Here is a 144,179-nt window from a genome sequence, read left to right as displayed (position 1 = left end):
AATACATATTTATTGAAATATTTGATTAAACATTCACTCGTTTGGCCTTGGCATTTAGCTTTGCACTAGAAATTCATACAATATATTTACATCTTTTATACACAGTGTCATTTCTTCCCATCATTACAATACTTATCTGCACTTGGAATATAATTCAATCTAATACAATGTAGTCGTCGAAATTGGGGATATTACAAATCTCACGAAGTTTTCTTTTGATATGTGTGTGTATCTAAATGAAAACCTTATGAGGAAACTTAAGGGATGCTTCACCATATTCATGGATTCTATCCTTGATAAACCTATTGTAACAACCCTAGTAAAAAATCCATGTAATAAAGTTAATAAAGGCAAAATAATAACCATGGTCATGGGACATGTATTCCAAGTTGAATGTTGTGAAAAAACGTGGAAAAAACATAGCGATGGGGATAACTTATGATTAATTAATAGCTATGGAAATTGGCAAAGGCAATGGTAAAGGATTTGGAAAGGCAAAGTGGCATTAATTGCCATTTTATTTATGAAAATAATGGAAAATAGGAGAAAAGAAAGGTGAAAGGTCACAGGTTGCATGTGAGGAGGAAAATGAAGGAAAAATAATGGAAAATTGAAGAAAATAGAGGCCTCATTAATAAAAAGATTTTGAGGATTAGTTGGAACCTTTTTTGTTAGTTTCAGCTTGGAGTTCTTAGTTCTACTCTCTCTCTCTCATACTCTTGGACACTTAGAGTTTCTTGGAGCACTCTTAGGGGAGTGTGGCATAGTTGGATTTTGGAGAAAGAAGGAAAAGGAAGAGTAGGAAAGCACAAGAGGACATCGAGATCAACAACTACAACGGGTTTTTCTTGTAGGTACCAAGTTGCATGTATGATTTCATTGCTAGTTTTGGCTTGCATGGAATATGCACGTGGTTTCTAGGTTATGATCTGTCATTGACATGGAGGATTGCTTGGATTGACAATGGATTTTCCTAGACTTGCCATTTCCTATATAGCCATGGTGATGTGGGTGTCTTTCCTTTCGTTTTATAGTTGGTTCTCATGTTCCTTATGGTTGTGGGTTGAGTTACTAGTTGCTGGAAGCCTTGGTTTGATAAACGCTCTAGAAACCCTGTAACGACTTGGGTTGAGTTACTAGTCCTGGAAGCCTTGGTTGGACAAACACTCTAGAAGCCCTTGGTGGGTTGAGTTACTAGTCTCGGAAGCCCTGGTTGGAAAAACGCTATGGAAGCCCGATAACAATTGTGGGTTGAGTTACTAGTCCTGGAAGCCTTGGTTGGATCAAACACTCTAGAGCCATGGACATCTTAGGTAGAGACCAATCTGGTGATGGTTAGTGATGTCTTACCATGAGGTGGAATCATTGTTTAAGGGTTGAGGTGGTTTGGCCTTTAGAAGCCATGGTTTGGTTTTGCTTGAGTTGTTTTATGAGATCCCACATTCATGCTTGGAATACAACATGGGGGTGATTGGTTGAAAGAAATATTTGGTTCAGCCAATATATGGTCAAGTGGTATGTGGAAGTCCCAAACCTGGTTTCATTTTGCATATGTTAATAAGAGCTCCTTTCCTCTTGTATTTAATGGGTAAGTATACTTGTTTATATGTGATTTTTATGGATGTTATATCCTTGTTATTTCTATTGGATATATGTTGGTTATGAGCATGTTTTATCACAGACCTGATGTATGGCTCCCATCATGTTTTGATATGAAAATGAATGAACAATGAATATATGACCTAATATATGATAATGCAACTATTGTGATGATGCATCAGTGCTTCCTTACGATTCTCAAATAAGTATGAAACCCCTATGCTCAGATATGTTGTTATGACCTGTAGAATGCATATTTGTGACATGGTTGACAAAATGCCTGTCATGGAAAGTAGGGGACCAGTAAAGTAATTGATCAAGTGTTTGCATTAGTACCTTTTTTTGATGTTGATTATCGTTTCTGAAAGTTTCATGAAGTTTTGAGCAATGGCCTGAGTCCTGGCCTTGAAAAAGTGGCACTAAATCTAGGATCGCTAACTCAAAACTAGCTGAAAAAATCCACAGCCATTGGCATGCCCTTGTTGTGGGAGCGACTCGAGGGTCCCAGTCGCATGCATGCCCATGTCATGGGAGCCACTGAGGCTCTAGGGCAGTGAAATGTCAAGTTGTCTCAGGGGTTGGTCACTCGAAAGGGTTGGTTGGCTCCTGAAGGTTTTGTAGCATGTGTGGAAGGTCAGAATGGGTTTTTCTTATGGGTTCCACTTCCTTAACTGTACATGGGAATTTTAATCACATCATAGTAGCCTCTCATCACATGTTTACCCTGACGGACTGGTTAAATTGGGTAAATGTGGGAGGAGGGTGTTACAAATTGGTATCAAAGCATGGTTCACCCCTAGGACTGGATGGGCAGTGTGTTGGTCATGCATTCATGGTGGTTGCATATATGTGTTCTCTATTCTTATTATCTATGTGTAACACCCTCCTCCCACATTTACCCAAGTTAATCCGTCCACCAGGGTAAACCTGCGACAAGAGGCTACTACAATCTAATTCAACTCCCCATGTACAGTTAAGGAAGTGGAACCAACACAACAAAACCAATTTGACCTTGTGCACATGTCACAGAACCTACAGGAGCCAACCCACCCTTCCAGGTGATCAACCCTTGAGACAACTTGACACTTCACTTCTTTAGAGCCTCAGTCACTCCCATGACATGGGCATGCAAGCGACTGGGGTCTTTTTCAACTAGTTCTGAGCTTGCGACCCTGGATTATATGCCACCTTTTTAGGTCCAGGGCTCAAGCCACTGCCCAAAACTCCATGAAACCTTTAGGAATGAAAAGTAACATTGAGATAATGATACAAGTGTAAATACTTGAAAAAATACTTAACTGGACCCCTACTAGCCATGACAGGAATTTCGTTAAACATGTCACAAATATGCAATGTACAGGTCATAACAACAAATCTTAGCATAGGGGTCTCATACTTATCTGAGAATTGCTATGAAGCATTGATGCCTTATCACATTAGTTGCATTATCATCTATTAGGTCATATATTCATGGTTCATTCATTTACAAATCAAAACATGATGAGAGCCATACATCATCATTGTCTTAAAACATACTCATAACCAACATATAAACAACAGAAATAATAAGGATACATCGACCATGAATGCCACAAATGAACCAATACATTTTCTCATAAAATACCAAGGAAATGAACTCTTATTAATGAATGTAAAATTCAACCAAGTATCGGACTTCCACAAACCACCCGACCATAGATTGATTGAACCAAATCTTCTTTCAGCCAATCACCCCCATGCCATATTCGAAGCATGAATGTGGGGCTCATAACCAAAACTCAACCAGGGCTTCCTGAGGCTACACCACCTCACCCTCATCAATAGAACCAGGCTTTACCACAATCCTCACTGGATCGCTAGGCAAAAACAATAAACATACAATACCAGGCTTTACCGTAATCCTCACCAGATCACTAGGTCATAAATAAGCATGGATTCCATTGGATTTCTCCACCTACACCGTGAGGAATTTGCTTGTCTCCTAATCTCTAGGCTTTACCGCAATCCACAGTCTGATTTAGGGATCACTAGGCCATAACCACCAGCCTTTGGGCTGTACCACAATCCACACCTGATCACTTGGCCCTAACCGAGACTCCACTCTCCAAGATTTATCACATATCCCATCTTGGGATTCCTAGGCCTGATGAAGAGTGCCCATCTCTAGGCTTTAATGTATATCCCTCCATTCACTGGTCGAGGATTCCTAGGCCCACAGAGAAAACACAAAATCTGGCTTTACCACAACCCGTAGTCTGGTTTAGGGGTTATTAGGCCATGTGATCTTTCTTTTAGAGATCCACCTCACTCAGTTTTGAATCCATCTAGCAATCCAGCTCAACCAAAACATGAGAACCCATCACACCGTGGCTATATGAAAATGGCAAGGCAAGGCTGAAGAACATTGTCACACTTGGCAAAACCCATGCTCATGACAACAAGATAATCAAAGACACACATGCATAACCATGCATGCCAAAACTAGCAAGGAATTCATACATGCAAATCGATGCCTGCAAATAATCCCAATGTAGCTACTTGATCCTACTTTCCTTGCTTGATCCTTGCTTCCCTTTGCCTTCTTTTCTCTTATTGATCCAATGCTAAAGTGCTCCAAGAAAAATCTAAGTGTCCAAGAGTGAGAGAGAGAGATAATAGAGAGAGAGCTTCAAAACTTGAATTGACAAAAGGTACCAACTGATCCTCAAAATCCTTTTTATTAATGAGGCCTCTATGTTCTTCAATTTTCCTTCATTTTCCTCCTCACATGCAACTTGTAACCTTTCACCATCATTTTCTCCTAATTTCCATTATTTTCATAAATAAATTTCCAAAAATGTCATTTTGCCTTTCCAAAGCCTTTGTCATTTCCTTAGCCATAATAAACCAAAATGAACACCCAAACTAGGATGTTTTGCCCAACATTCAACTTGGAATAAGTGTCCCATAATCATGATTATTCTTTTGCCTATATTAACTTTATTACATGGAATTTTCACCAGGGTTGTTACAAAACCCTCCCCCTTGGGGGAACAATGCCCTCGATGTTCAATGACACCTACAACCAATAATACTATTGTAAGAAAAACATAATGCACGTGGAGCTTTATAACTTAGCTCGATGCAGTATTTACAATGACCAACCTGCTAAAAAGCAAACCAACATGACAACATAACAACATGACAATCATGATGACATGACATCCATACCGCTTATTGGAGCTTTATAGCACAATTCATGGCGATATTTACATCCATATACATATACCAAAACATCACACCAAAACATATACCAAAAACATTCGCTCAACCAGGGAATAGAGAATGATATATAGCCGGAATCTGATCTGACATCTCCCATGTAGCTTCATCGGGCCCAAAGTGCTTCCACTACACTTTAACCTGCTTTATTGCTCGATTCTAGAGCATGAGCATTTTCTCTGGAATATACATTGTGGTTTTGGTTGGAATTCTCCATTTGGATCCCCCTACAATATAGACTAGTCAATCACATGATCAACATATTTAACATATTTCTTAAGCAATGACACATGGAAAACATCATGGAATTTCATTGTTGGAGGTAGTGCAAGTCGATAGGTTATTGGTCCAATCCTTTCAAGAATCTTGAAAGGTCCACAAAACTAAGGTGCCAGCTTGGCACATGATCCAATCCGCAAGGAGCTCTTCTTGGGCTTGACGCGCAAGTACACTTGTTTCCAAACCTGAAACTCCTTAAACAACTTGTTTTGATCTACATAGATTTTCTGTATGTCCTGTGTTGTCTTCAGATTCTTCTTTATTACCTACATTTTTCATTCCATTTCTGTCAACATGTCCGGTGCAATCAACACCCTGTTAATTGGATCACTCCAACTGACGGGAGTGTTACAACTCCGCCCATACAATGCCTCAAACAGACTCATCCTCAAAGAATCCAGATACCCATTGTTGTAAGCGAACTCTACCAGTGGAAGATACTCTTCCCACTTTCGTTGTCGATGCATCACATACATCCTCAACATATCCTCCAATATCTTGTTGACCCTCTTTGTTTGTCCATATGTCTGCGGGTGATAAGTTGTGCTGAAGGTAAACTTGTCCCTAAACTTGCAAACAACTCCTTCCAAAACTTGTAAGTGAACTTAACATCCATGTCTAACACAATCTTCCTTGGAACACCATGCAATTTGACCACATCTTTGATGAAGACTAGTGTTGCATCACTAGTTGAATAAGTAGACTTTAATGGAATGAAGTGTGCTACCTTTGACAACCTATCCATCACAACCATGATGGAATTAGGTTGTCTAGATGTCCTCAGCAAACCTATGATGAAATCCATGGAAATGACCTCCCATTTCTACTCTGTAATTGCAATCGATTGTAGTATTCCACCTGGATACTTACATTCTGCCTTTACCTGCTGACAGTCCAAGCATCTAGCGACAAGCTCTGCCACGTCCTTCTTTAGATTCAGCCAATAATAGAACTTATTCACTGTTGTAAATGTATTTTGATATCCTGTGTGACCTGAATACAACTTAGCATGAAATTCCCTCAAGATGAGCTTCTTGAGCTCACTACTGTCTGGCACATATATCCTGTCCCTAAATTTTATCAAGCCATATGTTGTAAGACGATAGTCCACATCTTGACCACCTGTACCCTGTTGCAACTTGTGCATAAGCTTTGTCCCTGTAACTCCATCCCATAAGAACTCATAATTTCTATATGATTTACCTTTATCCGCCTATTAAGAGCATCTTCAACCCTGTTCTCTTTACCCTTGATGTACCTGATCTCAAAATCGAACTCATTGATCGTGGCCAACCATCTAGCTTTCCTAGCATTCAGATTTGGTTGGTCAAATAGATACCTCAATCCACTATGATCACTCATCAAGATAAACCACCTACCAAGAAGATAGTGCCTCCACATCTTCAAAGCATGGATGATCGCTGTCAGCGCAATATCATGTGTCAGATAATTTTTCTCGTGCTCATTCAATTTTCATGATTCATATCATACCACCTATTCTTCTTGCATAAGAACTCCACCAAGTCCTCCCTTGCAGGCATTTGTACATACCACAAACTCCTTGTCTGGATCTGCAATATTTAACATTGAAGTATTTGTCAACAACTGCTTTAACTACTCAAAATTTGTTGCACATTCATCTGTCCATTCAAATTTCTTAACTTGCCTCTGCAATGACGTAATAGGATATGCAATCCGAGAGAAGTTCCTTATGAACCTCCTATAGTAACCTGCTAGCCCCATAAATGATCTTATCTCTTCCAAATTTATAGGAGTTTCCCACTCCATGATATCCCTTATCTTCTCTGGATCCAATGTAATACCTTCCTTGGAGACCACATGCCCTAAGTAATATACATCTTTCTGAAAAACTGCATTTCCTAAGCTTAGCATACAACTAATGTTCTCTCAACAATCTCAACATTGTCGCTAAATGTTCGACATGTTATTCCTCATTTTTAGAATATATCAAGATGTCATCAATGGACATAATAACAAAATTATCTAGATTAGGACGCAACACACTATTGATCAAGCACATAAAGGTAGTTGGAGCGTTAGTCAAACCAAATGGAACTACAACAAACTCATAATGCCCATACCTGGTCTGGAAAGTTGTGTTGTATATGTCCTCTTCCTTAATGCGTACCTGATGATATCCAAATCTCAAATCAATCTTTGAGAACACTGATGCTCCCTTCAACTGATTAAACAAGTCATCAATCCTCGACAACGAATACCTATTCTCGATGGTCACCTTGTTCAACTGATTGTAATCAATGCATAATCTGAGAGTACTGTCCTTCTTCTTCACAAACAATATCGGTGCACCCCAAGGTGATACACTTGGCCTAATGTATCACTTGTCAAGCATTTCCTTCAACTACAACTTTAACTCTACTAACTTTGGAGTGCTCATCATGTATAGTGCCTTTGATGTTGGTGTTGCCCTTTATACCAACTTAATAGTAAAGATCGGGTACTTGATCAATACCTCTACATCCTCAACATCCTTACCTTTGTCACTAGAAATATGCACTGCAAATAACACACACCCTTTTCTGCGACTGTGCTCTGTCTGCAGAGCTGTAACCATTCTAACTGATGTTGCATTTTACTTATCCTATAGGATCCTCTGTTCTCCATTATCATCCAAGCATTCAATGGCTTTGTCATAACAATTCATTTTGGTCCTATGAAGATATAGTCAGTCCATACCCAATAGCATACTACATGATCCCAATGGCAATACATTCAAATGTGTTGATGTAGGCATACAATTCAACTCGAATGCACAAGCTCTTACCCAATGATATACTCTCTTCTTTGTACCTGCAACCAATTGCACTAACCAGGATTATGCATGCACTTATTTATTCAAACCACACTTATCCATTAGGTCAGGACTAACATAACTATAATTAGATTCAGGGTCAATCAAAATGGAAACAACTTGATCACAAAGCTTACTGTCCATCTCGATAATAGTTGCATGGTGCTCTGCCTGCTCGTTATCCAGTGTTGCATAGATACGAGAAACGATCTACCCAACATCCCCAATAGTCTATAACTCTTATGCACTATAGATCCGAGGCCTACCACCCTAATTCTATGGACAATCTCTCTTAAGATGTTCCTTACCACATGTCCAACACTCCAACCATCCTGTACCATCACCTCTATTATGTTGTTGTGACCCATGTCCCTGTCTAGCTACGCTGAACTTCTTGTATGGTGCAACATTTTCTTTCTCTTCTACATTCTGAGGCCTTGTTCTTTCCGGCTGCCACTTAGATTTATCTTTATATTTCCCTTTCCATCCTTGCTGAGATTCATTCTTATGCTTTGACTGCTCATAGCAATCTTCAATTTCCCAATAACTTCCTCAAGTGACTGAGGCTCATCATACTCAATTTGATATCTAAAAGCTAATGGAAATCCACTAACAAATCTCTGAAATTTAGCCTTTTCATCCTTAAGATATGGTACATACCTCAATAGCTTATAGGAACTTTGTTGTATACTCCTCATCTATTATCGATCCCATCTTTAGCTCATAAAATTCTTTAGCCTTACTTTCGTGATATCTTTTTGACGAGTACTTCTTCCTGAAAAGTCTTTTGAATTCATGCCAACTCAACTCATTTGTCCTAATGTCTCTAACCCTTACATCTTCCCACCAGATGTTTGCTTTCCCTTTGAGGTTAAAGACAATTATTTTGGCTTTCATATTCTTTGTGTACTCATGTAGCTTAAAGAACTTCTTCATCCTAAGTAACCAAGTCTCTGCATCCTCCGACTTCTTCAAATCTCCATCAAAAGTAGGTGGCTTAGCTTTCTTAAACTCATCCAGCAAATATCCCCTGTCACTCCTCCTGTAAGGATGATAACGATGACGATCATAGTGCCTGTCAGAACCAGAACTAGAATAGTACCTATGTCCATCACTTCTCTTATTCAGAGTATCTAAGAACCTGCCATCTCTAACCGTGTCATCCCTATTCGACCTATGCCCACCATGAGATCTACTGCCATATGCCCCATTATTTTTGTCCTCCTGTCCATTGTTGATCCAAAGTGGTCCCTGTATCTACAATTTTGACAAACTTTGAAGGATTACTGCATTGACTTCTGCTTGTTTCTCTTGTGCCTGCATGATTCTGTCATTATCTTCTTTGCAACTTCTTAATTCTTCCTTCAAGCTTCTCAATGTGTTTGCTAAGTCAGAAGAGTGCCCAACACCATGCTTCTCATCTGATCCATAGGGAGAGTCTCATGAACTATAGTCTACCATCTTGCTAGTCATCTTTGATCTCTTTCCTGCCAAACATACCATGTTAGCTAAACCAAAATATAAACATAACCAACATACCTTAGTGTAGTTCGGGGAGGATATCTCATCTGCAAGATCAACCAGATTAGCACAATACATGTATAAACATAACAACATATAGATATCATCCTAACCATAGTTCAGTCATCAATGCATGACCCTATCAACCACACATCACGACCTCATGCATGACAACTACAACCATGTCAATGTATGTATGAAAGTATATAAGCACTGAGATACATAACCAATGCATAACTGACATACACTCATGATAAACACATCCAACAACACACCATCAACTCCCACATGGTGAACAAATGCAACCATGCCCATCACCATGCATAAAAGTACATAGACCACAAGCATAAGGAACACGTATGCAACCAATATGAATGCATGACCAACACAACGCTCATCCAGCCCAAGTGGTGAACCATGCTCTCATACCACTCAATAACACTCTCCTCCAAAATTTACCGAAGTTAATTGATCCGGTGGGGTAAACATGCGACAAGAGGCTACTACAATATGATTCAACTCCCCATTACAATTAAGGAAGTGGAACCAACACAATACAACCAATTTGACCTTCTACACATGTCACATAACCTACAAGAACCAACCCACCCTTCCAGGTGATCAACCCCTGAGACAACTTGACACTTCACTGCTCTAGATCCTTATTCTCTCCCACGACATGGGTATGCGTGCGACTAAGACCCTCCAGTCACTCTCACATCATGGGCATCCATGCAACTGTGGTCTTTTTTAGTTAGTTCTGAGCCTATGACCCCAGATTCACTTTTTCAGGGCTAGGGCTTAGGCCACTGCCCAAAACTCCATGAAACCTTCAGGAATGAAAAGTAACATTGAGACAATGATACAAGTGCAAATACTTGAACCAAGACTTGACGGCACCCCTACTAACCATGACAAAAATTCCGTCAAACATGTCACGAATATGCAATCTACAGGTCATAACAACACATCTGAGCATAGGGTCTCATACTTATCTAAGAATCGCTAAGAAGCACGGATGCCTTATCATAATAGCTGCATTATCATCTATTAGGTCATATATTCATGGTTCATTCATTTACAAATCAAAACATGATGAGAGCCATACATCATCACTGTCTTAAAACATACTCATAACTAACATATAAACAACAGAAATAATAAGAATACATTAGCCATGAATGCCACATATGAACCAATACATTTGCTCATAAAATACCAAGGAAATAAACTCTTATTAATGAATACAAAAGTCAACCGGGTATGGGACTTCCACGAACCACCTGACCAAAGATTGGCTGAACCAAATCTTTATTTTAGCCAATCACCCCTGTGCCATATTCCAAGCATGAATGTGGGACTCATAATCAAAAATCAACTAGGGCTTCTTGAGGCTACACCACCTCACCCTCAGCAATAGAACAAGACTTTACCGTAACCCTCACTGGATCGTTAGGCAAAAACAATAAACATAAAATACCAGGATTTACCGTAATCCTCACCGAATCATTAGGCCATAAACAAGCATGGATGCCACTAGCTTTCTCCACCTACACCGTGAGGAATTTGCCTGTCTCCTAGTCTCTATGCTTTACCACAAACCACAATTTGATTCAAGGATCACTAGGCCATAACTGAGATGCTAATCTATGGGATTTAGCGCAATCCACACCAGATCACTAGGCCCTAATCGAGACTTCACTCTCCCGGCTTTACCATATATCCCATCCAAGTATTCATAGGCTAGATGGAGAGCACCCACCTCTAGGATTTATCGCATATCCTGCCATTCACCAGTCGAGGATTCCTAGGCCCTCCGAGGCAACACAAAATCCGGCTTTCCACAACCCACAGTCCGGTTCAGGGGTTATTAGGCCATGTGTTATTTCTTTTAGAGATCCACCTCACTCAGTTTCAAATCCATCCAACAATTCAGCTCAACCAAAACATGAGAACCCATCACACCATGGCTATCCGGAAATGGAAAGGCAAGGCTGAAGAACACTGTCATACCTGGAAAAACCTGTGCCCATGACAAGAAGAGAACTAAGAACACACATGCATAACCATGCCTGCCAAAACTAGCAAGGAATTCATACATGCAAATCGATACCTGCAAATAATCCCATTGTAGCTGCTTGATCCTGCTTTTCCTTGCTTGATACTTGCTTCCCTTTGCCTTCTTTTATCTTCTTGATCCAAAGCTAAAGTGCTCCAAAAAACTCTAAGTGTTCAAGAGTGTGAGAGAGAAAGAATAGAGAGAGAGCTCCAAAACTGAACTAACAAAAGGTACCAATTGATCCTTAGAAACCTTACTATTGATGAGGCCTCTATTTTCTTCAATTTTCCATTATTTTCCTTCATTTTCCTCCTCACATGCAACTTGTGACCTTTCACCTTCATTTTCTCCTAATATCCATTATTTTCATAAATAAATTGCCAAAAAAGTCATTTTGTCTTTCCAAAGACTTTGCCATTTCCTTAGCCATAATAAACCGAAATGAACACCCACACTAGGATGTTTTTCCCAACATTCAGCTTGGAATAAGTGTCCCATAACTGTTGTTATTATTTTTCCCTTATTAACTTTATTACATGGAATTTTCACCAAGGTTGTTACATATGTACTTGTTGCGTATGCATGGTGGTGGCCATGGTTGCAGTGGTGTCACCATGTGAAAGTTGATTGTGTTGTTGTTGGATGTGGTAGTCATGAGAGTATGTCGGTTATGCATTGGTTATGCATGTCAGTGATTATATAATGTTGTGCATGCATTGACATGGTGATAATTGTCATGCATGAGGTCATGGTATGTGGTTGGTATGGTCGTGCATTGAGGACTGGATAATGGTTGAGATGATGATTAAATGTTGATATGATTATGTTTATATATGTATTGCACTAATCTGGTTGGTCTTGCAGACAATATATCCTCCCCTGAACTAAATTGAGGTACATTGGTTTGTTTATGATTTGTTTAGCTGATATGATATACCTTGCAAGAAGAGAATATCAAAGATGACTAGCAAGATGGTAGACTACAACTCACGAGATTCTACCTATAGATCAGATGAGAAGCATGGGGAGGGATACTCTCTTAACATAGCAGACACTTTGAGAAGTTTGAAGGCAGAAATAAGGAGTTGCAAAACAGATAATGATAGGATCATGCAGGCACGAGAAAAACAAGCAGAAGTTAATACAATTATCCTTCAGAGTTTGTCAGACTTGCAAAGACAAGGACCACTTCGGATCATCCATGGACAGGACAATAAGACTAATGGGGCATATGGTAGCAGGTCACATGGTGGGAATAGATCGGATAGAGATGACATGATCAGGGATGACAAATTTTTGGATACACCCGATAGACGAGGCAGTGGACATGGGCTTTACTCTAGTTCTGGTTCAGACAGGTATCATGGTCATCATTGTTATCATCCTTACAGGAGGAGTGACAGGGGATATTTTCCAGATGAGTTCAAGAAAGAAAATCCACCTACATTTGATGGAGAAATGAAGAAGTCACAAGATGCATAAGCATGGTTGCTTGGTATGAACAAGTTCTTCAGATTGCATGATTACTCAGCGAACATGAAGGCCATAATAGCTACATTTAGTTTTAAAGGTAAAGAAGATATCTGGTGGGAAGATGTAAAGAATATTAGAGGTATTTATGAAGAGGAGTTGACTTGGAATGAGTTCGAGAGACTATTCAGGAAGAAGTATCTATCAGAGAGATACTATGATGACAAGGCAAAAGAATTCTATGAGTTGAAGATGGGATCTATGACTAATGAGGAGTACATTAGCAGATTCTTGGAGTTATTGAGGTATGTGCCTTACCTCAAGGAGGAGAAGGCCAAGATCTAATGATTCATCAGTGGGTTGTCGATAACATTCGATGATAAGATTGAGTTTGATGAGCCTAGATCATTGGAGGAGGCCATCCAGAAGCTAAAGCATTGTTTTGAGCAATCAAAGTGCAGATATGAGGCTAAGCTAGATTAGAAAGGTATTGCAAAGAATAAAGAAAAATGGGAAAAGAAGCGAACATGACCTCAAGATACAAGTAACAAAGAGAATGCAATCCCGCATGATAATTTCAATGCATCTATTAGAGGACAGGGATTCTAGTCTGAGGAGCATAACAAGGGTGATGGTTAGAAGCCCTTGCAGTGTTGGACTTCTATAGGAGAGCATCACATGAGAGATTTTCCACAACATCAGGGTGGTAAACCGCAAATCTACAATGCTCAGGAGGCACAAACAGTGGGAGATGTTGGACAAAGTATTCCATAGATTTATGTAGCATTGGAGAACAAGCAGGAAGATCACCAGGCATCTATTATCGAGATGGATGGTAAGATTTGTGATCAAGTTATTTCTATTTTGATTGACCCTGGATCTAATTATAGTTATGTTAATCCTGATCTAGTGGATAAGTGTGGTTTGAATAAAGAAGTGCATGCAGAATCTTGGTTAGTGTAGTTGGCTACAGGTACAAAGAAGAGAGTTCATCACTGGGTAAGAGCTTGTGTATTTGAGTTGAATGGTATGCCTACATTAGCACATTTGAATGTATTGCCATCGGGATCATATAGTATGTTGTTGGGCATGGATTGGTTGTATATTCATATGACCAAGGTGGATTGTCATGAAAAGGTTATTGAGTGTTTGGATGACAATGGGGAACAAAGAGTCTTGCAGGGTAAGAAGAAGGCAACATCAGTTAGAATGGTGACAGTTATGCAGGCGAAGCACAATCATAGGAAAGGGTGTGTGTTATTTGTAGTGCATATTTTTAATGACAAAGGTAAGGAATTTGAGGATGCGGATGTCTTTAGCAGGTACCCAGTTCTACAACAGTTTCAGGATGTGCTTCCGGTAGATAGTTCAGAGTTGTCGCCTCACAAGGAAGTGGAATTTTCTATTGAGTTGGTACCAGGGGCAACACCAACATCGAAGGCACCTTATAGAATGAGCACACCAGAGTTGGTGGAGTTGAAGTTGTAATTGAAGGAGAGGTTTGACAAGGGATACATTAGGCCAAGTGTATCGCCTTGGGGTGCACCTGTATTATTTGTGAAGAAGAAAGATGGTACTCTCAAGTTACGCATTGATTATAGGAAGTTGAACATAGTGACCATCAAGAACAGGTATCCGTTGTCGAGGATTGATGACTTGTTTGATCAGTTGAAGGGAGCAACAATGTTCTCGAAGATTGATTTGAGATCAAGATATCATCAGGTACACATTAAAGAAGAGGGTATCTACAAGACTATTTTCCAGGTTAGGTATGGGCATTATGAGTTTGTTATAGTTTCATTTGGTTTGAATAATGCTCCAGCTACTTCTATGTGCTTGATGAATAGTGTGTTGTGTCCTTATCTAGACAATTTTGTTATTGTATTCATTGATGATATACTGGTATATTATAAAAATGAGGAAGAGCATTTCAAACACTTAACAATAGTATTGAGATTGCTAAGAGAGCATCAGTTGTATGCCAAGCTTAGAAAACGAAGTTTCTTTCAGACATAGGTACATTACTTGGGGCATGTGTTTTCCAAGGAAGGCATAGCAGTGTATCCAGAGAAGATAAGGGCTATCATGGAGTGGGCATCTCCTAGAAATGTGGATGAGGTAAGATCATTCATGAGGTTAGCAAGTTATTACTGGAGGTTCATCAGGAACTTCTCATAGTTTTCTTATCCTATTATGTTGTTGCAAAGGAAAGGTAAGAAATTTGAATGGAAAAATAAATGTGCAATGAGTTTTGAACAATTGACACAGATGTTGACAAATGCTCCAGTTTCAAAGATTGCAAATCCAGACAAAGAATTTGTGGTATGTACATATGCTTGCAAGAGAGGGCTTGGTGGAGTCCTTATGCAGGAAGGACATGTAGTATGCTACGAATCAAGGAAACTTAATGAGCAGGAGTAGAATTATCGAACACATGATTTGGAGTTAGCAGCGATCATCCATGCTTTGAAGATGTGGAGGCACTATCTTCTTAGCAGGCATTTCATCTTGATGAGTGATCAAAGTGGATTGAAGTATCTATTTGACCAATTGAATCTGAATTCCAGAAAAGCTAACTAGTTGGCCACAATCAGTGAGTTCAACTTTGAGATCAGGTACATCAAGGGTAAAGAGAACAAGGTTGTAGATTCTTTTAGTAGGAGGATACATGTGAATCATATAGCAACTATGAGCTCCTACGAGGTAAATTTATAGGATCAGATCTTGTAGGCAAGTCAATAGGATGACAGGTACATGGAGCTTATGCAGAGGTTACAATAGGGTAAAGGTGATCAGGATGTGGACTACCGTCTCACAGCAGATGGCTTGGTCATATTTAGGGACAGGATATATGTGCCAAACAATAGTGATCTCAAGAAGCTTATCTTGAGGGAATTTCATGCTAAGTCGTATTCAGGTCATATGGGATATCAAAAGACATTGAAAACAGTGAATAAGTTCTACTATTGGCCAAATTTGAAGAAAGAAGTTGAAGAGTTTGTGGCCAGGTGCTTAGATTGTCAACAGGTAAAAGCAGAAGCATACAGGTGGATTACTATAGCCGATTCCGATTCCGGAGTGGAAAATGGAGGTCATTTCCATGGACTTCATTATAGGTTTGTCGAGGACATCTAAACAACATGATTGTATTATGCTTGTGGTTGAAAGGTTGACAAGGGTAGCACACTTCATTCCAGTGAAGTCTACATATTCAGCGAATGATTTAGCACGGGTATTCATCAAAGATGTAGTGAGGTTGCATGGTGTACCAAAGAAAATTGTATCAGACAGGGATGCCAAGTTCACTTCTAGATTATGGAAAGAGTTATTTGTCGGTTTTGGTATAGAGTTTCCCTTCAGTACAACTTACCATTCGTAGACAAATGGACAAACATAGAGGGTCAACAAGATATTGGAGGATATGTTGAGGATGCATGTGATGCATCACCAACGAAAGTGGGAAGAGTATCTTCCACTAGTTGAGTTCGCTTACAACAATGGGTATCAGGAATCTTTGAGGATGAGTTCATTTGAGGCATTGTATGGGCAGAGTTGTAATACTCCCATTAATTGTAGTGATCTAGTGAATAGGGTGTTGATTGAATTGGACATGTTGGCATATATGGAATAAGAAATTGCAGGTAATCAAGAAGTATCTAAAGGCAACACAAGATAGATAGAAGAGTTATGCATATAAGAAAAGGTTGTTTAAGGAGTTTCAGGTTGAGGAACACGTGTACTTATGCATCAAGCCCAAGAAGAGCTCCTTGAGGATTGGATCACGTGCTAATCTAGCACCTTGGTTTTGTGGACCTTTCAAGATTCTTGAGAGGATTGAGCTAATAACTTATCAACTTGCATTGCCTCCGATTGTGAAAGTCCATGATGTTTTCCATGTGTCATTGCTGAAGAAGTATGTTAAATATGTTGATCATGTGATTGACTAGTCTGTATTGATCGTGGAACAAAAGGAGAATTCAAGCTGAACCTCAATGCATTTTGCAGAGAAAGATGTTCATGCTTCGGAACTGAGCAATCGAGCAGGTTAAAGTGCAGTGGAAGCACTTTGGGCCCGATGAAGCTACATGGGAGATGAATGATTAGATGTGGGCTATGTATCCTTCTCCATTCACTGGTTAAGCGAATGTTTTTTGCATATGTTTGGTGTGATGTTTTGGTATATGTATATATGTATATCGATGTGAATACTGCCATGAGTTGTGTTATAAAGCTCCAATAAGTGGTATGGGTGTCATGTCGTTATGGTTGTCATGTTGTTATGTTTCTCATGTTGGTTTGCTTCTCAACGGGTTGATCATTGTAAATACCGCAATGAGCTAAGTTATAAAGCTCCATGGGCAGTATGTTTTAATTTAAGTAGTCTTATTGGTTGTAGGTGTCATTGAACATCGATGACAGTGTTCCCCAAAGGGGGAGGGTTCTATAACAACTCTGGTAAAAAATCCATGTAATAAAGTTAATAAATGCAAAATAATAACCATGGTCATGGGACACATATTCCAAGCTGGATGTTGGGCAAAAACATAGTGATGGGGATCTCTTGTGATTAATTAATGGCTATGGAAATTGGAAAAGGCAATGGAAAAGGCTTTGGAAAGACAAAGTGGAATTAATTGACATTTTATTTATGAAAATAATGGAAAATAGGAGAAAAGGAAGGTGAAAGGTCACAAGTTGCATGTGAGGAGGAAAATGAAGGAAAAGTAATGGAAAATTGAAGAAAATAGAGGCCTCATTAAAAAAAGGCTTTTGAGGATCAATTGGTACCTTTTTTGTTAGTTTCAACTTGGAGCTCTCTATTCTACTCTCTCTCTCTCATACTCTTAGACACTTAGAGTTTCTTGGAGCACTTCTGGAGGAGTGTGGCATACTTGGGTTTTGGAGAAAGAAGGCAAAGGAAGAGCAAGAAAACGCAAGAGGACATCAGAATCAACAACTAAAACGCGTTTCTCTTACAGGTAGAGAGTTGCATGTATGATTTCCTTGCTAGTTTTGGCATGCATAGCATATGCATGTGGTTTCTTGGTTATGATTTGTCGTTGGCATGGAGGATTGCCTAGATTAATGATGGATTTTCATAGCCTTTCCATTTCCTGGATAACCATGGTGTTGTTGGTGTCTTTCCTTTCATTTTATGGTTGGTTCTCATGTTCCTTATGGGTGTGGGTTGAGTTACTAGTTCCTGGAAAACTTGGTTGGAAAAATGCTCTGGAAACCCTATAACAAATTGGGTTGAGTTACTAGTCCTAGAAACCTTGGTTGGATAAATGCTCTGGAAACCCTTGGTAGGTCGAGTTACTAGTCCTGGAAGCCCTGGTTGGACAAATGCTTTGGATGCCCGACAATAGCTGTGGGTTGAGTTACTAGTCCTGGAAGCGTTGGTTGGAATAAACGCTCTGGAGCCCTGGACAACTTGGGTAGAGACCATTTTGGTGATGGTTAGTGATGTCCAACCATGAGGTCGAATCATTGGTTGAGGGTTGAGGTGGTTTGGCCTCTAGAAGCCCTGGTTCAGTTTTGATTGAGTTTTTTTATGAGATCCCATGTTCATGCTTGGAATATTGCACGAGGGTGATTGACTGAAAAAATATATGGTTTAGCCAATCTATGGTCGGGTGATACGTGGAAATCTCATACTTGGTTGCATTTTGCATATGTTAACAAGAGGTTCTTTCCTCTTGCATTTGATGGGTAAATATACTTATTTATATGTGGTTTTTATGGTTGTTATATCCTTGTTATTTCTGTTGGTTATATGTTGGTTTATGAGCATGTTTTATGTCATACTTGATGTATGGATCCCATCATGTTTTGATTTGCAAATGAATGAATAATGAATATATGACCTAATAGATGATAATGTAGCTACTGTGATAATGCATCAATGCTTCCTGATGATTCTCATATTAGTATGAGACCCCTATGCTCAGGCATGTTGTTATGACCTATAGAATGCATATTTGTGACATGTTTGACGAAATGCCTGTCATGACTAGTAGGGGTCCAATTAAGTCATTGATCAAGTGTTTGCATTAATACCTTTGTTTTGATGTTAATTATCATTTCTGAAAGTTTCATGAAGTTTTAAGTAGTGGCCTGAGTCCTGGCCCTAAAAAGGTGGCACACAATTTAGGGTCGCTGGCTCAGAAATAGCTGAAAAAATCCACAGTCACTGGCATGCCCTTATTGTGGGAGCGACTGGAGGGTCCCAGTCGCATGCATGCCCATGTCATGGGAGCAATTGAAGCTCTAGGGCAGTGAAATGTCCAGTTGTCTAAGGGGTTGGTCACCTGGAAATGTTTGTTAGCTCCTGAAGGTTCTGTAGCATGTGTGGAAGGTCATAATGGTTTTCTTTTGTGGGTTCCACTTCCTTAACTTTATATGGGGAGTTGAATCACATCATAATAGCCTCTTGTCACATGTTTACCCCAACGGACCGGTTTACTTCGGTAAATGTGGGAGGAGGGTGTTACACCTATTGGTGTAAATGTAGTGCACCTCAATTAAGGGGATTAATACTATACATCTATTGGCATGGAATTAGGAAAATGCCCAATAACATTTATGACAACCAATTAAACTAACCCCTTAAACATAGACATATATACATAATGTATACATACATAAATACATGTATGTATATGCGCATGACAATCTATTACAATCTAGTCATCCAAATTGGGGATATTACAAATCTCACGAAGTTTTCTTTTGATATGTGTGTGTATCTAAATGAAAACCTCACGGGGAAACTTAAGGGATGCTTCATCATATTCATGGATTCCATCCTTGATAAACCTATTGGTGTAAATGTAGTGCACCTCAATTAGGGGGATTAATACTATGCATCTATTGGGATGGAATTAGACAAATGCCCAATAACATTTATGACAACCAATTAAACTAACCCCTTAAACGTATACATATATACATACAGATATACATAATGCATACATACATAAATACATGTATGTATATGTGCATGACTATACAATATAGGTCATTGCAATGTTGCTTAAATAATTAATAAAGTTGTTGCAATCCCATATATATATTAGAATATCTAGAGACAACATGCATTGATTATTTAAGTGACATTGCAACAACCTTATTAATTATTTAAATAACAATGCAACTACCCATATTGTATAATCACATATAGTATAATTCAATCTTTATAAGGGAAAAACTATGAAGTATAACAAATTTATATGAAAAAACAAGCAATTTATTATTTAAAAGTAAGACCTTTAGTTCATAATGATTTATTTAAGTTAATTATTTTTTGTTTAAACTACAAATAAAAAAGTTCAAATTAGGTTTATTTTTTTTTTAATATAAAAATCTTTTCATCTGTTTCCCCAGGAAAAAAACAATAATTTTATTAAGCATATAAAATTACATCAATATATTCTGGTTTCATTCCAGGAACACTGCTTGTGCAGAAATGCCTCGAACGAGGCAAATTTTTTTGATAGAGTAGCCCACATATCGACATAGTATGTATATAAGCCGCATATTACATCTTAAAAATACCATAAATACGCTCATTTAATTGTCCAAAAAAAGTCTAAAAATATAAAAAAAAGTTCAAAATGCTCATTACAATATGTAGAAATTATGTCAATGCTGCTTCAAACCAATGTTCATGAAAATGTTCAATTTGTCGTCCATCTTTCGCTTCTGTTGTCTTCCATTTCCCTGGACCAACTCTAGCCCCAACTTTGAGAGTGCATTTGCTGATTGGTTCATGTTCCTATAGACATGTTCAAAAGAGATGTAAGACAACTTTTGAGTTTGATTTCGAATGTTTCTGAAAAATAGCAAGAGCCTGAAATTCTTTCGTTTGAATTCCCCTTTCGTCTAATTTATAACTAGCATGGAATCCCAATAGATGCACAACCTAGGAATGTTGTGTTCTTCCACTATTATGAGAAGTGATTTGAGGCCCATTAATTTCTCATAATTGTTTGTGACTGGTTCCCACCCAACCCAAAAGGAGATATAACGGGAGTCCAAAAAATATATGAGTCCCTTGACACCCCGAAGGAGAGGGAGAGGCAACCCCATCAAAGAAGGCCCATGACATATCCTTTAGTATTTATTATTCTACGCGACACCTAGGGGGCGCAAAATGCCAGATGGAGGCCCTTGAATTATATATGGCAACACTCTAGGTGGTCACACAGAGAGCAACGAGTGGCTTATCTTCAAATATAGCATGATTTCATTCCAACCACATCCCCCAGGCTATAGAGAGAGGCAACCCAACATATGACTTGGGAATGTGGGAGGAGAACTAGGTTTTAAGACAATCCTCCACAAAGTCACCTTGCCATTTAAAGTGTTGTCCTTTTAGTTGAGCAGTTTCATTCCAAACTTCTTTAGTGAAAGGGTAGGAGATAAATAGATGTTGAATGGTTTGTCATTGTCTTTGTAGAGGGGGCATCTGCCCGACCCCTAAAAAGATCGTTTTTGTAGGATATCCCAAGTAGAAGCCTTGTTTCTGAGCATTAACCACATTAGTAGCTTTGACTTGGTAGGTCATTTTGTCTTCCACAACTTTTTCCCACACCAGGGTGGCAGAAGAAGGTGCTCTCTATATAGAATGGATAAATAGCCAAATTTATGCTCATGTAATCGCATGTATCAGAGCCCAACCAAATTAATTTGTTCGGTGCATTGGAGAGGGAAATATGCGAGAGCGTAAGGGATCTAATATCTTCAAACCATTTTGCAGCTAGCGAGCCGATGAAACCCAACTAATCGCTGGATATCTAATGCTGAAAGCCATCCATTTGGGGAGAAGCTTGGCCCAAATAGAAAATGGTTGCTTGATTTAGTACTTGGATGAATTCCTCTAGAAAAATATGGTTTTGCATGCAACCCACCGAGGGGTATGTACCAATTAGACAACTAGCCCCGTTGCTAATTAACTAAAACAATTTCCAGGGGTTGGTCACCTGGAAATGTTTGTTGGCTCCTGAAGGTTCTATAGCATGTGTGGAAGGTCATAATGGTTTTGTTTTGTGGGTTCCACTTCCTTAACTTTATATGGGGAGTTGAATCACATCATAATAGCCTCTTGTCACATGTTTACCCCGACGGACCGGTTTACTTTGGTAAATGTGGGAGGAGGGTGTTACACCTACTGGTGTAAATGTAGTGCACATCAATTAAGGGGATTAATACTATACATCCATTGGCATGGAATTAGGAAAATGCCCAATAACATTTATGACAACCAATTAAACTAACCCCTTAAACATATACATATATACATAATGTATACATACATAAATACATGTATGTATATGCGCATGACAATCTATTACAATCTAGTCATCCAAATTGGGGATATTACAAATCTCACGAAGTTTTCTTTTGATATGTGTGTATCTAAATGAAAACCTCACAGGGAAACTTAAGGGATGCTTCATCATATTCATGGATTCCATCCTTGATAAACCTATTGGTGTACATGTAGTGCACCTCAATTAGGGGGATTAATACTATGCATCTATTGGCATGGAATTAGACAAATGCCCAATAACATTTATGACAACCAATTAAACTAACCCCTTAAACGTATACATATATACATAATGCATACATACATAAATACATGTATGTATATGCGCATGACTATACAATATAGGTCATTGCAATGTTGCTTAAATAATTAATAAAGTTGTTGCAATCCCATATATATATTAGAATATCTGGAGACAACATGCATTGATTATTTAAGTGACATTGCAACAACCTTATTAATTATTTAAATAACAATGCAACTACCCATATTGTATAATCACATATAGTATAATTCAATCTTTATAAGGGAAAAACTATGAAGTATAACAAATTTATATGAAAAAACAAGCAATTTATTATTTAAAAGTAAGACCTTTAGTTCATAATGATTTATTTAAGTTAATTATTTTTTGTTTAAACTACAAATAAAAAAGTTCAAATTAGGTGTATTTTTTTTAATATAAAAATCTTTTCATCTGTTTCCCCAGGAAAAAAGCAATAATTTTATTAAGCATATAAAATTACATCAATATATTCTGGTTTCATTCCAGGAACACTGCTTGTGCAGAAATGCCTCGCACGAGGCAAAAAAAGTTCGATAGAGTAGCCCACATATCGACATAGTATGTATATAAGCCACATATTACATCTTAAAAATACCATAAATACGCTCATTTAATTGTCCAAAAAAAGTCTAAAAATATAAAAAAAGTTCAAAATTCTCATTACAATATGTAGAAATTATGTCAATGCCGCTTCAAACCAATGTTCATGAAAATGTTCAGTTTGTCGTCCATCTTTCGCTTCTGTTGTCTTCCATTTCCCTGGACCAACTCTAGCCCCAACTTTGAGAGTGCATCTGCTGTCTGGTTCATGTTCCTATAGACATGTTCAAAAGAGATGTAAGAAAACTTTTGAGTTTGATTTCGAATGTTTCTGCAAAATAGCAAGAGCCTGAAATTCTTTCGTTTGAATTCCCCTTTCATCCAATTTATAACTAGTAGGGAATCCCAACAAAAGCACAACCTAGGAATGTTGTGTTCTTCCGCTATTATGAGAAGTGATTTGAGGCCCATTAATTTCTCATAATTGTTTGTGACTGGTTCCCGCCCAACCTAAAAGGAGATATAACGGGAGTCCAAAAAATATATGAGTCCCTTGACACCCTGAAGGAGAGGGAGAGGCAACCCCATCAAAGAAGGCCCATGACATATCCTTTAGTATTTATTATTATACGCGACACCTAGGGGGCGCAAAATGCCAGATGGAGGCCCTTGAATTATATATGGCAACACTCTAGGTGGTCACACAGAGAGCAACGAGTGGCTTATCTTCAAATATAGCATGTTTTCATTCCAACCACATCCCCCAGGCTATAGAGAGAGGCAACCCAACATATGACTTGGGAATGTGGGAGGAGAACTCGGTTTTAAGACAATCCTCCACAAAGTCACCCTGCGATTTAAAGTGTTGTCCTTTTAGCTAAGCGGTTTCATTCCAAACTTCTTTAGTGAAAGGGTAGGAGATAAATAGATGTTGAATGGTTTGTCATTGTCTTTGTAGAGGGGGCATCTGCTCGACCCCTGAAAAGATCGTTTTGTTAGGATATCCCAAGTAGAAGCCTTGTTTCTGAGCATTAACCACATTAGTAGCTTTGACTTGGCAGGTCATTTTGTCTTCCACAACTTTTTCCCACACCAGGGTGGCAGAAGAAGGTGCTCTCTATATAGAATGGATAAATAGCCAAATTTATGCTCATGTAATCGCATGTATCAGAGCCCAACCAAATTAATTTGTTCGGTGCATTGGAGAGGGAAATATGCGAGAGCGTAAGGGATCTAATATCTTCAAACCATTTTGCAGCTAGCGAGCCGACAAAACCCAACTAATCGCTGGATATCTAATGCTGAAAGCCATCCATCTGGGGAGAAGCTTGGCCCAAATAGAAAATGGCTACTTGATTTAGTACTTGGATGAATTTTTCTAGAAAAAGATGGTTTTGCATGCAACCCACGGAGGGGTATGTACCAATTAGACCACTAGCCCCGTTGCTAATTAGCTAAAACAATTTATCACTGAAAATAAAAAATACATTTACTATGACTTTTTAAAAATCTTTTCACTTACTTTAAAATAAATTTAATTAATTTCATTTATCATATATTAAAATAAATTAAATATCTATTTAAATAATTTGATTAACTACCTATTTATTAAATAAATTATGAAATTAAATTAAATTTGATTTGAGTTTCAGAAAAATTTCGATTCTAATTTGATTTCTTAAAATGATGAAATCAAATCCACTTCTCCTTTAAAATAAAATTTACAAAAACATTGAATCGTTAATTCTTTTCCTCTTCTCCAACCCAAAATAACAATAATAATAATAACAAATCATCCCAATAACAATAATAATAATAACAACAACCATAATAATAATAACAAATCATTTGATTCTTAAAGTTCACAAGATGTTAGGTGGTTAATTCTTTACTTCTTCTCCACCCCAAAATAATAATAATAAAATAACGCTGATAATTATTTACAGCATCCTCTTCTTCATGAAAGCTGTGTCATGCAATAAATAAATAGCAACAGCATAAAAATAGTGAAAAAAGTAGTGTTTGAAGATGACTGTATTTTAACTTAAATGGATTTATGTAATATTCGTACCTTTATGACCCAAATTTAGGGTTTTAGGGGTTCAGAATCCACCAAAGTTTGATGTCGAAACCTGCTCAGAATAGGGCACCGATAGATGAATTTCGATCGACCTAACTTATGGGGTATATTGGATGCAATGCTTTGGAGAATGCACCTAATCCAAATTTAGGTTGCCCTAACCGACTGAAAATTTACTGGTTCCCCATTTGTTTTACCTATTGTCAGATCGCTGAGACCCATGAAAAGTCAGTAGGTGAGGTACCTAATGTGACGCGCCACGCACCGGTATCCCATGGTGCTAAAAACGTCAGCAACAAGCATGACGTGGGATAAACGATATTAATGTTTGGTTGATCAGATTCTGAGCTGCATCGCCCACAGATTTCTCATTGGCCATTTCCCGGGAATCTACAAGTGGAAATATCTCGATATTTAGAAACCCGTCGGGGGTTTTACGGACTGCATAATTTGGAACTTCCATTGCGTGAATATTTACCATTAATTGATGTCCAAGAATATTCCAAGCACGTGATCTGTGGACCAATGACATCGGAAAACACCACGGCAAACTGTCACGTAACCCGGATGCAACTTGAGGCTTCCGGACGTCCCGTCCGCCGTCCGATTGGATGGAAATGGTAATGGCGGTGGCTGGGTTAGTGCCTGTTGCGGCTACAAAGAGGCTGAAAACAGCCGTCTTGAAAACCGCTCTACAACCGACTTGTCGATTTTACAATTTTACTTGACCGTGCATATATGATTCCGCTTCTTTTACTTCGTGGGATCCAGTTGTCGTTTTGTGCATTTTTCCGACGGAATAATTGATGATTGCTAGAAGTTCACGATTTCTGCGACACCAATCGGAAGCTTCTTGAAAGATAGGAAAGTACGGTACCGTAGGTCGAGTAGCGCCTTAAAATCTCGCGATCCAGCGTCAGACGACGATTTTACTTCCTCACTGTCGATCCTGGACGAAGAGATTGCGCAACTGGTGAATGATCGCGTCCTTCGACAGAAATTTTGAGCGTTACTGCTTTGGCTTGCCCTATAATGGTTTGAACCATTTGCTTGTGAGCTTTCTTGGCCCTTTCAGAGTTTTAAATGCTTGTGATTGCAATTCAGAATAGAAACCTCTGATCTTTGTAGGAATTTAGGGGCTACTTCGCATAAAGTTCTAAATTAAACTTTTAAGGCTTTTCTTTTCTGTTTAATTTGCCACAAAATTTTCTGATACCTACGCTGTTTCCGATAAAGGGCCACATAGCACAAGCACATAGATTAAGCTGAACCTCCTGATGGGATTTTATTCATTTTCCAGCAGCATTCAACAAAAAGTGTATAAGCGACGCCTCGTACTGGTGATACGCCTGTGTACATGATTGAAGCGATTCGGCAGAATTTATTCCAGTGAGGCCTATTTCCCATTGCTTGTTAAGTTGACGACAATTTACCCCAAGATTCTCTTAACATATAAGTCCTTTTATCTTCTTTTTTATTTTCTTGGCTTATGGATATCTGAATATCAGCCTTATGATTTCACAGATATTCAGTTAATTTATATTATAAAATTGCCGATTACTTCATGTTTATTCAAAAATGTTTGAAATCTGTGAAAAACGATAACTTTATTTCAAAACCATTTTACTCGAACCTGAACAGAAACCCTTCACATAATCCTATGTTAAATAAAAAACGAAAGTATTGTAAATTTGTTCTAATGTATTTTTCTAATAGTGATCTTTCAATGCATCGAAGCTATTTACTTGGATTACTCTGATATAATTTTCAAGTAAAATGGAATGAACATCTTTGGTGTGGGACTGAACTAAAATCTTTGCAATGTCCATAAATTTAATCCGAAGCTGCTTTCTTCCATGTTCACTTACGGAAATTGACTATTTTTTAGAAGAGTTTAGTTAGCTTAGTTTAACACCAATATGAAAGGAAATTAATCCACTTTGTAAGGATAGCATGAAGATAGTAACAGTATACAGAACCCAGATACAATGAACCTGTAGTCAGTCTATGTTGAAGATAGTTATCATTAGAAGGATCGAACAAGGACAGGATGCAGATAGTTGATATTAATGTACAAAGAAAGCTGGTCGTGGCTTGGCAGTGACATTCCTGATGTACGCACAAGGGAAAGAACAGATAACCAGATAGAGAGGATGAAAGATAATAGAAGAAATTGCCGGCTTGTACACGCTTTAAAAGTCGACAAAGCAGCAAAATACTTTACACTGTAATTACATGCCTTTAAATAGGTTTAGGAGGATGTAGAAACCAAGTTATAAAATTCTGTTCAGCTCTACACTATAGGTTCGAAAACATTGGCCAAGTCAAACCTTGCTAATGGGAATACAATATACTATTTACCAATGTGGGCTACTGTAGCTAGTAGGTGAAAAGAACTTATGTATCGTTGGCTTTATTTAGACTAGGATCCACATTGGTGTCCAACAAAGGGGGTCTGCCATAGTCTAGGTGTCAATATTTTAAATTCCCATGAGGAGAAAGGTCTCACCTGAAGTGCTATGTCGAGACTTAAGTTTGTATAGGGCTCATACGGAGTGATTGTTTAGACTAACACCCAACCGGTTTTTTGTAATTTCACCTTAACTATTATACTTCAAATTGCACCCATTATCTATCTCGTCAATGATTTAACATTGCCATGTCAAGCTTATAGCAATTGTGTCTTTTGTAAGTGTTTCGTTACCTTAGTTGAACACCAATATAAAAGGAAGTTAATCCACTCTGTAAAGATAGGATGAATAGTAAACAGTATATAGAACCCAGATACAATGAAGGTGGAATTAGCCTATGATAAAGATAGTTAACATTATAAAGATTGAACAAGGACAGAATGCTGATAGTTAATACTAATGTATAAAGAAAATTGGTGTTGGCTTGGCAGTGACATTTGTGATGTTCACACAAGCGAAAAAGCAGAGAGCCAGAGGGAGAATGGAAGAGAACACAAGAAATTGCCAGTTTATACATGCTTTAAAAGCTGATAAAGCAGCAGAGTACTTTTGAAGAGTGATGTCTCACCTCCTCAGTGATGGCTCGGAGGGAGTGAAACCAAGTTATAAAATCATGGTTAGCCCTATACTATAGGTTTGAAACCACTGACCAAGTCGAACCTTGCTAATGGTAAATACAATATATCATTTACTAGTGTGGGCTATTGTGGCCAGTGGGTGAAAAGAGCTTATTTATTGCAGGCTCTATTTTAGACCAGGGTCCACAATGATGTTCAATAAAGGTGGTCTGCTGTAGTCCAGGCACCAACATTTTAAAGCCCCATGAGGAGAAAGGTCAAGGCACTGTGTTAAGACTTAATTTTGTATAGGGCTCATATAGTGTGATTGTTGAGAGTAGCACCTAACCAGTTATTCATGCTTTCACTTTAACTATTGTGCATTTATGCAACCATCAAATTGCACCCATTATATATCTAGTCAATGGTTAAACATTGCCATATCAAGAGCTATCATTATATGAATATCTTAAAAACATAACAACTATGCGATCAGGTTACTGTTATCCAGCATCACAGAAAATGAACAATAGTAAAAGACATCATCACCATACAACATAAAAATAACAGAATATTTAAAGGGGGGACTCATTCAATTTATCTCCAAGATAACCCAGTATATCATCCATAATCGTTCTTCAGTCATGACTCATGAGACTGTAATATCCCAAGGGAATTTCTCTCCTTAAGGTTTCTATGTTGGCTGGGGTTTCTAAGAAATCCAATTATTCACAGCAGTGTACATTCTTCTATTTATCAAACAATAAGCATACATCTATATAATGCATGAATATAAAAGATCTTCACAGCAAGACAGTTGTTCACAAATCACACTGAATTTAGGGCTGACTGCCCATTGAACCATTAATTCACCAGTGAAATTCTGTTTGTACTGACAGTGTTAATTGATCAACAGTATATTGTATCCCACCTATTCAATTCTGTGAACAGACCACTGATTTGCCACTAAACAATTGTACATACTGACAATTTGCTTCTGCATGGACTATCCAAAACTGCTTTGCTGATTCTAAGCTCTTTTGATGGGGTCTCCTTTTATTGTTGCACAGCCTTGACCAGGATACCCTGGTATGCCCTACTCAGCTCGCCATTATCTCCTGTAACCAGCCGCAGGGAGACCTTAATGAGGACTTAATACTGCCGCAGGAGCCTTGGGCATGGAGGTCGCTGTATCACTCATTTCAACCTCGATCACTGTTTAGGTAACCCTCATCCGCACAATCTCAGAGTGGATTCGATCACAGTACTGCACAAAGTCTGCAAATGGGATGCAGCGTGTGTTAGATAACCTACAGATCAGGCAGACCTTTGCCGCTACAATAACAATCTCCCACACCACCAGTGAGTAGAAGTCTAGACTGGGTTAAGTCCTCGCTTGTCTCACAATGGCCTTGCTGCTTTGTCCAAACTTGGGCATCCTTCAAACTTCACAAGGGTAGCCCTTGCTGTACCAGAACAGTGATTCAGTGGCTAGTAGACTGCAGGGTGTCACAGACAAGACCTTGCTTCCTGAATCAGACTTTCAGTGGTAATAGGATACCCTCAAGTAGACCTTTGTTCCACAGAAAGACCACGAGAAATCTGCATTAATCTTATATTCTAGTGCATTAATCTTTTACCCTTACCCTTTTTTTTCTTGCATGGACTCCAAAGAGGGAGGAACATAAGGGAAGCTATGACTTCTACTAGCTTGAGGACCATGTGCATCTGATGGAGAGGAGGGTGTGACAGTGAAATAACTTTTGATATTCATATCACCCTTCTTTTTCATTTTACCCTTACCCTTTTTCTCTTGCATGGACTCCAAAGAGGGAGGAACATAATGGAAGGGGTTGGATGCATTAGTACAAGGGATAGATGAAGAGACCTCAAAATCAAAATGGAGGTTGGTAGCCATCACTTGTTGTATATTCCTCTTCCTCCCAATTTCAGCCTCTATTTTTTTTGCCTAGCTTTTTCTGCCCGAAACTTCTCAAAGCTATTTAACCACTCCTTCCTAATCTCCCAAATTTGTACTAATGGTGCTTCACATGGAGTAATTTGGCCTTTGATACCAGCGAAATGTTATTTCAGCCTATGAATGCCCCCAAGACCTTCCTTAATTTTTTTATGACAAAATTTGCAATGCATTTGATTATCAACCATTTCAGCATATGCCCAAGCAACATTTTTCACTCTAGGAGCCATTTTTTGATTTGGAAATGAAAGGAAAAAAAATCTGAAAATGAAAACAAAAAAATAACGTTGCTTCAATGTTCATTTCTTTTACAAAAAAGACTCTTTTCAATTTCCAGATTTGCACAAAAAAATAAATAAGCAAAAACATATTTTAGAAGTGAAAAAAAATACCTCTAGGCACAAACCGCCTCCTCAATGTTGCTCCAACAAACCAACTCCTCAATGTTGCTCCAATGGCTGCCCAAGAAGCTCCTCATTGTTGCTCCAATGGCTGCCCAAGAAGCTCCTCACTGTTGCTCCAATGCTTGCCCAAGACTCTTCACTGCTGCTCCAAAAACAAACTCCACAACTCTTCACGAACTCCTCACAAATTCTCACACAAATGCAATGAGATAGCTGTGAGGAAATGAGAGGGGTTGGGTAGCTTTTATAGGGTTGGGAGAGGTAAATGGACCTCAAAATCACCCTAAAGCAAATTAAAATTGGTTGTGGGGTCCAATTTCCCCCCCAAAAGACCTCGCTGGCCGTGCGTGTGTGTGGGTGACAAAGCCAGCCGAGTCGGTGACCGGCTCGGTAACAAACTGGCCAACTGTTCCGTTCCATCTACAGAGCTGACCCTGCTAGGCCTTGGCTCGGTCTGGCTTGATCGAGTTGGAGTCGGCTCGGCCGTTTCTGAAAACACTGATTGATCGTGGTTTTGGAATGTTTGTCTTGGCATATTCCAACAATCCATTGTCATCAAGCACTGTCTCCATGTGATCCTTCCAGGCAATGAAATTCGAGCTACCTTCCAAGGCATACTCTAATCTTAGTTCATTGAAGGCCATTCTCCCAACTCTGAAGAAATCCTGCTACACTAAAGCTGCAAATTTGAACCTCCTGAGGAACAACTTCAAAATTCTTCTTCTAATGTGAATCCTGCTTTGATGCCATGTAGAAATATGGTGATAGGATTGCAATTGCTCAAGAAATTTAATCTAAACCAAGAGACACAATTCTACTCTACTACTTTGCAGAAATTAATTCACAATTTAGAACAACATTCACAAACATGCATCAATCACATACACAAGTACACAGATTTATCTAGGGGAAACCAACTGGTAAAAACCCCTTAAGCCTGCTTGCATTAATCAAATGAATAGAGAATGTATTACAATTGCTTGCTCGCTCTTGAGCACAACCTGCGAGTGAATAATTGTTCTTTCTGCTTAATGAAAGCTCTGACCCAGACTTTGTCAATTTCTGCCTCCACTTGAACTCCTATTTCCTTGCGCAAATCCTGAGGAATTAGGCCCCTATTTTTTAGGAATTTTCCTCCAATTGATTGCACAATTCCCAAGGATTGATCATTGATTGCATGCAACACCTATACACTCAAGACTAGTCTACAACTAATGTTACACAGTCTTGGAATCTCCACCACAGTTGAGCAATTCAAATTCCTTGCATGCCTGAGCTATTTTTGGTTGATTTGATTAGTTAACTGGATGATCATTGAGTTAGACTGCTGTCCTGCTGCACAATTGGCCTCCAACTAGTTCTATCAACAGTTAGAACTATTTTAACTGAATACAACTGGAAATAACTGAACTATATTGGTACAAATTAGCAATCACACATGCATAATTAAACTCGAAGCCCTCTAACTCGAATTTACTAAGCTAATTGAGTGACAAGAGCTATGTCACCTCAGTTAACTACCTCCATGTTGTCTGTTGATGTGGAAATTTTGAATTTTTTCAATTTGACAAAGGCCAAGTCAAATTGAGCCTTTCTTGCTGCATTTTTTCAACATAAAGAAAGAACAATCTCAAAAGGAAGCTAAAGAAGAGGAAAAGCCCCACGAAGAGAAGAAATCCTGATTGCAAGTTAAGATTGCATCTTTATTAAGAACCCCTAGATATTACACCTTTAGGATTAGGGGAGTCGTCAAGGGACAACACATGATAACTTTGTTTGATGGGAGAGCTACAAACAACTTAATGGATGTAGCATTAGTAGAAAAGAGAGGGATTCCCATAGAAGAGTTCAAAGGCCTTGATGTGATAGTAGTGGATGGGTACAACTTGGATTGCACATAGATGATCCTAGGTTTGACCATAACACTTGATAATTACACTTTCACTAGTGATTTTTATGTGATACATATTGTAGATATCAATATGGTATTGGGGGTTCAATGTTTGTATTCATTGGGTAAGGACACTATGGACTATCGAGCAATGGAAATGGAATTTAGAGGCCCTAATGGCAGTAAGGTAGTTTTGAGAGGTATGGCAAATGGTAGCCCACAAGTCGTTTTTTCCAGAAGAATGGAGGCCATATTTAGGCATCGAGGTGTAGCATATGTGGTAGAATGCATTATTACAAACCAACAAACACCCAACATTGGTAGTCGTAGTACAAAGAGAACATTCAACGAGTGTTAGACAAGCATGGTCAGGCATTTGGTGATATTCCCCTGGGATTGCCTCCTAAAAGAGGATTTGATCATACTATAGAGTTGGAAGAAGGGGCCAAGCCCACAATCACTACACCTTATCAACACCCAAAGAAATTGAAGGATGAGATAGAAAAGGAAATCCAAGAATTGCTAGCAATGGGCCACATCAGACCCAACTCAAGTCTGTTTGCCTTGTTAGTGGTTCTGGTTAAGAAGAAGAATGGAATGTGGAGGATGTGTATTGAGTATTAGGAACTGGACAAAAAGATCATCAAGAATAGGTATCTTATTCCCAGGATCAATGAGTTACTCGATGAGTTACATGGAGCAGTTTACTTTTCAAAGATTGGCCTACGATCAGGATATCATCAAATCGAGGTTCGAGAGCATCAGGATATCATCAAATCGAGGTTCGAGAGCAAGATGTGTCGAAGAGAACATTTCGATGCCACTATGGACTCTTTGAATTTTGGGTCATGCCATTTGGTCTAATCAATGCTCTCGCCACATTCCAATTTTGCACGAACAACATATTCAACAAGCAACTGAGGAAATTCTTACTGGTATTTTTTGACAACCTTCTCATATACAACAAGAAATGGGAAGATCACTTGGGGCACTCGGATGAAATTTTGAGCATAATGCAACAACAATCACTCTATGCCAAGGCATCAAATGTGAACTTGGAATGACAAACTCTTTATTTGGGACACATAATTAGTGCGAAAGGAGTGCAGGTAGATCAAGAAAAGATTCAGGCAATATTGGACTGGCAAACACCCAATAATCCTACCTAGTTGCTAGGATTTTTTGGAATTTGCAACTATTACTGACGATTCGTCAAGGGCTTCTCTGAACTAAGCGTACCATTAATAGATTTGACAAAGAAGGGAGCATTCAGGTGGATGGAGGATTACAAGAAGAGATTCAATAAGCTCAAGGAAGTAATGAGTTCATGTCCAGTACTAGCACTTCTTGAGTTTAGTCAACCCTTTGTATTAGAATGCGATGCATCAGGAGAAGGAATAGGAGCAGTGTTAATGCAGAAGGGCCATCCAATTGCATTCGAAAGTCAGAAACTCCAGGACACAAAGAGACTTTACTCCATATATGACAAGGAAATGCTGGCTATTATGCACGCCTTGGCAAAGTTTAGGCAATACTTGGTGGGAAATAGGTTCGTAGTGAAGACAAACCACAACAACTTGTGCCATTTCTTGGAACCAAAAGACTTGAACGAACGACAACAAAAGTGGGTAAGCAAGGTCCAAGCTTATGATTTTGATATTGAATACATAAAAGGAAAAAATAATAGTGTGGCTAATGCACTCTCCAGAAAACAAACAACGTGTTCTCTCATGGAGCTCATAGAAGACTGGAAGGCTCACCTCTCAGTGGAATATTCCAAGAACAAATTTGCATGTGCTTTGACGGACAAACTCATTCAAGATGACAAGTACAAGATAGTTAATGATATTATTTACTATAAAGACAACGTATAGTTGGTTCTTGAATCTACACTTAAGGAAAAAATTTTGAAGGTTGCACATGACATACCATCCATTGGACACTAGGGATTCTTCAAAACTTATCAACAAATTAGGTAATGGTTTTCATGGAAAGGTCTCAAAGATGACATATTAAAATACGTTAAGAAATGCATCACATGCCAATAGAATAAGGTCGAGCACATGCATCCTGCAAGTTTTCTCCAACCTTTACCAATTCCATTACAAAAATGGGAAAGCATCTCAATGGACTTCATTACAGGACTACCCAAAGCACAAGGAAAATACTGGATCTATATAGTGGTTGACAGGTTGATGAAATTCACACATTTTTTTTGCGATTCCAATTGATTACTTGGCCAAACAGGTAGTAGAACTTTTCTTCAAAGAAGTTTTCAGACTTCACAGACTGCCTAAAAATATAGTCAGTGATCGAGATAGCAGTTTTATGGGAGCATTTTCGCAGGAACTCTTAAGGACAGTGGGGACAACATTAACCCTAAGAACCAATGATCATATGCAAATATACGGCTAGACATAGATCGTGAATAAATGGATTGAGGGATACTTACGTAACTACGTGACTAGTCAACATAAAGAATGGACAAAATGGCTATACCTCGGGGAGCATTGTTGCAATACTACGTATCATTTGTTTATTGGGATGACACCTTTCAGAGCACTGTACGATTATGATGCTCCATCCTTTCTTGACATTGTCCTCGGAGATAACAGGGCCCCATTAGCTAAAGATTAGATATAAGAAAGTGAGGATATTCTCATGTCACTCATTAAAAACATGCAGGCTGCCCAAAATATGCAAAAGATGTACGCAAACTAACATCGAACAAAACATAACTTTGAGGGAGGGGACCTTGTATATTTGAGATTACAATCATATAGGCAATCTACACCCAAAAAAATCTATGTAGAAAAGATAAAGCCGAGGTTTTATGGCCCTTACAAAGTTATCCAGAAAGTAGGAGAAGTGGTGTATGAGTTAGAACTACCAAAACAAAGCAGAATTCATAATGTCTTCCATGTTTCTTATCTCAAGAAGGCTGTCGGGCAACAAGTCACTACTTCTATTAAATTGCCCCCTTTGGATGAAGAGGGACAACTGGAGCTAATACTAGAAGCAATCATGGCAGTATGAGAAAAGAAACTAAGGGGCAAAGTAACTTCAGAATATCTTACTAGATGGAAGAATCTTCTAGAAGAAGATGCCACATGGGGAGGAGAATAAGTTTTACAACATCCCAATTTGCAATTACTCGAGGGCAAGTAGTTTCGGGAAGGGGGGGATTGTAATGTCCTCTCCAAATTGATGAATTAATGGAGGATGAAATAACCTATCCGACCTCGTAGGCTATAGTCTTGATATAGGATGAAAACCCAAATTTTCCTATGTTGGGGCAACATTGGGCAAAAGTTGGGCTGGCTGGGGCAAAATACCCAAAATTGGGCATTGCACCCACAACCCCTCTCATTTTGGAGGACATGGAAAAATCTATAAATGGAGAAGAGTTGAGATCAAATGGGGCGTTGTCAATGGTGAATCAAATCATATGTTTTCTTGAGCATTGGCTCTGAGGGTTTTAAGACCCCATCTCTCCTACTAATTTCGATGGTGAAAGATTCCACCATAGTTAGTTCTATTTTCTATTTTTCTACTTTCTTCTAGCAACAGGGAATTCATTATCAAGGAGCAACATATTTTGTGGCAAGGCAAATCAAATCACTTGAAGCTGGTCGAAACTTTTTGATTCAAACTCTGATCAGATCGAAGTTTTTGGATATAAAACCTTGCGAAGTCACACTATGGCAGAGGAGAAAGCCTTTTGAAGTGGGATGAAATTCTCATGGACAATTTTGAGACCGAAATTGTAGGACAGATTCCTTGACAACCATTTTGTGATTATATGAAAGTGATTGAGTATGAACAATGTCCTTTCAGGCTAGTCCGAGCCTTCATTAAGGATAGATAGAGGTCTGGAACAAGCTGAAGTCCTTGAAGCAAATGCAAGATACCCGGTGACAGAGTTTTTGAAGGAGTTCTAAACATTTTAAGGGCAGACTAGAATTTGATTATCCTTTATGACACCTCGCATTCTCCCTGAGGTAGCTCACATCCCTTTTTTGAGTTAAAGTCGCATTGCAGACAATCCCTGTAATAGGTCAAGAGTTCGTCCTGAAGCTAGCTAGGCAACTTCTCTGGTCAAAATAACACAAGATAACATCGTGTAGCCAGGATTAGTTGATAGGATATAGTGATAAAGCTTTGTGGAATTCATAATTAGATTCAAATTATTTGGAATTGGTTGGATTCATTTGGACAATTGAATTCAGGCTATATTAATACATGTTGAATTGTTGCCTTGCACTGTATGGTTTGCCGTATTATTGAAAGAGAAGGACTGTTTACTAAATGTTATATTTATGTTGGAATCATTGTTTTAAAACCGGAATTGGTGACCGGACCGGTCCACCTAATAAACCGGGTTTCAAATCGGAACCAGTCAAACCGAGATTGGTCAGATCTCAATGAATTGGTTTTTAAAAAAATACATTAAATGATTAATTTTTAATGAAAAAACACTATTTTTAAGATTTAAAACCATGATTCCATGCCAATAGAGACAAAATATGCAAAGTTTGCTCATCTATATACCATGTAAAGGTGTATATCAAAATGGCACCAAGTGCAATACATATCATTGATAAAATACATAAGCAATGAGCTCTAAGTGGCCCATAAAGTCCAAAAACAATGCTACAAGCTATGAGGCCATTGGCCTACTACAAGACTACAAGTCTACACATGATCAATCATCAAATTCATCACCACTACTAGACACCGAATCATCAACAAAAGCTACATAGACATCATCTGGTTCAGAGTCTGAGGATGCCTCAGCGTCATCTACAACCTCAATAGTAACACTGCCACCAATAACAATAAAAGTGGACCTAATGGAAGCACGAGTTGGTCGAGCTGCACAACTAGTGCCTTCCATTGGTTGGTTGCCTTTGCTTGATGCGACTACTAATCTTGGTTTACCAAATCTGCTTCAGCCCCCTCTAACGCCATGTCAATATCAAAATCAACATCAAACATAGGATCTTCACTCTCATCCACCCATTCTGATGTTGGATCAGTATCTTCCAACACAATGGGATCTAGATCAAGTCTTTTGCACGAAGACAAGATCATTTCACCGTTTTTGTTCCAAACGATTTCTCTTTTTTGTGTGTATGCGCTCAAAAACAGACCAATTGCGCTCACAACCTGAAGAACTGCAAGTTTGGGTGAGGACTCTAATTGCAAACTTTTGCAATTGAGGACATTGGTCGCCAAATGACTCCCACCAATGTGTTGCAAAGAAAAATACATTAATTAGTAACTTAGTTCATTTCATTACTTATTTACAAATTACAAGTATTGATAGATAATTTGAATTGTAAATTTGGAAACAATTTAACTTGAAAAGAAAAACAAATAGGAATTGCTTACCTGGTTGATCCATATCTCTTGCCATCTTTGCCAAGTTTTTGCCAAAGGTACCAGCTGTCATACTGAAAATAGTAAGTTGTTTATGTATTTCCAACTGGTCTGCATGGTTAGGCACCATGCACTCCAAGCAATCAATCAATCCATCTATGACGTTCCCAACTTGCATGCCTCCTAGCCGAGCTTTATAACGATACTTTGTGTTAAAAAAATACCCAGCTGCATGTATAGGATGATAGCGCTGATTGTTCCATCTGTTATCAATGATCTCCCATATATGGCCATATTTAGCTAATTTATCGGTGTAAGCTGTTATTTCTTTTTTTGAAAAATAAATTTGTGGAAAAACCCTAGTTTCTTAAGAATAACCTAGGGAAACAATTTCCCTAGATTATTACAATGATGCTATTACTTTGGTTCTAGCTATAATAGAGGTCCAACATCATGAGTGTAAAGATGATAAGAGGGAGCAATTGTGGAGACCTAAATTATTCCTTTCCTTAGCCCATTTTTACCACGCCTCTGGTGCACCTTTTACTTCAATGATTATTTCTTTTGTTTCTTGCATAGCTTGGATGACCAACTTGTTTAATGCTTTTTTTTTAATACCCCTAAAGATGTAGTGGTTTATTGCCGATCGGGTCGGGACATTTATGAGTTTCTTTGGTTTTGAGACAACATGATATGCTTAGGAACTGGGTGATGGCTAATGAGGGGGGTAGAGATTAGGCTAGGCTTTTGTCCACTTGCTTATTATTAGTCCCAACCATCTTTTGCATTTTTCATTTCCTTTCATTTGTGGCTATATATGATTTTATCTTTCTTTCAGCTGCGTCAACCTCTTAGGGCCATGTTTCAGTTACTAACTCAGAAATGTGGATAAAGGGGTGTTAGTACTAGTGGCAAATGACAATCAACCCTAAGAATGGAAGTTGATATTAGGGACAAATTGAAAGTGACACGTATGGGGTACCTTGGGCATGCTACATCAATAAGTGCTTCCTATTCACGCCCCTCTTGATCAGTGGAAGAAAAGGCCTCAGGGAAAGTCACATTCGACTAGGGGCAAAGGATAACCTCAAGGTGAAGTGTGGGAACAAGGATACAATCAACAATTGTCAATCATCCTACTCACCCTGTGATCCATATTAGAATGCCCTTAACATTAAATGAAAGCACCTGATTACAAAAATGGTTTGTGTACATTTTGATAGATGATCCACCTTCCTTCAGGAATTATGCTAGATGGGAGAGCACATTGATTGGAGCATAGTTGGAGAGCTTTGAAGCGTAGCTATTTGTGGATCATCATAGGGCTGTTGGCTAGCTAATCAAAGAAGAGAAAAGTTTTCTCCTAGGTGTTAACCACTCACACTTGAACAATTCATTCCTTACTCTTTGAAAAATATGGGGTACCTTGTTCATGCTACATCAATCAATGCTTCCTATTCGTGCCCCTCTTGATCAGTGGAAAGAAAAGGCCTTAGGGAAGGTCACACTGGACTAGGGGCAAAGGATAACCCCCAAGGTGAAGTGTGGGAACAAGGATACAATCAACAATTTTCAATCATCCAACTCACCCTGTGATCCATATTAGAATGCCCCTAACATTAAATGAAAGTCCCTGATAACAAAAATGGTTAGTGTACTTTTTGATAGATGATCCACCCTATGTTACTTGGGAGCGGGAGTGGAAGCGGGGAGCGGGAGTGGAAATGGGAGCGGGAGCGACCATTTTCAGAAGCTCCCGGTTTGGGAGCGAATCCCGGAGCGATTTTTTAAAAATATATATATTTTTTATATTTTTTTAATTTTTGATACATATATGTCAACAAAAACATGTAGAATGATGAATTAGACATAAAAAACATAAAAAAACATAGATTGATCATTGATCATTGAACCATATCACATCAATGATCAATCATCTAGAAATTATAATCTTCATCAACCATGTCCACAAGTTAGTAAAATACATATTACAACTGCAACATATTGAGTCTCGTGAATCATGATTCATCAAATTCAATCTTAAAGTTTCAACTTCAAGCTTTCAAAATTGAAAATTCAATATATAACATTTATCATCATTGATCACCAAAGTTGTACTTGCAAGCTAAGTTTAACCATTACAAGAAGTAATATCTTAGATATTTCTAAGTCCTAACTTTTAACTGTTAACATGAAATGAAATGTTATAAAATGAAACATGAATAATGAAATGAAATGAAACAACTTTAGTCTTTCACGAAGCATCATATTCATAATTTACAATCATTACCAATGAGTTATAATTGCCAACTTCAAACTTCAAATTTTCATTGTCACAATCATATATTGTTTACAAAAAATATCATTTTGATATGAAAGTGTCAAGAGCCAAGAGTCAAGGACTCAAAACTCAACAGTTATGAAAACTAAAGTCTAATAGAAACTAGAAAAGACAAGTAAATTGTAAATCTACATGTGGCCCTTGCCATGAGAGTCTCCAGGAGTATAAGCAGGTCGTGGTGGTCTTCTAGGAGTCTCTCGCACAGATCGACGACCAGAACTAGAAGGCACATGCCCTCCACGTGAGGGTGTAGATGGAGGTGGCGACAACAAAGGAACAAGACTCGGACCTCGAGCACTGCTACTGGATGGTGGAGGTGGAGGTGGCATGGCTGCTGCAACTGCTTCATCTTCATCCCTTATAAGTTCCTCTTCCAGTTCTTCAAGATGTACAATGCCATCCTCCAAATTGTCATCCTCTGGGTGATTGTCCCAAATTTTATGTGGGATCCTCATAAGCCCGATCACAGTAATGACTCAACAACCTCAAGTTGTAGTGCACATAAACCAAGCTTTCTGCTCGATTTTCATTGAGTCTGTTTCTTTTCACATTATGTATGTAGCTGTAGGTGCTCCAACACCTCTCTGCAGAAGAAGTATTTACAACCTGTGAAAGAACTTAAATTGGCAAAAATTCGTGGCCGCCTTATGTTTCCCACCATGTGAGAGAATCAAATCTATCTCTGTCGTCCATTGCATGGAAGTTACCATACAAACCAGTGCCACTGAAGTATTTGCCTATTTCAAGGCGCACAGCTGCACATTCCTCCCTGTCAGGTATCAACTTTTCTAATGCTTGCAAATATCCACTAGTTACCTCTGGATCTAAATGGGGTTTGGTTCTAATCCTACCCCTTGGTGCAGGTTGGCCCAACCAAGATGTAGAGTAGTATTTTGGCGTAAGGATATACGCCAAGCAATGTAGTGGAAGATTAAGTCTATTCCACTGTTTACACACACAATCATGAATCAGTTTGTACAAGTTGGGATCTCTGTTATGAACAATATCTTTTATTTGCCCCAACATGGTATCCATTTGCTCGTACACCTCGCCAATCATTGGTTTGTCTGTATCTGCAAACCGAATCGTGTGATAAATGGGCTTGGTAAAATCCAATACTTGCCTCACACTTGTCCAAAACTGACCATCAAGAGCGGCCTCCTCCACCAGTTCAAAACCTTCCCTGTCAGCTGCATTTGTAGCCCTTTCCTTAATACCTGCCAATGTGGAATTGATACCATGCTAGCCAATGACTCTCTTACCTTCAAAAGGTGCCTGAAGGTGAGGTAATAGCTACCAAATCTGGTCTTCACAATCTTCAACAACTCCAATCTCGAGTGATTGTGGAAAAGGTCATGGGTATTGCTATGATTTGTAATAAATTTTATCATTGGTTTGCCTTTCTTGTACAAATCACCAATCCATTGGTATTGTGCATTTTTGTTCTTGACAACATCATGCATCAGAAGGTTCAATGTGTGAACCAAACATCCAGACCAAAATATGTTGGGGTATTTATCCTCAATAATTGCTCCCGCTGCCTTACAATTAGCAGCATTATCAGTGATGACTTGGATGACATTGTATGGCCCAATACGGTCAATTGTTTCAAGTAATGCTTCTGCAATGTTGATGGCGGTCCTGAACTTGTTTGAGTAATCATGTGCAGTTAGAAAGATGGCACCACTAACAGACACAGCAAGAACATTTATCAATGGCTTGCCTTTTACATTTGTCCATCCATCAGATACAATGGACACCCCATGGTCAGTCCAAGAACTTGTCATTCTATTCAAAGAATGTGATATTTTTGCTTTTTCATGATCAAGTCCAACGGTTCTTGCCTTGTCATACCCAGCGCTCTTGTATCCTTTAGGCGCATCATTTATGGCAGAAACCATTTCGTGCCAATAAGGTGAGCGAAGAACATTGAATGGTATCCCACATGCATAGAGAAACTTGTAAACCTTTGAATCCACATCATTCCTACACCCCTCATCAAGGAAATCTGATATGGTTCTACGCCTTAAAGATGATGACCCTGTGCCTCCATATCCACTGCCTTGGGAGGATGCTGAAGGAGTTCTTTGTGCTTGTGGTTGTGAGCTTGGTTCAAAGAAACCCCTTGATTTTTTTGATTTGTATTGGGCTTCCTCCTCTTCCCTTATGTATTTGGCTGTATCCGCTGCTGACACCGCTAGACAAGTTTTGATTTCTATTTGTTTGTCTCCATCCCATGGCCTTTTCTCGCAGAGGTGTTTTTTGGCACGGGTGTATGAACCTGTGTAATCATTGTTGCAATGGGGGCAATGAAATTTAGTGGTTCCACCCCCTCTCCCTGTTTCAGCCCTGTTAACATATTTCCACAATGGGGTTTGGTCTTGTTTAGTTTTTTGAGAGTCATGTTCACCCTCCTCCAGCTCCTCCTCATCGGGGTTTTCATCAATTTGACTTTCTCTAGCTTCTTCATCGCCCTCTTCATTTTGGCCCCTCCGTTTCCTACTCTCCAGCACCATAATAACCATAAAAGGGACCAAGAAGAGGAAAATGCCAAGAAATATAGCCAGGTCCATGGTGTTTGATATTTGTAGGCTTTTGAATCTGCAAATTAATTTAATTTATTTAGATTAATTAATTTAATTTAGATTCATGATTTTTAAACTAAATAAAATTAATAAACTAAATAAAACTAGATTAAACTAACTAAATTACTACCTAACTATATTAAGCTAACTAAATTACTAAGTTACTTACCTCTTTGCAGGCTTGCTCCTTGCTCCTCGACGCTTGCTCCTCACTCCTTTGCTCTTGCTCTCCAGCTCTAACTCAACTCATTCAAGTGATAATGAAATATTTTTAGCCCCATTGGGCTTTTAAAACAATTTATTTATTTATTATTTATTATTTATTTATTTATTTTATTATTATTATTTTTTAAATTTAAATTTGATTTTTTTCGGGTCCGCGGATTATTATTATTATTATTTTTTTGTTCCACCGGATCGCTCCCGGCGCCGCGCAATTCGCCCCCGGATCGAAAAATTATAATTCGGGAGCGGTCGGGAGCGATCGCTCCTTGATCGCTCCTGGGCTGTAATTTTCGCTCCGGGAGCGACGCTCTCGATAGCGAATCCTAAATTGGCAGGGAGTGAAATTTATTTATTCGGGAGCGCACTCCCGACCCGCTCCCGCCTGGAGCGCAAATTGGGAGCGGGTTCGAGGGGGGGGGGGGGGCGCTCCCCCGCAACATAGGATCCACCTTCCTTTAGGAATTATGCCAGATGGGAGAGCGCATTGATTGGAGCATAGGTAGAGAGCTTTGAAGTGAAGCCATCTGTGAATCACCATAGGGCTGCTGGCTGGCTGATCAAAGAAGTGAAAAATTTTCTCCTAGGTGTTAACCACTTACACTCAAGCAATTCCTTCCTTACTTTATTGGAATCCTCAACACCTTGCCTTTAAATCCATCTCATCTCTTGGTCCATGCACTTACTTTTCAATTGGGCTTCTAGTTTCTCAAGATGACTCTCATAACATTCCACCCTTCCCTCTACTTGTAGAATTGGCTTCTTTTCCTCTTGCTTGTCTTTGTGCAACCTCAATCGCGTAATTTTGCAACCTCTGGAAGTGTTCCAAGTTCCAACAAGTTATAACCTAGCCTTGCTAGTAAATCTTGAACATGTTTGTCTGCATTATTGCCTTATACAAACTTTGTTGTCCTTGAGTGTGTCTTGGGTCTCATGGGAAGGGAATTTGTGTCTCCTCCTTTTAGAACTAGAGTCTAATTTGCATACCACTCTTGTCCATTCTTCCACCTTTACTCTATGCGGTGATTTTCCCTACATAATTTGTTGAGCTCCTTGATTAACATCCTTTCCCTGTTCATAGGTTGATTCTTGCCCACCTTTACCTTCCTCCTCCCTTCTTCATTACAACTCCCCCAACCAAACAAATGGAAAACTATCTTCTGGCCGTTCTAGCAGACTCCAGCTGAATAGGAGTGAATCTTGCAGCCTCTCTCGACTATATGATCCACATATTCTTCTGAAACCCTTTTGTTACTAGGAAAAGGACTGGTGGCATGTCGACATTGCGAATGTTGTCCATTAACTTTACTCCCATGAGTTGACTTGCCTGGGCTTGGTTCTCACCTTTCTCCTAACTATAATCTGTCGTGATCTGTCAGAGGGTGCTCTCCTTGTGATTATCAGCAATACATGTTGCTTATTATTTGGTTCTCTTTGATTTCACTTCACTGCTTCTCTTTCTGAGCAGTTATTCTGGTGCCCACGTGTTGTCATCATTCCCTTATTTTATCCCCTGCTGAAATCTCTTGAGGGATGGATTGGCTGTCATTTGAATTCATTCTATACCTGTGCTCTTCAGGCCATGTTGACAGCTCTCTACTGGATCTGATTAAGCGCTCTCCTCTTGGCCTTAGTGGCATGTTGGACCATAATATTGATATCTATGCTTTGTTAATTTTGTAAGGGCACTGGTTTATCCTATTGGTTTGGTGTAGTTATTAATTATGAAAGCTATATTTTAAAACTTGGATTTTGTTGTATACATGAAAATCTTACCACATGTTCAAAAAATAATGGATTTTGAACTATCGAATTCATTTTGGTGTATGAGTGGGATTTCAACCTTGTAAGTTGTAGAAGTCAGAAGAATGGATGCATATCTGAGAATAGAAAACTCATGGGTTTAATGCCTTAGATGCCTAAGACATTGAGAAATCAATGAATCATATTTTACAGGAATTTGTACTGTTGATTTTAGCTAATTATGATTTCTCTAGTTTCAGGTTGGCATATAAATGTGCTGAGTTCTTTTGCCAAGAAATCACAATGGGTATATACCTCAGTAGTCCAAAGACAGATAAATTGTCAGAAGATGGTGAAAATGAGCGAATCAGATATGGTCTCTCTTCTATGCAAGGGTGGCGTGCAACAATGGAAGATGCAGTGAGTAATCATTGATACCTCACCATGTTACGTATTTTGGGCTTCAACATATGCCTAATTCATGTTTAGGCAATGTCCAGTTCTTTGAATTTATAATTTGACTGTTATTTTCTGAAGTGGATCTGATTTTGTGTGTTTGGTTCATGGGAAATAATATGGATCAAAGAGAATGCTAAGGCCTTGTTTTTCTTTCCTGGCAGGACAATGATATTTCCCTACCTCCTTTTTTCAGCTACAATTTTCTGCTTGTTTGCTTTCTCAACATGAACAACATTGGTTGCTTTGCAGAAATAAAATATTTGTAAATAATGCTCATCACTTCACCAGTATCTACAACCTTATAACTTGAGCATTTTAGTTTTAGAGTGGGCATAAATGCCTTTAATCAATTGCAATTGGGACTCGGGAGAGATTGAATCTTAAAAACTAAATCACTGTGCGGTAGCCCCATTACAGCTTGCTACAAAGATGGATGAAATGTTAGTGGGTTAAAGATAGCATCTATGCTGAATACATAATATTTATATAATACAAAAAGTTGTCAGTTAGCTCTAGGACCCATACATTGTTGCAGCTGAGAAGTAGGTATCCTACCACAAGAAGAATATTATCATCAAAGTGAATTAAATCTGGGTTTAAAATGCCAATTGTACTACTTATCATAAAACGTGGAAGAAAAAAATGAGCCATCCGAAGAGAACAAATATTCACAAATTGAGTAAGACAGAAAGATGGACAAACGTGTCATCAGAGTATTTGTTGAATTGGAAATCAAAGCAAAATAGATAGCAAAGATCATGCGTTACTAGAGTTTATAACACCACTGGTCTATAAGCCTAAGAAAAACTAGAAACAATCATAAATTTCAAAATCATACATAAACTGAAAATAAACTCATTAGTCTTGTTATTGATGTTCAAGATGCTAGGTCAGCTGTTATTACCTCCAGGCCCGCACAAGTGAATTCACATCACTTATGTTGTGGTTGGAAGAGGCAAGGAACAATCCTGAGTGAAAATTGGTAAAATAAATCCCCTGGACCCAAGATTACTTAATCTGAAGAAGATCCAAGGGAAAGGACTTTACCTTTCAACTGGATCATTGACCAACAGTTTATTTGATTTTCATATGGCAATGTATGATCAGTAAACATTCTGCAAAACTATTAGAGAAATAAATGTCATAGGCTAACAGGTTAAAAGGCTAGATGATCTTGCACAGGCATACAAACACAACTATGTATGAAGGCATTACCTAATGTTTAATCCCAATGTTTCTGCATGGGAATGCCGTTTACTTACAAATTTCAACAAGAGAAGTGCGGTAATTATTCCATACATTTGTGTGTTCACAATTTACATTAATAAACTTAACAAGTCGATTTGGACAACAATAATGTCCAAAATAAAAAAATGCAAACATGCATGCAAATGGAAATGCAATCATGCATGACAATATAAATTACCTTTATACTAGAATTTCTGACACCTGTATAAAGGATGGAAACTTCTGCAGGTTTGGGCAGTGTTATACTTTTGCAATCTATGCAGGAAAAATGTTTAATAGCTGTTCCGAAGATCTGTTACAGATTATGAGTAAAAGATATTCATGAATATCCTTACAAAATATCAGTTTTTCGTTATCTTTGATTCTTAGTCTTGTTAGAATTCCTGCGAACCTAACACATGCTATTTAATTCCTAGCACAAAACGTATTGAATAAACACATAGCTAGTTTACTAGCAAATTCAACAGAAGCAAATATAACAATCTCAATCACAATGATACAAATAGATTTCTGCCCAATAAGTTTTTTATTAGTAAATCCAAACTTACGTGGGCTCCCGTCTTGGGACAATGGCCCACTTGAAAAAATATAGAGTACAACAACCTGGATCTGATCCATCAACTCTGCCTTAGATTGGTGTTTGATCTCTCTCACAGATTTAGATCTCCAACCTCTTTGCAGTCCCTCGGACCCAGTACACTGCTCATTGAGATGCTTCTCTCAATCTTGTGAAATCCAAACTTACGTGGGCTCCCGTCTTGGGACAATGGCCCACTTGAAAAAATATAGAGTACAACAACCTGGATCTGATCCAACAACTCTGCCTTAGATTGGTGTTTGATCTCTCTCGCAGATTTAGATCTCCAACCTCTTTGCAGTCCCTCGGACCCAGTACACTGCTCATTGAGATGCTTCTCTCAATCTTGTGCTGCTATGGTGTGTCTTTCTCCTCTCCCTAGCCTTGCTTTTATAACTTTACATTGAGCTAAATCCCTAACGCTAACCCTAATCTCAAAGTGATGGACGTTCGAGATTAGATCTCATTTCACTTGAGATCAATGGTTAAGATTAAAATTTAAAACTTACTAAGGTAAATTACTTTACTTTTCTTTAGTTTCTATTAGCTCAATAAGCCAACATATTAATATGTGCATTTTCCCAAGTTAGGTTAAATTACATTGGCAACTTGCTTACACTTGAGCAAGTCTTCCAAGGAGAATGTGGGCAACTTCTGCAAGCTTAGAAACAAGACCTGTGCATAAGTAATTGCCCGAGCTACAAAAATCAACACTTCCTCTTAGCGAGGGAGGTACTTCTGGAAGAACCTCCTCAACTGGGATCTGTTTCCAATCCTGCCATGTAATATTCTTGGTTAACTGTTGATTGGAATTTGTATAGTTTTCTTGCTTGCTATTTTTGGGTTTTTGGTAATTTGTATTGTTTTTGTGATTTTCTTGAAATTTTTATGTGCATGCAAAATTCTACTCTCAAATGCAATAGAATAATAAAAAAACATGTAGGCAAAGACCAAACTGAATTTTATTTCAATTAGTAAATTGAAGGTACATGCCTGGCATAGTCTATAACTATTTAAATTTTCTAACCTGAAGCTGCCAACTGGATCTGGCATTAACACAATCTCCCAGACAATATTCAGCCTTCATTAATTTATTGGAACACCATATTGCTTGCATAGAATCGATATTTGACTGATGTTTCCTTGCTAGTGCCCTCAGCTACTTGAAATGACTGAATCTGCCTGTGTATTGGCACCTACAACGACTGTTGTGACCATTTTAATGGCTGGAAATGGCATTTACAAGTTGTTCTGGCCCATTCACACTTCGATCTAGCCACTAGGTTCCAGATGTGCCTTCTTTATGGCTGTTTCAGCCGTAACAAACCTCCAAATGGTTCACGATCTACCTTTATTCCCTTTTGTACTCAGTGCACTTGCTCCCAGCTCCATGTTTATAGCTGCTGCTCACAATTTCTAGCTGTGATCTGCCTTTTATAGCCCAGCTACACTCCCTTCTCAGCAAATGCGGCTCTCTTGTGCACTCTTTCAGCTATGAACAAGCAAATCGATCCACCCAGCTATGTAACCACTTGCAGATGATAGAGACCTCTTCAATAGTGATTTACCTTCGTCACAAGTAAAACGATCCACTAGATTTCAAGCCAGACTTGTGTGATGGGAAAGAGTTCCTCTGGAAAGAATCGATCTCAATAAAGCTCTGATGATGTTGATCTCCTTCAACAATTAAAACTAATAAGAGATCTGAGTGATCTCTTCTCCAACCAGCTAGGGTGGGTGACCATCTACCAAAACTAGTTTCCTGCCAAGGGTTTTCGTCCAGAGAAGGGATGAAGCTCCAGGGTCTCCAATTCGATCTCACATTGACCCCCTTTATTATTTTTTCCATTGTGACTTTAGCCCATGGGAGTCGGAAATGGGGTAGTGAGTTGTCCCTCTACCGATCATTCGAGAAGGAACATTACAATCCTTTCTTCCCAAAATTGCTTCTCCTCAAGCACCTGTAGACTTGGGCGCTACAGAATATCTTCTCCTTCCCATGTAGCATCTTATGAGGGTAACCCTTTCCATTTGATGAGGTACTATCAAATAGTCCCGTTTCTTAATTTTGTTTCCCTTACTTCCACAATCTCTCCTGGATCATTGTCCTTCTATTATGAACAAAGTTCATATACGCAACAAAATACTTAGAAGATCTGAAATATAGAGATATCTATGATAGGACAAATATATTTATATAAAAATCTACAGAAGATATGAGATGATGATGTTACAAATGAGACCCGCTTATATACCTAGGTAGGTGCCCCTTTATGAATGGTCATGTCCTTAGGGACATGCCTCTTCATTAATTAATCTATTATTCTGATTATTATTTATTTATTTATATTTATATTAAATTTATATAAATTATATTCATCACATTTCCTTCCTCTTCAGAAAGCATTGTCCTCAAAGTTTTTTGCTGATAAGGCATGTCATCTATATCTTTGTCTTGTAATCTATTCACATTTTTCAGAAATATTCGAGTTGTCATTTTTGATGATACAAGATGATAGGATCCTCAGAGTGATAAATAAAATTGTCAAACTGAGAAGGGACCTGACCATCCTAAATTGATCTTCTGCGAAATCTTGTGGTTATTGGATACTCTATGTGAATTTTTATCACAAGGTTGAATTGTGGTGACATCGACATTCTTTGGAACATAAGTCATTTGTTTTTGGTTTGAATGATATGGATTTGCAGACTAGTTGAGATATCCACTTTTATGGTTTGGGTGTTGATATGGAGTTCTTGTGATTTGACATTCCCTTATCATGCGTGTGGCAATTTCCAGATTTACTTTAGGTACTGATGTTGTTGAGTAGGTTACAAAATCTTCACTTGGAATTTTCATTGTTTGAACTACAACTTCTGAGTATGTCTTGACTTCAATTGGATTGGGATCTTTCTGAATTGTGGTATTATTTGGATCAGTGTTTGTGTTTGTTCCTTCTTTTCCAACTTGAATTATTTCACTTGAAGACTTCAATGCTTCTTCTTGAATAAGTTGTTCTAACTCGTCTTTTAGCAACTTCTTATAACTCTTAAGCTTCTTTATTTGCATAAGTAGGTTTTCATTATGATTCTTTCGATGTGAAAGTTCATTTTCTGAACTGTTGACTTATTCTTAGTGTTTTTCTCCTCATCTTTTAAACTTTTGATTTGTTCTAATAACATTTGATTAAGGTTCTTTAAGTGTAAATTTTCCTCTTCTTGTTCTAATAGGCGTGTCTTGAGTTTTTTCCTTCTGACCTTAGCGTTCTTGACTTGTGCAAGTAGTTTTTCATTGTGGTCCTCGAGGCGAGAAATTTCTTTGTTTTTATTGGATATGACTTCTTCAAGCTCCTTCTGCTTCTTTGATATTGTTTTTTATTCTCTTGAAGCATCATGTTCAATATATCCTTAAAGTCTTCTGATGAAGGCATTATCAATTTTGACCTTTTTGTCATGCCCTAGAATGTGATCATCTTCTTATAAGGAAACATCAAAAGTTTTTTTCTATGTCTAAAAATAATGTACCCAATTCTTTAAACCAAAGTAACCCAGAAATTATGTCAATCTCTTCCCTAAGCATAACTGCTACAACAAATTGATATACACATTCATATTCATTAGTTATTACTTGCATACTTTTAATTTTGTATTTTGCTTCGAAATAAGAAGCTTCTTTACTCTCTATTATATCCGATCCTAAAACTAATAATTGATTTGCTAAATTAACATAAATGTAATTCTCCTCACGATCTTGGTTGATAATGATATTAATTTCTTTTCCTTGAATATTTCCCTTTAATGTACATAATCCATAACAAGAGATCATGCCACCTTTACAAGAGAATCTTCTTTTGTCATTTTCGAGTTTTCCATCTTTTTATTGTGTTGGACTTATTTTTGTCCCTAAATAACCCCTTTTACCTTTATAAAAATATATGGCACTTTTGTTTTTTTAATTTAAAAAAAAAGTAACTTAATACTTTTAACTTTTCATCACGGGCCTAATTTTTATTTTATTTTCATTTTTTCTACTTTTTAAAATCGAATGATATATTTTTAGTATAACTAAACTTTTTTCTTAAATGGAAATTCAAAAAATATATATATAATGTGTTTCTTAATTCCACTTTATACTTTTTCTCTTTTTCTTGTCTTTATGTGGATATCTAAAAAACTCCACAATTTTATTTTTTATTTTTAATAAACATAAAAGACTTTATTATACCTCTTAAAAATTTGGTCAACCTTGGATAAATTACACATTTCGAATATATGAGTTGATATCTGTTATGAAACGTCGTGCCAATAGCTAGGGCAGTGACAACACATTAGCAAAAATTATCCGTCATGAAAGTGAGCCACGAAATGAACCAATATTCCAACGGAATGAATAGGCTAGCGGATACCATATGAAAATGGCAGTTTGGTATGGTGCACGATAGTGGTACGACAAGTAGTGATGGATTTGTAAAGCCAATACTGAAAATCAGACAATGGCTATGTAGGAGGAATGCTGGCAGAGATGAACAGGTTTACTGCTTTGCAGGGAGCAAAAGCAACATTGTGTCAGGGGTTGGCAACGTTAATTTGTATGCGGTTGCAACAGTGTCTTATTGGAGTACCAGGGGAATGGCCAAGTAGTAGGCGGGTCGACTGCGGTCACAGGTGGTAATGTTGCAACGACGACAATGGAGAAGCGATGGTTGTGGCAGAACAGGCAGACTGGCGACTGTGGTGGGCAGATCAAGCGCCTGGCGGCTGCTCGGGGTGGTATGGGCACAACTGATAGGTGGCCATCAACAACGACGGCAGGGAGCTGTGCGGCCCTATGACTGTGTTTCCCTTTTTTCTTCGTGTTTGTTTTTTATTTTATATATATATATATATATGATTTTTTTATTTTTTATTTTTTCCTTTTTAAATTTATTTTTTATAACTTATTTATTTATTTGTGTTTTTTATTTCTATATTATTTATGTAAATTTTTTTACTATTTTTTATAATTTTTTTATATACTATTTTTTTCATATATATATATATATTCCTATATATAATATTCTATTTTTTTAAAAATAGACATAGACCTTTTTTTTTCCTAATGGGCAAGGGCGTGAGGATGAAACCTGCAAAATGGAGAAGCTCCAAACTCTGTGTAGCGAATCCTTCAATTGCAATGGCAACAAAGTTAATGAAGGGTTGATGGCCAAAGGCCAGATTAGACTGGCTCTGTGCAGCGGTTGAGCGACTAGAGGATCAAACAACTCTGATACCAAATGTTATGAACAAAGTTCATATATGCAACAGAATACTCAGAAGATCTCCATGATAGGACAAATATATTTATATAAAACTATATAAAAGATACAAGATGATAATGTTACAAATGAGGCTCACTTATACCCCTAGGCAAGCGCCCCTTTATGAACAATCATGTCCCTGGGACACTCATGTTCATTAATTGATCTATTATTATGATTATTTATTTATATTTATATTATTTTTATATGAATTATATTCATAACACCTTCCTTGTCCAATGGAGGAGGTAATATGTTGCCCCAAAGCTTCCTTAAGGCAAGAGGCATGAAATACATTATAAATTTTACTCCCCTCTGGTAACATTAACTCATATGCCATTTCTTCCACTCTCCTAGATATCTTGTAAGGACCAAAAAAACAAGGCTTCAATTTTTTGTCTCTACTCTTGTTAAGCGAGGATTGTCGATTGTTGATTTTGGGTAGCATCGGATGTGCTCTAGCCTTGAAATTTGGTGGAGAGGCTAAGGCACATGAGATCTCCAAGACCCAAAAATTGTTTGGAAAAATTCCAACCAGATGAGGAGTTATTAAAATAATTAATATTTTTAATGGGTTCCTAAGTCTAAACTTAGGAAAATAAAAATATTAATGGGTATTAATAAAGATAAGGGTGAGAAGCTTCTAAGAGACGAGGATCAAGTTTGTTTTAATCTTAGCCGTTGATTAGAGACTTAATCTCGGCCGTTGATTCATCAATAGGAGAAGTATAAGAGAAGACTTGAGGATCATTTAGAGACACACTAACAGATATTCAGTATCCCAAGGAAAATCGTTTCTCAAAGAGAAGGAGATTGATTTAAGAGAGTTGTAGGGTGGAGGAAGAGGAGGGCATTAGCAGTAGTCAGTGACTGAGGAGGAGGTGATGCAGGGGCATTGAGTGACAACGCAAAGGGAGAAGCAGTTTAGGGGAGATGCAACCCCACACAGAGTAACACAGAACCATGTAGAGTGACGCAGAACCACATAGAGTTACACAGAAGTGACGCAAAAGTGGGAGAAGGGTCTCCAGGGTGTCAGAATGTTTCCAAGGGAAAGTCTGAGGTGTTTTCTCTCAGTTTCTCTGTAAAATCATTCCTTGTAAAGCGATTGTTGCTGAAGATTATTAAAACCCTCATCTGCTGCACCAGTTTTCCTACATTGGGTTTTTCCCGGGACAATTGTCCAAAAACAACTGTGTTTATGTGATTGGTTCTTGTGCATGTATATCGCTGTTATTTTATCTATGTAATTATGTGATAATTGCAGTAGAATTTATTTTAATGTTCGCTGAAGGGATTTTGTAAATAACTTATTATGAAGAATAAGTAGGTGAAATAAATCAATTGTTGCAATAGAATTTTGGGTTAGAAATTTTCACATGGTATTAGAGCAGAGATATGGCAACAACAGAGAAGAATCGACTATGGGTCAAGAGCATGATGCAAAGGCATCAACTCAAAGGGACTGACGCAGATTTCCAAAAGAAAGCACGAGGGACATGGATCATGATTATTCCATGTTAGCTTCTAGATTGGAAGAAGAAGTCGCTTGCCTAGCAAGCTCTGCCTCCTCTGAGGTTTGGTATATAGATAATGGAGCTTCCTGGCATATGACAGGAATTCGAGAATGTTTTTCAAATTATTAGGAAGAAATGATGAATTTTCAGATCACCATGGGAAATAAGGCAAAGTGTACCCCCGTAGGAATAGGTGCTGTAGTCTTTCAAACCGAAGTAGGAAAGCGGCTTCGAGCAACCAATGTGCTGCATGTGCCAGGATTGGGGATGAACTTATTCTCTGTATCTCAACTTCAAAACAAGGGCTATGACGTTTTCTTCATTAAGGAGAAAGTATATGTCAAACACCCAATTTGGAAAAGGAAGGCCCAGATTAGAATCAAAAGTACCAGGCTGTATAGATTACAACTAGAATCTCCAATGGTACTGATAGTCAGCAATGGAGATAAAGATTTGAATGAACTATGACACAGGAGGATGGGACAGTTACACCATGGGGCTTTGATAATTCTCAGAAAAATAGTATCAGGAGTTCCAAAATTAAGCACTGAACGAAATGATATATGCAGAGGGTGCGCTCTAGGTAAGTATGCCAAAGAAATGTTTTCCAGAAGTAACAATAGAGCTCAGAGTGTTCTAGGATTGATACACTCGGACATCTGTGGACCTATGTCCACAAAAGCGCTTAGTGGTGCTGAATACTTCGTCACCTTCATCGATGAACTAAAAATCAAGGATGAAGTTTTTGGTTGATTCAAAGAGTTCAAGGCTATATTAGAGAATCTGATAGGAAAGAAGAGAAAATTGTTGCGCTCAGACAATGGTGGAGAGTATGTTGAGAAGGACTTCACCAATTTTTGTGCTAGGGAAGGCATCAGAAGAGAGTGGACAACTCCCTACAATCCGGAGCAGAATGGAGTAGCAGAAAGGAAAAACAAGACTATTGTGGAAGCAGCTAGGGCAATGTTGTATGATCAAAATATGCCTAATTCTTGTGGGCAGAAGCATGCAACACCACAGTTTATGTCCAGAACAGGACTCCACACAGGGCATTGGGCATAATCACTTCGGAAAGGGTCTTCACCAGGAAGACACCTGAAGTCAGTCATTTCAGGATATTCGGGAGTTTGGCATATTGCCGTATACTCGAATAAAAGAGAAAGAAATTAGATCAAACTGCTGTGAATGAATATCTTATGGGATATAGCAAGAATGCTAAGGCATATAGAGTCTATCTTCCAGGGAGTAGGAAGGTAGTAGTTCGACAGGTTGTAAAGTTCATGGAGGAAAGAGCTTTCAGGAAATCCCAAGAAATTCCTTCCGAGGAGCAGTCAAAAGACGATCCATTGATTCAACCACTTCCACCAGTGGAAACTATTACCAGCGATTCTCCTAAAGGAAAAGCTTCAAAACAGGAGGAATCTCAGGAAGAGGAAGATCTGATAGATTTACCCACTACTAGTGGAAGAACGAGCCGGGAACTACGACAGATTCTACAGGATGCAGAGCACTTCATTGGTGCACCGAGGAATGATAAAAGGGAGCGAAGGCAGCGAGACAGATACCAGGCCCTAGTAGCTCAGGTTGGGGAACCGTCTAGTTTTCAAGAGGTCGTACAGCATCAAGTATGGGTAGATGCTATGGTGGAGGAATACAATTCTATAATGGTCAATGATGTCTGGGAAGTGGTACCTAGGCCTCAGGACAGGTCAGTGGTAGGTTCGAGATGGATCTACAAAGTCAAATATGTTGCAGACGGAAGTGTGGAGAAATACAAAGCTAGGTTTGTGGCTAAGGGGTATGCTCAAAAGGAAGGGATAGACTACGAAGAAACCTTCGCCCCAGTAGCTAGGTATACTTCTATTAGAATCGTGATATCCCTTGCAGCACAGATGGGGTGGGAGATTCACCAGATGGATGTCAAGACGACGTTCTTGAACAGGGTGATAGAAGAAGTATACATTGAACAGCCAAAGGGTTTTGAGACACATGAGAAGAAATCTCATGTATGCAGATTAAAGAAAGCCTTGTATGGGCTTAAACAGGAACCTAGAGCATGGTACAGTTGAATTGATGGCTACTTGCAGAAGATGGGGTTCATCAAGAGTGATGCAAATCCTAATCTCTACTATCGTGTTGTAGAGAATGAGCCTCTAATCTTGGTGTTATATGTGGATGATCTCTTCCTGACAGGATCGTCCAGGCTCATCAAAGACTGCAAGAAGAACCTAGCCACAAAATTCGACATGAAGGATTTGGGACAAGGGAGATATGCTACAGAGATCTTGAAGACATTTAGAATGCAGGACTATAGACCTATGGCTACTCCAATGATCACCAACTGGAAGAATATTGATGCATCAGAAGATAAAGATGTTGATCCTACCTTGTACAATCAGCTTATAGGGTCCCTGATGTATTTGGTCAATACTAGGCCAGACATTTGTTACGCTGTCAACACCCTCAGTCAGTTCATGGTGGAACCCAAGAGGGCGCACTGGGCAACAACCAAAAATGTTCTCAGGTATATACAAGGAACAGTCGAGCATGGACTATTGTATACCCAAGGCAATGACATCAGGTTGAGTGGGTTCACTGACGCAGATTGGGCTGGAAGTTCAGTAGATCGGAAAAGTACAACTGGGTATTGTTTCAACATTGGACCAGGAATGATCTCCTGGTGCAATAGAAAACATAAATCCGTGGCTTTGAGCTCAATTGAAGCAGAATATATGGCAGCTAACACAACTTCTTGCGAAGCCATATGGCTTAGGAAATTGCTTGTGAATCTATTCAAGAGGAGGATGGAAGCGACCAGGATTTTGTGTGATAATCGGAGTTGCATCAAGCTCTCTGAGAATCCTGTATTTCATGATCGGACGAAGCACATTGATACCAGGTGTCACTTTGTCAGACACTGTGTACAACGAGGGGCAGTACAGTTGAGGTACACTCCTACAGGAGAACAGGTGGCAGACATCCTCACCAAGGCTCTATGAAGAACAAAGTTTGTTTATTTCAGGGAGAAGATGGGGATGGTGAAGAACCCATTTCAGTAGCAGAAATAGATAAGTATCGGGAGTTGCAGTGCAACAGTTAGCCGTGGCAGTGCTATGGGCAACATGTTGAGAGGGAGCTACAGTACAGATGTAGTAGTGGCAGTGTCATGGGCAGTAGTACAGGAAGCAATAGTGCAGTGGATGTGGGGCAGCAGGCCAAGCATCAACATAGAGGACCGATGTGGAGGATCAGTGTGATGCTTCTATGGTGAAGCATTGCTAGAGCACATTCCTCGCTAAGAGGGAGTGTTGATTTTGGGTAGCATCGGATGTGCTCTAGCATTGAAATTTGGTGGAGAGGCTAAGCACATGAGATCTCCAAGACCCAAAAATGGTTTGGAGAAATTCCACCCGAATGAGGAGTTATTAAAATAATTAATGTTTTTAATGGGTTCCTAAATCTAAACTTAGGAAAATAAAAATATTAATGGGTATTAATAAAGATAAGGGTGAGAAGCTTCTAAGAGACGAGGATCAAGTCTGTTTTAATCTTAGCCGTTGATTAGAGACTTAATATCAACTGTTGATTCATCAATAGGAAAAGTATAAGAGAAGACTTGAGGATCATTTGGAGACACATCGACAGATACTCAGTATCCCAAGGAAAATCGATTCTCAAAGAGGAGATCGATTTCAAAGGGAGAGTTGTAGGGTGGAGGAAGAGGAGGGCATCAACAACAGTCAGTCACTGAGGAGGAGGTGACGAAGGGGCATTGAGAGAGCACATAGGGAGACACATCCCTCACGCAAGCTGACATAGAGGGATGCAAAACCACGCAGAATGATGCAGAAGTGGGAGAAGGGTCTCTAGGGTGTCAGAATGTTTCCAGGGGAAAGTCTCAGGTGTTTTCTCTCAGTTACTCTGTAAAATCATTCCTTGTAAAGCGATTGTTGCTGAAGATTAATAAAACCCTCATTTGCTGCACCAATTTTCCCACATTGGGTTTTTTCGTGGACAATTGTCCAAAAACAATTGTGTTGATGTGATTGGTTCTTGTGCATGTATATCATTGTTATTTTCTCTGTGTAGTTATGTGATAACTGCAGTAGAATTTATTTTAATGTTTGCTGAAGGGATTTCATAAATAACTTATTATGAAGAATAAGTTGGTGAAATAAATCAGTTGCTGCAGTAGAATTTCCGGTTAGAATTTTCACATAAGGTTATAACCTTAGGAATACCAAGTCTCCCGCTTCAAAGCTGCGTTTTGTCCTATGTCTGTCTGCATGTCTTATGGCGATTTTGGGCAACCTGTATATTTTCTTTGAGGCTTTTGAGGACATCCTGATTTCCTTGAATCCAATCCTTGGCTTTGGGTGCCATGCTATCTCCAAAATCCAATTCCACAAATGATAAGGCTTCATACCCATACTAGGCCTTAAAAGGAATGATACCTTTAGACATGTGGTAGGTGGTGTTATAGCAATATTCCCCTAAGTGCAAGCACTTAATCCATGCCTTTTGATGCTTAGAGACATAATTACGTAAATACCCTTCCAACTGTTTATTTATGATTTCCGTCTGTCCAATGATCTACAGGTTGTAATTGGTACTGGGTGTTAATTTCATGTCAATCAATCTAAAAAGTTCTTGACATAAAGCATTGAGAAATCTATTGTCCTTATCATTGACAATGCATTTTGGTAGACCGTGTAATTTGAATACTACCTTGAAAAATAAATTAGCCACCTCGGATGTTGAATAATTTGATGAAATCACATAGAAGTGTGCAACTTTGGTTAGCTTGTCTACCACCACATAAATACAGTCTTTTCCTTGCACTTTGGGAAGACCGGTAATAAAGTCCATCGATATATTCTCCCAATTTTTGCTGTTGGGTGAAGGTGTTTTGTTTTATTCTGTTGGCACATTGTACACTCCTTCACATATCTCAATACATCCTCCTTGAGGCCCTTCCATGAGAATCTCTCTCTTGCCTGCTTGTAAGTTTTAAAATAACCTGGATGCATTGCTATAGGTGTGTCGTGAATAGCTTTAATGATCTTCTCTTTAAGTATAGACTCAGGAACCAAACAAATCCTCTCTTATTAGTAGATAATATCATCCACCACTCTATAATGGTCATCTTATACAATCCCATCCATTATCTCACAAGCAAACCTGGTTTTTGAATATTCTACCAAGAGAGTCACCTTCCAATCTAAAGCAGCTACATTGAACGAAAATATGGTGGGTTTATTAGAAAGGGAATCAACAACAATATTCTTCTTGCCCTTAACATATTCTATATCAAATGTTTGTATTTTACTTACCCACTTTTGTTGCCTTTCGTTCAAATCCTTCTGTTCTAGAAAATACTTCAAACTATTGTGATTTGTTTTGGCTACGAATTTGCTGAATGAGTGATGTCTTCTCCAACCAGCTAGGGTGGGTGATCATCCACTGAAACTAGTTTCCTTCCAAGGGTTTTTGTCCAGGGAAGAGATGAAACTCCAGGGTCTCCAATTCGATATCACAAGAAAAGTATTCTCCATGATGGGAGGGAAATCGATTTCCTTCCTTTTAATCTCCTTTTTCCAATTTCCCCCATTTTCCTCAAATTTGAATTTCTTTCCCTCTCTATTTAATTTTTAGTTGTTTTCTAATGTTTTCCCATCACTTTTTTCATTGTCACTTTATAACGTCATTTGATAAAGTTAAGTATATTTATTAATTGACCCTTTTATTAATTTTTTCATTGCAACTTTAGCCTAGGGGAGTTGAAAATGGGCTGATGAATTGTCCCTCTACCAATCATTCGAGAAGGGACATTACATGACACTATCATCCATTGCTATGGCTACTCCATTTGAACTGATTGAATTCCTTGCTACCTACTTTGGAATCTGAACTAAAGACTTATTTCTCTCAACCATGCTCCTAGGAGCCTGCTCTTGAGCAACCATCGATGTTAGCTTGTGCCAACTGGTTCTAATAGATCTGGAAGAGGCCTCCTTTGTATCTTCTAGATTAGAAGACTGAGTATTTGGTCTCAACTCAATCTTCGGAGCTCCCTGCTCAATCTCTATCACTAACATCGATCCTCGAGTCAAGATCCTCTTGGATTTACTTATAAGCTGGCCCAGCAAGTTGTACAATTTACCCTTCTTGACACCAAGCCTTATTGTTGTATCTTGGGTAGCTCCCACCGAATGTATGAATACTTGTCCTTTCTGAAACACAACATTATACCCTTCGTCCTCCAAAGCTAAGACTAAGAGCAAGTTTGTCTTCAACTTTGGGACATATAACACCTTTGCCGCCTCTAGAGATCCTCCAGATTCTAGCTAGAATAACATTGTTCCAACCCCTTTCACTGCATGTATGGTACTTATACCAACTTTGACATGCATGTCTGAATCATATGGAGACATGCTCCACTATCCACGAACCATGCATCACTGTTCACAAACCAAGCACTTCTAACACTAGTTCCAGAAGGACAAGCACCCACCAATGAAACTCCTCAAATTTTACTGCAGACTCTTCAATCTTTGCTGATGCTGCAACTTGTGCTTTTCCTTTGTCTTTCTTTCTGTTTGGAGATTGGCTCACATAATGTCCTGGCTTGTGACATGCAAAGCACTTGACTTTGCTCATGTCCTTCTTCTTCCCATCATGTGAGGATCCTTCCTCTCCCTTGTTCAGTTTGGCAATCCCCTTGCACTTTCTTACATGACTTGAAATAGAAACATTCTCCTCTTCCCTTTCACCATTTACTTGGTTGCCATGTAAAATCTCCTCACGAGTCTGTCCCTGGGTGGCCTAGGTTGGGAGATTCTCTCGTGCCACAACTCTTTAATGAAGGAACCCCATCGCTCTGTAAACTCATTCAGAGCTGTCCTTACCAGTTGTGAGTCTGACGCTTCCTCCCCTACTATATTATGAATTTAAATTCATAAAAATTATTAAAATGTTAAAATATTATCTAAATAAATAAATGATTAATTATAATTAACAATTAATTAGTTAAATGAAGAGACGTTAGTCCCAAAGGACATGTCTCTTTGATTAAGCATGGCCAGTCAACTCCTATTAAAGGAGCACCGCCTCAGCCTTGTATTCATCATTCGAATATTATCAATTAATAAAATATATTACATTCAGAAACCCGTTTGTATTGTCAACAATCAATCAACAATTTAGAAATTAATATTTCTAACAGTGGCATCAGAGGCAAAATTCTTCTGGTGACAACCCACGTCACCCTACTGGTCGTCAGGCCCTACGGGTGTCCCATCCTCGGCCTGCTCTATTGTTTTGCTGTTGCAAGACTGCTGCCTTCGGAACAGTCGCGCGATTCCCTGTGTCGTGGAGGAACAACGTGCCGTGGAGGAGATGTTTGTAGTTTAGGCGTGGAATAGCCGGCCACCGTGGAACAATCCGCGGTTTGCGCATGTAAGTTGGCGTGGAGAAACACCGTAGTTGATGTTTGCATGTTATGTGTGGAACAACCACAGTGGAACGATTCGCTGTCTACCCGTGTAAGTCCAGGGCGACGGGAGAATCATGCTACAAATCCAAATTACGGTCAACGATCGTGATTCTCGTTTTTTGGTCATACACCGGTCCATTAACAATTAAAAACTATATATATTTCATATAATTATAATTATATAGTATATATAAATTATAATTATCATATATATATATATATATATATATATAATTTATAATTATATAAATATTATTATTATTTAAAAATAAATTATTATTATTATTATTTAATTAAAAAATAAAATTATTATTTAATTAAAAAAAATTGGGTCTTCAAGAAAAAAACGAAACAAAATGGCAAGCAACAACAATGACGATATGAAAAAAATTCAAGAGGACATCAACAAGTTAAATAAATGCTTGGATAACGTCGAGAAGTCAGTTAGTAAGCAGGACCAAATGGCCAATGATATCTCTTTCTTAAAAAACTTGATGAGCCAACGTTTTGGAGGGATTGATCCACCTTCAGCTACACAGAGTCCCAAGACTCCAGAAGGTGAGACTTCTCTAGAGCATGAGTTCTTGAGGCATGAGAAGCAACGAATACCACAAATTCACTTCGAAGGAAGCCAATATTATACCAAATCTTCCGAAAAGAACCATCTTAAAATAAAAAACAAATTACCTAAGTATGATGGTAAGAACTATAAAGGCGCCGTCGTATGGGTAAATAAGATGGATGCCATTTTTTTAGCAAACCCTCCACTTGGCGAGCAAGAAAGAGTCATGATTGCATCCAACTACTTAGAAGCAGAAGCATACGATTGGTTTTTGTGGTGGTCGTCTAAATGTACGGGTTGCTTGTTCAATTGGCAAAACTTTAAAAACGCCCTGCTAAAAAGGTTTCATGACGAGGAGGAGGATGATGTCTATGAGAGATTCGTTCACCTAAAACAAAAAGGATCAATGAGTGAATACACTCACGAATGGGAAGTATTAGCAGTAAGGCAGAGAGGGTTCTCAGATGAAGAGTTGTTAAAAATGTATCGCTGTGGCCTTAAAGATTACATTCGCGAAGAATTAAAATTGCATAAACCCAAAACCATTGAGGAGGCCAGACATGCAACCATAATTATCAAGCGGAAATATAAACTCCACAAGGCACCATATGCTAGTAACGAGAGAACTAACAACTATTCCAAGGGGAAGTCAGGTAAGCCATTGTCAGAGAACACTAGCAAGTACGTTCCACCACCAATGTTAAATGAAGGAAAACAACAATCTAGTGTCGAAAGGAAAAAGGATGGTAAATGTGGAGACAAGTATTACGCGGGACACAAATGCGCAATGCAAAAATTGTACAACTATGAAGCCAAACAAGAAGAAGAATCTTCAGAAGACAGCTCTGACGAAGAGGAAAATGAAGAAAATCCAAACCCTAGTCCAGAATCAGAAGAAGATATGCCACGAATTTCTTTAGCGACCATCACAGGGATAACTCAACCACAGACACTGAAGCTTAAAGGTCACATCAAGAAGCAAAACGTTATCATTCTAGTAGACTCAGGAAGTACACAACTTCGTAGATGTCAATGTTGCAAAAAGACTAAACATTTTTGCTTACCCAGTAGCAGATTTAAAAGTTATGGTAGCAGATGGGAAACATATAGATGGAGTAGGCAAGTGCCATAAGGTTAAGTTGCAATTATGTGAATACGCAATGGAGTCCAGTTTTTATACAGTTCCCCTAGGAGGAGTAGATGTCGTTTTAGGGGTACAATGGTTATGAACACTAGGCACGTATTCAACAAATCACATAAAGCAGTTCATTAAATTCAAGTGGGATGGAAGGAAATATAAGTTGTTTGGGTTTCAAGCGCCACCAACTCAAGTCATCTCTGCTCAGCAGATGAAGAAACTTATTCGCAAGGGGGCACCAACATTTGTCGCACAATGTCAGTAGTTGGAGTTATTATCGATAGAAGGGACCCACCAACCATCAGAAATTTCATCCTTGATTCAGAAATACGAGAAGGTTTTTCAAGATCTACCAATGAAATTACCCCCTGAAAGGCAATATGAACACATCATTGAAGTCAAACCAGACTCAACACCAGTAAACGTTAAGCCATAGCGTTATCCACATCACCACAAGACAAAAGTAGAACGCTTAATACAAGATCTGCTGAAGCATGGAATCATTACAAAAAGTAGAAGTCCATACACTGCACCCATAGTATTGGTCAGAAATAAGGATGGATCCTTCCGATTATGTATAGATTACAAAGGTTTAAACAAAATCACTATTAAACATAAGTTTCCGATTCAATTCATTGATGAAATTCTAGGTGAACTACATGGTGCAAAATACTTTTCCAAATTAGATCTAAGATCAGGCTACTACCAAATACAAGTAAGACTAGAAGATGTCGAAAAGACAACATTCAAGACTCATGAAGGGAATTATGAGTTTAAAGTTATGCCATTTGGATTAACAAATGTGCCAGCCACCTTCCAAGCAACCATGAATGAACTTTTTCACCCATATTTGCAGAAGTTTGTATTAGTTTTCTTCGATGATATTTTGGTCTATAGTAAGATGTGGAAGGAACATCTCAAGCATCTGGAAGAAGTATTGTCTGTATTGGAGAAGAACCAGTTTTACACCAAGCTATCAAAGTGTACGTTTGGGCAAAAGGAAGTTGAATACCTAGGACATGTTATATCTAGGGAAGGAGTCCAAGTAGATCCCAACAAAATCAAGGCAATCAAAGAATGGCCCAAACCTAAGAATGTATCCAAGCGAAGAGGATTTTTAGGTTTAACCAGGTATTACAAAAGATTTGTAAAAGACTATGCACATTTGACAGCACCCCTGACCAATTTGTTAAAGAAGAATGATTTCAGTGGAATGACCAAGCAGACAAGTGTTTTGAGAATTTAAAGGAAGTAATGTCAACCACCCCAGTGCTAGCAACTCCTGACTTCTCCAAACCGTTCGTAGTCGAATGTGATGATTATTGATTCAGAATTGGAGGCGTATTAATGCAGGACCACCACCCTATAGCATTTGAGAGCAGGAAATTTAATAAACAAGAAGGCTTAAAATCAATATACCTAAAGGAGATGCTTGCCATTATACACACTTTAAGAAAGTGGTGCTAATATTTGTTTGGGAGTAAATTTTCAATCCGAACTGACCACAATAGTCTTCAGTTCTTACTTCAGCAAAAGACATTATCAACAGAACAACAGAAGTGGATGGAGAAGTTGTCAGCTTTCGACTTAGAAATATTGCACAAGAAAGGAAAGGAGAATGTCGTAGCTGATGCACTCTCATGTAAGGATGACGACCACACAACATGTGCCACCATGATAGTTGTTCCAGAATGGTTGGACGAAATACGAGCTGAATATGCCAAGGATGAGGATTGTGACTCCATGATTAAGAATATTAGTCAATATACCAATTTCGAGTGGAAGAATGACATCTTATGGTACAAGGGTAGAATTTACCTAACACTCGCATCCAAATTTAAGGTGAGAATACTAAAAGAGTCTCACAATTCGCCTGCAACCGAACATGTTGGATTCTACAAGACTTACTACAACATCCGACAGTCATTCTACTGGAAGGGTAAGAGCAAGGAAATTCAAAAATATGTTGCAGAATGTGATATTTGTCAAAGGAACAAGAGCGAAAATGTTCCAACTTCGGGATTACGACATCGACTACACATTCCAAATCAGAAGTGGGAGGAGATTTCGATGGAATTTATTGAAGGACTACCTGCATCTGACAGAAAGGATAAAATATTTGTAGTAGTCGACAAGCTCACTAAATATGCCCACTTTATGGCTATTAAAAAGACAGACACAACTAAACAAATCGTTGATGTGTTTTGTAAAAATATTTACAAATTACAAGGGTTTCCCAAGGTCATCATCAGCGACAGAGATGTAAGGTTTAAGGGAAAATTTTGGAAGGAATTCTGCCACCAAGCAAGAATATCCCTCAACATGAGTTTGGCCTATCACCCCCAAACAGATGGGCAAATGAAAATCGTTAATAAATGCTTGGAAACATATCTTTGTTGTTTTGTTACAGATAAACAAAACAGATGGACCCAGTGGCTACACTTAGCAGAATGGTGGTATAATACCATGTACCACATGTCAGCTAAGATGACAGCTTCCCAAGCCTTATATGGTTACGAGCCACCTAGGTGGATAGACTTTGCACTCCTTGATTCTAGTGTAGTACCAACAGTTAAAGACCACCTAGGAGAAAGTCAAAGGATCATCAACTTACTAAAAGAAAATCTAACCATGGCTCGTAATAGAATGAAACAAGAAGTTGATCAACACCGCTCTGAAAGAGAGTTCGAGGAGGGAGATTAGGTCTTTGATAGACTCCAACCTTATAAGCAGTTATCCCTAAAACAACGAGGCAAGAATAAATTATCACCTAAATATTATGGACCGTATCGGATAATCCAAAAAATATGTAGTGTAACTTATGGATTAAAGTTACTTGACAATTGCCGAATCCATAATACCTTTCATGTATCAAGTCTCAAGTGAGTATTAGGTAAAAGCCAAATAGCACAAACATAAATACCAAAGACCGATGGAGAAGGAAAAATAGTCCTCAAAATCGAAGTTATACTTGCTACTCGAGAAAAGGTTTTACGATCCAAGACAATAAAGGAATAGCTCATCAAATGGAAGAGGTTACCAGAGGAAGACTCGTCTTGGGAATCAGAGCGTTTCCTTCATTAACGTCCAAACCTACCTATGCTTTGAGGACAAAGCATCTTAAGGGGAGGGCAATGTTATGAATTTAAATTCATAAAGTTATTAAAATGTTAAAATATTATCTAAATAAACAAATGATTAATTATTAATCAATTAATTAACAATTAATTAATTAAATAAAGAGACATTGGTCCCAAAGGACATGTCTCTCTGATTAGGCATGGCCAGTCAACTCCTATTAAAGGAGCACCGCCTCAACGTTGTATTCATCATTCAAATATTATCAATTAATAAAATATATTACATTTAGAAACCTGTGTGTATTGTCAACAGACAATCAAAAATCAACAATTTAGAAATTAATATTTCTAACACACTGCAACAAGCTCATTTTGTACTTGAGATACTCGATTGAGATATGAAGAGACTCTTAGACTTAGACATCTTGGTGCCCCCGAGTTTCTCTCATCACTGTTTTCCGGTTCTGGTTGTCGCTTTGGTATAACTTGTTCAACGCCTCACACATTTCTTTGGCAATTTTCTTCTTGGATATATGAGGAATAATGTGATCCTTCACTCTGTCCAGGATAATTCTCCTGGATTTCATGTCCTTATTATGGGCGGTCAAAAGTGTTGCATCAGTAGGAGTAATTTGAGTTTGTGCTACAAACTCCCAAATATCATTCTACTCTAACTCCAACAGAATTCTCTCCTTCCAGATGTTGTTGTTAGACAATCCTTTCAAGCGATCTTCAAACATGAGACAGATAGCCATCTTTGTCCGACTGATCAAAACTTGCCAAAAACAACTTGCTTTGCACTCTGCTGCTGCAGATCTTTGTTGGCTGATTTGTCGATTCTGCCCAGCTTTGCCATGGTTTTTCCACTTGGCATTGTCTAGACCCAATCACGACATTTCTGTCGGCTTCGATGTCCTGCGGCCTTCTTTTGCCTGGCTGCTAATTGCGGTTGCTGTGTCCACCCGGGGCTTCAATTAGCTGCTTGACCCTCGACACCTCAACCTTGGCCACACACGACCTCTAACAACTAGCCTAGATCCTTTGCGTGTGGCTGGTTGAGTGAACGTACTCTGTGGCGATTGTAGCTCCCCCTTCTTAATGGTCTTTGTGGTCGGAACAAGCTCTGACACCATATGATGTCTAACAACCCAGTGTCTTGTGTTTGTCAACTTTGTGATCTTGACTGGCGACACTGTCGGCAACTTCTCCGTTGAAGTTGCTCTTATCTTCTCCATGTTCTCTTGGTTGGCTATGACGACTGCTATCGGCCACATCCTACCTATTGCTGCGCCCTTCGATCCTTGCATATCTTTGGATTTTACTGGTTCTACACTTTGCACATGTGTGGCTTACCATCTTTTCCCGCCCTATGGTTTCAGTTTGTCTTGGCACATGATCACTACCTTTGCGCTCGATCGACCTGGATTATCTCTGTAGCAAAGATTTCAGCCACCCCCAACACTTTTCTGTTCTCGGCAGCAGGTCTGATAGTTGAAGGATGTTGGCCCAACCACCACCTCTTTATTTTAATTTAATCTTTCGGGCCACAAAAAAAAAAAATTCCTAATTCGACCCCTGAATTTTTGTTTCGTCAGCCAACTGCGCCACACACTATACAACTTGTGATCATGACCCTCTTAAAAAATGTCCCCCTTGTATGATTGCGGCTAAACTCGGCCCCAAAGATCTAGTACAAACCTGACTTTTGCGATTCCGAGATCAATATTCTTCAGAGTTCCAACTCTGATACCATGTTAGAATACTTGTGAACCTAACACCTAATGTTTAATTCGTAGCACAAAGCTTATTGAATAAACACACAACTAGGTTCCTAACAAATTCAGCTGAAGCAAATATGACGATCTCAATCACAATGATACAAATAGATTTCTGCCCAACAAGTTTTTCATTAACAAATCCAAACTTACGTGGGCTCCCATCTTGGGATAATGGCCTACCTGAGAAAATACATAATATAATAATCTAGATTTGATCCAACAGATCTGCCTTATATCAATGCTCGATCTACAGATCTGCATCTCAAGCCTCTCTGCACTCCCTCGAACCCATCACACTGCTCACTAAGATGCCTTTCTCAATCTTGTGCTGCTGTTGTGTCTTTTTCCTCTTCTTAGCCCTGGTTTTATAACTTTACATTAAGCCAAATCCTTAACCCTAGCCCTAATCTCAAAGTGATTGACAACCGAGATTAGATCTCGCCTCACTTGAGATCGCTGGCTAAGATTAAAACTTAGTAAAGTAAATTACTTTTTCTACGTTTTTATTAGCTCAATAAGCCAACATATTCATGTGTTTTTTCACGAGTTAGACTTAGGCTAAGTTACATTAGCAACTTGCTCACACTTGAGCAAGTGTTCCAAGGAGAATGTGGGTGACTTCTGCATGCCTAGACACAAGGCCTGTGGAGTAGTACCTGCCCGATCTACACTTGAGCTGCCAAATAATTCTGCAATAAAGATTGCAGGGTTTTCTTTAAATACCCGGCTGTCCCCCAACATACAGAGCAATGTTTGTCTAGATAATTGCTTAAGAAGGCTATTTGTTGTTGACAAATGAAATCATATCATAGGTAAGCAATAGCATAACATATTGAATGAAGGGACTCATGTTAAATTGGCTCTCGGAAAAAGCAATTCTGTGAAGCTGAGATCCATAGGTTATTGTGGCTCTTGTCCTGTTTGTCCTGTTATAGTTAGCCATTGGCATATATATTGTTTATTTCCTTGATCACTAGTTGCTGGATAGTAGTATTAAAATGCTATACGCTTATACTTCTTGCCATTTTTTTTTTGGTTTTTAAATTATAGAAAAATATTACACATATTAATAACCCGCATCATCTGGTTTGTGTGCAGAGATGAAGCTTTTGTACTGATTAAATGGCGATGTACAGTAAAATTAAACTTAAATTTCAAAATAAAATATCCAGGGTTTACAATGGTGTTTGGGAACGTAATCATATCACAGAGCAAATTTTCTGTCTAGGTTTTTTTAGCCTTTTTATTATTATGTTGGGCTCTGGTGATGTATATGTTTGTGTGAATTTGGTCATATTCAATGTGCATAATTTAAGGGCAAGCTTTGTACATGATCCTTAACATGTGAAAGTATTCACCCTTTTTTATGTTGTCTTCAATGTCTTCTTGCAGCATGCAGCAATTCCAGATCTTGATAATTGCACATCTTTTTTTGGTGTTTATGATGGTCATGGAGGTAATATCAAATATACACTTACTGAACTATCAGAGTTTTAGCAGTGTTTTTTTTAATTGCATTCATATAATGCTTGTTATTAGACTTTCTTGTTTTCTCACTTGTCCAGTTGCAGTTAGTAGTCATTTGAGAACATTCCGTTAATTATCATTTTACTATTTATTAACTTTTGCTCTCAAAAATATCTTTCTAGGGCATGCCATCTACTGAATTATTGGCATTATAGTGTACCAAAAAGTAATGCGATTTTCTTCCAATCTGTATGAATCGAGGTTTGAAAAGACAATCTGTTTGAGTTTCATATTGCAAGAAATACGAAACAATGTAAATTTCTGTTTTCTTCATTTAAAAAGTACTAAAATCAAAATCATTTATTTATATAAAATGATGAATCTCATCTTAAAATCAACAAGACAAACATCTTCTATCAATTAGTGTGAGCATTTTTCTCTGTTGGATTTATAATATTTTGACTAAAATTATTCTCTTTTGAAAATGCATCATGTATTTCATCATAAACAAATATACATGTTTATCAAGATTGTCACATCAGGGAGCGAAAAAGTGATCTCACAAGTTCCCCCTTCCTTTATAAGCAAGAGAGCTATCATGTTTGCTTTGGCCCCAACTTGAATAGAATTTGTATCTTTTCTAAAATTGGCATTTGTGGCTTAAACCTGGATAGCGGAATTTGATCTAAATGTAGAAACTTTCCCAGGTTAAACATAGTACTCACCTGATGAAAAGTTACCCCACAACATTGTTTCCATTAAGAAGGAGAAACCTGTCCTTTTGATTACGTCCCACAAACTCTTGCTTGCCTCCTTGATCATCCATTTAACACCAAAAATAGACCCTTTACTATGATTTGGAGAAGTAGAGAGATTATTCTACTGAACAGCAATCCAGGTCCACGATGTTCTCGAAGCTTTGTAATTCCATATTCGATGCTTAACTGTTTCAGGTTTACAGAAAGCCAAACAACATTTATTTGTAAGACCGGTGTGATGTAATCAGTCTTCTACTGCTAGGTTCTCAACTTCTTATGAAGAACCATCCACTTAAGTACTCGAGTCCTAAAACAAGGGTGAGACTTTCAGATGCCTTGACATCACTTCATCGGCCTTGTTTCATAATGTTTATCATTCCAATTCTATTAAGATAGTTTGTTGATGCATGAGCATTGTGCACAAAAACCCAGAAGGTTGTGCAACAAAAATGAAGGTTTGTGTAGAAGATTGCAAGGGAAGAGTAATACAACAATGGAGATGACTAGTGTGCAGCAAAAGAAAGTGCTTAGGATGAGTGCATGAGGAAGAAGGAACCATGGGAGAAGTTATATGAGAAATATGCTAAGGAAAAATTAAAAACACAGAAGTGTGGAGAGTGAGGATGTACAAAGGGAGGGATTAGATGTAGAGGTTGCATAGAGCAAGCTCTCACATAGAAGATCACATACGATGTTGTGGAGAACAAAGAGAAGGCAATGTATAATATTGTGAAGCAGTATGGGAGAGTGAAGGAAGTTCAAGAGTGGTGCAACAAAAGGTTTCACATAGGGAAGGTGGAAATTTAGAAAAGGAATTGTTATGACATTCCAAAAAGTAACTATAAGTTGGTTACTATGGAGATTAAGCTGGCAATTCAGAATTAAGAGCTTGAAGTTGGGGGTAAGAAGATGAGGATAAAAAGGACAAAAATGAAGGAACAAGACTAGTTTTGATCTGTTAATTTTTGCGGTTATTTTGAAAGTGTTGACACCTGTTTGTGGTGCTTCATGAGATTTGGGGTACATGGTGTATGATTAGCCCTTGGATGGCCCATGATGGATTTGCACATTGCAGAGGGCTTACTCTGTGGTTGCTTGACCTTGGTTAGGGTTCTGCATGATATTCTTTGCTAGGGTGTTGAAAATCCAACGATAAATTTGGTGACATTCTACATAATGGTCACATGGAGATGTGTGGTGTTCCTACTTAGCAATTTTCCTAAGTAATTACCAATTTTGCAGTTTTGCCACAATAGAATTAGGAAGAGTGGGTTAGGAGGACCCCATTTGGCATTTTTGAGTTGAGGAGGCTCCAACATAGGAAAAGGAAAGCAAATCAATTTCTTAGGAAGTGGGGGCCACCCCAAGAGGAATACGCACCCCTTGGAGAAAGGCATACTTGTGGAGAGAGAAAGAGGGGAAAAGAGGGGTTGATGTATGGGGCCTGCTTGGAGAGGGAAAGCTCAATCATAAATAGGAGGAGAGGACTTACTTGGGGGCTTTTTGATCCCTTGACAAACCAACTCATCTTGTACGCTTGAGTTGTTGAGCCAAGTCTACGAGTGATCTTCAATGCATGAGATTTCTGAGGGGAAATCTCAACTCCTTTGGTGGACTTCGAATGCCACCCTAAGGGAGCCTTTGCTACATTGTGGAGGTCTTCCGGAGGAGATTCTACAAGGAGATTCGAGTCATTTGGAGACTGGGTGCATAAAGGAACCACACTCTTGTGGGGAGTGAGCTTCAGGGCAGCGCTGATTCTGGGAATTTAGGGGCACATTCCCTTGGTGTTTATAGCATGTTTGCAGTGGACTGACAGGTAGTTTGGGTGGCCATCCTCTAGGCCGTATTTCTCATTCCTTGGCATGTACAGAGGTGGCTTGACTGGGCCCTGTGCAGTCACTTGTGGAGGCTTGACAAGAAGTTTAGGGTTGATTTTTGGTAGGGGACATAAGGAGAATTGCTAGGGAGTTTGCTCAGAATTTTGGAGGGCTTTGACAGTAGAATTCTTGGGGGTACGAATTACCTAGTTGAAGGAGGAGCTCACTATAATTGGGTGTAATTTCAAAAGGTTGGAACTAGGCCCAACCCTTTCTAGGTCTTTATGGCTTTGTTGAGGAGAGACCAAGGCTAATTTTATAGAATTTTCTGAGCACTCTAGAGGGGTCAAACAATAGTCTCTTTCCAACCAGCAGTTGTAGATTTCCAGGGCCAACACAGAGCTCGTAGAAGGATTACTTCCTAGCATCCGGGCAACACAATTTCTCATGTGGGGTTTGTCTAGCTTGCTTTAGCAAGCCCAAGTGCATATATTCCACACATATATTATACCATTCCTCTTTGATAAAATGGCTCCACTTGGAGCAATTTTTGGCTAAATTCATGGGTGTCTGATTGCATGTTGAATTTTTGTGTTGCATGTGAAGTTTTTGTTTTGATTATCACTTAAATTCCTAGTAGGAATATTACAGTAGTATCAAAGCACCGGTCTTGGCTCAGTTGTGGGGGAAATCTTCTATGATCACAGGAGAGAAGCAAAACATCACTTACAGGAGGCATAAGTATAGGAGCTGGGAGAGGGAATTGGAGATCACACCTGATATTGAGAGCCTAGAACAGGAGGTAGAAGAAGTAGACATGGTGGAACCCATGAGCAATGAGAGGCATCATTCAATAGCCTTTTGAAGGCTTTGAGTGACCTGGCAAAGGGTTGGAAAGAAATGTTGGAAGATATTAAGCAGTAGAATCGAGACAAGAGAATTCACCAAGATTTTGTGTTTGGGGAGACTTCCGGGGCTTCCCACCAGTATGACCATCATTCCCCTTTGACTCACCCACATGCTTTTAGTGGGCCAACCCGAACTACATTGCCCACGTTTTTTCCTTCAGGAGGTCGATGAGCAGGCTGGGCAAGATTAGGTGCCTATGGGAGAGTATTTCCAGGAGTGGCAGTCGATGGGGGATGCATTTCGAGTTGCACTGACCTTACGGGATTTCTGCCAGCTCAAGCGTAATGATGTAACATACTATTGAGAGGATGTATCTCCCCACATTTGATGGGTCATCCAAGTGCACAACTAGGGCATGGTTGAGAATTTAGACATGTATTTTCAGCTTTTAGCCAGATGACTGAGGTGGAAGCCATCAAAATGGCTACCTTGCAATTGGAGGGGGAGGCACACGATTGGTGGTTCCATGGGTTCACCACGCTAGGGCATGCTAGCGTGACTTGCTATGAGGACTTCACTCTGAGGGTGGTGGAGCGTTTTAACATGAGGGATCAAGAGGCACATTTCAGAGAGCTGACACAGCTCAAGTAGACAGGCAGCCCTGAGCACTACATATAAGAGTTTCTAAAGGTGTCAGTGATGGTGCCAGATTTGTCAGATGCTAGGAAAGTCTATACCTTTGCAGAGGGGTTGGTTGAACCCTTGCGTGGGCTATTGTTAAAATTGGAAACTAGGGCCAAATTCCACCTTCGGACCACTCATATGATGGAGATGATTATTGCATTGGATTCCTCTTTTCGAGAGGTCCAATTTTGATATAAAGATCATCTCATTCTGACAAGCAGAAATGGAATTTTGAATTTATTCTCTCTCATGCACAAATTGTCAAGGTCGGCCTCAGTGAAATGTAGGCTCAAAAGCACAACATATGTGTCTTCTCACCCTCAACAAAGTGTATAAATAGGAGTGACCCCTCTCCTCATTTGGACATCGCTCATCTCATCACATCTCTCTTTCCTCTCTTGATTGGTTCTTACAGCTTAAGAGGTAGCCTTCTCTACTTCGCACGTGTGAAAGGAGGACGAATTTCTGGGTTTGTTTGCTGGCCGAATTTCAAGAAAATAGAACAACGTTGACCAGGGCTCCTTTGACCAGCGTTGACTTCATTTTTGAGGGTAGAAATCTGATTTTTGAAGGCCGCATTTATTGGCACAGATTTCGAGTAGTTTGGGACAATTTGACTAGGGTTGACTTCAATGTTGACTGCAAAATTTACAGCTGTGTTTTCTCTCTCCTTTGACTGGTTTGACCGAACAGTTTTGGGCTGACTTTGATTCTCTCGGAAGGCTAAATTGATCTACTGTTGACCAAGCTGCTTGGAGGGCATTTTGGGGCTGCTTTGACCAACGCAGACTTTTTGGTTAGGGTTGCAGTTGACTGCTGATTTTGACAGGACTGTTTTGGGCAAGTTAATTTGATATTTGTACTCTCTCTCTCTGCTGAACTATTGAAGAATAATAAGAATATTTGATCAAAGGGTTTCCCCACATTGGGGTTTTTACCTGGCATTTGCCACATCTTGTGTCCTCTTGACTTTGACTCTCTTGGAAGGCTAAATTGATCTATTGTTGACTGAGCTGCTTGGAGGACATTTTGGGGTTGCTTTGACCAACGTAGACTTTTTGGTTAGGGCTGCAGTTGATTGTTGATTTTGACAGGACTGTTTTGGGCAAGTTAATTTGATATTTGTACTCTCTCTCTCTCTCTGCTGAACTATTGAAGAATAATAAGAATATTTGATCAAAGGGCTTCCCCACATTGGGGTTTTTACCTAGCATCCGCCACATCTTGTGTCCTCTTGTCTTGGCTTGTCTTCTATACATGTTTTATGTTCTATCTTCATTTACTCATTGTATTTAAGTTATTATGATTGCTACTGAATATAATTGGAAATTGTCATTGGGCTGATAAAGAACATTGAAGTAAATTGTGCTAAACCATAGAACATACCATTGTTATCTAAAATTAAAATGGTATCAGAGCCTAGGTGAAGACAAAGCCCAAGCAAGAGTGAGGAAAAACAATCACTAAGGGAAGATGTTGGACAAGGACTTGGAACTAGTCCCAATGACGAGTATATCTTACTTCAAATCCAAGGACAACCTTAAGGACAAATCCGACTATCATGCATGGAAGATGTCTCTAGATTTGACATTGAAAGAAAATGATGCCATGGAATATGTCAAAGGAATAATAGTGGAGCCTCCTTCAAATGCATCCGTCCCTGCACAAACAAAGTATAAGAAATGTGAGGTTAAAGCTAAGAAAATTATTGTTGATTCTATTCACAAGCCTTTGGTTGCCTATATTTTTGATTTGGAAACATCCAAGGAGATGTATGACAAGCTAGTTGGGATGTTCAAAGTAAATAATGCAAATCAAGTTCTCTTTCCCAAGAACATGTTGAAAGACATCAATATGGATAGGGGAGAATCCATCCAATCCTACTTCATGAGGATTACTGAGATCAAGAAGGATCTCCTATCTATTGGAGAAGTCATTGCACTTGGAGGCCTTACAAGAGAATGGGATGTGTTCAACACCACCATCCTCAACAATGACAGGATTCCGGGATTTGATGAATTATTGGCTAGATGCACTCAAGAAGAAATAAGGATGATGGAAAGAAATAAGCCCTCAAATGGAAACAATCCTATCGCCTTCTCCGCTCATACTAAGAGGAAGAACAATGCTGGTCCAAGAAATCAAGGTCAAGGGTTTAAGCTAAGATTCAAAGAAGGAAGAAAAGGAAGATGCTTCAATTGTAACAGGTTTGGCCACTTTGCTAGAGAGTGTCCTCACAATAAGGATACTCCAAGAGATGATGACAACAATAAGAACAACTTCAAAGGCAATGGAAATCAAAGGAACAACAGGTTCAACAACTAAGGAAAGAGGAATGCTCCCACTGCTTGAAATGGAAATGGTCGTCCTCCCAAGAAGTCAAGAGACTCCAAGTATGAAGAATTTAATGTTGTAAAGCAAAAATAATTTTATCTTATGTTTGCGCTCACCACTGCCTCTCCTTTGGATACATTAGATCATTGGTTGATTGATAGTGGTGCCTCAAGGCACTTCACTGAATACAAAGAAGCTCTCTCTAACTTGATTGAAAATAAGACGAATATGGAGATTATACTTGGGGATAATGCCACTTATCTTGTGAAAGAAATTGGGATTGTTACTCTCCACTTCAATCAAGGTCAAACTTTTCATTTACGAGAAGTGCTATATGTACTTGATCTAAAAAAGAACTTGGTCTCTATTTCTGTGATGGAAGATAAAGGTTTTAAGGTGACATTCATTGATGGGAAAGTTTGTGTTTGGAAAAGAAACCCAAGAGATGCGTTCACTCTTGGATTCAGGGTTGAAGGTCTTTATCAGATTAGAGGAGGTCCGTTGGGAGCAATGACTAGTGATACTTTTCTTCAATTCGAATTATGGCACCGAAGATTTGCTCACCTTCATTTCAAAGCCTTACCTGATGTAAGGAAGATGGTCACAAGTACGCCCGAATTCAACTTAGATCATGAAGGTGTTTGTCAAGGTTGTGAAGCTGGAAAACATACAAGGGGACCATTCCCCTCAAGTGAAACTCAAACCACCGATATTCTTCAATTGGTCCATTCTGATCTATTAGGTATGTTGCCCGTGACATCTTTGGGTGGATATTTGTACTATGCTATTTTTGTGGATGACTTCTCTCGCAAAACATGGATCTATTTCTTAAAGAAGAAGGATGAAGTGTTCAAATGGTTTCGCTTTTTCAAAGCCTTGGTCGAGAATCAAACAGGAAACAAGATCAAAATATTGAGGACCGATAATGGGACCGAATATGAGTCATGAATTCAAAGACTATTGTAGAGAAGTCGACATTAAGAGGAAGACCACTACTGCATATACTCTTGAACAAAATGGTGTTGCCAAAAGGAAGAATCGTACTATCATAGAAGCTACCTGTGCCATGCTTCATGATCAAGGTCTTCTGAAGTTCTTATGGTGAGAAGCTGCCAACATTGTTGTGTATGTTCAAAACAGATACCCGCATCATGCTTTGGACTTCAAGACACCCGAAGAAGTTTTCACCGGTAAAAAACCTGATGTTTCTCATTTTAGAATTTTTGGTTGTCCAATATATTTTCATGTGCTGAAAGAGAAAAGAAACAAACTAGATGCATTTGGGAAGAAAGGAACATTTGTGGGCTACAGTGAAACTTCGAAGGCATATAGAATCTATGTGCCTGGTCAAAGGGAAGTGGAATTAAGTCATGATGTCACTTTCAATGAAGATTTTGCTCTTAGGAAGGTCTGAGATCTTCCTATCCCTAGGAAGGACAATGATGATGCTGATGCAAAAAAGCAGGATGAACCTCTGTCTGATGAACCAATCCCTGATGTTGAAGGTCCGATGGGTCCAATTGATCCACCTCCTAGTGAGTCCACTACTTCAAGAAAAAGACCTTTGTGGCTCAAAGATACTCAAAGGTACTCTTGGATACTTTGCACAAAGGGGGACATTTCGTGAAAGTAAGAAGCCGAACGGGTACCAAGGGTACTTAGCTACCTTGAGTACCATTATACAATGTGAGCCTTGCACATTCGAAGAAGCCGTGAAACACCAAGTTTGGAAGGATGCGATGAACGAGGAATATGAGTCGATCATGAAGAATGTAATGTTCCTAAATAGGAATATAAGTGATATACAAAGCATGCAAACAATCTAGCAATTAGAAAAACAAAATATACATTAAGCACCCATGGAAACACTAGAAATAGAGAATTGCCGAGCCATTTTGTTACTTCTTCAGGAGAAAATACAATAGTAAAAGAGAATGGTGCACCTGGGCTTGTCTCAATGGACAAGCATGACAAAACTCAAGAGAGAAAATGCTGAACTGAAGGTTGCTACAACTGTTGCACCAAACTGAACTGCGTTGCCCTAGAAAACTATTTTTTTCTGCTGACTTTGAAGGGCTGGAATCATTGCTTCTTGTGCTCAAAAAACTATGAGATTTCAGCTCCTTGCTCCTTGGCCTAAACCCAGAAAAACTCTCGAAGGAATTGGCGAAATGTTGATGTTGGAATTTTGGCCCAAATTCCCCTTAGCTCCTTGAGCTACTGGCTCAGTTGGGACCCCTGTTTGACCCCTTAGATATGCCTAGAAAATTCTATAAAATTAGAAGTGTGATCCTTGCCCAAAACACAGAAAAACCTAGAAAGGAATTTAGCTAGTTTAGACTTCTGAAATTCGACCCCCTTGGAACCCAGCTTCAACTGCAACTGCAAAACTCGGCCTGCTGGAATCTACCTGTAAATCCTCCTGGAAATGAAACCAAAGTGCTGGGCTGACCTCTGCTATCAATCCCTTGACTTCCCAGATGGGCTTCTAGCTTATGGCACGTGTTCCTTAGCTCCACGAAATCGCTGGACTGGCCCTCTACGCTGTCCCAAGTCCAGTAATTTGAACTGCTGGGACGCTAGCTCTGTTGGCTCTGAAAATCACAAGAAAGGCTGGCCCTTTGCTGCGCTCCTAATCCTCTAACTCTCCTGGAAAATGCTTGATCAATGATAGCTCCAAACTCCCCTTGCGTATTCTCCAACTAGCTAGAAATACGCACTCCCTGTTGTGGCTGAATGGTAGTGCTGTAACACATTCCTGGAACTCCTGAAATACTTATGGCACTGTCTCTCTAGGGCGGGCATGGATGGTCCCCCGAAGTAGAGGTTGTGTCTCCCGCTGGAGAGATTCGTGGCTAAACAACCGGTTGACTCAGCTAAACAACAGAGCGGACAATCAAGTAATTTTGATTGCAAGGTAGAAGAATGAATCCAAAATGAGAGCTACTCCCTCCTTATAACTCCTTGGGCCTCCCTAGCCTCATGTGTGCCCCTCCATCCGCCTATTCGACTTTCCTTCCAAGCTATTTGAATGGGTCAATTCGAACTCCCATGTGGGTGGCCCCCACATTGCATTAGCAACCAAATAAAGTCGAATTGCGTCCTAAGTCCCTAAGTCGAAAATGATGGGTTCTCTTCCTTAGCCAAAATTGTGCAAAATTGTGTAGCAGTACTCTGTTACAAATGTATTTGAGAAGGGACATGACAAAGAATGATGTCTGGGATGTGGTTCCTAGACCCAAGGACAAGTCAGTGGTCACTTCAAAATTGCTCTACAAGATCAAACATGGAGTTAATGGGAGCGCTGAAAAGTTCAAGGCCAAATTTGTTGCTCGAGGCTTCTCTCAAAAGGAAGGAGTAGACTATGATGAGATATTTGCACCGATTGGCCGATATACCACCATCCGTTCAATCATAGCCCTTGCTGCTTCACAAGGATGCAGTGTACACCAGATGGATGTCAAAACTACCTTCTTGCATGGCTCGCTTAAAAAGGAAGTCTATGTGGAACAACCTGAGGGGTTCAAAGTTCAAGATCATGAGACACATGTATGCAAGTTGAAAAAAGCCCTCTATGGGTTGAAGCAAGCCCTTAGGGCTTGGTATGAGAGGATTGATAGCTATCTTTTGAAGCTGGGATTTACAAGGAGCGATGCTGACCCGAACCTATAGTTCAAGGTTGAAAAGGACAAGCCTCTCATTCTGGTCCTTTATGTGGATGATCTCTTTCTGACAGGTGATGACCCTCTCATTCATCAATGCAAGAGGGAGTTAGCTTCCGAGTTTGAGATGAAAGACTTGGGATTGATGCACTACTTCCTAGGGCTAGAGGTCTGGCAAAGCCAGGTGAGATTTTCCTTTCTCAAGGAAAATACATTGTGAAGCTACTTGAGAGATGTGGGATGGTGGATTGCAAGTCCGTGACTACTCCGATGGAACTCAACTTTAAGAAGCTATGTGGAAGTGCTGTTAGGCCTGGATTAGCGAACCCTTTCGAGTATCACCAACTTGTGGGGGCCTTGATGTTCTTGGTCAACTCCCGTCCTGACATATGCTTCACTGTGAACACGTTGAGTCAATTTATGGTCGAGCCTCATCACATTCATTGGATTGTTGCTAAGAATCTCTTGAGATATGTCCGAGGCACAATCCACTAGGGACTGAGATACATTGTTGGGAACTTGAGGTTGCATGGAAATTCAGATACTAACTACGCTGGTAGTGTGGTGGATCGTAAGAGCAATTTTGGGTGCTGCTTCTCTTTGGGGTCTGCTTCAATATCTTGGATGAGCGAGAAGCAAAAATCAGTTTCACTAAGCACTGTTGAAGCCGAATACGTTGCTACGAGTATGGCTTGTTGTGAAGCTGTTTGGTTGAGAAAGCTCTTCAGTGAGCTATTTGAGCACGTGCTGGATACCACCATTATCTTCTACGACAACCAAAGTGGGATTCTCTTATTAAGGAATCCCGTGTTCCATGACCCCTCCAAGCACATTGATATCAGGTACCACTTTATCCGGGATATGGTACAACGGGGAGCAATAAGGCTCCCACACATCAGGATGAACCAACAGGTCATAAACATTCTCATGAAGCCTTTGGGCAAGGTCAAATTCTTAACCTTCCGAGAGAGACTTGGAGTCGTGGAACGACCCTCCTATGTGGGTCCCATATGAGTTGGACACTGAGCTCTAGGAGCTTCTGGGGGCTTGGGGTACTTCTTGGAGCTATGAGCGACCATAAGGTGAGTGGTTCTCCTTCCCTTAGTGGTGCGCTAGTTACTGGGTGAGTGGTTCACCTTCCCCTGTGATACCTCATTATGCTTGACGTGTGTCGGGTGAGTGGTTCACCTTTTCCTACCCGGACATATGTATGTAGGGTGAGGGGTTCACCTTCCCCTACGATTGACATATGCATAAGTTGAGTGGTTCACCTTTTCCTATGGCATATGAGCAGGATGAGTGGTTCACCTTCTCCTGTTGATGCCCCGGCTCACATCCTACCCATAGAGTCCGAGAGTCATGGGAAGTACCTCTCATCTGGCCAATGAGTTGGGAAAAGATGGTTAGGGACGAGAGAACTACCGATGGACGAATCATGTACTGTCGTACACCCTATGACTAAGATGTATGGTGTTCAACAATGTTAAGTCGTGTCACATGTGAGTTTTGTTTGCTAGGGGATTATAAGAAGATTTTTTTTTGACAAATGAAAAATAACTAACAAGAAGGTTAGAGCGGGTGGGAGTACATAGAGTAATTCTACACTATAATGCACTCAACATAAGGAAGATGAAGATCAACAGTCTTGAGGTATGAGAAAGGTCTAAAATTCACTATTCAAGGTGGTATAGTCTACATAAAAGTTATTTGGTGTAGGATGCATATTAATGAGTATAGAGAGTTGAGGGAAATTTGTTGTGCAACATTAGTAGAGAAATATTTTTGCAAGGATTGAGGTGAGCGAAGGAAGCAATAGATGAAGGGAAAAGGTAGGCACTATAGAAGAGATGCTAATTCTCTTGGAAAAATATGTGGCAAAGGCCTTAAACATTTTAAACGGTGTGGGCGTCAATATGGCCACCAGGAAAGCTATCATCTCACTTATGGAGATGAAGGCCACAATTTGTTTGATTGCCCATAGAGGAATGACATAAGGAAGGTTGAACCGAGAACTTGTTAGTAGAGGGAGATGAGTTTGAGGATGGACATATAATTGTCACAACAAATTGAAAGAGTAGAGGACTTGATTATGCCTAGAGGTAGGATAGCATTGGAATAGTCGATACTATATGAACAAAAGTAGCTAAGAAATAGTATTGTTATAACATGATGAAAATTTGGAGGTAAGTGCTATAAGTTCATAATAAATTGTGGTTGTTCAAAAATATGGTTGCTACTAAGTAGGGAAGTTGGGATTAGATAGGCAGAAGCATCCTCGACCATATACGATGTTTTGTTCCAAGAAGGCTATGGGTTGATGGTGATGGATCAATGTGGAGTCTCTTTTCACATAGGTGAATATAGGGATGAAATTTTGTGCAATGTTATTCTCATGGATGCTTGTTAGTTGATAGGGAGAGGATGGTAGTTTGATCAAGGCATAGTGGGTTTAGACAAGAATTTAATTATTGTGATTGCATCATGGAAAAGGCATAGAAGTTTTACATTTAATGAGGAGTGGAGATAGAGAGATTGTTTATGATGTGTATGAGCTAAAAATGCAATTAAGGGTCTTGCGTGATATAAACATTAGTGGCTGTAGAACTATCACTGTAAAGGGTCTGCGAGCCATAAACACTCACATATTACTTGATTATATCTTTTGTATTTCAATTGTACAATTAATGAAGAACTACTCATTGTATTGTTTTTCATGTTTTAGATAATACTAGTATACTTTATAAATGGTAGCAAAGTCATTGTATGTTCTCAGATTCTTTTAACATGAATGTGGCAATGAAGGAAACAAATCTTTCCCATCACAAGTTTGTGGAAAAGGTGGATTGGTCCTTTATAACAATTTGTTAAATAGAATGTATTGTGGATTATATGTTTTTTTCTCTAGAAACCATGGTGAAAATCTAGGTGTTCTTTTATGATTTGCATAGAAGTTCGCCCATGCTTTAGCCCTGTTGCCACCTTAACCCACACCTAAGATTATCGTGGAGAAAATCCTTAACTCCACTTGGTGTGGCCTTGGGGGCAAGTTTCGAATTGAGGCTGTCACTCGCCATGGTGGCAAGTTTGGAGTTGAGGCTGTCACTCACCTTGGGGACAAGTTTGGAGTTGAGGCTGTCACTCAATTTTCAACTCCTCAGTCTAGGCTTACTTCTAGTGAAGCCAAGGGGGTGGACCCTAAAAGATATCTAAGGTTTAGCTAACTCAAAGCAAGCAAGTCAATTTTCTAGGAGTTAATACAAGATGATCAACATACACTTAAAATATATAACATCAATTACATTTACAAGCTCAATGAGCACTTGCATCAAAATAAATATGGCGAGATAAGACTAGTGCCCAAATGTCAATACTTGCTAAAATTTTCCAAGTAAAGATATACTTCTGCAAAATAAAGCTTGGAAAGAAGAAAAAGTGCCACAAGTGATAGATGCTTCCAAAGTAAATGACAAGTTATACCTTTAGCAAGTGCTACAACTTAAAAATTCTTGAAAATGAAATAAATGCTCATCAACTTGGAAAATACTTAAATACTCAATATGATGCTTGAAAAATAAATAAATGAAGATTTCCAAACACAAGCTGAAATATTGATTCCGTCTTGTAGTGTGATGAGATTATCTTGGTAAATTTTAAGCTAGTCTGAAGTTCTAAAATAGGTTCCAAAATAACTGCTTCCCCAAACCTCACCCTTGCTTAGGCACTAAAAATGTTGCCTCCTTAACCCACATTTGGGGTTTATTGTAGAGAAAATCCTTAACTCCACTTGGTGTGGCCTTGGGGGTGTTGACCACTCATGTGTCAACCACTCCTTGAGCAGAGTATAGTGCAGAGCAATCAATTTTTATTTTTATATTTTATTTTTTCCGTAGATTTCATCATCATCTTGTAACTTCTGGTCATCATAATGTAATCCAAATTCCGCTGCCTTGTTGGTCTTGATGTAAAAATGATTCTAGTATGTCTATAAATCGATGTAAAACATCTAGGTAAGCCTATGATTTTTGCCAAAGAGTTTCACTCTAGGGAGTTTTTTTTCCTCCGCCAATTAAAAGGGGAATGCACACTTTCCAAAAAGGGATTAAATTCAAAATGAAGAAAAAGTTTCATTTCCAAGGTAGAGAAGACCCACAAAAAATTCGTTGAGCCAGAAGGAAAATATGTAATATCCCTAAGGGAAAATTAATAGTAAATAATCAAAGAAAAATAGACAACACATCACAAAAATCGAAATAGACAATCAGACCATGAAAATGCTTCCACTACAGTGCTGTTTACTCATTTTATCAAATGGGAAAGGTGTACAATCAAGGTGCCAGAATGTGTGCACCTGGGCTTTGTTTTAGCAAGCTAGCAAAGTCCTCAATGATCCCTAAATCACCCTCCTTCAAGCCCTGTCAATTCGGCCCAATTGTTGCGTTGTAAAACCCAAAAAATGGTGTTGTTGCTTGAAATGAAGAGCAGCTAGAGCCCTCTCTATTGCTCAGAAAATTTTGGGAATTTAATCTGACCTCTACTCAAGAAACACAGAATAACCCACGAAGGGTTTGGTGAAAGTTTTACACTGGAATTTCGACCCCCTTGAGCTTGACTAGCTCTCTAGCTGGGAAATTCGCCTCTTGAATGATCTGCTGCTGAAATGCCTCCAAAGTACCTACAAACCCTGTTAGAAGGCTTCCCAAGCCTTCCCACCAATTCTCCACCTCAAATTCCCTTATCTCCCCACACTCCCGGAATGCCTCTATCAATGATTGCGTAGTCCCTGCGCTGCTATGGCTCTCTTTGCTGCTGCAAATCGACCTCCTGTTGCTGGTGTGGATTATGCTGAAGAAGAACTCCCTCCTTGGGCTGGCACTCGAAGTCCACTGAAGCAAGGGCTGGGATTTCCGCTCGGAAACACATGGTGTGCTGAACAACACATGCAGACTTGGCTCACTGCTCATGCGTGCTCTTGTCAAAGACAAATTTGAAAATGATGAATGATGACCAAAAATGAGAGCTCCTCCCTCTTTTATCGAAGTGCTTCCAAGGCTGCCCATGTGGGCTCACATCGACTTCCACCCAACTTCTTTGAGCCAATGAAAGCATATTCTCCTTGTGGGCTGAAAATTCCTTTGTGGTGGCCCCCACGTTCCACCAAAGCCACAATTTTTCATGAGCCTATAGTTGGAGTGCCTCTTAGGCCAAAAATCACATATGGTTCCCCTATGCCCCCTTTTTCCTAAGTGAGATAATGTGAGTGCCAAAATTGATATGAATTTCGATATTCCCTTAGTGAAACACTAAGCAAGAATATCACAACCATCCTCGCCAAAACGATGCTTGTCCTCAAGGAATTGCAAAGAAGGATGCTACAGTATCTGTTCTCCCTCCTAGGTGGTATCCTCATCTGGTAGATTCCTCCATTGAATCAGAAATTCCTTGATGACCCTATTACGTAGGTGCCTCTCTCTGGAATACAAAATGGCCTCTGGTTCCAACACCAAATGACCTTCATGATCCATAGGGGTAACTCTATAGTAGTGGTGACTTGTTGCTCTAGTGCCTTCTTGAAGTAAGACACATGAAAAACGTTGTGCACCCGACTCCCCGGTGGTAGCTCCAACTCATATGCTACCTCCCCCATCTTCCGAGCAACACGATAGGGCCCATAGAATCGGGGTTTGAGTTTTTCAGCCCCCTTCTGCTTAAGCATAGACCGCTGGTATGGTTGGAGCCTCAAAAAGACCAAGTCCCCAACTTCAAACTGCCTCTCAACTCCGCCCCTATATGGATAAAGCTTGTGTTGATTCTGGGCCATTGGCAAGTTGTCTTTTAGAGCCCTCAAGATGTCTTGGCTCTCCTATATCCAGTCCTTGGCCCTTGGGGCCTTGCTGTCTCCAAACATAACGTCAACAAAAGACAATGCATCATAACCATATAGGGCTCGAAATGGTGACATACCTATAGACATGTGATGCGTAGTGTTGTAGCAGTATTCCCCCAAATGCAGCCATCGTATCCATGCCTTCTGCTGCCCTATCACATAGTTACGCAAGTAGCCCTCCAACCACTTGTTAACTATCTCCGTTTGTCCATCCATCTATGGGTGGTAACTGGTACTCGGGGTGAGTTCCATACCCACCAATCTAAATAACTCTTGCCAAAACCCACCCATGAACTTGCTGTCCCGGTCACTAACAATGGTTTTGGGGAGACCATATAGCCGAAATACCTCCCCGAAAAAGAATTCGGCCACTTGTGAGGCCGAGTACCGGGCTGGAATGGCAAAGAAATGAGCGTACTTCGTCAAGCGATCCACCACCACATATATGTAGTCCTTTCCTTGTACTGTGGGCAACTCAGTGATGAAATCCATTGATATGCTTTCCCGTTTTCCCTCTGGAATGGGAAGCAGCTATAATAGACCAGCGGGGTGTGTCTACTCTCCCTTGTTTCACTGACATGTGTCACACTCTCGTATATGCCTTAGATGTCCTCCTTGAGGCCCTTCCATGCAAAGCGCTCGCCAATGGTTCGATATGTCTTCGTAAACCCCTTATGCCCTGCTAGTGTTGAATCATGGGCAGCCTACAGAATCTTCTCCCTCAGTGGGGAGTCGGGTACCAAGTAAATCCGATCTCGGTAGTAGATCACTTCATTTATCACCCGATACTGGTCGTTATTTAAGGATGCATCATAAATAAAGAAAACATCATTAATAAGGATGCATCATAAATTTTTTGCATAATTTTTTTTTTCTTTTTTCTTTTTTTAGGATGCATCTTTATGATGCTTTTTTCGGATGCATATTCGATCCATCTGTAATCCTTGATCCTTTGCATCATTAATTAATGGCTTTTTATTATTGATGGTACAAGGGCAAAAATGCAATGTTTTGAAGAAAAGGCTACAATAAATTTGTGATTAAGATAGTGACCCATTTGGGTCGAAAAAGGGTTCTTTGGTGTCACTTATGGGAGTATGTGACTTTTTTATTTTATTTTCCCTTCGGCTTTTTTTTTATTTGCCCTTATCCTCATGCACTCTGACACCATCCTCCCCATTGATATGCCCAAGGTAGAGCATCTCAGTCAGCCCAAACTCGCACTTGGACAATTTGGCATAGAACTGCTGCTCCTCCAGGATGCACAGTACTGTCTCAAGGTGTTGTAAATGCTCCTCCCACGTTTGACTGTAGATTCGTATGTCGTCAAAGAACACTAACACGAACTTCCTCAACTGCCCATGAAACACGTGGTTCATGCATGACTAGAATGTGGTAGGTGCATTGGTCAGCCCAAAGGGCATAACCAGGAACTCAAAGTGCCCATAGTGGCACCAGAATGCTGTCTTTGGGACATCTTGGTCCCTCACCTGGATCTGATGGTACCTCGACCTCAAATCAATCTTCGAGAAGAACTTCGCTCCCCTCAACTCATCCATCAGCTCATCTATACAGGGAATAGGGTGGCAGTTCTTCAACGTTTTCTTGTTGAGAGCCCTATAATCAATGCACATCTGTAAGGACCCATCCTTCTTTTTCACCAGCACAACTGATGAAGCAAAAGGGCTAGAGCTGGGTCTAATGTGTCCTAGTGCCAATAGCTCATGGATGGCCCTCTCAATCTCATCCCGATAAACCTTGGGATGTTGATAAGGGGCGGTGATGACGACCTGCACCCTTGGCTCCAACTCAATGATTTGCTCAAACCCCTTGTCAGGAGGTTATCCCGGTGGTATGTCCCTAAACACCACTGGATACCTATCAAGAATGGCATGTATCTTCGGATGTGGTGGCTTGGGCTTTCCCCCATCCTCAAAGATCCTCAAATCCACAAAGATCCTCAACTCCACAATCCACTCGATGGCTCCATGTCTCAGGTTAGCCTCCATCTTGTGGGCTGAGACAATCTGTGGGGGGTATGAGTGCATCCCCCGAAGCAACACGGTCTTGCCATCTGGCCCTACGAACTCCATCTCCAGCTTCTTCCAATCTGTCGTGACTCTGCCCAGTGTATAGAGCCACTGGACTCCCAACACAACGTTGGTGTCCGGTACATCCACCACAAAGAAATGATCTATCATGGAGTAATTCCCCATGGTCACTGTCAAAGCTGGCACATAGCAGGTGCACTGCATGGTCTTGTCCCCAGGCACAAGAACTGAGAATCCCTCGAACTCCTCAGTTGTGATGCCCCTCCTCTGAACCAGCTGCACATCAATGAAGTTGTGGGTAGCCCCACTGTCCACCAGTACTGAGACATGCTACCCCTGAACAATGCCTCAGATCCTCATAGTCAAAAATTTGGGTACCCCTCGCAATGATGCAAGTACCCCTCCAGTAGGTGCGAAAAAAACTCCCCTTGGTGGTGGTCCTCCTCCCCCTCCTCCTGGTGGTGCTGCACTTTCCTCTCCCAACATCTCAAAATAAGTCTCCTCCTCTGCATCACTGTCAGAGAAGACCTCTATATAGTGAGCCTTGCCTGCTGCACACCTGTGGCCTGGTGCCCATGGCTCTTGACAAGTGAAGCACAACTTCCTCTACTTGAGGTCTCTTCTAGTCTCATCATCCAGCTGTGCATGCCCTTGATTGGCCCTCAGTGGTGGGGCCCTGTTGTCCTTCCCCTTCTGCTGGAAGCCCTGTCTAGGGGGAAATGGTGCCCTTGTCTTGGGTAGGGCATCCTGTAGGTCTCGGGCTCTCCCTATGACATCCTGCAATGTAGTGGGCCTGTTGGACCTCACCAATCCACGTAATGGCTCTGCTAGCCCATCGACAAACATGAAAATCCTCCTAGACTCTAACAAGTTTGGGGCCATCATCGACAAACGCAGAAACTCTGAGATGTCGGTTTCTGCACTCCTGGTCTGCCTGAGCTTAGTCAGCTCCCCAAAATACTCCTTTGGATCCTTCCTCTCAAACCTCTCCAACACCCTCCTGGTGAACTCATCATAGGCAATCACTCTAGCATGCCCCAACGTGGTCAATCGTGGAACCACCAGTCGTGGGCTTCCCCTTCCAAGTGCAACGTGGAAATCTTGATTGCCTCACCTTCTATCATTTGGTTTAGTTGGAAATAGACATCCAACTTCTCGACCTAGGCCTTGGCCGAGCTCTTGGAGGACCCATCAGAAGTTGGGAGAAATAGCCTCCCCACCATGCATTGCAAGTCTGTTCCCTTCCCATAACTTTCTCCATTCTGTCCCTTGGACTTGTTACTGCTTTTCCACTGGTAGAAATCTTTGAAAGTAATGGCCTTCCCAAATTTAGGCCCATAATACTGATACTCCAGGAAGTAGTCTCCATAGGGTGCTTCCTCTTGCTCTGGTTGCCCTCCTGCTCTAGATTGTAGGAACGTGGGAATGGTGGATCTAGGGGGTGTGTTTTGGACCACTGGCATGTTGACATGGAGAGGTGCATGGTGGTGTGATGTGTCAAACCCATCTCCATTGTGGAAATCCCCTTGGACTCCTTTGCCCTTGTTGCCATTGCTATTTCGCTGCCCCATCCTTTCAATGTTCCGAGACAAATCCTACATTGCCTTCAGTAGGAGTTGGGCAAACTCCTTCTCCTCATCCCTTTTGTCTCCCTCGTTATCCCCCATGTTGGGTTTCTCTACCTCTGGTTTTGTCGCCATGGGATAAGGGGTGATCTCTCACTGCCGTTCTTTGCTCCTGTACCTCTGTCTCTGGTATGTCACGTTCCGCCTATCCGCCAGTGTCATAGACTGCATTGCTGCCACAGGCTGTGCCAAGTCTACAACTTTGATACCACTATAATATCCTTAAGGGAAAATTAACAGTAAATAATCAAAGCAAAATAGACAACACATCACAAAAATCGAAACAAACAATCAAACCACGAAAATGCTTCCACAACAGCGCTGTCTACTCATTTTATTAAATGGGAAAGGTGTACAATCAAGGTGCTGGAATGTGTGCACTTGGGCTTGCTTTTAGCAAGCTAGCAAAGCCCTCAATGATCCCTGAATCACCCTCCTTCAAGCCTTGTCAATTCGGCCCAACTGCTGCACTGTAAAACCCAGAAAATGGTGCTGCTGCTTGAAATGAAGAGTTGCTAGAGCCCTCTCTATTGCTTAGAAAATTCCAGGAATTTAATCCTGGCCTCTACTCAAGAAACCCAGAATAACCCACGAAGGGTTTGGCCAAAGCTTGACCTTGGAATTTCGACCCCCTTGAGCTTGACTAGCTCTCCAGCTGGGAAATTTGGCCTCCTAAATGATCTGTTGCTGAAATGCCTCCAAAATACCTACAAACCCTGTTAGAAGGCTTCCCAAGCCTTCCCACCAATTCTCCACCTCAAATTCCCTTATCTCCCCACACTCCCAAAATGCCTTTATCAATGACTACGCAGTCCCTGCGCTGCTGTGGCTCTCTTTGCTGCTGCAAATCGACCTCCTGTTGTTGTTGTGGATTATGCTGAAGAAGAACTCCCTCCTTGCGCTGGCACTTGAAGTCCATCGAAGCAAGGGTTGGGATTTCTGCTCGGAAACAACCGTTGTGCTGAACAACACATGCAAACTCGGCTCACTGCTTAAGCGTGCTCTTGTCAAAGACAAAGTAAAAAATGATGAATGATGACAAAAAATGAGAGCTCCTCCCTTTTTTATCGAATTGCCTCTAAAGCTGCCCATGTGGGCCCACATTGACTTCCACCCACCTTCTTCAAGCCAATGAAAGCATATTCTTGTTGTGGGCTGAAAATGCCTTCATGGTGGCACCCACGTTCCACCAAAGCCACAATATTTCGTTGAGCCAATAGTTGGAGTGCCTCTAAGGCCATAAATCACATATGGGTCCCCTAGGCCCCCTTTTTCCTAAGTGAGATAATGTGAGTGCCAAAATTGATCAAAATTTCGATATTCCCTTAGTGAAACACTAAGCAGGAATATCACAAAATATTTTCTCAAGGAAAATCAATTTTTTTGGTCTAAGTGTTTATTTTGAAGGAGGAAATTTCAAGAAAATTATTTTTGAAGATTTTCCAGTGGTCCAAAACCACCTTGAGGCCAAATATTGGTCCATCCAACACATCAATCAAGGAAGTCGTGGAGATCTGTGCAGCGGTAATTGAAGGTTCAGATATTTTTGAAGAGGATCAAGCCATGGATCATGTCAACTCGCAATTTTTTCCACTTGGAGGCTCTCATGCTCTCATTTTTTCTATATAAGGAAGCTCTAAACTCCTCATTGTATCATCATGTAATCTTGAGCTCTTGGTCAGTGAAGCTCTGCTATCATTGTAATATTTTTTGGGCAATAAAATAAAAGTCTTTGGGGAAAAATTATGGTGTTATTCTTCAATGATATGGTATAATCTCTCTGATCTCTTGTGTTTAATGTTATACTAGTGCTTCACATTGTTATTTCCATTAGCTCTTGAAGATTCATTGGTGTATAGTTACCTTGCATCATTGTTTAGATTTGGAGAAACACACTAGGTGGAGCAGATCTATTGGTTTTTGGTTAAACCCTTAGACTCCTCTATCATTGTGCTATCCAAATCTTTGTGGATCTAACAATTATCTTTCAAGTGTGTAGAAATATTTTTGTTGATCAGATCTTGGATACTTGGGGACATTCTTAGTTGAATTAACCAACTAGCCAAGCATAGAAGTTGAAGAACCCATAGTGGGTCACTTGAAGACTTATCATTCAAATAAGAAAAGGGGTTTTCCTTACCATTTTCTCTAGATCTAAATTTAAAATATTTTCAAAATCTTTTAAAAATTATTTTAGAGCTTTGATGAATAGATTTGCTACTTAAAGAGCTTGTATTATTAAATTTGTTAATAGATCTTGTGTATATATTTCCATCTGACCTTGTATATATTTTATCTATTTGTATATATTGTTTGCAAGTTTGATCCCATCAAGATTTTGAAGAATATCAATTTTGGAAGCTAGGATTAGCCTCTTAGCCTAGATGACTAGGGTTTTGGAGGTCAACGGATTATTTTTAAGGGTTGTCTAGCCTTTTCTGGAAGGCCACAAGGGTTTTGATGGCTTCTTTTGCCTCAAGATCTAATTTCTCAAGGGATTTCACCTCTAATGTTTTTTGCAAAATTTATAAGGATTTCGCTTCGGGTTTTGGCTAGCATTTTCTTCAGACCTCATTGTTTGAGCTAGCCACTAGCCTTGAAGGGTCATTCATGGAATCGAGAAGGGTTTGGGTATCATTTTTGTGGTTCATAAAATTTTTTAAGGCTCTTTCTTGTCGGCCGCAGGCATTCTAGGGCTCTTTTCCCTGCGCTGCAAGCCTCTAGGGTTTTATTTCTTTTGCCATTGAATTTTATTTGCCAACCCTTTTGCCTTTGTAGGTGTTTCAACATAAATTTTGAGGGTTTCTCCACATATTTTTGGCATAAAAATTGATTTAAAAAGCTTGACATCATTTGCATAATTTTTAGGGAAGCCACATACTCTTTAGGCCTCTTTTTCCAAGACCGAGGACTCTTTTCCTTGACCGAAGAAAAAGGTTTTGACAATATTGGAGGAAATGAATTTTTTTGAAGTGAATTTGAGCCTTGATCTTAAGAGAATCATCATAATTTTTTTTAATAAAATTTTAAATAATTTTTGGTCATTAATCCTTTGGGTTGATCGTAAGGTTTTGGAGGCTTTCCTCCTCAAGCCTTGGGCTCTCTTGTGACTGGTGTTAATCTTTTGTTGAAGGCCGAGTGCCCTTGAGGGTTGGATCAACCTTGTTTGAGGTGTTTTGAGGTATAATTGATAGCTGATCTGATTCATCTTTGCATCTTTAGGAGGTTGGGTTGTGATGTTCTCTTTCATCATTGTAATCCTCCTTCAGATTGAAAAGTCCTTTCCCTCTCTCAAAAGGACTTCTTCTCTTGTAAAAATAAAATAAAATCTCGTGCTTGAGGGTGCTTGGGATCTCTATCCCATGGTATCTTGCCTCCTTATTTAAGAGGGAGGCCTTCTTCTCTTTTCCTTTTCTCTTAGATCTAGATTACTAACTTGTTTCTCTTGCATTGTGAGTTTAGATCACATCTCTTAGTTGCATTCATTAGCTACTCGATCTTTTGCATTTGGAATTGTTCTTGTCTTTGGTTTCATTTGCAAGTTGAATATTTTAAGTAGTCTCTTTCTAATCTTGTTAGCAATCTCATTTTCCGTCATTCAACAGTGCTTTGATCATATATCTTTACTTATTTCCATTGTCTAATATAAGTAAAGCCACCTTAAGAAGCATTTATTGTTAAAGGCATTGTGAGATATTGCTCCAACATCTAATCTAATCGCTCTTCTACTGTTTCATTGAATAACATTCTATTTGCTTCAATGATCATTATTGTAAGCTAATCTTGTGAATCTTGATTATAAGTGAATTGGCTCTTTATTTTACTGAAGTATCATTGTCATTGAATCTCATTGAAGCATTTGCATTTGCATCTTAAAATTTATCGCCAAGCATAAGCTTGGTTAATAGAGAGATAGGGCAACCTTCTTCATATCCAATTTGAGAAACTTGACCCTTAGGCAACGATTAAAATGAGTGACATTGCAGTTCTCTTGTGGCTGAGTCCCTTGTAGGAATGAAGGCACTTGGGTTGCTAGAACTCCTAGGTAGGATTGTTAATGAGGCCTTAGCCTCCTTCCCCAACAGTTCTCCCAACAACCTTGTTCTAAGACTTGTTTCAAAATAATTGAGGACAAGACTTTCACCTTAGAATAGGCATATAATTAAAATCAACCAAGATCTTGCATCCCACATAGGTAGATCTTGCATCTTCATTTTGCATTTCAATTGATTATCTATAATTGGAATCGTGAGCTCAATTTGTTTACTTGTGAACCTTATATTGAATATCATTTTACTTGAAGTACAAGTCTTGTTTCTCTTGCAAGTTTATCTCTTATTGCTCACATATATAGTTGTAATCTTTTGATCTCTCGTACGAATTTTATCTTGTAGCATTGCTTCTCTCGTAATTTGAGATATAGTTATTTTGTGCAAGTACTTTAATTTGTATTTGAGCATTATCATTAAGGCACTGGTCTCATCACTGCTTGTCTTGTTAAGTGTCATATCAATTTAATCAAATCTATCTCTAATAATTCACATTGCTCAATAATAATAATTCACTTGTCAATTAAATTCAAATCAAGTTGCCTAGAGGAGTGATTGCTTTGCCCTTAGTCTATTAGAACTTCTTGTTCCAACAAATTTTCCTCTTTCATCCATCTTCAGGGACTACCCCCATAGCTTGTCTAGGAGAGAGCTTAAACAAAGTGAGTATGGAATAAGTGATAACCCCTACTCTGAGTGTTGAACCTTAGGTGTACACTTTGGATGACAGCAAGGGGCAAGTTTCGAGTTGAGGTTGTCACTCAATTCTCAACTCCTTCATCTAGGTTTGCTCCTACTCAAAGCCAAGGGGGGAGTCCATAAAAGATATCTAGGGTTAAGCTAGACCCAAGCTAACAAGTCAATTTTCTAAGGTTTAATACAAGATGATGAACATACACTTCAAATATAGGTACACTACAAGGCAACATCAATATTTGAGCTTGTGTTTGGAAATTGTCATTTATTTATTTTTCAAGCATCATATTAAGTAAAGTATTTTCTAAGTTGATGAGCATTTATTTCATTTTCATGCATTTTTAAGTTGTGGCACTTGCTGAAGTTATAGCTTACCATTTACTTTGGAAGCATGTATCTCTTGCGGCATTTTTTCTTCTTTCGAAGCTTTCTTTTGCAGAAGTGTATCTTTTTTTGGAATATTTTTCTTCAAGTGCTCATTGAGCTTGTAAATGTAATTGATGCTCTATATTTGAAGTGTATGTTGATCATCTTGTATTAAATCTTAGAAAATTGACTTGCTAGCTTGGAGCTAGCTGAACCCTAGATATCTTTTGGGGATTTCCCCCCTTGGCTTTGAGTAGGAGCAAACCTAAATGAAGGAGTTGAGAATTGAGTGACAGCCTCAACTTGAAACTTGCCCCCAAGGCCACACCAAGTGGAGTTAAAGATTTTCTCCATGATAATCTTGCTGAAGAATCTAGGGCAATTAGTATTAGTAGGGTTCTTCTAGGCTTGATAACAATTTGTGAAGAGCTTTTACAATTTATCTTAGCTTGATCTTCTTCTTATTATTAGTGTGTGTGTTTACTTCATCAAACTGCTACAAAAAACAAAGAGACAAGAACGCAAGATGTTTGGCTTTCAGCCAGGGCCAAAACCTCTCCCTCTTGGAGAGGAAATCCTGCACAAAATTCTTCTTATAGAGATTCCAATTGACGAACACCAAGATCATAACCATTGACCTACTAGGCCACTCTAAGACCAAGTCACCGATCCTTCTTACTGTTGATATTATCATCAACACCGCTGCTTCATCGAGTTCATCATTCATGCACCTTCACTGAGATATCATCACAATAAGGAGAACATAGCTGCTGCACCATATCTCCATCTTTTCTTAGATCATTACTGCACTTCTCACTGAGATCATCATCATGTTGATGAGACTTCCATACTGAGATATCTGAATGCTTCAATGATGTCTAGTGTGTATAACTGGGAGCTTCTTGTACTAGGATCCTTATCATGATATATATGCCAAGACTGTCCTAGTATGTCGAGACTGTAATCATGATGATCATCTGAATTGCTCAACCGAAACTGTAATTATGATGCTCAACCGAGATGCTATACTCCTGTACCCTGTCTGAGATACTGTCCTTTCTGGGCCATCCGAGATTTTGTACCACACCTCTGAAATTTCAGACAAGTCCGAGATTCTAAGTTTTTGCGGATACCTCAGCTGGGTATAAATAGTGGTTATGTCTCCATTTTTTAAGCTGACTTTAACAAGTGAACCGTTGTGTCTTTTATATGAGCCGACATGACATTTGTATATATATTTGAGGCTGACATGATGTTCTCCTTATCGTTTTGCTTGCAGACTTCTTTGTGCTTGTTTTGGAGGATTGTGCTTGGTCTTGGAGGGCTGCTCTAGGCTTGTATACATTTTACATAGGCTCATGAAGAGCTCCTTATTCATGACTTTGACTCTTTGACCTTAAATATAAATCCTAAGGCTCTCAATGGGAGCCATCTATAAAACCTCTTGCTCATGAAACCCATGCAGCAAGGAATAATAAATTTATTTTCTTGTTTTACAAAAATCATAATTACAATGTCATGAAAACTGAACCTAGTTACATTTTCTTCAACAAATCCCAGGTGTGGGTTAAGGCGACAAGAAGCCATTCTATATTCTTCTTGTGTTCATAATAAACATTATCTTTGGTACAAGTATATTAATGAAGTACTTATCCTAATCACGATTTGCTATAGCTTACATTAGCCAAGAAAGTGAATATTAGCGATGCAAATTTTTCCTTTAGTGTAGGCATTGAAGTAAAGTGCCGCATTGCATGCAAATCATAAGGTTTGACCTATAATTTTTGGGGTTGGATTTTAGGTATATCTCAAGGTCAAGGGAAATTTTACCCCTAAGGTATTGTGTATTTATTGACATTGTAGAAAAAATGAAGGATAGTTCAACTTATGATTGTCCCCTCATTCTAAAATGCATGTTTTTGTTGTTCTTTGCTTCTTGAAAAATGTGAAATCATTATTTGCTGATACTTTTTGACTGACAAGTAGTAGCCATTTTTTGGTGCACCATGGAAAGAGTGTTTTAGATATCTTTAAAGTTTATTTGCATGAAAAGACTAGTGGAATCTAGAGTGGCTGAAGACTCTAGTTGATATGCAGGTAAAGTTGTATCGAAGTTTTGTGCGAAGTATCTTCATACACAAGTTTTGAAGAGTGAGGCCTACACAAATGGTGATTTATGTGGAAGTCTTCGAAGAGCATTTTACAGGTACTTCAATCTCTTGTTCATAATGTGAAAAATTCAAATTATGATATTAGTATTTGTTCTTTCCTTTTATGAAGTTTGAAGTGCCGTATTGATCTTCTTATATCATCTATAAAAATAATTGTTTGTAGTAATACTTTTGTATATCTTTAAAGGAGTATGAAAAATGCATGAATCATATTGAGCTTGGCATGTATATGATCTAGTTGATGGATAAGCTACATCTACTATTAAATGGGGATGGTTTTTATGTGTATAAGCTGTTGAGTACATCGTGAGACATTTCATTTACGTTAGTGCTTAAATTTGAAGTGATCTCTTAGGTATTTGTGTCAATTTTTGATTGTTCTTATTTTGATAAGGTGGTTCAATTATCCTAGTGCCAACTTTTACACTTTAATTGCATGATTCCTTATTAGGTAATTATATGTATGAATAGATCAGATCTCGTGTCAAGAACATGTATGATAGCTTTTGTAAGCAATGGGAAACTTCTTTAAGAGTAAGAATATGCAGACGATGTGAAGACTATATTATGCCAATTCTTCAACATTTTAGGTCACTGATGAAAGAATGAAAATGTTTCCATGACAGCATAAAGATTTGTCTTTTATGAAAGACATTGCTTCGATAGACAAATATCACTGCTTAACTTTGGATGTTGATTTGAGAGTTCTCAAAACATTTATTTTACTGGTAGAATTATTGGTCTGGTTAGGATCATGGGCACAAGGAAGGAGCATTCATGGAAAGGAATAGTGGATCTCATCCTTTGATCTCAAACATTTATTTTACGAGTAGAATTAAATAATTGGTTGTACTACTACTACAATCATTCACTACCACTACAATTACTCCTTGTGGCTATATTCTATATCATACTTCTAGAAAGTATCAATGCAGCTTATACTTATTTGACTTATTTTCTGTAGTTCCTTTTGATGGATTTGTCAAACAATGCTCTTTCTTAAGGGTGTGTAGGTCTTATTGGTCAGGTTCATCATATTCCACTTTATTTAGAATTATAGGTGCCCGTCACTTGCCTCAAAGATTAAGAATGCTCACTTCATAATGCTTTTGGATTATATCACAAAGTGTCGTAGTGCTATTATTGTTTATTAGAATTTGACATCTAGTTGGATAAACTATACAAACTTGAATAAATTGTGCCATTTTAATTATTTGTTAAATGGTTCTTGGTGCAGGATGGATGAGATGATGCGTGGCCAAAGGGGCTGGAGGGAATTAGCTATACTTGGGGATAAGTTCAACAAATTTACTGGCTTATTAGAGGGATTTATTTGGTCTTCTTCTCCAAGAAACATAGAGAACAAGGATAAAGATCAAGAAGATGACTGGGCATTTGAACAGGTTCATAAATAATTTTCTCTCTACTTACAACCATGGCATTGTTATGATATTTGCATATATGTTTATGTATAGAAATCCTTCTTATTTTGTCAAGATACTTGACATTAGTAACAAATATTTTCAGAGTTGAGAAAAGACATATGATAGATAAGATAATTCTATTAATGTCCCATGAATGACTACGAAAGTAGATCAATGGGGCTAACAGAGTGTAATCAAGATAATACATAATGGGAGTGCATAAGCAGTTCCTATAGCTATACTAGAAATGATAGGAAAATATACAAGATCTAAGAACAATGCTAAAAAAGATAATAGACTAGTTCAAGAAAAGAAAGAGACAAAGACATAAAATGAGTACATAGCAAAATATTATCAAGACCATGTCAATTGGCACTGGAGCAAGATGCCAAGGGCGAAAGAAAGGGGAAAGAAGATGACACATACTCATCTGAGTTCTCAATCACCATGAAGGCCTGATCTATTATATGAGAATGTCCTTTGTCAAGTATCCAACATTGCAGGGGTCTTACTGTGTTATCCTGGGGAGCTCCAGATCAAGGAGGCCCATCAATCAAGAGAGATCAAGGTTGATGTTTTAATGCTTTAATATGTTATTGAATAGTGGGACTTTTCATGAGAAGCCATGTTTGAGTGGCATTACTGAACAAAAAGTGATTTACTAAATTATCAAGCTATTATATCAATATATTGATTTGTATTCGATGATTGAATTTAGTTGATTGTGTATCTCTATATTCCACGTGCACTTCTAATTCTCCTTAACTTGGGTGTTCTTTTGTGTCTAGTAAAACTTATCTTCGTGTGTATTGTATTCAATAAGGCTGCTTCTAAGTATTATTTCAGCTTTGTCGTCAAAGCAGAAAAGCATTGATTGTGTGCAGAATTGTCTTGACCTATTGCCATATTGGAAGACAATACCTGTTGGCTTGATGGTGCCTGAAACAATACCTCAGCAACATGTAATGCCAATAGAAACAATTTTGGTAAATTCTAGATTTTTGTATGGCTTGATGGGGCCTGAAACAATACCTCAGCAATATGTAATGCCAAATAGAAACAATTTTGGTAAATTCTAGATTTTTGTATGTTGATGCTACCCGTTGAGGAAAACGATAGTATGGAAATTGATGATCCAAATTTACATGCCCTATTGTATTTTATTGTACATTTTTATGTTGCATGTATCTCTATGGAGTCTGGACTTTCTTAGAAGTTTCCTTGTATATTTATCTTCTCTTAGAAGATTTCTTTCTCTAAAAGTTTCTATCATTGTATCCTATTGGAGACTTGGTTAACTTTGATCACTCGACCAGAATGTTTCACTCTATATATAGTTAGTGATACTGATAAGTGTACATTTGTAAATTATGACAATCTCCTCCCTTCTCATACTTGTAGTGAATGAATAGATTCATGCGACCACACATAGCATGAGGGAAGGTATGGAAGACCACCCTACTACACACACTACTAAGGAGGGGAGGAGAGGAGAGTGGAGTTGACACTCAATTTTAGGTCTAAACCGAGAAATCCTAGCAACAGAGAAGAGATGATGAAAAGAGAGGGAGAGCCAAGATTGAGGTTTTATATCTTGGTTATGTTAATCTATGGCTGTAGATTATTAGGGTACTTTACTGAGGTTTCAGATTAGGTTTTACTAACAAATTAGTAAATTAAAAGCTAGGGTTAATTGACTAGGATTCTTTTAGTGAGATAGAAACCATAATGGCAGAAAATGCAAAGTGAATGGAAGGAATTCACTTGTAATTCGCCATTGCAGGTGCTGAAGCTACTTGGACTGAAGAAGGGAGTTGTGACAGGTCTCCAAGAGTGATCCTTTTTGAAATTTTGATAATATAACTTCTATTGCAAATTCAGAAATTTCACTTCAATCTTGAGGTTTTTTCGATCTATATCTTGTGGAACTATCAGCAGTAGGGCTGAATCTGAAATATAAAATTATAGCAGTAAAAATTTCACTTTTGTCCAACCCAATTCACCAGGCAGTGCGAGAAAATAAATACCAAACAAGTGTACTTAAATAGAACAAATTTTCAGTTCTCAGGGCACACATTCCAAACATATGATGGATCTAAAAATACTTATTACAGCAGTAAATATGAACTTTATTATTCTAGATATGTGTTAAATCACTCAACAAATTCAGCTGAATATTTTGTCAGATCAGCATGCATAACCAACACTAGAACCTGCTACCATAAGGTGAAATTCAAATCAGCAAATACACAAAGTTTGTACAGCTGGAATGCTACATATGTATATAGAGGATGAAGTATATGTACATACCAGAAACTCTATACAAGCCCGTACAAGTCAAGATCTTCATAATATAGCTGCATAAATCATAAGAAAACCGTAGCCACCAACTCCTAGCTAGGAATTGCTCCCAACCAAAGCTGGTTACTCCACTAAAGATCATTAACAAGCTAGCATACACACTACCAAGTCCTCCTTGGCCTTTCACCAAGCTCTCCACTGTCCACCCTAGCACTCTTGCCTTCCTTTAGGTTTACAAACACAAGCCAACTTGCTTTACACAAGTACATAGCTTACAACTCTAGCAATAGTGCCCGAGTCTACACTAGGGTTTGAGACCTCAAACCATAGGTCTTCAACTTTTGCACCAATACAAGCACCAAGACCTCCATGGAACATCAAGAGTACAATAAACATGTTTTTTTTTCCAAGCAAGGTATCACACCAAGCTCAATACTCATCAAGCGAGGGTCTCCATGATCTTGCCCTAGCTTCCATGCATCATATATGAACAAGGCTGCAATACCATCCAAGGTATTAACTCTTTTCTTCAAGCCTTCTTTGGGTTTGGAACCCTAGCACTACCTCCTCTTACTTCAGTACAAGAACCACAACATTTATATGTCAACCATCAACTCCTCATGTGCTATGTTCTCCTCTAGGGTTTTCTTGAAAGTTTAAATAACCCTTGTGTCATCTTGCATCTCACAAGAGCAAATTCTCCAGGAATAGTGAAGCAGTCTCTCTTCATCATGTTTTCTCTTAGAATTTGCATCATGCCCTATACAATACAATGATGACAAGTGTCACAATAGGGCTTCACAAAACCCCAAGGTGACACCCTACAAGCATGATGCACTCTCCAACAAGTTGTTAGCCCAACACTCCCTCTTCGATGGTGGTGCGCCAGCTGACTATCCTCTTACAGGGCATTCCTCCTTTAGTAGTTTGCCACATGTCCTCATATGTTGAATGCTCCTCAACATATGTGCTGGTGTTGTTACTATGTTCCAATGCGTTCCCTCAACATGTGTTTGAGTCCATAGTCAACCTCCATGAAGTATGCTTCTACACCCAAATGTCCTCAAGACAAGTAGCCAACCTACAATGTGTATGCCATATGGTTTATGCTCTTAGTGCGAAGTGCTCTAGTCCAAGTGCAAAACACTCCTCCTAGTTAGGTATCTCTCTTAATCAAGCTATTGACTCCATTTTGTGCACTTATTGGGTTAGTCATCATGCCAATCATGGTAACATCTTAGGTAAATTCACCATGTTGACACTTTAACCAAGGTCAAGCATCCACCCAAACTGAGCCATCCCATGAAGCATCTCGAGGTGAGTAGGAGACCCAACTATCTTTTAGTTAGCTAAAAACACTTTGGAGTAACCTCATAAGCTAACAATCCATGCCTCAGATGATCCTACACATAGCTTGACTTTTATGCAAGACAAGACTCGAATCTAATCTCTAATACAAAGATATGTATATGTATGAACAAAAAAAACACTATATCTACTACCATAAAAAATGTGTCAATAATAATACTGATTAGAGAGACCTAAGTGCCTTCAAAGGGGGTGACAACTCCCTTACCCTAATCATTAGAATTTTGTACCTTTGTAAATTCTCTTTACATGGGCACACTTGTTAGCTTAATAGATAAAGTGTGTCCAATACCTAAGCTCATGCGGAGAAGGTAGAGTGGCAGGTAATAGTAGTCTCTCCAACTGTAGTGGTGCATTGATAGGGTATTCATGTCAGTGCTTATGCATGGTAGAAGAGATGCCTTGAGTGTGAACAACAATAGGCCTTCAATTGGTGCAATAATAGGCAGATAGAGGGTGCATGGTGTTAAATTATGCAACTAGGGTCAAATTCCACTTTGGACAACTCTCTTGATGGAGATAATCATTGCATTGAATTCCTCCTAAGAAACCGGATTCGTCCAAACCATTGGCATGTCTCGTATCCCACAGATCAGACACGATTCACTGGGACATGTGTCCCTTCAGCGTGTTTGACGTGTCCTGGAGGGTGGGATTCGAGGGACACGTGAATCCTGACAGTGTGTCCTGCGTGTCCCAATTATGGGACACATGTCCCCAAAAAAAGTGTCGCGCAGCCCATAAAGCCTAACCTGGGCTCATTTGGCACTTGTTCTTGAATGTGTCGTCTGCTGTGAGTGTGTGGGAGCTTGTAGCAAAGGGTTTGGAGCATTTTGGAGGTGCTAGAGCCTATCACTTTTGATGATGGTTATATTGTTGAGGGGTCATCCTCCACACCAATAGATGCGAGATGACATTGGATACAGAGGAGGAGGATGCAGCAGAGGAAAGTAGTGGTGACCATGGCAGTGATGCTAATTTTGATGATGATGTTGATGACTCATGAGCTACCTACTGCATTGTACTTGTAGTTGTTTTGTATTTTCTATTTCTATTTTCCATTGGCATTGCTACTACCTATGTAACACATTTTGGTTTTGATGACTTAATGAGAAAATTGCAGTTTCTTGTCTTTCTCCTATTGGATCATTGATGAATCTGTCATGATTCACAATTGTATTTGTATGCATAATGTTACTTTGTAAAACTTACAAATTTTAAATTTACAATGTAAAATCTAGATCTATGTCTGAATTTGTATCATGAATGAGAATTTGTGTAAGAAATATCTAATTTTTAATATATAGATATATATATTAATAAAATAATATATAACGTGTCTTACATGTCCTGTTTTGGGGGGTCAACGTGCGCGTGTTGGACACTCGAATTTTTGTGTCTTACATGTCCTGTGTCCTCGTGTTAGGTGACTTAGAATTCCTCTTTTCGAGAGGAACAAAATCGACCTAAAGATCACTCAAATCGGACAAGGAGAAGTATGTTTTTGAATTAAAGCCCTCACATGTACAAATTGTCAAGATTGGCTTCAACTTCATGTAGGCTCATGAAGCCCAAACATCATGTATTTTCACCCACATGGATTCATATAAATACATGAGACGTCAAACCTCATTAGGCACTTCATTCACACAACAAACATCTTCTCTCTCCTTCTCCTATTGGTTCGCACAACTCAAAAGTGAAAGACATCTCTCTCTCATGCGAAGTACAGGTGGCTGTCTCTGATTGGGCCAAATTACAGGGCTGACTACAAGACGTTGACCAATGTTGACTTGGGCATAATTGGCATGGTTTGATTGCGTTTTTGGGAGAATCTTTTTTGTTTTAGCAGATTGCAGATTTTGGTGTCAAATTCAAGTCATTTTGTGCTCCTTGACCGAAGCCCTAATTGCAGAGGTTGACCGCAGGCTCCATCTCCACGTTGACCAGGTTTGACTGCACTAAATCAATATGTTTTGGGCTCATTTCAATCTGCTAAGGAGGCCACATTATTTTCTCCAACATCGAGCTCCTTTGAAGACTATTTTGATTGCTATCCTATCTCTAGTTAGGGCACATTTTGACAGCAGTTGACTGCTGTTGACTTGAGCAGACTTCAGGCAGATCAGTTTTGACTACAATTGACTCCATCACTCTCTTGAATAGTTGCTTGGCATTTTGACATTATTTGGATATTGAATTGATATTGGATGATGTACTATCTTTGTTGAACATTTGAAGACAATGTAATAAGAAGAAGATTTGCAAGGGTTTCCCCATAGTGGGTTTTGCCATGGTCATTGACCAAATTTGTGTCTCTTGTCTCTTGGCTGTCTTTCATTGTGCATTTGTCTATCTACTATTTCTCTACTGTCATTAGATAATTGAAGAAGTGAAATTGTTAAATTGGATGCTATTGGATATTGTTGAAGTAATAGTTGCAACATAGAACCAATTGGTGAAAAATTAACATGGGATCAGAGTTGAGGTGAAGACAAGCTCTAGAGACTTAGAGCAAGAGCATCCATTTTTTCTAAGCGACTGGCTAAAAAGGGAAAAGTCTTTTGGTAAAACTGTCATCCTCTTTTTTCAAGGAACATGAGAAGTTGGGTGACTCATCTAACTTTGCTGCATGGAAACTTAGGTTGGAGATCATAGTTGATAATAATGGTGTTTTGGACTTTATTCAAGGAAGAGTTCTTGAGCCTCCAGAGAATGCTTCTGTTGCTGTCAAAAACAAGCATAAGAAAGGTGAGTTAAAAGAAAAGCAAATTAGAGTTGCTGGATTACAAGATAATCTACTTGCTTATGTTAGACATTTTAGGAGGTCAAAGGACATGTATGACAAGATAGCTGGCATGTATGGAGTCAATAGGTTGAATGAAATCATCTCTTTGAAAGATCAATTTAAAGAGACAAAGATGAACAAAGGAGAATCCGTGAAATCATACATTATGAGGATATCTCATCTTAGAGATCAATTACAAAGAATTGGGGAAACCACACCTGACGGGGAATTGGTAATTGTAACTCTAAGAGGCCTCCCTCCCTTTTGGGAAACCTTCATTACTACTATAAGCAACAATAATAACTTCCCGTCATTTGATGAGCTTGTTGGAAAACTCACTCAAGAAGAATCAAGGATGATATCTAGAGGAAGAATTCAAGGATCAAATGAAGGAGATCCCACTGCTTACATCGCTGAAGGGAATAAAAGGAATGCAAAGAAATGTAAGAGAAAGCTATTTAAATCAAGAAGACCTCCTCAATCTAATAGAGATTCCAAGGATTCAAGAAGGCGAGATAGAGATGTTGAGTGTTACAATTGTCATCGAAAGGGTCATTATGCTCGAGATTATCTTGAAAAGAGAGATGCTCTAAGAAGAAACTCTTCAAGGTCCTGCAACAATAACCGTGGCTTCAACAACAATAGGTCATATGAAAGAAGAAACGATAGAAGAAGGAATGAAAGAAGAAAAAATTCCCTTGATGATCGTGAAGATAGCCACCGTCCTTCAAAGAGGTCAAGGAACTCCAGGTATGAAGGCAATGCTACTAATCAATCTGAATATATTCTTATTTCTGCATTAGCAAGTTCATCTCCTCTAGATTCTTGGGATAGTTGGCTGGTTGATAGTGGGGCCACTCATCACTTCTCTGGATATAAAAAAGTTCTCTCTAATTTGGTAGAGAGGGAGACCAATTTGAACATTATTCTTGGTGACAATACCACTCATCTCGTAAAGGGTTTTGGTTTTGTCAAATTTCATTTGAACTCTAGGGAATCTATCTTGCTTCATGATGTATTATATGTGCTGGGATTGAAGAAGAATTTGGTTTCGATATCTGCTTTAGAGGATAAAGGAATGAGGGTTGCATTCATTAAAGGAAAAGTACTCACTTGGCTTGCTGAATCCTATATGAGAAATGCCTTCACATTGGGAACTAGGTTTGAAGGACTCTGTAGAGTCACTAGAAGGCCTCTTCTAGCTATGGTCCATAATACAAATCTTCAAAGCGAGTTGTGGCACCAAAGGTTGGCCCATCTACATTATGATACTCTTCCAAAATTGAAGAAGTTGGTCTCTGGGATCCCCGATGTTCAAGCTCAACATAATGGAGTATGCCTTTAATTAAATAGATTATAACTTTAGAAAACTTGTTCTGCACATATTGTGATTGAACTTCGTAAATTTACAAGCCCTGGTTGACAAATTAATGTGTAAAACTTATGAAAATAAGTATCCCAACAACTAGAAGGATTAACTTGCTTGTTTGATGGTTGTTCGACAAGAGAAAACATGGATTATAAAAGGAAGATTTATTGTTGAAAATCTGATCATGGCTTCAGAGAGCATTGAGTGGGCTCATAACTTTTGGTAGAAGTCATTTTCAAGAGATTTTATAATGCATTTGATAGATTGAATGAGATATCATTCTGAATATGTATGTTGAATTGGCTATGATTTGGATCTTTCGTCAGTAGGGTTGTGGAAACTCTTTTCACCTAGGCTTCAACTAGGGTTTGTGTGAATGGAACCCTCTTGTGGCCAATCCATCTCTAGGGATATCTATAAGGGTTGTCTGCAGCTCCCTATTTGTATGGAATTGTTGTAGATGGCCTTGAATATTTAGAAGTAGCTAGAATGGAAGGGAAAATCCAAGGAGTTTATTTGCTAGGTGGTGAGTAATTAGTAAATTTGCACCTTACAAATGATTCAATTTTGACCCCTTAGTTTTCCCAACCCTTTGTTGAAGGCATAGTGTTGTGTCTATAGTTTTTTCTATAAGCCTCACACAATTATGTTGAGTGAGGATGAGACTGAAACTATTCATAGTAATCAGGATTCAGGATGAAGCACCTAACTGGATGAACAAGAGGTGGAGAATGATACTACCAAGTGAGATTATTAGTTAATTGGGTATTGCCTTTGGTAGTGTTTTTTAATCTTGTGAGCAATGGGAGTGGGAGATCACCAAGTATGAAATAAAGATGCAAGCATGGTATAATAGAGATCTTCCTTTAGCATGGAAACTCATAGTGCTTGGCAAAACTGTGGTAGCAGGGAATGCTTATTAATATGCTTGTGCTTTCCATTCACAAACAAGTTACAAGAGACCGTAAATGACGTTGCAAAATTTTCTTTGGGTAAAACAAGGAAGGGAAAAAGGATTTCCTTTGGTGGCTTGGGATATTTGATCTCTTCCAAAAGAAAAAGGGGGCCTAGGAATTACTAACATAAGAGCCCATGGACGGTGTGTGAGAGAGATCATATACATGTGTGATAGGACAAATGCGTGTGAGAGAGATCATATACATGTGCGATAGGACAAATGCGTGTGAGATGTATGACCTATTTACAATGGGGTGCATAGGGTAGCTCGGTTACTCGAGGCTATTGTGATTGGGCACAACTAGATCTTGACTTCAAGAGAGGCATGAGTAGCATCTCTATGTATATGCACATAGGGTTGAGGATAGAGGAAGGTTGCTCATGTGGGAAAATGGGGAGAATGGTTGGGTTTATGACATATGTAAGGAATTAATCTAGGAATTGTTCTCCATTATGAGTTTTTTTAGTTTTACTCTAGAGATATGAATGGATTTGTTAGGGCTATGATTTATTCATTGAATGCCAAGCTTGAATGTGTTGCTACTTTGGATTCAAAAGCGACAAAAGAGTGACCACCATTACCCTTGTTAGAGTTGAATGATTTAGATGGGTCAAAGAGGGTTCTAGTGGTTAGTTTACTCTCATATTCAGAGTTTCAAATGGTGGAAGGGATTGGTGGAGGGACTAATACTTGGTCATTGGGGGTGTTGCAGCCAACTAGGGATAACATCTATCTGACAAAGTTTGGTGCAGGTATCCTATTTTTTGAACCTGCAGGTTGTAACAAATGGATTAATGGAGTTCTTGCTAGAAAATAGTGGATTGGATCTAGAGGCCATTCCTTATTCCTCTATTTGGGATGAAGATGATTTCAACTTTATCCTATTTAGTAAAAAAGAGTACTTTGAATGATGTTAAAGTCTAGAGAACAATTGGTTTCTTTTGTTTTTCTTATGCCCAAGTTGGATGAGGAAGCTTTTAATGGGTGGTGCATTTTCGAACTAGGAAGCCAAGGGGATTTTGTTGAACTCTTATTTTGGGCTTGGTTGCAAATATACTTTCCTTTTGTTCAACTCCGATGTTGCAACTTGTTTTATCGTATGTTACCTAGAATATCATGTAATGTCCTTATTTTTTAATTTACTATCTAAGGAGGTTAGTGAAGACTCTCGGGGTTGTGCCAACAGTCATCGGAGTGAGGCTATACCATTGGTGGGTTAGAGGGGCCAATACAAGGAGGCAATGCGCACCACTAGAGAGAGAGAGTGTGTGATTTTGGGAGGCAAGTGGGCGCCACCAAGGAGGCTATGCACACCATTAGAAAGGGAGTGCAATTTTGGAGGCAAGGTGGGGGCCACCAAGGAGAGCATATGAGACCAAGCTTATTTAAAAGCAAGGAGGGGGGGCACTCTAGGGTATATTTTTACTATTACACTTAAGAATTTTACCACTCTTGGAGCTATTCAGTGCAAGGGTTGGAGTGTTGTTGAGCACAAGGGTTTCAAGCGAAATCCACACTAGTTTCAAAGAACTTTAAGTGTCTCCCTAGTTCGGAATTTGGGGAGTCCATTCCGGGGCTTCCATAGGGTGATAATTGTAGCAGATCGAACCAGTTTGTGTGCACTTCCTGAGTGCAGAGGTAGTGCAAATTAGTAGTTATCTGGGCCAACTTCAGTGATTTGGGGGAGTAGAAAATTGCAGGAGCATTTCCCATCTTGGAGCTAAGATTTTGGTGGTATTTGGAGGGTCAGTTTTGGGCCATTCTTGAGGGACAAATTCAGCTATTTGTGGCAATGCATGGGCCTCTTTGGGCTAAGCCTACACAAACATAGGAGTTGGATAAATTGAAGGGCTAAGGGGTTGAAGATTTGGGCATTTCGAAGGGAGGCTTTGATTGGTTGAGGAATTCTTCAGTAGAGGGATCGATCAGTAGAGGGATCGAGGATTGCTTGAGCAGAGAGTTTCTACAACAATACACACTAGTGACTAGTTGGGGAATTCACACCACTTGGAGTTCTTCCTGACTGCTTGGAGTTGAGCCAAACCCTTTCAGGGTTTTCGTGGGTTTTTGGTGAGGAGTTAGCGGGTGGAGTTTCAGGATGATCCATGTAGTATTCAAATTTCAGAGCAGAAATCATCATCTCAGTTGGTAGCCAACAACATATTATTCTTTGAGCAGTGCACATTTCTCTTTCAGGGCTACTCTTCACTTAGGTCAGAGACATTTTTTTGGGTTTTTCTCAGCTTGCTTGGCAAGCCCATGTTCTATCATTTCATCTCATTCTATGTACCCAACTCCCCATTATTAATAAAATGGCTCAAAGTATTTTGTTGGTGTCACTTGTGTGCTAATTTTGTGACTGTGTTCTTTATTCTCTTGCTGTTCCAAGTTACTGTTATGGTATGCATTGTAAATTTTCCCATTAGGAATATTACATATCATAGTGTTGTTAGCTTATGTGGAACCTTGGAAAATAGACTTTAACCTAGAGGATCAAGGCTAGGCTTATTATCCTCGTTGGTTAGAGTTTCTTACAAAACCAACAAACCTACAACTATTTGTGGATTTGTTTCCTAATAGGTTTGGTAAGGTGCTGATTTTGAACAAATGGTGTAATTCTGTTTGAGCCAACTCAAAGGTTTGTGTTGAAGTGGATTTAAAAAAAAGGTTCCTTCCTTTCATTTTTGTATTTACCTTAGATTGCATTTGGCAGCAGAAAATCAATACTTGAATATTCCTAATGCTTGCTTTTCTTATTGAGCACAATATCACCTCATTCCAAATTGATCTCATTAGAAACCTAAATCAACTTCTTTAGAATGTGTGGGGTTGCTGCTTTGACATCAATTATAGCTAAATAAGTTGGTTCGTCAACTACTTCAGTGCAATCTACTGAGCATGGTGGGGCCTTTGGGTAAGCTCACTCAAAGTGAGGGTTCGATATCTATTGGAGTTTTGAGTTAATAGTGTTGTTAGGGCATTGGGGGCTTCGTTGTAAGCAGTGTTGAAAATATCGGCGACTGTCCAGAAAATATCTTATCAGCAATATTGGTGAAAATATCGGCAAATATCGACAAGCATAAAAAATGCATAATATATTCATTTTTTTCAGATTTCTAAACATATAAAGCAATAACAACATGAACTAAACACATTGGCACATAAATATGAAGAAGACATTGATATATATGATGTCAAATAGAAATGATACATCAAACTTCAAAGGCGATGCCAAATCCTGTTGATCCTTGATAATTGTCCAATCAAGGACTCAAACAAAATAACATCACATATCCTGCTAATCCCTGATAATTGTCCAATCAAGGACTCAAACAAAATAACATCACATATATAAAACTTTAAAAGTATTTCATCATCATGAGTTATAAACTTATATGTAGCAAAAGCTGCAAAACAAATGAAACTAGCAGCTATCTATCTGAGACCATTGGCCTCTCCCTAGCAGCTTTCTTTCTATCTTGTTCAACAATTGCTTCATGAGCTTTTTGTATAACCTCTGCACTAGAAACCATACAAGGCATTACATCTGCATCATGTGCAGAGAGTCTAGCCAAATGGTATTTCAATCGTGTAACCCCTCCTGACATCTTGGTCCCACACAATTTGCATGATATATATGCCTGATTTGCCCCACCAATAGCCTCCCCATACTCCCAAAATGGGTCCAAGGCTTTTGGCATATTTGACATTTGTAGTGAACTAATTCAAACCTAGGGCACAAAAAAAAAAATTGGCATGAAACCCCCCAACACAAAAAATAATAAGTAATAACCACCTCATTTAAAAAAAATTACTACATTATTTGCATTTTGCAATGTGAATGAAAAATGGCAATAAGAGGGTGCATAAGAAAGTTGAAAAAAAATGAAGCTTGCTGTCCAAATATGGAGAAAACCCTTGCATTGGTTCATGGGCATGAAATCATAGCAAATGGAAAAAAACAAAGAAACAAAATGTTGGTAGGCAAAGAGGCAAGCAAGCATAACCCTAAATCTATGAAAAAATCATTAACATAGGGGTTTTTAAGAACATACCTGTTAATGGAAGAAATGAAGTTTGTCTCACTATTCTTCAATCTTTGATTCACAAAAAATCTTAATTGGTGGTGATAACCGTTGTTTGATCCTCAAACCCTCCTTGACAACCACCACAAAACTCTTCTCCTTCCTTCTCCAACACTCGGAAACAAAAATGAAGAAAAAAAAGACGATTTTTCCTTTTTCTAGCCGCGACAAAACATGCCCGGCGATATTTTATATCGTCTCGCGATATTTTACCAAGATATCGCCGATATCTTGGAAATATTGCGACATTTTCGGGAGCCGAAAATATCGTGATATTTTCTCTACGATATTTCGGCTCGCCGAAAATATTGCGATATTTCCGATATTCGGCAATATATTGCCGATATTATCTTCACTGATTGTAAGTATGTTTACCTTCTTGGGGGCTTGTTTGCAAGTAAATTTTAGCTTAGTAAATTTGCAACTCTTATCAGGGGCTTGGTTGCATGTATGCTTGTTAATCTCTGATGTCACAATTCAACTTGTTTTACAACATGGTACTTAGATTATTGCAGGGTTGCTTGCTTATGCACAATGCTAGAGAGAAGATTTTACCCTAGAGGATGAAGGTTAGGCTCACTATTGTTTGGTTAGAGTTTCTTGCACAATTAACAAATTTATGGCTATTTGTGGCTTTGTTTCCCAATAGGTTTGGTAAGGTTCTCATTCTAGTTGAATGATGTAATTCTTTTCGAGCCAACTCAAAGGTTTGTGTTGAAGTGGATTTAAAAAAAGGTTCCCTCCTCTCATTTTTGTATTGACTTTTGATGGAGTTCAATAGCAGAAAGTCAAGTACTTGAATATTCCTAATACTTTCTTTTCTTGTTGAGCACAAGATCACCTCATTTGAAATTGATCTCGTTGGAAGCCTAAATAAATTGCTTTAGAGGGTGCAGGGGTTGATGCTTTGACATCACTTGTAGCTAAAGAAGTTGGTTCTTCAATTGCTTTAGGGCTGGCTACTAAGGATGGTGAGGTCTTTGGCAAGCTCACTCAAAGAACAAGTGGTAGATTTGTTGGATTTTCGGTTAGGATTTTCTCATGGCTTTGGGGGCTTGGTTGCAAGTAAATTTTAACTAAGTAGATTTGAAACTCTTATTGGGGGCTTGATTGCAAGTATTTTCTCCTTTTTTTTTCAACTTTAATGTGATAACTCAACTTGGTTTATAGCAGGGTACCCAGAATATTGCAGGGTTGCTAGCTTATGTGCAACCTTGGCAAGTAGTTTTTAACCCAGAGGATAAGGGCTAGGCTCATTCTCCTCTTCTTAATGTTTCTTGCAAATCCAACAAACATATGACTATTCATGGATTTGTTTCCTATTAGCTTTGGTAAGGTGCTCATTTCAGACGAATGATGTAATTCTTTTCGAGCCAACTCAAAGGTTTTTGTTGAAGTGGACTTCAAAATAGGTTCCCTCCTTTCATTTTTGTGTTGACTTTTGATGGAGTTGATAGCAGAAATCCAAGTACTTGAATATTCCTAATCCTTGCTTTTCTTGTTGAGCACAAGATCCCCTCATTCAAAATTGAACTAATCAAAAGCCTAAATAAACTGCTTTAGAGGGTTTTCTGCTTTGAATCACCTATAGCTAAAGAAGTTGGTTCTTGAATTGCTTTAAGGCAGGCTATTGAGGATGGTGGGGCCTTTGGTTAAGCTCACTTAGAGCACGAGTGGTGGACCTGTTTGAGTTTCGAGTTAGGATTTTTCTCAGTGTTTTAAGGGCTTGGTTGCAAGTGGATTTTAACCCCATAGATTTGAAAATCTAATCGGTCGTATGGTTGCAAGTATGTTTTCCTTCTGTTCAACTCTAATGTTGCAACTCAACTTGTTTTATAGTATGGTATCTAGAATATTTCAAGGTTGCTTGCTTATTTGAAACCTTGGTAAGTAGATTTTAACTTAGAGGATTAGGGCCAGGCTCATTATCCTCTTTGGTTATAGTTTCTTGCACAACCAACAAACTTATGGCTATTCATGGATTTCTTCCTTGTTATGTTTGCTAAGGTGGTCATTTCGGATGAATGATGTAATTTTTTTTGATCCAACTCAAAGGTTTGTGTTCAAGTGGATTTGAAAAAAAAGTTCATTCCTTTCATTTTTCTATTGACCTTACATGGGGTTTCACAGCGGAAAGTTTATCTGAATATTCCTAATGCTTGTTTTTCTTGTTGAGCACAAGAATACCTCTTCCGAAATTGATCTCATTGGAACTTGGAAGCCTAAATCAAATAATTCGTAGGGTGTAGGACAAGCATTTAATAAGAGAATAATCAATAATAGATATAATAGAATGTCTGATACAATGCCATGTGACAGTATACTTATACATATTGACTAGTCAAGATGGTTGATAGGTCAGCTAACCTTGGTTAGGATGTACTATTCCCTTTCAAAATTTCTTCCCCAAAGTCACTGTGCTTTCTGGGTTTGTGATTATTCTTTAGTGAGAGGTTTGTCAAACATTTTGAGAGTAGGGCTGCTGTAAGTGTACCTCTCTTGTTTTATAATTTAAATAAATGAATTTTACCCAGAACATATGCTTACATACACACCCCAAAATAGCAATATCAGACTCAGTAAGGAATATTTGTAATTAGAACAATATGGACAGCCATATGAAATCCATGATATTTGTCATTAGAGCAGTATGGACAGCCATATAAAAGCTATGCCTTCATTGATTTAAAACCCAAAAATTACATAATGTAAGAGAGAGTACAATAATGAGCAGTATGAGGGAACCTGGACAGCCCTTGTTTTCCCATTGTGATATCAGTCCAGCATTAACGTTTTTAAGTCTGGGCACATTCAGCAGTCTGGATAGTTCTCCTTTCTTTTGTGATGTAGCTACTCCATCCGCTGATAATTAGCGTGTCTTCACACCCATGAACAGATATAAAGAAGGCCACCCCTGGAGCTGAAACTTGTCCAACAATGCATGCAAACCAAATACCAAATTCGAGTTCCTTGTAACTGAATGACAGGCTGTCCTGGGTACAATATTCTACCAGATGTATATGAGAGAGAAATTATCCTGATTCTGGAATGATACACCTTCCCAATGCTGAACTCTAATTAGAAATCGACTTGTCAGCTGAAGGTATCCTTCTTGTGTGAAATTCTGGGACTGATTGTGGACAATAAGGAATTTGATCTTAGCTGATTTTTTGGCATGGTGATAGCAAACCTCCCCGAGATTCGATCTCTGGTGACAAATAGACCGGCTCTCCTAGTGCTGGTGTAAATAAATATGTATAACTCGGCCCTCCTTAAAACTCTTCCTTGGTATGGTCACAAGATGAAATGCTGATTTGTCTTTGGCACTTGGTGACTCGGGGGCACTGTTAGATCTGGAAATTATAATGCAATGTTTCCTCCTTAAACCCGAACAATTTGACCTCAAATGGATGGAAAAATAATTTTGGTCTTAATGCAATTCGACCTAGGCAAATGCTTCAGAAATTGATCCCCAACTCTTGGTCATTCAGCCCTATTTGTTGAGAAATCTAGGGCATGAATATTTAAAAGATTACTCTGCTTGATAATTGCTTGTGATATACTTTTACTTCTTAGCTTATAGTCTTTTCTTCATTATGTTATTATTGTGTTCTTTTCATCAAGACAATTACCAATATGCACAATAAAAGACAAGTGACACAGTATCATGTATGTAGGCTTCTTAGCGTGGGCCAAAACCTCACCTCTTGAGAGGAAAACCCGATCAAAATTCTTCTTCTAGATCTTCAATTGATAAGTACCAAGACCATGACACAGACCGTTGACTCTAGTATCCTCCCAAGAATCTCGTCACTAACCTTGATGCTCTGCCTCTTTTCTTCTTTGCCTTTCTTCTTGATCTTGAACTGATCTCCTCGGCTCCTTCTAGAGAAACTCGGTCTCTATCCTTCACACTCCTTGAATTCCTCTATAGAAACTTGGTCTCTAGGATATCACTGGCTTCCTCTAGAATCTCAGTATCTAGATTTATATCTTGGTCTCCTAGAAGAGTCCTTCCATCTCTTCCCTAGGATAAACTTCTCCTTTGCTACCCCATAAGAAACCTCCTCTTCGCTGCCCAGAGGAAACCTCTTTCCTCGCTGGTCCAGAAGAACCCTTCTTCGCTGCCCCAAAAGAATATTTTTGCTGCCCTTTCTTTGCACTTCTCTTCTACCTCTTCTTCGCACTTCTGCGTCACCTTTTCTTTGCACTTTTTCTTCACCAAATTCAAGTCGAGTAACGTGCTTCAAATGGAGGACGAGTGTGTGTATATATACACCTCACAGCATGTCCTTTAGGCTGACATGACTGTTGGAGGTAGGCCGACTTGTTCTAGAGAGTTCCTTCATTGTTTGTAGGCCGACTTGAAGAGGATAGATGACAAGTTCTTGGAGGATACTTTACATAGACAAGATTGACCTTTTACAAAGTGTAACATGACTTCATTACATGACAATGACTCTAATATTTTATGACTAGATGACACATAAATCCTAAAGACTCTCAATGGGAGTCTTGACTCAAAAACAAAATCCCTTGCTCATGAAACCCATGAAGCAAGTCAATAAAATAATTTTATTTTTCTTATTTACATCTCATTACATAAAATCATATTTACATGTCATTATGAAGATCGAACCTAGTTACACTTTTCAACACTCCCTCTTAACTAGGGAGGTATTCATAATGGTACTTAGACTTTCTCAATCTGAAGAATCTCTCATAAGAAGAATTCAGATTTGTAACTCATTTGTATAGCATCATATTAACCGACATTGTTACATATCAAGGCCTTGACTAACAACTCCTTATCTCCACAAGATCCAAGCTCAATGCTGGTGAGACCAATGATTTATAGACACACTCATCATTGTCTCTCTCAGAACATACCTCACCCAGGGTCTCTCAGGATATGTTCCATGAGGACTATTCTTCTCTTGGATTCCCCAATCCTCAAAGAATATCGGTTCTCCACGTTTACTCTTCCATGGGATGCCCTATCTCATCCCCAAAGAGTATCGGATGCCAAATCATTATACATTCCTCCATTTTGTCTTCCCGGGTGAAGACTAGGACAACATGTCTATCTCTCCCTCTCACATTGTGAGGACATATTCCAATAAAGGGATGTACTCATTCCTATCACAAAGGAATGTACCTAAGCTTCTTGCTTAGGAATTTCCAAGTTTCTTTCAAGTAAGAAACTTCTTTTCAGGCTCCCTCTTAACTAGGGACCTACCACAGCTCCTCATGTGGAGATCCTGGAACAATCAACTGCTTGAAGAGCTCCTTCCTTTGATGTCATGAATTTCTTCTTCGTCAAGGAGTCTTCATCTTTTGGGAACTTCTACATAGGGCACATATCATCCATCACTTTTATCCATGAGTTAGTCATGTCCTCAACTCATCAGAAAGTGATCCATCAGATTTTCCATCTGGCTTTGCTTCATGTCATTATGCTTTCATGCCATATTTTTCGGAAGGACATTACATCCTTCTATATGGTCTACTTGGAAGTCATCCACAGATTTCCCTTTGGCAGTCCTACATAAGCCCATCCAGATATTAGTTCAAAAATAATAAATGAACACTTCAAATCAAAATTACCTTTGTGATGATCTTTCACCATGACATCTTCCTGTAGGTATCAGCATCCTGCATGCAGATTGACACATCTCCCACTAATATCCATTGTCAAGGGTCTCTATCTTTTTCCGACTTCCATCAGAGTCTTCACATCCTTCCAGGAGATCTTCTAGTCAAATCTTCTTGGACTTTGGATGTTGAATGCCTTCTATCTTCATTGCATATTATCACGATCTCTTCCTATCTTTTCACACTTCATTCCCAGAAGCTTCCAATCAGAGTTCCTTGATTGTAGTCAGCTTCCTCATGATTCATATGAGAACATATTATGTTGATTTCATCTAGTGTGACTTATGCTTTGCTACAATCTTTCGGAGGAGGAGATCCTTTCTTCTCTTGATCATATTCCGAAGATGGAAGTAGTGATGCATATTACCTGCAAGCATGTGACATGAATTTCATAATATCTTATGTAACCGTACATACTCCATCTTTCCTTTCGGTCATCCAAACTTCCTATAGCATCTTTATTTGAATGAAGGAACTTCATCCTTTAGCCCTGCTTTCTTGTTATGTCATCATACCATCATTCCTTGAATCCCACGAGTTGGAATTCCTGATGAAAACCTTTCTTTCCTTTCTAAATCGGTGAATCCTTTGATAAGGATTTCATCAGAGAAACTTGAGGATGTTTCATATCCTCACCTGACAGATGTTTTCTTTATTGACAATGATGATCCTAGTCAATGATGACCTCTGCTTCTTTCTATAAGTATCAATGAGGTTTCCTAAGAGATTTTTATTCTTTGTAAACAATTTATTCTTGACATACTTTCTATTTCCATGTCATGAGCTCTTACTGCTAATGCTTCTATTACAATGCTATTTTCTAATCTAATGCATTCTATCTTATTTACACTGCATCCTATCAATAACTTACAAGTGAAAGATACCTTCTAGTGAAGAAGATCATCTCAATCATAGTAGAGATATTTTTGCTTCTTCCTTCTTAAGCTTCTTTGTCTCAGGTTCTTTCACTTCCTTAGTAGAATAGTCTTCTTCCCTGTCCCTCTTACGTTTAGGACAATCTTTTCTATAGTGTCCAAGATTTTGTCAACCATAACATCTTTCCTTAGCCATGTTCTTCTTTTTCTTCTTTGGAGTACCAAACTTTTGTTCTCTTCTATCTAATCTTTTGTCACTTTCTTTCTTCATCCCGTTTTCGTTTGCCTTGTAGAGAGACCATAATTTGATGAATGGGATAGCTTCCTCTTCATCAGTAAATATGAGGTTACCTTGTTCATTAGTCAATGCATTTAAAATAACGGAGACCATTTCGTTATCAGACACTATCTCTCCTCGATCCTGCAGTTGACCTTTTATTTGAGATGCCTTTGAGAGACATGACAATATCCCTTCACCCTTTGACACCTTCAATCTATGTAGATCAGATCTATAAGTGATAGGATCTTTTCTATTGTGCTTTTAGAGAAAAGTTCTCCCAGCTTATCATATATTTCTTTAGATGTCTCCAGCTCGGCTACATAGGAAATGAGTGGATCTTTGATAGACTCATTAAGAATCTTTTGAGCCTTGAGATCCCTTTCCATGTATTTAGATAATGCTTGATCTTCAGATGGCTTGGAGACCTTTCCATGGACATGATCAATGACCTCATTTACTTCGAGGACAATGTCTATCCTTATTTTCCATTCAAGGAAGTTTGATATCCCAACCAACTTATGGTTCTCCGTGAAACATGAAGTCATTTTTACTAGATTTGATTATAATAAAAAGGTACTTACTTGTGAAGATCGAATCTTCAACTTGATGACAAACTTGTTTCTTCTTACTTTGAATTTTTAGGAGGATCCTTACTTCGGTGAGGGAAGACTGCCTTCTTTGAGATCTTTGCTTCAATAGAGAGAAGATTGCCTTTCGATCTAATCTTCCTTAGATTTGAAGAACTTCCACTTCCTTGGTGATGTATGATTTTTGGAGTGCTTCTAGGGTTTCAGCCTTCATTTCTGCTTCCTTCTTGAAGATAATTTCAAGACTCTTGCTTGGAGTATTCTTTGATCTAGGGTTTCGGCTTGATGAAGATCTAGATCTCTTGCTTGGTGATCTTTTACTTGCTTTGATCCTTCTTTGAAGTTCGACTCTCGTGTGTCTACTTGCTTTGACCGCCCCTTCTTGTCTTCAGCACCTATGCTCTGAAACCATATTGAGAAATCTAGGGCATGAATAGTTAAAAGAGTTCTCTGCTTGATAATTGCTTGTGATATACTTCTTAGCTTATAGTTTTTTCTTCGTTATGTTATTATTGTGTTCTTTTCATCAAGACAAATACTAATATGCACAATAAAAGACAAGTGACATGGTATGTAGGCTTCTAAGTCAAGGCCAAAACCTCTCACCCCTTGAGACGAAAACCTGATCAAAATTCTTCTTCTAGATCTTCAATTGATAAATACCAAGACCATGACATAGACCCTTGACTCTAGTATCCTCCCAAGAACCTTGTCACTAACCTTGATGCTCTGCCTCTTCTCTTCCTTGCCTTTCTTCTTGATCTTGAACTGCTCTCCTTGGCCCCTTTCACTGGCTTCCTCTAGAATCTCGGTCTCTATCCTTCACACTCCTTCTTCTTGACTTCCTCTAGAGAAACTCAGTCTCTAGGATATCACTAGCTTCCTCTAGAATCTCGGTCTCTAGATCTATATCTCAGTCTCCTAGAAGAGTCCTTCCTTCTCTGCCCTATGAGAAACTTCTCCTTCGCTGCCCTAGAAGAAACCTCCTCTTTGATGCCCCAAAAGAATCTCTTTTTTGCTGCCCAAAAGAGATCTCCTTCTTCGTTGGTCCAAAAGAACCCTTCTTCGTTGCCCCAGAAGAATATCTTTCACTGCCCTTTCTTCACACTTCTCTTCTGCCTCTTCTTCGTACTTTTGCTTCACCTTTTCTTCACACTTTTTCTTCACCGAATTCCAGTCAAGTTACTTGCTTCAAATGGATGACAAGTGTGTGTATATAATACACCTCACCACATGTCCTTTAGGATGACATGACTGTTGGAGGTACGCTGCATGTCCCTTCTCAAACACATTTTTAACAGGGTGCTGCTACACAATTTTTGCACAATTTTGGCTAAGGAAGAAAACCCATCATTTTCGACTTAGGGACGTAGGAGTCAATTCGACTTTATTTGGTTCCTAGTGGAATGCGGGGCCCACCCACATGAGAATTCGAACTGGGCCATTCGAATGGCTTGGAGGGAAGTCGAATAGGTGGATGGAGGGGTCCACATGAGGCAAGGGAGGTCCAAGGAGTTATAAGGGGGAAGCAACTCTCATTTTGGATTCATTCTTACATCTTGCAAACAAAAGTACTTCATTGTTCGCTCTGTTGTTTAGCTGAGTCAACCAATTGTTTAGCCACGAATCTCTCAAGCGGGAGATTCAACCTCTACTTCGGGGGACCTTCCATGCTCGACCTAGGGAGGTAGTTCCATAAGTATTTCAAGAGTTCTGGGGGTGTGTTACAGCACTACCATTCAGCCAGAACAGGGAGTGCGTATTTCTAGGTAGCTGGAGAATACGCAGGGGGAGTTTGGAGCCATCAGAGATCAAGTATTTGCTGGGAGAGTTAGTGGACTGAGAGAGCAGCAATAGGCCAACATTCTTTGTGAGTTTTGGATCCAGGAGAGCCAACATCTTAGCAGTTCGAATTGCTGGGCTTGGGGACAGTGCAAAGGCCATTCCAGTAGTTTTCGTGGAGCTTAGGAGCAGGTGCCATAGGTCGAAAGCCCATCCGGGAAGTCAGGGATTTGATAGTAGGGGCCAACACAGTACTTTGGGACCATTTCTGGGAGGATTTACAGGCAGTTTCCAACAGGCCGAGTTTTGCAGTTGAAGCTAAAGTCAAGCTCCAAGGGGGTCGAATTTCAGAAATCTAAACCAACCAAAACCCTTAGTGGGTTTTTCTGGGTTTAGGCCAAGGAGTTTGGGGTTAAAAGCATGTAATTTTCTAGGCACAGGAAGTGGACTTCCAACCATTCGAACCTAGTAGAAAGACAATTTTCTAGGCAACGCAATGCAGCTTGGTGCAGCAATTGGACAGCCTTCAGTTCAACCATTTTCTCACCTGGGTTTGGTCATGCTTGTCCATTGAGACAAGCCCAGGTGCACCATCTTATTATCCAATGTATTTTGCCTTCAAAAAAGTAATAAAATGGCTCAACAATTCCTTATTTGCAGCATTTCCATGGGTGTTTAATGTGTATTTTGTTTTTATATTCCGTTGCGCAGATTATTTGCTTTATATCACTTGTATTCCTATTTAGGATCATTACATAGGCCGACTTATTCTAGAGAGTTCCTTCATCGTTTGTAGGTCGACTTGAAGAGGATAGATGACAAGTTCTTGGAGGATACTTTACACAGACAAGATTGACCTTTTACAAAGTGTAACATGACTTGATTACATGACAATGACTCTAATATTTTATGACTAGATGACACATAAATTCTAAAGACTCTCAATTGGAGTCTTGACTCAAAAACAAAATCCCTTCCTCATGAAACCCATCAAGCAAGTCAATAAAATAATTTTATTTTTCTTATTTACATCTCATTACATAAAATCATATTTACATGTCATTATGAAGACCGAACCTAGTTACACTTTTCAATACTATTATGATAGATGAATTCGGCCCTTGGAGATAGACCTGCAATCAACTCGAAACCCTCAATACTGGAGCCTCCTGCAAACAATGATAATTAAACCTCTGCAATTAACACAATGGAAGATCTGAGATAATCTTCCCCAAGAGCTAACTATGGTGGCACATGAAGTCCACCGAAATTAGCTTTGAGTTTCGCTTGAAACTCTTGAAACTCACTTGAGCTTCTTCTCAATGTCAAATAGAAATGATAGAATAGAATGATTTGCCATTGAGTCCATCCTCCATTTATAATTCTCCCTTTATCCTCCTTCTAGATTCTCCTCCTTTCATATTATTTTATTGGTGGGGCCCAATTTCCACTAGGAGACTTTTGCCACCATTTTGAATAAAATAATAATTTACCTGCTTTATCAATAAAATATCATTTTGCTGCCTATCCAAAAATAATAATTTTCCCCCATCCTGCAATAAAATATTATTTGCTGCCATTCTCTACTAAAATAATAATTTGCCTTCCTCTAATAAAATATTCTTTTGCCGCCATTCCATTAAAATAATCATTTCTCCCCTTTCTCACAAAATAATATTACCCAAAAATTGAGAAAACTCTAAATAATTTTTGCACGCAAAAAAATTAGGAACATTACATAGGGCATGTTGTTTAGTTGGCATATGCCACTCCATGATATATTATCTGTGTGTGCGTGTGTTCATCACATTGTCTATCCAGTAAAAATGCTTTGCCCACAAAGCATTTTATGGAAAAGCTTTTGTTTTTGTTCTTCCTTGTAATGCTTTCTCATTATTGTCTGTTGTTGATGCTGTTATTATTGATGACATGAGACAATATAGGTTATGGAGTTTTGAGCAAAACGGTCTTGTTGTGAAAGTGTCAGACCACCCTAATTTGATTTTCTACAATGTGGTGAAGATTTCTGTGATTTGGGGGATGGTAAGATTTCACATCAGAACTTCTCTTCAATATAATAGGATATTTACTTAGCTTCTCATATTGATTCCGTCTTTTGGTTAGTTTGTTGAATATACGATGACTAAATCAATTGCCATCTATTGTTGGGAGAATTGAGAGTGTTTAAAAATGATTTGGTAGTCTATGTCAAAGCTAAAATTGATGTCTTTCAGAAGGATGTAGCTTTGTTTCCCCTTGCAACATATGCCCATATGTTATCCTTCCCATCATTCATAGGAAGAAGATCTTCATGTAATGCCTGTCTCTTTGTTTTAACTCTAATGTCTATATGGTGTAACTTTGGTGTTTATTTTAAGTAACTATAAGGTGCATTTTCAAGAAAAAATAGTTTTGGAGATGAGTTCATGTGCAAATTTTATTTAAGTTGATTCCTTCCAGAGATGAAACAATTATAATTACAAAAAAAGCCACAAGCATACTTTGATTTGATGCCTTTTGTCCTCAAAGCATCTAGAATTCGAGTTTGTTTCCTTCTTTGAAATTTGTTTCCTTTAAACTCAAGAGGAGTATTGCAATTGGCCTGAAAAGCATGAAGGAGACAACCCTTAGGGGGTGAATCAATGATCAAAAGAACTTCCTTTTGGATAAGCTGCCACGATGGGGAGTACTATTCTATCAAATTCACCAAGGATTTGCACATCCCCCCAGCCACTTTATCATGTCCCTAGGGGAAGTGGACTTTGGTGGGTGGCCTCACATGCCATTGTCTTCACTGATTATCCACATCGCACAAACCCATTGACCATCTTCCAGAAATTGACTGCTTCTTTTGTCATATCTATCACATTTTCTTTTCTTCCGTCTTTGATTAAATCTTGTCTTGATTTGTACTTTAGCTATAGAGTTGGGCCAATGTCTCTTCAGGCTGTTACGTTCTTTCCAAGAAAAAATTGTGGTTTATTTCTTTGAAAACATTTCTGCAGGGGTACGTTGGAGCCCTACATCTCCATCCAATCATAGATTCACTGATCTCGTGAGTAAGAGGATTTTCTTCATCATATAATGACAGACTGTATATTTTGTTGTATGCTATTATGTTTTGGGGTTTGTCAATTAGCCTTAACCTTCTCTTTTTCAGTGAACCCATGAAGCTTTTTTCAAAATAAATTTTAAAATCCTTATATTATTTACCCCTTGATAGTTCTTTTATTCTGGATATGGAGTATATTGTACAACATTGTTCTATAGTATCGTCAATCTGCATTTTATGCTTTGGTTCATATTATCAACTGAAATTACCAAGGCTTGTAAAATATTTTTCCTCAAAATGAAGTGGACACTGTAAAAAGGGAGAATAGTAGAGGAGCCTGATAGTGAACTAGAAATTTTTATTATCCCCATGCTCAGCTATATTTTGAGAGAATGTGACTTCCTGTTTAGCTCTCCAGCTTGTTGACTTGTACAAAAAATGGAGTGTTCTAGATTCATTTGATAATCTGTTTGTTTCATCCAGTTACCAATAGTATGCTCTGTCTGTATGTAACCTTGTTCAAGCAATTAAGTTTTAACAGTTTCTATTCTGTATTTCAATAGGGACCACATGCTGATTTTTCTGGGCCAACTTCCGGAAGCACGGCATGTGTTGCACTTTTTCAAAATAATCAGCTTATTGTGGCAAATGCTGGTGATTCCCGTTGTGTCCTCTCAAGAAAGGGTCAGGTAATTTAAGTTACTGACTAAGATATGAGAGCTGTGTGTATTTTGGTATTTTCATGCACTTTGAGCAAACATGGAGAATAGTTGTGCTTGTCTTGTATGTAAAGGAAATAAATTTGCCTATTTTTGTTCACTGTCATAATTTCCTGAATGTTTTTCATCCAACAGAGTTTTCCTAGTTATGACTCTTGTTCATTTGACAGTCATACAACTTGTCACGAGATCACAAGCCAGAGCTTGAGATTGAAAGGGATCGAATTCTTCGAGCTGGAGGATTCATTCATGCTGGACGTATCAATGGAAGCTTAAATTTGGCGAGGGCTATTGGTATGTCACTTAGTCTTGTTTAAATTTGCGGTGTTTGTCAAGTAGTTAGATACTGGGAATTTTCAAAAGATTCTGTCTGTTTGCAGGAGATATGGAATTCAAACAAAACAAATTTCTCCCTGCTGAAAAACAGATTGTAACTGCGAATCCAGATATAAATGTTGTAAGTAATTTAATCCCTTCTGATTGAACTACACCATTTGGCCATGCATGAATTTGTTTACTTGGTTTAGGTGGCATGGACCATTTGCCTTGTCAATTCATTGGTTGTCACGTTGTGTATCAATGTAGGTGGAGCTATGTGAGGATGATGAGTTCATTGTCTTGGCATGCGATGGAGTCTGGTAAGGAAAAATTACAGCACCTAGAGTCCTTTAGGTGTTATGACTTGTTTAGAAGTTGTCTTCTTTGTTTATCATCTTTATGATAATCTAAATATTTTACTTGTGGCATTGGCAACATGTTCTTCATCAGCTTTGTGTGGAAGGTTACAGTATCTTGTGGGGCCATCTACCTTGGCTCTTGATGTTACCTCCTGAAAGATATATCTGGATTCTGGTGTGCATGCTAGCTACCAATCAACCACTTTGGAACTCCCTTTTAGGATTTCTAGAGGGCTTGGACCCTGTATGGGGAGACCAAACCCCAAGATGAAGACCTACCTGCAATCCTGTATAAGATCCAATGCGTCTCCTTACCTTCTAGTACAACAATTCATTAGTGCAATTGAGCAAATAGGCTTACAAATCATGGAACCAAGTGGTCACTTCATAGTGGCATGCCCTTTCATAATGGGCTTTAGAGTGTATAGGTGTCTCCAAGTTCAAGGGGGTTAATCAAGGACCCTATTAGGTGGTTTCAACCTCTAAGGGAGTGACAGGTCCATGATATATTTGTCACATGGCAGATGTCATGTGATATAATGATGGAATGGTGTGGGGCATTAGGGGAAGGCTCCAAGCCACATGCCATGGTACAGGGGTAGCTATGATGATGGAAGCCCCCCACTTGGGTGTATAGATGTAGTAGGGAGAAATTGTGGTACATGGCTTACCATAGCCTTTGTTTTTCCACCCTTCTTCATATGCCTTTTTTTTATCTTTCATCATGTCATGTCCCTTCTCACATACATTTGTAACAGGGTGTTGCTACACAATTTTGGCTAAGGGAAAGAACCCAACATTTTCAACTTAGGGACTTAGGAGGAAATTCGACTTTATTTGGTTGCTAGTGAAATGTGGGGGCCACCCACATGTGAATTCGAACTAGGCCATTTGAATGGCTTTGAGGGAATTAGAAGTGCTGGATGGAGGGGCCCACATGAGGCAAGGAAGGCCCACGAAGATAAAAGGAGGAAGCTCTCATTTGGATTCATTCATTCACCCTGCAAATCGAACTTACTTGATTGTTCGCTTTGCTGTTTAGTCGAGTCAACCAGCTGTTTAGCCACGAATCTCTCAAGCGGGAGATTCAACCTTACCTTCAGGGGACCTTGATTGCTCGCCCTAGGAAGGCAGTTCCATCAGCATTTAAGGAGACCCGTGAGTGTGTTACAACACTACCATTCAGTCACATACATGGAGTGCGTATTTTTGGGCTATCTGAAGAATACATAGGAGGATTTTGAGCCACCATTGATCAGTCATTTTCCAGGAGAGTTAGAGTATTTGGAGAGTAGCAGTAGGCAAACATTTCTTGAGAATTTTGGAGCCAGCAGAGCCAACAACCCAGTAGTTCGTATTCCTGGTCTTGGGGACAGCGTAGAGGGCCATTCTAGGGTTTTTGTGGGGCTTAGGAGTAGGTGCTACAACCTGGAAACTCATCCAGGAAGTTAGGGGATTTGGAGTAGGAGTCAGCCCATCACTTTGGGACATTTTCCGGAAGGATTTATAGGCAGAATCCAACAGGTCGAGTTTTGCAGTTGAAGCTGAAGTTGGGCCTTTTTGGGGTTGAATTTCAGAAGTCTAAACCAACTAAATTCCTTTGTGGGATTTTTTGGGATTAGGCCTAGGAGTCGAGAGCTCAAATCTTATAATTTTCTGAGCACGGGAAGTGGTGTTTCCAACCATTCAAAGTTAGCAAAAAGGGCAATTTTCTGGGCAGTGCACTGCAGATTGGTGCATCAGTTGAGGCAACCACCGGTTCAGTCATTTATCACCTGGTTTTGGTTATGCTTGTCCATTGAGACAAGCCTAGGTGCACCACTCTTTTATCTATTGTATTTTTCCCTCAAAGGATTAATAAAATGGCTCAACAGTTCATTATTTTTAGCATTTTCATGGGTTCAAAATATATATTTCTTTTTTATATTTTTGCTGAACTGATTGTATTCTTTATATCACTTGTATTCCTACTTAGGAATATTACAGTAGTATCAAAGCCTAGTTCTTGGCTCAGCTATGGGGATTTTCTCCTATGAGAGAAGGGGACCAATAGGACTTCACATACAGAAGGCATAGGTACTAGAGCAGAGAAAGGGAGCTGGAGATTACTCTAGACACGGAGGACAGAGGGAAAGCAATGGTAGAAGAGGAGGACATGGTGGAACCCAAGAGCAGGGAAGAGATGGCTTTCGACAACCTCCTAAGGGCCTTGAATGACTTAGCCAAGGGCCAGAAAGATATGTTGGAGGAGATAAAGCTACAAAACAGAGAGAGGGCCACTCCTAGAGGGTTTTTGTTTGGGGAAATTTCTAGAGCCCCTTAACCATTCGATCACCCCTCGCTAGCAGCACAACACCCATCTGCTAGTGGGCCAACTCGTATCACATTGCCCTCTTTCATACTAGTGGCACAAATCGAACCACCAAGGGGCGAAGACCCCATTTAGATGGGAGATCATTTCAGAGACTGGCAATCTATGGATGCAAACTTCAACTAAGCACTCGCTTTCAGAGATTTCTGCAAGCTCAAGTAGAGTGAGAAGAACAAGGGTTATGGAGGACAGGGAACCCAAAACTATGAGCTGCAAAGGACCATAGCAAGGATGTACTCCCTACTTTCGATGGCACTACAAGTGCATGGCTAGGGCTTGGGTTGAGAAGGTGGACACCTACTTCGAGCTCAACCGGATGACAAAACAGGAAGCCATCAAGATGGCCACGTTGCTCATGGAGGGGGAAGCCCATGTCTGGTGGTTTCATGGCTTGGCCACCCCAGGGCATGCCAACATGGCTTCTTATGAGGATTTCACCAGGAGGGTGGTGGAGCATTTTGACCAGAGAGATCCAGAGGTCCAATTCAGAGAGCTGACCCAACTGCGCCAGATAAGCAACCCGGAGCACTACATCTTAGAGTTTCTGCGAGTATCAATGATGGTTCCAGATCTATTAGAGGCTACGAGGGTTTACACCTTCATTGAGGGCTTACTTGAGCCCCTGTGTGGATTGGTAAAGTCACGCAGGCCCTCCACACTGCAAGAGGCAGTTTTGTGCACTAGAGATCTACAGAGGGCCATCCCCAAGACTAGAGCGCCTTTCCCTGCACAGACCCCTTTCCCATAGAAGGGGCATGGGAATAGACCTCCACCTTAGAGGACCACACAAGGGCGGGGGCAGCTAGATGATGAGACATGAAAGGACCTCAGGAGGAGGAAGTTGTGCTTCACATGTAGAGAGCCTTGGGCACTAGGCCATTAGTGCACTGTTGACAAAGCATACTATATTGAGGTCTTTTCAGATAGTGACCAGGAGGACGAGGTGGAGCAGGAGTGTGGTGTGGGAGATGGTGAGAGTTTGACAGATAGAGGGCCACCACCACCACCACCTCCACATGGATGGGCATCCCTTGCCCCATTCGAGGGAGTCCTTGCTTCCTTATGCGGGGTTCCCAAATTTTTGACATTAAGGATCAGAGGCACCATACAGGGGCAGTGGGTGTCAGTCCTAGTTGACAGTGGGGCTACCCACAACTTCATAGATGCCCAGTTGGTTCAGAGGAGGGGCCTCACCACAGCTGAGTTTGAGGGCTTTTCAGTCGTTGTACCAGATGACCGCACCATACAGTGCACTTGGTATGTGCCTGCTTTGACAGTAGTTATGGGGAACTACTCGATGACAGACCATTTCTTTGTGGTCGATGTGCCAGACACCAACGTGGTGATGGGTGTCTAGTGGTTGTACTCCCTTGGGTGAGTCACTACAGATTGGAGGAAGCCAGAGATGGAGTTCATTGGGCCAGATGGCAAACTGGTAGTTCTGAAAGGCATGTAGTCCTATCCACCTCAGACAGTCTCGGCCCATAGGATGGAGGTAGATCTGTGACATGGGGACATTGCATGGGTAGTGGAGTTGAGGATTTTGGAGGTTGGGGGACAGGCCCAACCACCACCACCAGACATACAGGCCTTGTTGGACAGATACGCAGTGGTGTTTGGGGACATTCCACCAGGGCAGTCACCAAACAGGGGATTCGGGCACACTATTGAGTTGGAGCCAGGTGTGCATGCAATGATCACCACCCCTTATAGGCATCCCAAGGGCTATAAGGATGAGATAGAGAAGGCCATTCAGGAGTTGTTAGCATTGGGCCATATTAGGCCAAGTTCCAGTCCCTTTGCTTCGTCAGTGGTACTGGTGAAGGAGAAGGATGGAACCCTACGCATGTGCATTGACTACTGGGCCCTCAATCGGAAGACATTGAAGAACCGGTACCCCATCCCCCGCATAGATGAGCTGATGGATGAGCTTAGAGGAGCCAAGTACTTCTCTAAGATCAATTTGTGTTCAAGCTACCACCAGATCAGGGTGAGGGATCAGGATATCCCTAAGACAACTTTCCGGTGCCACTATGGGCACTTCGAGTTCCTGGTCAATGTCGCTTGGGCTGACCAACACTCCGCCCACTTTCCAGTCATCCATGAACCATGTCATCCGGCGACAGTTGAGGAGGTTTGTGTTGGTTTTCTTCGATGAAATTTTGATTTACAGCCAAACATGGGAGGAGAATCTCCAACACTTGGAGGAGGTACTACGCATCTTGGAGGAGCAACAGTTTTATGCCAAACTATCCCAGTGCGAGTTTGGCTTGACAGAGATGCTCTACCTAGAGCATATTGGTGCTGATGGGGTGAAGGTCCATGAGGAGAAGATACGGGCCATCCGACATTGACCGGTACCACAAGATGTGACTGCGTTGAGGGGTTTCTTGGGTATTTCCACCTACTACAGGGAGTTTGTCAAGGGGTTCTCATAGCTGGTAACACCCTTGACCAATTTGACCAAGAGAGGGGCTTTTGCATGGACTGATGGAGCACAGGTTGCCTTTGATCGCCTCAAGGAGGTGATGAGCAGTTGCCCGGCCTTGGCACTTCCAGATTTCTCCCAGCCTTTCACCGTGGAGTGTGATGCATCAGGGGTGGGAGTTGGAGCAGTTTTGTCACAGGATGGGCATCCCATTGCTTTCGAGAGTCAGAAGATCCTACCACATGAGCTGCCATATTCCATGTTTGATAAAGAGATGCTGGCCATCATGCATGCATTTGCCAAATATCGACAGTATCAGGTGGGCAACAGGTTTCGGGTGAAGACTGATCACAACAGTCTTCGTCACTTCATAGGGCAGCAAGGCCTCAATGATAGACCACAAAGATGGATCAGTAAGCTGCAAGCCTATGACTTCGATATAGAGTATGTGCAGGGAAAGCACAATGTGGTGGCCGATGCTCTGTCTCGGAGACTAGCTTGTCTATCACTCATGAGCATCTGCCATGATTTGAAGGCTTAGCTATTCGTGGAGTACTGCAAGGACAAGAAGGCATGCGAGCTCTTGGAGGGTACCCACGCAGATGAGCGTTACCGAGTGATGGATGAGGTCATCTATTACAAGGCGCACATTTTTCTGGTACCCAACTCACAGTTGAGAGAGAGAGAGTGCTCCAGACAGCACATGACTCCCATTATCCGGGCACCAGGGGTTCCAGAAGACATATATGGTAGTCAAGGAGAGATTCACGTGGAAGTGCCTAAAGGGGGACGTGCTAAAGCACGTACATGAGTGTGAGGCATGTCAGAGAAACAAGGGGGAGTTGATTCACCTTGCAAGATTGCTACAGTCGCTTCCCATCCCTGAGGGGAAATGGGAAAGTATATCTATGGATTTCATCACAGGGCTCGCCACGGTGCAGGGGAAGGACTGCATTTATGTAGTGGTTGATAGGTTGACCAAATATGCTCACTTTTTCGCCATCCCCACTAGGTACACGATTGCACAGGTTGCAAAATTTTTCTTTCGGGAGATCTTCTGGCTGCACTGGCTCCCCAAGAACATTGTGAGTGTCAGGGATATTAGGTTCATGGGAGGTTTTTGGCAGGAACTTTTCAGATTGGTCGGGACCGAGCTCACTCCTAGCACAAGTTACCACCCTAGACAAATCGCCAGATCGAGAGAGTTAATCAGTGGTTGGAGGGGTATTTGAGGAACTACGTGACAGGTCAGCATAGGGCTTGGATCCGATGGCTACATCTGGGCAAGTACTGCTACAACACCACCCACCACATGTCCATTGATATGACTCCTTTCCATGCTTTGTATGGATACGATGCATTATCTTTTGTTGATGTTGTTTCTGGAGACAACTGGGCCCCAAAGGCCAAAGATTGGATCTAAGAGAGCCAAGACATCCTCAAGGCTCTCAAGGATAACTTGGTGACTGCCCAAAACCAGTAGAAGGTGTACACAGACCGACACAGGATAAAGAGGCATTTCGAGGAGGGGGACTTGGTGTACCTTCAGCTACAGCCTTACAAGCAATCCATACTGAAGTAGAATGGGCCGAGAAGCTACAACCCCGTTTCTATGGTCCATACTAGATGATTAAACGAGTTGGGGAGGTGGCCTATGAACTGGAGCTGCCTCCGGGGAGTAAGATCCACAACATATTTCATGTCTCATGCCTTAAAAAGGTGTTGGGGCAACAAGTGACAACAACAACAAAGTTACCCCCATTGGATGATGAGGGCCACTTGGTTTTGTAACTTGAGGCCATCTTGGACAGGAGGGAGAGGAAACTGAGGCGTAGGACCATCAGGGAATTCTTGGCGTGTTGGAAGAACTTGCCAGATGAGGATGCCACTTGGGAGGGTGAGCATATTTTGGAGCACCCAGCTTTGAGGTTGCTCGAGGGAAAGCAACATTTGGGAGGGGAAAACTATCATGTCCCTTCTCAAATACATTTGTAACAGGGTTTTGCTACACAATTTTTCACAATTTTGGCTATGGGAAAGAACCAAGCATTTTCGACTTAGGGACTTAGGAAGAAATTCGACTTTATTTGGTTGCTAGTGGAATGTGGGGGTTACCCACATGTGAATTTGAACAAGGCCATTCGAATGGCTTAGAGGGAATTCAAAGTGATGGATGGAGAGGCCCACATGAGGCAAGGAAGGCCCATAAAGATAAAAGGAGGAAGCTCTCATTTGGATTCAGTCATTCACCTTGCAAATTGAAATTACTTGACTGTTCCCACTGCTGTTTAGCTGAGTCAACCGACTGTTTAGCCACAAATCTCTCAAGCAGGAGATGCAACCTTACCTTCGGGGGACCTTGAGTGCCCGCCCTAGGAAGGTAGTTCCATCAACATTTCAAGAGATCTCGGGGTGTGTTACAACACCACCATTCAGTCACATACACAGAGTGTGTATTTTTGGGCTATCTGAAGAATACGCAAGAGGAGTTTGAGCCACCATTGATTAGTCATTTGCGAGGAGAGTTAGATGATTTGGAGAGAAGAAGTAGGCCAACATTTCTTGAGAGTTTTGGAGCCAACAGAGCCAGCAACCCAGCAGTTCGAATTCCTGGGCTTGGGGACAGCGCAGAGGGCCAGTCCAGCGTTTTCATGGGGCTTAGGAGCAGGTGCTACAGCCCGAAAGCTCATCCGGGAAGTTATGGGATTTGTAGTAGGGGTTAGCTTAGCACTTTGGGACATTTTCGTAAGGATTTATGGGCATAATCCAGCAGGCCAAGTTTTGCAGCTGAAGCTGAAGTTGGGCTCCTTGGGGGTCGAATTTCAGAAGTCTAAACCAGCTAAATTCCTTCGTGGGTTTTTCTGGGTTTAGGCCAAGGAGTCAAGAGCTCAAATATTATAATTTTCTGAGCACGGGAAGTGGTGTTTCCAGCCATTCGAAGTTGGCAAAAAGGGCAGTTTTCTGGGCAGAGCAATGCAGATTGGTGCAATAGTTGAGGCAGCCATCGGTTCAGTCATTTCTCATCTGGGTTTGGTCATGCTTGTCCATTGAGACAAGCCCAGGTGTACCACTCTTTTATCTATTGTATTTTGCCCTCAAAAGATTAATAAAATGGCTCAACAATTCATTATTTCTAGCATTTCCATGGGTGCTTAATATATATTTCGTTTTTATATTTGCTGAATTGATTGTATGCTTTATATCACTTGTATTCCTACTTAAGAAAATTACACATCATTGCTCGGGGCTCCAAGGAATGAGAGAATCTTGTGTTATATAGCAGTGATTACCCCCTTAAGGTTGGGCAATTCATCGCCCACTAGGGGTTGGGACAATCAAGCATTTCGAGGAGGGGAACTTGGTGTACCTCTAGGTACAACCTTACAGGGAAATCCACGTTGAAGCAGAAAGGGGCTGAGAAGCTACAACCCTGTTTCTATGGGCCATACCGGATGATTAGACGAGTTGGGGAGGTGGCCTATGAGTTGGAGCTGCCTCCAGGGAGCAGGATCCACAACGTATTTCATGTCTCATGCCTTAAAAAGGTGTTGGGGCAGTAGGTGACAACAACAACAGAGTTACCCCCACTGGATGATGAGGGCCACTTGGTTTTGGAACTTGAGGCCATCTTGGAGAGGAGGGAGAGGAAACTGAGGAGCAGGACCATCAGGGAGTTCTTGGTGTGTTGGACGGATGAGGATGTCAGCTAGGAGGGTGAGCATATTTTGGAGCACCCAGCTTTGAGGTTGCTTGAAGGCAAGCAACATTTGGGAGGGGAAGACTGTCATGCCCCTTCTCAAATACATTTGTAATAGGGTGTTACTACACAATTTTTGACAATTTTGGCTACGGGAAAGAACCCAACATTTTCGACTTTTAGGGACTTAGGAAGAAATTCGACTTTATTTGGTTGCTAGTGGAATGTGGGGGCCACCCACATGTGAATTCAAACTAGACCATTCGAATGGCTTGGAGGGAATTCGAAGTGATGGATGGAGGGGCCCACATGAGGCAAGGAAGGCCCACGAAGATAAAAGGAGGAGGAAGCTCTCATTTGGATTCAATCATTCACCTTGACTGTTCGCTTTGCTGTTTAGCCGAGACAACCGGCTATTTAGCCACGAATCTCTCAAGCAGGAGATCCAACCTTACCATCACGGACCTTCAGTGCCCGCCCTAGGAAGGAAGTTCGATCAACATTTCAGGAGATCCAGGAGTGTGTTACAACACTACCATTTAGTCAAATACAAGGAGTGCGTATTTCTGGGCTATCTGAAGAATAAGTAGGAGTTTGAGCCACCATTGATCAGTGATTTGCCAGGAGAGTTAGAGGATTTGGAGAGCAGAAGTAGGCCAACATTTCTTGAGAGTTTTGGAGCCAACAGAGCCAGCAATCTAGCAGTTCAAATTCCTGGGCTTGGGGACAACGCAAAGGAACAATGCAACGTTTTCGTGGGGCTTAGGAGCAGGTGCTACAGCCCGAAAGCTCATCCGGGAAGTCAAGGGATTTGTAGTATGGGTCAACCCAACACTTTGGGACATTTTCTGTAAGGATTTACAGGCAGAATCCAACAGCCGAGTTTTGCAGCTGAAGCTGATGTTGGGATCCTAGGCGGTTGAATTTCAGAAGTCTAAACCAGCTAAATTCCTTCGTGGGGTTTTCTGGGTTTAGGCTAAGGATTCAAGAGCTCAAATCTTATAATTTTCTGAGCACGGGAAGTGGCGTTTCCAGCCATTCAAAGTTAGCAGAAAGAGCAGTTTTCTGGGCAAAGCAGTGCATATTGGTGCAACAGTTGAGGCAGCCATCAGTTCAATCATTTTGCACCTGGGTTTGGTCATGATTGTCCATTGAGACAAGCCAAGGTGCACCACTCTTTTATCTATTGTATTTTTCCCTCAAAAGATTAACAAAATGGATCAGCAGTTCATTATTTCCAACATTTCCATTGGTGCTTAATATATATTTCGTTTTTATATTTGTTGAACTGATTGTATGCTTTATATCACTTGTATTCCTACTTAGGAACATTACACATCATTGCTTGGGGCTCCAGGGAATGAGAGCATGATGTGTATGATATAGCAGTGATTACCCCCTTAAGGTTGGACAATTCATCGCCCACTAGGGGTTGGGACAATCATGGGCTCCTTAATGATGCAAGGGGTCAATATGAGGGGCCCTAGGAACCACACTGATGGCCATGATGATAGGGGTAGAGCTCATGTTTGCTTTTGCCCACGTGCTAAATTTGTATGTCTTGACCATCCTTTGGATTTTATGGTACTATTTCCGGTTGAGAGTGGCCAAATTATGCATTTTACTTTCTTTTAGCTGCATCAACCTACAAGGGAGGGGGAGGCTAACTCCTTGTGGACCAAATAGACAAATTTGGACCCGAATGGGAAATATGTGAAAATGGGTTATAATGAACGGAGGGGAGTGATTATGTGTTGTCGATAAGTGGGACGACGCAACCAAAATCGGGATCTGCCATGTAGTGCCACTCCTAAAGCTAGTAGCCAATAAAGGAGATCCCACAGGACTAGGACATAAGGTTAACCACCAAATTGGACAAGGGGACAAGAGTACAAACCAAGCCTATTCTTTCTGCTGAATCCCCCAATAATCCATGCCCAAAAGTGTTCGTGATAAGTAGGCAAGGATACCCAATTACATAATGAAAGCCATACCTTCGGGGTTGGAAGGCCCACGTTCAAACATACGATCATGACAGATGGGCGAGGGTGCATAATGGCTGGCTCAAGTGGCAGAGGTAATGGCACATCGAGCTATCTAGTGGTTGTAAGGGGCTGTTGGCTGTATGTTGAAGACAATCTAGGAGAAAAAATTCTCCTATTGGTGTCACCCACAAGTGGTGGATAACACTATGTACTTGCTGATGGTGAACCACTTCTTGTTTTGTTTTGATGATCGCTTTTTGACAAGATCATAGAGGCTCATAGGGATGTCAAGGAGGACCTTACTTTGGAGCTCGAGATGAAGGATACGGGATTGATGCACTACTTTTTGGGATTGGAGATGTGGCAACAAGCAGGAGAGATATCCTTGGGTAGGGCAAGTATGTAGTTGAGATCCTGAATAATTTTGGGATGGTGGATTGTAGGCCAATAAAGGAGATCCCACGGGACTAGGACACAAGGTTAACCACCAAATTGGACAAGGGGACAAGAGTACAAACCAAACCTATTCTTTCTGCCTAATCCCCCCAATAATCCATGCCCAAAAGTGTCCGTGATAAGTAAGAAAAGATACCCAATTACATAATGAAAGTCATACATTCGGGGTTGGAAGGCCCACCTTCAAAGATACGATCATGACAGATGAGTGAGGGTGCATAATGGATGGCTATGGTGGCAGAGATAATGGCACATTGAGCTATCTAGTGGCTACAAGGGGCTGTTGGCTGCTGCCTGAAGACAATCTAGTACAAAAAATTCTCCTATGGTTGTCACCCACAGGTGGTGGATAACACTATGTACTTGTTGATGGTGAACCACTTATCTTCTTACTATATTTTGATGATCGCTTTCTGACAAAATCATAGAGGCTCATAGGGATGTTCAAGGAGGAACTTGCTTTAGAGTTCGAGATGGTGGATATGGGATTGATGCACTACTTTTTGGGATCGGAGATGTGGCAGCAACCAGGAGAGATATCCTTTGGTAGGGCAAGCATGCAATTGAGATCCTGAATAAATTTGGGATGGTGGATTTGAGGAAGATTGATGCTTCTAATAGTGAATTGGTGTATCTGATCCCACATTGTACAAGTAGTTTGTTTATCTGGTCATTGATGTATTTGGTCCATGCTAGACCAAATATATGGTTTGCAGTGAGTACGCTCAGTTAGTTTATGGTGGAACCGAGGAAGGTTCATTGGGTGGTAGTGAGGCATGTGTTGAGGTATCTTTGTGGTATAGTGGACCATGGGTTGAGATATATCAGTTGGTGGAGTGCAGTTGCAGGGCTCTATAGATTCCAAATGGGATAGGAAGAGTACAACTGGATGTCGTTTTAGCTTGGGGTTAGCTATGATCTCGTGATTCAACAGGAAATAACAACCAATGGCACTTAACTTAGCAGAGGTTGAATACATGGTAGTGAGTTTGGATAGTTGTGAAGAAACATGGCTTCATAAGATGCTCACACGATTGTTTGGTCTTGAGATGCGACCTATGGAGATCCAGTGTGATAACCAAAGATGCATCAAGCTTTTCAAGAATGCATTGTTTCATGATAGGTCCAAGCACATAGAGATCAAATACCACTTCATCAGAGATGGGGTTCAGAGAGGTGTTGTGTGATTGCAGTGCATTTCCATAGGGGATTGGGTAGCATATATTCTCACCAAGCCTTTAGTGAAAGCGAAATTTGTTTTCTAGAGAGACAAGATGAGGGTTGTGGAGAATCCCTTCGTTGCTGGGAGGGAGTGTTGATTTTTGTAGCATCAGAAGGTCTTCCACATAGTTTTGCTGCTTTAGCATGTGGAAATGAAGTCCTCTTTAGGTGGTTGTTTGAGAGGAGCAACTAATATGATAACTTAGGAAAATTACATTGATCAATTAAACTGATTAATGTAGGCTTAGGCTAATGTTTTATCAAAGGATAAATATTTAATTATTTAAGCAACTTAGATCTAATCTCCATCGTTGATCCAAGTGAGCTAGGATTTAATCCTATCTCTTTATCACTTTGGAGATTAGGGATTTAGCCTTGGAGAATTATAAAAGGAGCCTAAGGGAGAGGATCGAGACACATTGCTTATTGTAACTAATCAAGTGAGAGAGAGAAAATTGAGAAATATTTTTTGAATTGCAGATTTTTGAGAGTGAGTCATAAGGTTGAGGAAAGGAGAAAAGCCAACAGGAGAATTTTTTTAGCAGCAAGAAAACTAGCAGGGAACCCACACCTGTGAGTCCAGGAGGGTTGCACAGCTAAGGGAGTCGCACATGTGAAGCAGCTAGGAGATTGGGCCACACATGGGACACATAGGAAGCTGCACAACTAAGGGAGCCACACATGTGAAGCAACTAGTAGATTGGGCCACACATGGGAAACATAAGAAGTTGAAGGAGGGATGCACAAGTGAATAAGAGGCTGGAATTTTTTTCTGAAATATTCTTTGGGTTTTGCTGTAATTTCTTTGTACTTTTTGTGGGCCATTTTCCTTGGTTAGGGAGCCCAATGATTTCTTTGAGTTAATTGAATGTAATGAGAAGTTGGAGGATAAATTTATGTTGTTGTTCTGTTTGGTTTTCTTGCTTATTTTCTAATTTGTTTTCATTACATAATTGATGTTATAAGTTAAAAGTGCCACTTATTGGTGTTTGTAAATTTCTTCTTTTTTGTTTTTTTGTTTTTGGTATCCCAGAGGAACCCAGGAGCCTACCTGACACGTAGCTACTAGTAAACCTTTGGGGGTCTATGACTTGTCCTCTCTGTAAACTGGGTCACAACTGGGGGGATTTGAACCTTGGATTTATTAGTTTTTACAAATTTCACATTACTTCAATCACCAATTGAGCCGCGATAGAACTAGGGGTAGGCATTACACCATACAATCCATAAGTAAGTTATCTCCAATGTGTATGTCCGCTAATATAGAACCAAGGGTAGGTATCACACCATGCACTTCACATCACATAAGGCATCCCCAAGCATGGTGTAAACACTTTCAGTGGAATGCCAGAAGCTAACAGGTCTTAGGGAAAATGAGTTGGAGATGCATAGAATTGGAAGTTCTCATTGAAAGACATATCATGGAATGTCTAGGGTCTATGTGACCTTGGTAGAAAACACACTATTTTCCATGTGATGTCTTCCATTTGTGGGGTAGATTTGCATGCTTGTAAGAAGATATGATTGCTAGATTTTTGTAGAGTATGACCCTCTGTTATTTGGTTGAGCTCATGGATGATTGTGTTAGAGCATAATGAAGGGAAAAGAGAGCTTGTTATCCTCATCTCCCCCATTTTGTTGAGGTGATAGTTAACTTTGGGGCTAAGTCCCCTAACATGGGGATATGGGATTCGACGGACATAGAGATTTGAGTGTCAGATACTATCACGTTGACCCCCTGGAACATGACACATTCAGATACGTTATATATATTAAAAATTAGATATTTCTTACACAAATTCTCATTCATGATACAAATTCATTGATTTCAAACATAAATCTTCATCTAGATGTAAGTTTTACAAAGTAACATTATGCATACAAATACAATTGTAACATAAATGATAAATCATAATACATATTCAATTCATCAATGATCCAATAGGAGAAAGACAAGATAGTAAGATAAAGATACTGTAGTTTTCTCATTAAGTCATCAAAATCAAAATGTGTTACATATGTAATGCAATGCCAATGGAAAATAAAAATAGCAAATACAAAACAACTACAAGTATACAAACCTCAAGGCAGTAGGTAGCTCATGACTCATAGTCATCATCAAAATCAGCATCACTGTACTCATCATCTGGTCACCATTGCTCTCCTTTGTTGCATCCTCCTCCCTTGTATCCATAGTCATCTCTGCATCTGATGGTGTGGAGGATGACCCCTCTATAGTATCACCATCATCAAATGTGACAGGCTCAAGCACTGGATCATTGAGATCCAAGTTGGCCAATGCCAACTCAACACTGTTGTCTAGACCCATATCATTAGGAAATACATCCCACATCTTTGTCTTTCCCTTCAACTACTCATCCCTCTGCCTGTAAATAAGACAAAGGTTGGTGTGCACATACACCATTGTCTCTGCCTTGGACTGCTCAAGCCTGCTCTTCTTGACACTAAAAATTCCCATATGTGCTCCAATTCCTCTCGCAACAAGAGGATGAAGTCACCTGAGAGGAGCCTCATGGGTAACTTCTATAGAGGAGGGCTTTTTGCCCTATGTTTTCCCACCAAGAATAGGGCTTCTTAGCCCCCTATCTCTAATAAGATCATATCCTGCAAATCGGCCAGTGTCAATGGAAAACTTTGCAAAGGCATCCTCCACCTCATCAAGGGATGCTTTATCCTGAAAAACTTGCCTGAATGCATCTTTTCTCCCATGTGAGATTTCACCATCCATGTGAGGAGGGAATCTGCGGGAAGGTCCACCATTTAGCCACTCATGGCTGTAGTATTTTGGGTTCAATGAGTGAGCCAAACAATGTAAAGGTGTGCAATTCTTGTTCCATCTGTTGACAAAAATATCCTGTATAGTGGTGAAGAAGGCCTTTGATGATGCGTCATACTTGGGGCACTTACTCTGTAAAATAATGCTCCTCACAGACTCAATCATGGAATCCCATCCCTCATAAGCCTCTCCTAGGATGGGTTGGTCTGTATCTGCAAATCGAAGCAAAGAAATGATATGGTCCATCATCTGAATAAGTAGATCTACCCTCTCCCACCAAGCATCATCTAACACTGTGTCCTTCACTCTTTTATATGCTACTTGATTTGTCTTTCTCCAAAAAGACCAAAACTCTGAAATAGCCATGGCCCCAAGAGCGGTCTTGACCTCCCTCAACCTCTTCAATATCATGAATGAGGAGGCAAACTGTGTATTCGCGGTCTTCAACAATGATAGATTGGTGTATTCCTTGTAGATAGTGAGGGCATTTGTATGATTTTGTACAAAGTTGCGTATATGCCGTGCATCCTCAATAATGCTACCAATCCAAGGCACATCAAAAGCAATAGATTTAATTGCTAAGTTCAATGAATGGACAATGCAAGGTGTCCAAAACACTTGTGGATATTTAGCTTCCACAATCATGCTAACGACCTTGCAAACAAGTGCTGTAATGATTTGCACACAAGAATCAACACCTACATCTTCAATAACTTTAATAAACAACTCACCCATATATTGTGCATCCTTGTATTGTCCAAGTGCATCCACTGCTTTCAAGAAAAATGGACCATTTAGGAAGACACCATGAAGCTGATGAGTGGGTGTCGTGCTAGATATGTCCATCCTTCATAAACAATGCTAACCCTAGATGTTGGTCATGATGCTTTAATAGGCTCAAGCATTTTTTCCACCTCTTTTTTTGCCTTCGTCAACAATGTGGTTCTAAGCTTTTCTGACCCAGGAGGCACATACCCTAATGGAGCCCCTTGAGTTAGAGCTCGGCACATTTCAATAATAAAGGTGAGCATACAACATTAAAGATATGAAGTGCTGATAGAAAAAAAAGGCAATGGTGAGATCAAGCTCTTCCTGTTTCTCTTTCTGAAAAATCTTGTCCATTGGACCAAGTGAAATTGCCTTTCTTTTTGTTGCTTGTCCCCCACCAGAACTCTCAAATGGGAATTTGTTGTTGTTTTTCCTCAAGAATGGAAGGGGGTCATCATTCTTGGTTTTTTTAGATTTTGCAGCCACATTTGCCATACCAACATTGGACTCTCTTTCCATTTCTTTCCTCTTTGGTAAAGGCACCTTTGTACAAGTTGCAATTCCACAACTTGGTAAAGCCAACAAATGAGCTTTCACACGGAAATATGTGCTCGTGAAAGTAGTGTTGCAATAGCTGCATTTCCAACTCACATTGCCTCCTCCCTTCACCTTGCTGCTTGGCCCTTGCTCTCTTGTGACATATTTCCACAAGGGATATTTGTTATCTTGAGGAGGATGTCTTCCCTCAACATTTGAAGTTGTTGTTGCAGCCCCACTTGCAATAGAGGGAACACTTGCAGCAGACCCTGATGAAATTGGGAGAGGAGGGGCATCTCCAATGGGGACATTCTTCCCTTCCTTTGCCCCTTCCTTGCTGCCCTTGATTGAGCCACGAATACTGTAAAAAAAAAACAAAAAATGCGCAAATTTGTAAAAGAAATGCACATGTAAACTTCTGTAATAAGAATGCAAAAAAATAGAGAGAAAATGCACTTACCTGTTGCTTGAATCTCCTTGAAAATTCTCCCACACCCTTTGGTCTTTGCTCCCAAACACCCATTGCAAACCCACAACAATCAAAATAAGTCAATGTGAAAAAAGAATGGCAAACATTGCCTTTTAACTTCACGCGGGTGGCCAAAATCAGGATTTGAATCCAAAAATCGGGACACGATCGGACATGTTCAGAAGGACACGAATCCAACCGAATCATGTCCGATTCGCCTGATTCGGGACACGACGGGCCTGGGGTACGAATCTGGTTTCATAGCTTTGGGGGGGGAGGGGCAGGCAGGCGGTGTCAAATCTTTTGGAGATATTTCTTTAAGTCTTGTTTAATTTGTGTGGATGCATTCTTGGTTTCAGGTCTTGCTTAATTTGGGTGGATGCATTTTTGGTTTGACTAACATTTATGCTTCTGATGGCATTGAGGAGTGTGTTGCATACTGGTGGTAACTGGCAGATAGGCTATTAAAGACAACTAATCTGTGGAGATTTTAACATGGTTGAGAATTAGACAGATAATAAGCGTACTTTGTCATCTTGAATCTTGTAAGGGAAGGAGGCTTGCCTTTCTCTTCATGCCTGACATACATTGTATGCCTCAAACTGGTGCAGTCGCCATGACTCTGCAAAGTTGTGGTTCACTTGGAATAATTTCTGTGAAGGACATGGAAGCATTCTACAAAGGATGGATAGAACAATGATTTTGTAACATAATTCTTTCAGCTTTGATTTTGCAAGGGGCAAACTCCATATGTATGGAAAAACCATGCTCTTAGGCCATCATGCAATTTGGTTACTCTCGTGCAAAATGGGTGGATGCCCAGATCCAATTATATCCTGCATGTTTCACATCCGTAGAGCCTGGATTGCTTGGCTTTTATTAGAATAATTCAGAATCTTCTTTCTTGGTCTCATGGGAGAATGGCTGGATCACCTGGTGAATTAGATGGCGTTTCCCTCACAGTGGTCTTTTCTTCAGGAGTATGGGTGATAGATTCAAGCCATTTGCTATCCTATGTCGCTGGAATTCTGCATGTTCTTAATCTTACCTATTTAGATTTGTGCAAGAAAATGGTGCTCCTGGTTTGAGAAGAGAGGTCCAGTACTAACATTTATACTTGTTTTTTACAGGGATGTCATGTCTAGCCAACAAGTTGTGGACTTTATACATGAGCACATTAATGTTGTGAGTGTCCATCTCTATAATCATTCGTGTACATTTACTGAGCATCGGGTTTTCATTTCATGCCAATGCTTACAGATAAACATTGTTAATTTTAAGCTTTGCTATAAACTATGCAGGATGATAAACTTTCAACAGTCTGTGAAAAAGTGCTTGCCAAATGTCTTGCGCCATCAACAGCTTTAGGTGAGGGTTGTGATAACATGACCATCATCATAGTGCAGTTCAAGAAGAGATCTGAAAATAAATGCAGCGTAAACCCTGAATTATCATCTTGAACTTTATCATGAAATTGAGATTTCATGTATATGTATTTACTATTTAGATACTACTGCTGCCTGTTCATAGCTGCACTTGTAGCCCTGGAATTCTCAGTGTGCAGTGATTGAGTTGTGGATATGCGAACGCAGAAATGTGATGTTTCCAAATGTTGCTTCTCTGTTCAGAAATTTAGCTAGTCATTTTCAAACAGGACCATTAAATTGGAAAAATGCATCCTATTTGCCATTTTTATTGAAAATTTCTTTTACTCAAGAAAATGCCAAATGGTTTTAGATCATTTTACTTGCGTTGACCATTCTATCAGAGCTTTCTTTTGCAAGGTAGTCTTGATAGGCAGTTGCATTGTAAATATTCGTGGACATAGAAAAGTAGTATTTAGGAGGGATACTATTTGGAACTTTTGAAGATATTCACATCCGAATGTATTTGATGGTATGGTGATAGCTATTGTTTACACTTGTATAAAATGAGCAGAATAGTCGTTTCATGAATAAACAAGTGCACTTTTATCTGACCAAGTTGGTCATTTGTGTTGTTAAAGCATAAATGGAGAAATACAGAAGATTGTATGGTATCACCATAGATATGCAGAAGATTCATAATAAAAACAGAGGTTTTAGGTCTAAATTTGGTCTCCTTCGATTCCACTCTCTCTATCCAGACGAGTTGTACACATTTATGCGGAAGGAATGTAAAATGTCTGTGCATGTGAATTAAAAGGTTTTGGATGCATGCATGCGATAAAGTTAGCTGTGTGCATGTTTAAACATTGTTAAAACTGATAGAGTTCTTGCTAGCACAGCATTCTCCCATTCAGTGTTCACTGAGGTTTTGGCACAAGAACTACAATTACAACTCTCTTAACTTATCTTTGTCACTCCCATGGAGTTTCAGCATCTTTCGAATTCCTCATCATTCATATGCCCTCTCATGCAAGCTACACTTTTGCAAGCACACTTAACGAGTTTCAACAGTTTCCCTGACAAATTGAATATGGATTTTCCTTGACTTTGCATGATAAGTTCAGTTCTTCGCTAGTGAAACTGCAGCATGTTTCTTACAATGAATGATCATTTGGTCCCTCAATATTGGCCCTTAAGTGAAACTGCTTTTTTCCACATTTTGCTGCCATGTACTCTGTGTTGGATATTGCAATTGCTGATGCTTTTTGCTGCTCACAGCATTCTCCCACGTAGTGTTCACTGAGGTTTTGGCACAAGAACTACCATTACAACTCTCTTAACTGACCTTAATCACTCCCATGGAATTTCAATATCTTTTGAATTTCTCATCATTCATATGCCCTCTCATGCAAGCTACACCTCTGCAAGCACACTTCACGAGTTTCAACCATTTCCCTGACAAAATAATATTGAATATGGATGTGCCTCGACTTTGCATGATAAGTTTAGTTCTTTGCTAGTGAAACTGCACTTTGTTTCTTACAATGAATAATCATTTGGTCTCTCAATATTGGCCCTTAAGTGAAACTGCTTTTTTCCATGTTTTGCTGCCATGTACTCTGTTTCTGTGTTGGATATTGCAATAGTTGATGCTTTTTGCTGTTCTAGCTATAGTGACTAATCTAAATAGGCTACACACAGTTTGATGCCAAATTTAAATTGTCTCTATCACCTGCCCAACTAGCATTGGTGTGTCTTAT

The 144,179-nt window shown here is 39.6% G+C and overlaps 1 protein-coding gene across 13 annotated transcripts; it reads left to right on the top strand.

Moving 5' to 3' along the window:
- The first annotated feature begins 25,945 nt into the window (after positions 1 to 25,945).
- Positions 25,946 to 142,793, top strand: LOC149141320 (putative protein phosphatase 2C 60). Of its 13 annotated transcripts, none has more exons than XM_089447389.1 (12): positions 25,946 to 26,297; positions 26,566 to 26,651; positions 45,097 to 45,256; positions 69,380 to 69,443; positions 96,330 to 96,438; positions 97,641 to 97,806; positions 123,491 to 123,616; positions 123,817 to 123,940; positions 124,027 to 124,103; positions 124,232 to 124,284; positions 142,183 to 142,237; positions 142,354 to 142,793. In XM_089447389.1, exons 2-12 carry the CDS (start codon positions 26,620 to 26,622, stop codon positions 142,510 to 142,512), a joined length of 1,125 nt encoding a protein of 374 aa, XP_089303515.1. In that variant the 5' UTR covers positions 25,946 to 26,297; positions 26,566 to 26,619; the 3' UTR covers positions 142,513 to 142,793. The 13 variants fall into 13 exon arrangements, with proteins under 13 accessions (XP_089303515.1, XP_089303510.1, XP_089303512.1 ...); XM_089447384.1 differs by having other exon boundaries at positions 45,091 to 45,256; XM_089447386.1 differs by having other exon boundaries at positions 26,563 to 26,651.
- The last annotated feature ends 1,386 nt before the right edge of the window (positions 142,794 to 144,179 follow it).

Source organism: Pinus tabuliformis, chromosome X, assembly GCF_031772625.1.
Source record: "Pinus tabuliformis cultivar Carrire ecotype Pingquan chromosome X, CPIR1, whole genome shotgun sequence".
NCBI lineage: Eukaryota > Viridiplantae > Streptophyta > Pinopsida > Pinales > Pinaceae > Pinus > Pinus tabuliformis.
The sequence above is the reverse complement of the archived record's forward strand: the minus strand, read 5'-3'. Positions and strand labels throughout refer to the sequence as shown.

Coding starts and splice junctions, on each gene's coding strand:
- LOC149141320 (XM_089447384.1), top strand. CDS start 26,620: ATGATTGAAGCGATTCGGCAGAATTTATTCCA. Junction 123,617..123,816: donor TCCTCTCAAGAAAGGGTCAG/GTAATTTAAGTT, acceptor TTCATTTGACAG/TCATACAACTTGTCACGAGA. Junction 142,238..142,353: donor TACATGAGCACATTAATGTT/GTGAGTGTCCAT, acceptor TAAACTATGCAG/GATGATAAACTTTCAACAGT.